Source organism: Gopherus evgoodei, chromosome 4 (assembly GCF_007399415.2).
Source record: "Gopherus evgoodei ecotype Sinaloan lineage chromosome 4, rGopEvg1_v1.p, whole genome shotgun sequence".
NCBI classification, from domain to species: Eukaryota; Metazoa; Chordata; order Testudines; family Testudinidae; genus Gopherus; species Gopherus evgoodei.
Window position 1 is genome coordinate 92,459,313 of NC_044325.1, and position 144,179 is coordinate 92,603,491.

The 144,179-nt window shown below is 43.6% G+C and overlaps 2 protein-coding genes and 1 long non-coding RNA gene across 7 annotated transcripts; all 3 read left to right on the forward strand.

Annotated features, from left to right (window-relative positions):
- The first annotated feature begins 4,285 nt into the window (after positions 1–4,285).
- Positions 4,286–8,412, forward strand: FIBIN (fin bud initiation factor homolog). Its single transcript, XM_030560201.1, has one exon. The coding sequence runs from the start codon at positions 5,523–5,525 to the stop codon at positions 6,159–6,161; it is 639 nt and encodes a 212-aa protein (XP_030416061.1). The 5' UTR covers positions 4,286–5,522; the 3' UTR covers positions 6,162–8,412.
- Positions 8,413–22,981: 14,569 nt separating this feature from the next.
- BBOX1 (gamma-butyrobetaine hydroxylase 1) lies at positions 22,982–111,795 on the forward strand. Of its 5 annotated transcripts, none has more exons than XM_030560196.1 (10): positions 22,982–23,153; positions 25,742–25,919; positions 31,787–32,182; positions 32,679–33,125; positions 35,067–35,181; positions 78,127–78,325; positions 100,802–100,907; positions 104,747–104,943; positions 106,035–106,201; positions 109,487–111,795. In XM_030560196.1, exons 4-10 carry the CDS (start codon positions 32,745–32,747, stop codon positions 109,645–109,647), a joined length of 1,326 nt encoding a protein of 441 aa, XP_030416056.1. In that variant the 5' UTR covers positions 22,982–23,153; positions 25,742–25,919; positions 31,787–32,182; positions 32,679–32,744; the 3' UTR covers positions 109,648–111,795. The 5 variants fall into 5 exon arrangements, with proteins under 5 accessions (XP_030416056.1, XP_030416058.1, XP_030416055.1 ...); XM_030560198.1 differs by having other exon boundaries at positions 25,742–25,898; XM_030560197.1 differs by lacking the exon at positions 22,982–23,153 and adding an exon at positions 24,544–24,562.
- Positions 111,796–137,250: 25,455 nt separating this feature from the next.
- On the forward strand, positions 137,251–139,245 carry LOC115651532. The gene is made up of 3 exons (XR_004000380.1): positions 137,251–137,335; positions 138,097–138,099; positions 139,233–139,245. It is a non-coding gene; the product is annotated as an uncharacterized LOC115651532 (long non-coding RNA).
- The last annotated feature ends 4,934 nt before the right edge of the window (positions 139,246–144,179 follow it).

Below are 144,179 nucleotides of genomic sequence, written 5' to 3' on the forward strand. Positions count from 1 at the left end.
CTGATTGTTTATACCCAAGACCTTCTGATGCTGCAAGGGCGTCCCTGTCAGGTTGCCATGACCCAGGGAGAACTCAGCCATTGCAAATAGCAACATTCTTTTTTCTCATTGGAGCCAAGTACTGAAATGAATTTCTGCTTTAAATAAAAGTAACAGGAGCCCAATTCCATCCTCAGACAAGTATAACTCCCATCAACTTCAGTGGCAGTTGTACCACTATCTTAGTGCAAAACTGGGCATTTATTTCGATGGTATTACAGTAATTCCTCACTTAACGTTGTAGTTATGTTCCTGAAAAATGCAACTTTAAGTGAAACAATGTTAAACGAATCCAATTTTCCCATAAGATTTAATGTAAATGTGGGGGGTTAGGTTCCAAGGAAATTTTGGGGGGGCAGACAAAAGACATTATATACTGTACAGTACTGTACTATACTGGGGTAGGGAGTTGCCCCTGGTTTACCCCTGGGGCTCAGGGCTGGGGGTGCAGGGTCTGGGAGGCAGTTAGGGTGTGGGAGGGCACTCAGGGTTGGGGTGCGCGGTCTGAGAGGAGCTAGGGTGTGGGAAGGCGCTCAGGGTAGGGGTTTGGGGTCTGAGAGGGAGTTAGGGTGCAGGAGAGCACTCAGGATGGGGTACGGGGTCTCGGAGGGAGTTAGGCTGCGGGAGGAGGCTCAGGGTTGGGGCAGGCAGGAGGTGCAGAGCACTTACCTGGGGCAGCTCCTGTTTGATGCAGCGAGTGTGCAGGGGGCTCTGCGCAGCGCGGCACCACCCCCATGTCCATGATTCTGGGAGCTGCCCCCCCGCCACCCCCGCAGGCAGAGCCACCCGGAATGCAGGGGCCTGAGGGGCTGCAGGGCCCTGTGCTAAGGGGGCCCCAGCGCCCTGGCCTGCAGCTCTGAAGCCCCTTTCAGAATGCAGCCCTGCGAGCATGGGCCAGAACACTCAGGAGGAGCAGGGGCAGCCACACAGCCAGTGGCCGGACAGAAGCAGGGCTTTCCCCTTCAAAGCGCCACTTCTCTCTGGTCGGCTTTGAAGGGGAAAGCGCTGCTTCTTTTCATCCGCTGGCTGCGCAGCTGCCTGTTCCTCCTGAGTCCTCCGGCCCGTGCTCACAGGGCCACATTCCAAAAGGGGCTTTAGAGCTGCAGGCCAGGGCCCCGAGGCCCCCTTAGCACAGGATTCTGCAGCCCCCAAAGCCCCTGCATTCCAGGTAGCCCTGCTTGCCAGCGGGGGCAGCTTCCCTGCTCACTCGCTTCCTCTGTCCCTCCCTTCCAGAAAGTCCTAAGCCCCGCCAAACAGCTGTTTGGCAACGGGGGAAGCACTGGGAGGGAGGGGAGAGGGAGGAAGGGAGGGGGATGAGGCGGAGAAGAGGAAATTGTGCAATGCTTCCTTGTAAAGTCAGCCAAATGACGTTATAAGGGAGCATTGCACAACTTTAAATGAGTATGTTCCCTAATGGAGCAGTAACATAACTTCGAAACAACATTAAGCGAGAGGACATTAAGTGAGGAGTTACTGTACATGGGGAGTCAGGGCAGAATTTGCCTAGCAGATCAGATTCTGCTCTCAATTACGCAGTTGTAAACCCAGTGTGACAGGACAGTGGACAATGAGTGTTCCCATTGACTTCATTGTAGCCAGGATTTCACCCACAATCGTCATGGGAACATACCACAGAGAAGAGCTGTTCCTTCGACGCACCCAGAAATTGCACAGAGCCCTGATCTCACAGAGCTCACACACAATGACTTTTGTGAGGTCCCTGGAGGGAAGGAAACATATGCAAAGACACTACTCACTCATCTGGTGCTTTTGCAGTATTATTATTTCGCTTTATTGCCCTCTGAGCCCCACATTAGAGGAGAGTATCTGGGTCTTTGCCTTTAGGATTTTGGTTTGTGCCACAGAATTTCATGTCTGTGTTCTGTCCGTGCTTTGGTGTTGCTGGTACCCTGGTAAACACTGAAACTGGAACTCAGGTCTTGGCAGATAAGTAAAGCATGGGTAGGATATTATTTTCAACTATCTTGTTTTAAAATCTTATTTGTCATTTTTAATGTTTTCAGTTTAAACATGTATAGTGCTGGTGGTTTGGGATTTTTATGTTGTTTTAAAACATGTATTTTAGAAAAACTCTTCAGTTCATCTTTAAGGCATTTGCCTTCTTTACTGTGGAATGCTGGAAGTGACAATATCCATCCCTGCAAAGTATTATTCTTCCCAAGAGCATGGGCATAGGTATTTTATAGTTTGATAACTACTTTAATTGCATTCTCAATCAAAAATTAGGTTGCTGTTGTGTCCCAGTTCAGAAGCATGTAGATGTTGCCTCTAATAAGGTAGCTGTCTGTCTTATTACAGCAAGCTTTGGCTTTTATTCAGGCTTCAGCTATTGAGTCATTGAAGTAACAGAGCCTGTATCGTCATTTTCCTACAGAAGCAGACATTCCAAAAGTATACCATAGGGAGCAGAGTTGTATTTTAATTCAGTATTTAATTAAGAGTTTGGACAATACATATAAGATTGAAAACAGCCAGGGACTTAGGAACCAGCAGTTGCAACACTGGCAACAGAACTGAAAAGAAAGCACTTAATCTTCTACAAACAAAGAAAGCAAAAATGCTGCTAAAATTCCAGGATATTTTCAAGGTTTTAATATTTGCAGAGTGGAGCAATAACAATAATAAGAGTGAGTTTTTTGCCTGCTTCTGTAATAGTGAAACCAACTGCATGCTGTCCAAGCTATAGCTAAGTGATTTACAGCACTGTGTTTCTAGAAAGATAGAAAACAGAGACCAACTCAACCCAAATATCAGCCAAACCATAGACTGGCAATGACACTTGCTTAGAAGGAGACTTATGCAGATAAAGTACTACATGTGACAGAAAGAACTGGGAACCAATGAGAATTTGACATGAAACAAGAGCATCCCAGGAAGGAGGTTGTTTGAGGCAGCCCCTGCTAGCAAGCACCAACCACAGTGGAGCCTAAACTGGGATATAGGTTCCTAAGCTTGAGACTTAGGTGACTAAGTATCATTGTGGATCTGGACATAAATGACCAAAATAATTATGAGAAATGCAGAGAGCCCAATACAACTCCCAGTTCAGTCAATGGGACCTGCATCAGGTCCCAAGTGCCTGTGAACCTTATAACATGCAGAAAGGTTCAACACTCGTCTATAGCTGAAATATTTATGTCAAAGGGACCACCTTAACAAAGAAGTGGCAATTCCAGAGTGTATATATGCTGAATTTCTTCTTACCTTATTCTTAGCTTGAGACTTCCACTGACAACTAAAGACTGGTTACACACTAACCACCATCCCCAGTAACCCAACTGCTGAAACTAGCCAAAATTGTGATTAAAAAAAAATTCAAAATATATATTTTTGCCCCTAGAAGACAAATATAACTGTATTTTTCAAAAACTTTTCCCAAAAATGCACCCAGCTTTTCATACAAAAACAGGTTATCTTGAATACAGCGTGCAGATGTTGTTGCCCTATCTCAAAAAAAGATATATTAGAATTGAAAAAGATTCAGAAAAGGGTAACAAAAATTATAAGGAACAGCTTCCATATGAGGACAGATTAATAAGACTGGGACTTTTCAGGACTAAGAGGGGATATGTTAGAGGTCTATAAAATTATGACTAGGGTGAAAAGAGTAAATAAGAAAGTGTTATTTACTCCTTCTCATAACACAAGAACTAGGGGTCACCAAATGAAATTAATAGGCAGCAGGTTCAAAACAAGAAAAGGAAGTATTTCTTTACACAACGCACAGTCAACTTATGGAACTCTTTGCCAGAGAATGTTGTGAAGGCCAAAACTATAACAGGCTTCAAAAAAGAACTAGATGCATTTATGGAGGATAGGTCCATCAATGGCTACTAGCAAGGATGGGCAGGGATGATGTCCCTCACCTCTGTTTGCCAGATGCCAGGAATGGGAGATAAGGAATGGATCACTTGATAATTACCAGTTCTGTTCATTCCCTCTGAAGGACCTGGCACAGGCCACTGTCAGAAGACAGGATACTCAGGGTAGGGCTACACTTGAAATTTCAAAGCGCTGCCGCGTGAGTGTGGTCGGAGCGCCAGCGCTGGGAGAGAGCTCTCCCAGCGCTGCACATAAACCACATCCTCTGCGGGTGTAGCTTGCAGCGCTGCGGCACTGATTACACTGAGGCTTTACAGCGCTGTATCTTGCAGCGCTCGGGGGGTGTTTTTTCACACCCCTGAGCGCGAAAGTTGCAGCGCTGTAAAGTGCCAGTATAGCCAAGGCCTGAGCTAGATGGACCTTTGGTCTGACCCATTATGGCCATCCTTATATTCTTATGTTGCCTGATAAGATGAAATTTCATTTTTCAGCTTTAACCTAGAAAGTTTTATCATATTAAAGCTTTATTCTATATTCTTTATTTTCTCTTTCCTGTTATCAGTGATTAACTGTATGATTTGAAAGAATAGATATCTTCTTTTTATCTTTCCAGACCTTCATCCTGTATTTATTTTTCCACACTTTGAAACCTATATGGAACTATAGTGAAACACTTTAAAAAATACTATGATTGCTCAATTTGTAAAGGGTGAGGGATAGCCTGTTGTCTACCTTCCATAATCAAGCCTGTTAACTGCTTTCTTAAAAGGAAGCACATACTGCTGTTTCTGCAAATGACAGTGTTCAAGAAATGTTAATTACAGGGATTGTAAGGGAGAAGATGCTAGTTAAGTAGGGAATCTTTTTGGTATTTCTGGCTAATTTTTTCAAACTAATATATTCACTGCTGCCAGAACTTTGGCTTGTTGAATGACTGGTGACACTTTCCCCTTTGAACGCCCTATTTACTTTTTCAACACGAATAGGTAGTAGTGGCAGATCTTTATGGACCCACACGTATGCATGATACTGTAGCTTTAATAAGGGAGTCCTACTGTAAGGACTCTTTCCAAACTGGCTTTTTGGCTTTTTAAGTGACGGAACCGTGGTGTAATTTGAGAGCAGAAAGATCCTAGGGATAGCATTAGCCGAAAGCAAAGCTCCACATTACCAGTCCAGATGTGAAAGAAATAGTAGCAAAGGTCTCCGGAGCCCCAGACTGAGCTATCTGATCTCAGCCTTCCTCTGCACCCCCTCGGCTTTGCTACATTTCATCGGCAAGAGAGAGGAGGGGGAAGGGGGAAAAAAGAAGAAAGTCACAAAGTTTTGCTTGAGCCCTGGAAAAGGGGCGGCGGGGGGGGATCCCCGACGTGACTCAGGGCAGTAGGAGATCTTCCAGGGGATCTCCTCTGGCTGAGGAGCCTTGGATGCAGCTTGGAGCAAGGCAGTGCCTTTAATGAAGCATGCTGAGTCTGTGAGGAGTGGCTGGAGGCAGCGGACTGCCTCGGCTGCTGCGGCTCCCTGAGCTGCCCTGCTCCGGGGGGTAACCGGGCAGGGTCGTGAGAGCGTGTTTGTTCTCTCCGACCAGCCGATCCCTCTGCGCCCCTTCCGAGCCCCTCTGGCTCACTCCCGCCCCCGGGATGCTGGGGCTGCGCTTGCTGTGGCTCAGCTGCCTGGGCAGCCTGTGCCGAGGCTATTTCGACGGTCCCCTGCACCCAGAGATGTCCAACGGGACCCTGCACCACTACTTCGTGCCGGACGGCGACTACGAGGAGAACGACGACCCGGAGAAGTGCCAGCTGCTCTTCAGGGTGAGCGAGCACCGGCGCTGCAGCCTGGGCGGGGAGCAGGGGCCGGCGGGCGGCGGACCCAGCCTCACCCTGCGGGAGGAGTTCACCATCCTGGGCCGGCAGGTGGAGGACGCGGGCCGGGTGCTGGAGGGCATCACCAGGAGCATCTCGTACGACCTGGACGGGGAGGAGAGCTACGGCAAGTACCTGCGCAGGGAGTCCCAGCAGATCGGCGACGCCTACTCCAACTCCGACAAGTCCCTGGCCGAGCTGGAGAGCAAGTTCCGGCAGGGGCAGGAGCACGAGAGCAAGGAGGAGAGCCGGCTCAATGATGACTTCCAGGCCATGCTCGTGCACACCCGGGCCCTGCTCACGGAGACCCTGGGCATCTCCGCGGGGCTCCGGGATAAGTACGAGCTGCTCTCCTTAACCGTCAGGAGCCACGACGCCAGGCTAAACAGGCTCAGGAACGAGTATCTCAAAGGGTGATGCCCCTGGGGCAGCAGAGACCTGGACTTTGGGTTAGGAAACAGCTTCTTGTGGTGGCTACTAGGAGCAGTAAGCACAGGAGTCCCAGCTGGGGGCATCTCCTTGGAAGGGAAGTGGCATTGACAAAGCCAAGCCTAGAGTCACCTCGGTGCCCATCATGATGAGGGGGGCTCCTTTTCACCATGCTCTTTGCATTCAACCGTATACACCTCTCCCTGCCACAAATTATAGGACCCAGGTACAAGGCAGTGGAGAATCTGGCAGGTTGCTGAGCATTTGCTGGCAGGACTTGTCCCAGTGAAGTCTTGCAGGTAACTACTCAACACCAACAAGAAGGTTGCAGTCTAGCCCTGGATGGTGCCCAACATTCCGATCAGCACAAAATGGGGGATTTCCCCCTCACCCCCATAACATCTTGTTTAGATTAATATAGAAAAAAATTAAAAGCAAATATCAGTTAATGGGGAGATTTAGCACATTGCTGTGACAGTGTTATAAAAAGGTAGATATCTTATCTCTACTTGCCTTGCACTTCTGTCCTCACTCTACACCTATGCAAAGTAAGTATAAAATGCTGCCACAGAGTCTGCTGCCTTTACTGATGGTGAGTAGCAGCACCTTGTTCCAGAAGAAGCTCTGTTGATTTCAAAATAATAAGCTTACTAACAGAGTAAGGTGCTACTCAATAGAAGGAAAGGTGCTGTAACCTGCCCTTTGCTAGCATTTTACAAGGACTTTGCATAGGTATAAAACGGCTGCACAAGGTACCAACAGCAGAGGATCAGGCCTTGTTTTTTCAAAGTAGGTCCAAATTGCAGTTTAATAACACGTGGAGTGTGTTCTGAAGTTCTGTAGATTGTATTATGTACCTCCCAATAACACACAACTTTCTTTCTGGGACTGTATTTATAAGATTTGATTTCTGGTTTATTTTTTTTTAAAGTTATGTAAATTGTAAACAAATAGCACATGTATAGGAAGCTGAAGTTTAGAGGTATGTTTAAATTAAATGTCCCAATATTTAAAAAAAATAATCTGTTATATATTGTGCATCTCTGATCACAATAAAGTAGCGTTGTCATTTTAGATTTTCTACCATTAGTTAATGTCATCTTTTCCAGCTAGATTCTTGCTTCAACTACCATAAACATGGACAAAACAAGGTACTTTTCTGGAACCATATTCAAATGAATATGTACTGGACTATGGATCTAGAATCGGTTTTGGTTTTTGTTTTGATATTTTTTTTTACTCATTCAAATATAGGCCCTTTGGCCTCCTAATAAATCCTTAGCTTTCCTGGTTTGTTAACAGCACATATATTCTGCTTATGTAAAATATTGTTCTGCTAAATAATTTAAAGCTGTGATTTTCATTTGTGTTTTGATAGAAGAAAACCATTCTGGCAGAGCTTATGCTCTTTAAGCCTTGCTTATATGTGACTCTAAGTTATCAAATCCCAAGAGCCAGCTGAAAAGGCATTTGAGATTCAGACCCAACAAAACCTTACGCACGTGAGTAACTTTAAATAAGAAATGGAAAGCAGAAATAAGCACTATTCCCACTAGTGTTTGTAGTATCAGACCCTAGACTTTTAGAGTCTTATTTTTCTAAACCCGATAAAAGGTTTTGTCTGTTCCAAGACAGTGATTTTTATTTGTGGTTACCTCTGTACTTTTGCTAGCTAATCTGTTATTAAAAAGTATTTGTGCTCCTAGACAATAGCAAAAGTGCATAGCAGGTCTTTGCATTATAGTTTAATCTTTACTACTATCAATGTTTAATCAATTGGGTGGAATATTAGCTACTGCATTACTGGTACTGCCGGCAGGATCACTGTTTGGGTGAAAATAATTGTTCATGTGTTGTTTTAATAAATATTTGAACCCAAAATTGAAGCACACATTTTCTTTTATGGGTCTATATGAGTCTGTACCTGATTTTAATCACAAGGTTGTCAAACATATCTTTTCAGCAAAACTGCTGGAATATAAAGTACCTGCCTAGTGAGAACTTGCTTTTTACTAAAAAATATAAAATTCTTCAGCACACAACTGCTTAATGCAAGTAATGCTAAAAAGAAAAATCAACATATAGAACTTGCAACTTTATGGAGTTGCAACAAAAGTTGTTTTGTAAACATGTAGGGACAAATTCTGCCAACCATACTCATATTTAGCAGTACCTTACTCTATAACTAGTGTCATTTGGTAAATTTTTCAGAAGTGCTCAGTCAGGGACAGATTTTCAAAGGTATTTAGACACCTAAAAATGCAGATAGGTGCCTAATGGGATTTTCAAAAGCACCTAGGTACCTAATTCTCATTAGATCAATGAGAGGTAGACATCTAGGCACTTTTAAAAATCCTATTAAGTGCCTATCTGTATCTTTAGGTTCCTAAATACCTTTGGAAATCTGGCATGAAGGCCTCTTTGAAAATGCTGCTCATTGGTTTCAATAGGACTGTTCACAGAGTAAGATATTACTTAATGTGAGAGAAGGTGGTAGAAGCTGTCCCTAGGGGCAATATACTTACTACTAGTGGTGTTTTGCTCTCGAGTCCACACTACTCCTTCTCACCAATATTTTTGACTAGGCTAGTGACCATACCTCAAAGAACTTGGGGGATTAATTCATACTTCACTGTCTTGCCTATCTTTCTTTATTTCATTTGTTTAGAATTTTGTGCCAAATACATCTGTACTATAACTTCATTTGTACTAAGATTATTTAAGAATAACTTTGTAGCTCCACTGATGCCAATAGAGTCACCCCTGAGATGAAGCCTTTTGCTTTTAAATTCAATGTAAAGGCTCACTCCATGGCCTCTCCCCTCTCAGCTTTTTCGAAAACAGTATTAAAGCTTGAGTTTTAGAGTCTCAATTTAATGTCAAAATATAATTTGTAAACCTTATTAAGGGAAGTGAGGTGGCAAACGTGGCTTGAATCCACACTACGGATTATTAAACCATTTTATACCTCTCTTCAAACCCTACAAGAAAGGCAGTCTCAGACACAGTTCTCTTGAACATAGCTTACATTAAATTGGTTTAGCTGTACTATGGAGAGGATTTGTTATAGCACAATGTTATTTGGTCCTTCCAAGCAATCCAGCAACACGCAGCACAATGTCGAGAAGATAAAGGCTTGCAGAGTAGCTACTTCCAAAGCAGGAATTATACAGGAATGTTTGGTATAACTGCACATTCAGATCAATGTCCCTGTGTATGTAAATACACCTAAAGTTATTTGAAATTCATGCTAGTGTGATCAAGTTTCTGTGACAAATCTCTCCATTGGATATTTATATCTCAGCAAAAATGTTTTTAAATATACTCCAGATTGAATGGCAAATTGGGCCTTAGCACAATGTTAAGTCATTAACACAATGTTGCTTATCTAAAGTTTGAAAAAATTCTAGTCTGCCATTTTTAAGATGAGTACCAAATAAAATGGGGGGTTGATTCTGCCAACACTACCGTCTGGATTATAAAAAGTTCACCTGTTTATCTAAAGGTGTGATTTTGAACCAATTTAGTTAATCCAATGCAAAACCGTGGATGAACATTTACATGTATTTAAACTGGATATATATCTGTTCAGTTTGTGTCAGTAAATGTGTAGGCACAAACTAAGCCGATACAACCATTTAAAAACCATTATAAATCCATCAGTGCAGGGGTTTGGACTGGTTAAAAAGCCTTAGCAATGGGTGTAGAATTTACTACAGCAAGTAATCCCACTGAAATCAGTGGTAAACTGTACTGGTACAAAGTGTTTGCAGGACTGGATCATCAGTGATTTTGTCTGGCTTTTTAGGGCCCTTAAAATTACAATTAAGACCCTTTAAAACTGACAGAGGATTGCAGTTCACTTTGTAGTCTACTTGTTTTTCTTTGTTTTGATATAGGGCCAGATCTTCAGCTGGTGTACCAAGTTACAGCAGCTGTGTGTCTGGTCCTTTGTTTTTAAACTCCTGGGTATGTATGTTGAAGGGTTAACATATACTATCAAGTGTCTCGCTGAACATTTCTTGAGGATTTTAAATAAGGGACCTTACTGAATGATTGCAGCAGTTACTTCTACTTAGTAACTCATACCATTATGTCAAAATATAGCAGCCCATATGGCGCTCAATCGTTTTAAAAAAATAATAATAGGCTGAATTAAGAGCAAGCTGCCTTTTTCTGTTGTGACTCCACCCCACGCACTACAGCTCATTTCAAAGCTGGTGTTTTATCAGTTTGTTGAAGAGCAGATGGAGTCAGGTGATGGAGTTATTTTTTTAAGCAAATCATATATCTGGAACTATCATAAAGAAGCTTACTTGTTACTGTAATTATGAAGGAGGCTTTAACTCAGCCCCAAAACTTTACATATGATGCTCTAAGTCAGTAAACAGACTGTTTTTTCCCCCTTGCATAGCTTACATCTGGTATTAGTTCTATGTCCTAAACATTCTCGTACCTTAGGGATTTTCTTCACAGAGATACAACATTCAGAAGGGAGGAGAACTATTTTAAAGATACAAGGTGGCTCTGTTGGTGTGTGGAAATCGCTTAAACTGGGCTCATATCCATAGCAGTGCACAGCAATTCATCAAGATTTGCACCTGAAAAGAGAAAAAGACACTCTAAGATCATTACACTGTAGTAGTCAACAGGGTGAGCTAAGGACAGAGCATAATCTGATCCTTAGCCTTAGCCCAGAAAATCCTTATTTTTGTGGGTTGCTTATGGAACCCTCAGTGAAAGAAATTTGACAGCTATGAATAATGAAATAAACATTATGCTTAGAGTTTGGCTAACTGCAAAAACATAGTTTGCCTAAAGACTGTTAAGGAAATTTGTTTCCTGAATCTTTGCCCAACTATTAGCCATAAAATAAGCAAAGTATGGGTCTATGTTCAGTTCTTGACATGTATGCCTCACTGACAAAAACAGAGAACCTGCCACATAAACCATTCACACACTTTTTTCATGTTTTACCAGTGTAGTTATTAGAAAAGAAAATAACATGATTTTTTTTCATTTTCTTCATAGTCTTCTTGCTTACAACATCAATTAACAACTGGAGAATTCCAAGTTTAAGGAACAAAACTGTAAAGAAGAGAACATCTATCTTCCATAACTATTGTAGCTCCTAACAGTGTGTCTTGGAAATTCTTGCACATTGGAGTTGTACTTGAGTTCTGCTGAAACTTGAAGAGGTACCATTGTTGTTTGCAACATGTCATTAGCATTCTCTCATTAGAAAATGCAATGCCAAGTGCACCTTTTCTTCTCAAAAGGCAACCGTGTTCAGTATCTACATCCCTTTTCATTACTTCATTACTTTCATTAGTTAAGTCTAAAGCAGACTAAAGCAGAACAATTTAAAGGGATCTCACAAAACTGGAAGACTGGACAACAAAATAGCAGATGAAATTCAGTGTTGATAAATGAAAAGTAAAGCACATTGAAAAACATAATCCCAACAATACATATAAAATGATGGAGTCTACATTAGCTATTACCACTCAAGAAAGAGATCTTGGAGTCATTGCGAATAGTTCTCTGAAAACATCTGTTGAATGTGCAGTGGTAGTTAAAAAAGCTAACAATGTTAGGAACCATTAAGAAAGAGACAGATAAGAAGACAGTAAATATCATAATGCCACTATCTAAATCCATGGTGCGCCCACATCTTGAATACTGCATGCAGTTCTGGTTGCCCCATCTCAAAAAAGATATATTAGAATTGGAAAAGATACAAAAGCGCAACAAAAATGATTCCATATGAGAAGAGATTTAACAGACTGGGACTGTTCAGCTTGGAAAAGAGACGACTGAGGGAGGGGGATATGATAGAGGTATATAAAGTCATGAATGATGTGGAGAAAGTGAATAAGGAAGTGTTATTTACCCTTTTACATAACACAAGAACTAGGTGTCATTCAATGAAATTAATAGGCAGCAGTTTTAAAACAAACAAAAAGAAGTACTTCACACAACACACAGTCAACCAGTGGAACCCATTGCTGGGGAGATTGTAAAGACCAAAACTATAACTGGGTTAAAAAAAGAATTAGATAAGTTCATGGAGGATAGGTCCACTAAAGGCTATTAAGCAAGATGGTCAGAGATGCAACCTTATGCTCTGGGTGTCACTAAACCTCTAACTGTTAGAAACTGGGAATGAATGGCAGGATGGATCACTCATTAATTGCCCTGTTCTGTTCATTCCCTTTGAAGTACCTGGCATTGGTCACTGTCAGAAGACAGGATCGTGGGCTAGATGGACCATTGGTCTGACCCAGTATGGCCATTCTTATGTTCTTACTTAGAAACACATGCTGAACCTTTTTTCCATGTGAGAGCAGTTGGTCATGTTTGAACTTATTTTGGAGAGAAAACAATCCATAGGGAAGGTTGGCTTAGGCCTGGGCTACACTAGTGGGTGTGGAGGTCAAACTAAGATATGCACCTTCAGCTACGCTATTCACATAGCTGAAGTCAAAGTATCTTAGTTCAACTAACCTGGCCGTCCTCACGGCGGTGAGTCGACTGGTGCGGCTCCCCCATCAACTCTGCTTACTCCTCCTGCAGAGGTGGAGTACGGGCGTTGATTAGCAGATCAATTTATCACGTCCAGATGAGACGTGATAAATTGATCCCTGATACATACAACACTACCCGCCGATCTGGCGGGTAGTATAGATATACCCTGAGAAAGTCATAATTCAGAGTTAAGATTGGCAAGTGTAGGATGACAGAAGAATTCCCATACTTAAATCATATTTTCCATACACTTTCCACATTTCATATTACACATTCCACATTTTACTGCAGCACCAATTGCCATCATAAATTTTGTTTCACTGGTAATAACACATTTTACAATAAACAGACTGTCAATGTTTCAAGAGGTTTTTCAATCTCCTTAATAAATCATCTCTTCTTACAAATATTTGCCCACCATAATTTACACAATTTAGTCCACTGAAGTCAATAGAAAAACCTCAAAGGGCTGTGGATCAGGCCCTTAGTTTTTAATCATCACTTATTTTCCTTATAATGGTTATCTGAGAGCTTAATAGCCACCTATCTGGAGAGTAACAAGAAAGATCCTTTGTGTAAATTGTTTTGATGTTACTGAATAGTTCTTTGATAACATCTAGGCTTAGAAGGACGTGATCAACTTCTTGAGATACCAGATCCTGACCTTCCTTAAGAATTAGAATCTGTCCTAGTTTAATATAAATTTAGTTTATGATATGTGTTATATTAATATTTAAACTCAGTTTAATTTCTTCCCAGTTATTTTCATATTTTGACACTTTCACACTGAAATATGATCCTTATGCCCTCCGTAAGCCAACATACTTTGCACTAAACATATATATGCAAATAAATGCATCATTGAAGCTACATAAAATAAAATAAGATTATTTTTGTAATATTTACTCACTCATATTGCACATAATGTGTATATTCAGTTCAGATTAATTGTGTTAGGCTCTAATCCTACAAACATAGAATTGCATGAGTAGACACCAATCAGACCAGCAGTCCTATGAGCTTCAATGAGACTACTCATGTAAGTAAGTACTACTTGTGGGAGTAAAAATGTGTAGACTCTTCCTCTGTACAGGGCAAATACTTGTCTGAATTGAAGTCCAGGTTAAAAGACTTGATACAGCCTTAAACCTCATTCCTGCAAACACATACATACACACTTTTATGCAAAATCTCAATACATACCCACAATCCATATATGAAACTCCCACAAAACTCAGTAGGGTTTGTGCATAACTATTACGACTTTTTGACTGTGGAAGAGGACCCATTCCAAAGGAGGCTGAGGTTGCTCATCATCTGGTAAGAACAAAGCTCTATCGATGTCTTGAGGGATGTGCTAGTAGAAGAAGGAAGTAACTGAAGTGTGTGCAGCAGAATTTATCTTTACTTTGAGTGTGTAGTACCCATTTGGGAGGGACTGCTAAGGAAAAACTAAGCCCTAAGCAGGAACACTGTACACATTTTTTTTCTTTTTAAATTTTGATTTTGTTCTTAACAGATGTAGTATGCACAAATGTGTCCATCTATCTGTCTGTTCAGACTGCTTTTTATATCAGTACCTAATGGCCCATTTCTAGCCTCTTCAAAGTTTACATTATCACTTCTGCTACTACTAATTTTGAATGTCAGGTCCTACTGTCAGTTATTTAACCAGAATATACAAATCTATTATTAATACACTCCATACCATGTTATACATTTTTCATTTGATATTTTTAGACTAACCTTAAACCAAGCTACAGTAGGAAACTAATGTTAAAAACCAGGAACACTGAGTCTTTAGGAAAAGAATTAAATCCAGGAAACCATTGTACTATCAGCAGATCTTGTAACAATACAGTCATTTATCTGGAGAATTTATCCACTGTTCAGTCAATTATGAATTTCATATCCTGGATTCACTAACATCAGCTAGAAAGATGTCATTAACTACTTACATATCGCATTAATGTGCACACTTTGTCTGGCAAGCCATCTATAACACCATAACATCCATAAAGGTTCTGTAGTAGCTCTTAACATGTTGTTGTATCCTAAAATTGCTAGTTGTGCTTTTGAGTGACATATCGTAATAAGGTGACTTATTTCTAAATGCTATGTGATGTCAAGCCTCAGCTTAATCTTGGATTGTGTATTAAATAATACATAGCACTGTAAAGTAATAAATTCTAAGCCCATCTTGAATACTCAAAAGGACAATAAGGCATCCATTTTTGTTGACCTTCTTGTCCCTTCCCTTGGTCTAGTTTGGCACCTATTTCTGTTTAGGTGGGAAAGACAGCAGCAGTCAATCATTTAATCTGCCTAGTAACCTAGTGTCTATATAATGCAGTGCGCTGATCAGATCAGGGCTGCCCGTCTGAGTAGTAGAGTACAGAACAGGCAATTAAGGGTAGGCCATTAACCCACATGGGTTACTTGAGGAGGGGACTTACTACACGTATCTGATCCATCTACCATAGGATCCACTCACTGCATACACGACAACACAGATAAAGGGAGAGGGAGGCATTTAGCAGCTTACCTGAAAGAACAATCATCTGATCCTGCTGCAAGATCCTGCTTCCATCAAAACGTTCCAGCAATCCTGTTGTATGGTACCACCCTGAGGCCAAAAAACCATCAGTGAATCGAGCTGCAAGAGATGGTATTGTAATCATTCCTTATCTGTGGCAAAGTCTCCTTATTGTACAGCCTGCCTTGTTTTTATTATCTATTGGTTATTAACTGGTTATCCCTTTGGGAGTCCTACAACCCCCCAGTGACAGATACGGGTAGGAGACGAACTTGAGACTGAGAGATTCCCCTGTTTTGGTCAACAGTACCAGGTGCCATTTGTTAGTCTATTGAATCACATAAATGATTAATATTTTAAAAAGACTTTTATCTTTAAGAACATGCAAGTGATCTAGCAAATCTGATAACCAGATTTCTGCTTCTTTAGAGTAGCAGTAGACTGCTTGGCTTGGGTATTTGGAATTCTGGGTAAACCTAACAAAAATTTTCCTAGGCCAGCAAAAAGAAGTTGGCTGTTTCACTCATCTACTGTAAAACTCATCTACTTCCCAGGGGAAGGTCTCATTCTAATCAGTTCTACATACTGAAACAAATACAAAAATGTTTGAATCAAGATAATTTTAGGTCAGCATGAAACAGATCTAAAAAGGCATTCAAGTATCAAAGAGAGGAGATGGTAAGTGGACACTATGGGCCTGATTCTCCATTGTATTACTCATTTTACCCCAGTGTAACTCCATTGAATTCAAAGGCCTTATGCCAGTGTAAAACTGCAGTAACACTGAGGTGACTCAGGTCCAGTTTTAGTGCACGAGGCTACCTTTAGCTCTAAATTAAAAAGAGAATTGAGTCACTTTCCCTTACAAATATACTGCAAACCCAGGCACTCATGCATTGAACTCAATGGACTATTTGCATGAATGAAGATTCTCAGGATCACGGTAGGGCAGCTCCCTCCTTACACCCTTGAAGGTGTTAGGTACCTCATAGTGGGAAGAATCAGGCTAGAATGGGAACAGAGCACACAGGTGAGCAGGTTGCAGTGCACAAAGGAGCATATGAGCCGACTCCATGGGTGCTCTGGGGCTGGAGCACCCATGGGGAAAAAGTGGTGTGTACTGAGCATCCACCAGCAACCTGATCAGCTCCCCTCTTTCCCTGAGTGTCTCCTGCCCAACAGCAGGCCCTGCCAATCAGCACTTCCCCCTCTCTCCCAGGGCCTCCCGCCTGCCACAGTCAGCTGTTCTGTAGTGTGCAGGAGGCTCTGGGGAAGAAGGTGGGAGGAGTGAGGGCATGGCATGCTTGGAGGAGGGGGTGGAATGGGGCAGGAAGACGCAAGGTTGGGAGTGGAGTTGGGCTGGGCCTTGTGGGAGGGGGTGGGGACGGGGACGAGGCCTGGGCCTGGGGCAGAGCTGGCGGTCAAGCAACCCCCAGCACACTGGAAAGTCAGCGCCTGTGGAAAGGAGAGTAGTTGCACGCACACTCCCTCTCAGAATGCCTGTCATCTAGGGTAATATGGCTGGGCTGTCTCTGACAGGCATGTTCTGACCCTTTACCTCTAGAACTTTTGTCTATTGTTATTCAGTCTGACCTAAGCTAATATCAAAGACTTTTGTGCAGGTGATTTGGAGACTGAGGTCCTAAGTCTGGTCTGAAGCTGGCCAAGGCTGCTTTCACCCTGTGCCTATGGCCCAAAGGATCCATTCCACTGCTGGGAATAACTGGAGTGCAACTGCATTCCTTTCTCCCCAACAACCATCTATAAGGAGGGCAGTAAGTGGGGCTGGTGTGGAGCTGCTTACCCCAGGGAAATCCCCAGGTAGCCAACTACATCAGCTTTATAGCCCTTTAGTGTTGTTCTGTTGCTCTAGCTCAGAGGATTAGTCCCATTATTGTTTTTAACATTTATATTGCATTAGCAATTAGGGATCTCAGCCAGGACCTCATTGTGCTACTAAGCACTGTACATACACATAGCAATGACAGTCCCTGCATGAAAGGGCTTTCCATTGGGTCTCGTTTTGCAATCCTTACACAGGTTTAGTAGTGTGTATTTACTTAAATATTCTCATTGACTTCAGTAGGAATACTTGCATAAGTGCTACTAAATGTGAGTGAGATTTGCAAGATCAGGCCCAAAGCAAATGCAATGGGCTAAATTCTGCCTGGGTCTTAAGTGGGTGCACAGTGTAAGAACCCTCCTTGTACCTCTTGCATGGCCTGTGTAGCTGCAAGATAGAATTGCCTCTCTGTATGTGAGGGAGGACAGGGAGGCATTCTGCAAAGTTGGAACAGAGCACTATGGGCTGTGTCTAAATGGCATGATGATCAAGCCCATATGCTTTTTCTAAAAAGGTAACTGAACAAAAACTAGACATTGCTACCTAGTAAGTTCTGTTTCCCTTTTGGTTTTGCATGCTATCCCGCGACTTAAGAGTTCACAATGTAGTTTGCCTACTAATTACAAAGGATGTGAGTTTGCCACCATTGCTCATACTGAGTAGTCACTTAAACCACAAGTAGTCCAGATGAAATCAAAGGGACAACCCATACAGTATGCTACTTCTCCATGTGAATAAGGGTGGCAGAATCAGGTCCAGGGGAAATGAATAAACTAATCCTACAGTACAAGGTAAAATGATATTGTGAAAGTAACAAAGACATGTGAATGTACTGTAAAATAAATGAGTTCCAGATTTCCATTACACAGTTCTTCTGATATTTCTATTTTAAAATTCCTTGTTTTATAGATGTTCAAAAAATAGAAGGGTAACAGTAATGAGTCATATTTTTGCTGAATGATTATGTAATCTAAAAGAGTGTGTGCTTTTTTCCCATTTGGCTATAATACTTTTCCACTTGGATATTATATCACAAATTATGTTATAAATTTAAAGGGCTCAATCCTGGAAATATTGAGTGTCGTACTTACTACTTGGAGTAATCTCACTGCGGAATTGGGCCTAAAGCTGCAAAATCATTTCAGTTCTGTCTGCTGTCCATGCTCATTATTTGCCAAAACATTCACCTTTTGGGTTGAAAATTGTCCAAGCGTGATTTCTGTATAAAGGTTGTTTTTGAGTTTATTAAGACTGTGTCTATGTGTGTGTAATAAAATATACATTTCTCATTTACAAAGATTCTGAACAAACATTTTTAGACAGGGCTTACTTTGAACCTCTTCTGCCCCATTTGTTAATTAGCAAAAATGACCATTTAAAAGCTGCATACTGAGCATGTGCAATAGAAAATGTTCTTAAATCTACAGGTGTACATTTAACAATGAATGCATTGCACATAGAAGAAAAGAAAAAAACTCAAAACTCCAGTGTTAATGTAACATTAAGACTACAAGCTCAAGAGCTCTAAAGTCAGGAAATTAAAAAATATATTTTTTCCAGCAACATCACCATAGCCACACTATACAATGTTCTTATCACCCTTTCCCTCGATAAATGTAAAAATATAACATATTGGTTATTAATGTATCTAATAACCTATAAATATTTTTTCAATACATTTGTGAAATATCTACAGTTATGTGATTTTTGGACTTTTCGTGTAAGTTACATGAAAGTTCTGGAATAATATATATAATTAAACCAGCAATACTTTCATCCAAATTAAGGCATTATTTGTAACTTGTGTATATGTGAAAAGAGCCAAATTATCTGCCTCTAATAAACTTCCAACCTATCCAATTACATACGCACTGTCACAATTTGTTTATAATTTGCAAACTCCTGCCTTTTGTAGAATCATTTCAATAGGAAAAAAGGCTTGTTGGGAAATTACAAACAAAACCAGAAATGGAAGACAGCTTGAGCATGTTTAAGCCTTAAAGAAACAGAGGGAAAGCAAGAAATGAACATGAGAAGAAATGTAGATAATGGATTTGGGTCATAATTTGAAAGCAATGGTGTCTTGCTACTCTTGCTGTACAAAATAAAATTAGGAATGTATTACAACACTGTTTTGGCACATGAAGGTTACTATTTAATAATACTACCAACAAAAACATTTAATTTCCTATATGTCAAAAAATTCAATCTGAGTCCATTCTAATTGCTAAAACACTTACAAGAACTCATTCTCTAATCAGCCGTTTAACTCCTTCACTGCTTTTGCTCATGCTTGCTTCCAGCTAACTATCTAATTTTTAATCTCTGTGAATGTTTGATGTTTGTCAAACATGCTGACTTGAGTGTGCTTACAAGTGAGGTTGTCTGTTTGCTATTTACATAGAAACACCACCAGTTTGCCAGGTGCTTTATAGACAACAGCATGGACCTTATTTACCAACAGAACAGGCACATCTCAAGCAACTGGTAGTGTAAGCTTCCCTGTTCCCATTCAGAAGTATGTGATAAAAGAATTTTCTTGGCTTGTTCCAGAGAAGCAATCCAATCAATGCATGCTTTGTTGTTTTATTACAAGTGGACACCTTTCCAGCGTCCACTGAAAACTGCAATGAGTACCAAATTCATTTCACCCAGGCCACTGGGCAGCCAATGGTAAGAGCTTTACACCATCACTACCTTCAGCTGGATTTGAGCCAGTGACCTAGAGGTAAAAGGTTTTCTTTCTCCTGTTAGAAATCTCAACTAGCAAATCCCCACAACAAACATTCCATTGAAATAAATGGAGCATTAAAATATTTGTCAGCACCAGAGCTACTTAGCACAGCAGATAAATGAAGGCATTTAAACAATGCATTTAGATTCTTTTATAGAAAGCTCAACTTTCTGAGGGTAGGTTTCAGAGTAGCAGCCGTGTTAGTCTATATCCACAAAAAGAACAGGAGTACTTAGTCTCTAAGGTGCCACAAGTACTCCTGTTCTTTTTTCTGAGGGCAGGTGCTCACAGCAGAGTTGTTTGACAGTAATATCATCTGCAACATTAAATCGCAGAATAGGGGCCAGATCATTCAGTGCAGTGCAGCTGCTTTGTACACCACAGGCAGAATCTAGCAGTAGAACCAGCATATTTGTCCCAGGATTATCCTAATTCCAGGGGATCCTCTAGTGGCATAGAGATTGCATAGATGTTCCTATACCATTGCCCTCCTTGCTGCTGTAATGGGTGTAACTAGAGGAAATTGCATGCCTGAAGAGGAATGGCCAGGGTGTCTATATGTTGTGCGGTTTCGGCCTGTCGTGCAGACTAACCCACTACAGAGTATCTCCACATCATCTCAGTCTGCTGATCAAAATGGGTGTTTTTGAAAAGATAAGGCCCTACCTATTCCATAAAAGGGATAAAAGGTCTTCATCAAGGAAAATGGTGGATTCACCATGTCTTGACAGCTTCAAATCAAGAATGGTTGCCATTCTGGAAGATATGCTTTAGTCAAAAACAAGTCACTGGGCCCCTCCATATATATATGTATCTGGGTGAAATTCTATTACTTGCACTATATGTAAGGTCAGACTAGATTAAATAATGGTCCCTTCTGGCTTTAAAATCTATAAACCTATGAATGAATCGCTGAACTAGTATTTTATGGTATCTTGTCTAATGCATGGTCTAATGATCTGAACATAGGCTTGCCAGCCAGGAACTCATCTGTTCTAACTCTAGCTTTGCTACTGATTCTCTGTGACTTTAACCAAGTCCCTATAGTTCTCTGTGCCTCAGTTTCCTTATCTGAATGGAGAGTAATACAACTTACCTGCCTTACAGAGACTTTGTGAGAATTAATTAGTTGTTGTTTCTAAGATGCCATATAATGTCATGATGATTCAGATCTCTCACTTATAAACATGTAGGGTCAAATTCTCTGTTGATATAAATCCATTGGAGTCAATGGAGTTATGCCAGCCAAGAATGGCAAAATTCACATTGATTTTAATGGGGCCAGGATTTTCACCCATACGTTATAAAATGTGGTTTGTCTGAAACATGTTAAGATTCTGTGTCTGAAGTTTCAGAATATAAAAGGTGGAATATATCTGTTTGAGGAGATTCTACTATGGAACTATACCAAAGGAGGAGCGGAACTCAGCTCTTATTTACATAGACATACATTTTCTGTAACTCTATGGAGAACTTAGGCTTTATATTAATCAGTGAAGAGAATCTGGCCCATTTAATAGCTAAGTGATTATTTATTTTACTTACTACGCTTTATATATTTCCACCAGTGTAGGTACATAAGAACATAAGAATGGCAATACTGGGTGAGACCAAAGATCCATACAGCCCAGTATCCTGTCTGCTGACAGTGGCCAATGCCAGGTGCCCCATTGGGAGTGAACCTAACAGGTAATGATCAAGTGATCTCTCTCCTGCCATCCATCTCCACCCTCTGACAAACAGAGGCTAGGGACACCATTCCTTACCCATCCTGGCTAATAGCCATTAATGGACTTACCCTCCATGAATAACCTCCCTGTTATAGTCCTAACCTTCACAACCTCCTCAGGCAAGGAATTCCACAGGTAGACTGTGCGCTGTGTGAAGAACTTCCTTTTATTTGTTTTAAACCTGCTGCCCATTAATTTCATTTGGTGGCTGCTAGTTCTTATATTATAGGAACAAGTAAATAACTTTTCCTTATTCACTTTCTTCACATCACTCATGATTTTATATACGTCTATCATATCCCCCCTTAGGCCACGTCCAGACTAGGGTATTAAAATCGATTTTAGATACGCAACTTCAGCTACGTGAATAACGTAGCTGAAGTCGAATTTCTAAAATCGAGGTACTCATCCGTCCAGACGGCGCGGCATCGATGTCCGTGGCTCTCCATGTCGATTCCGGAACTCCGTTCGGGTTGATGGAGTTCCGGAATCGATGTAAGCGCGCTCGGGGATCGATACATCGCGTCCAGACTAGATGCGATATATTGATCCCCGAGCAATCGATTTTAACCCTCCGATGCCGCGGGTTAGTCTGGACGTGGGCTCTGTCTCCTCTTTTCCAGGTACCTGCCTTTACTAACATGTCTCCTTAATAACTGTGGTGGTTGTCTATTTTAAAACAAAGCAGAATGTTAAATTACCACTCCTCCAATGAACTACCTAATTATAACTGCACATTTCTTGGTATTACTCTTACTTAAAACATCTTTATTTCACTTTTTAAAACAGACAGGTTTATTTCTGTTTTGCTCTGAGATTTTTGCACCTTTTTCACAAATCTGTAAATTATGTTTTCAACCAGCTCCACCTAAGCACATCTGCTTTATGTCCATCTGCAACTGCACAAAGATGCCACAAATGGAGCCACAGTGTCCCATTAGTTTCTAAACGGAAGCACCAGTCATAACTGAGGAAAATTCTTCCTCATCGGTTGTTAGGATTGGGTTTGCCTGCAGGCCAGAAAGAACTTCTAGTTTCAATATTTATGCCTGACAAGGCCGTGTACAGAGCTCGAGTTTAAGGATTTTAGCTTAAGAAAGAACATTATGAAATTAGGGATTGGATTTCAGTGGGTGACAGTCGCACATGCAGTGCTCTAGTGAGGTACATGCTGGGGGGGGGCAGTACTGGCATAGTTTGGGAGAAGCAGGGGTGCTGAGAGCCATTGAACTAAACTGTAAACCCTTGGCTGCATATAATTGAAACCACTAAACGCTAAGGGGGGCGGTAACACCCTAGTTCCAGCACCTATGGTCAGACGCGCTGCGCCCCCTCAGTTCCCATTGGGTTGGGGTGCTGAGCCCGCCAGGGTCCGGCTTAACAACTGATTGGCGGACTGACGCGGCCCCCGGCCCAGCTGGGTGTCCAGCCCCGGGACTGCAAGCAGCGCCTGCCTCACACACCGCAGCTGGCCCTCTCCGCGCTGGCAGGTGGCGCCTCCCCTCCGGCGGCCTTTCCCCCACTTGGGCCGGCTGTCCTCCCCGCCATCTGTTGCAAGGCGCGGCGCCGCGGCAGGAACAGGCCTCTTCGCTAGCGCAGGGGGGTGCAGGTAAGCGCCGCCCGCTCCCCGCGCTGCGATCGCAGCCCCGGCGCCGCGGGAGCACCTGGCTCTGGCCGCCGGGCGTGGGACGCTGGGGGAGAGGAGGGAGGAACAACTTTGCAGCGTCTCCTGCCCCCCGGCCCTGCCAGGGGAGCGAGCGAAGGGGGCGGCGCACCAGAACAGGGGGGATCACAGGGCGCCGGGGGGCCGCTGCAGGGGAACAGGGGGAGGGGGTCAGCTGTGAGAACAAAACGTGGGGAGTGCTTCAGAGTGGGACACCCTGCGTTTAGAGCAGGGGTTGCAGATGGGGGCAGGACACGACAAAGGGGGCAGAAAGGGGACACTGGCTTTGGAGAAGGATTTCGGGGGGGAGGTTGCCATAGATTTGGATGGTGCTTCTTTAGCACAGGTCATGGATGTGCTCCTCCTGTTAGGACTTTGAGGGCTGTTGTCTTAGAAGGGGGTGGTTACAAATACCCACCTTGTCTGTGGCCCTTAAAGCAGATAACAACCACCAAGAAATGCAGCCACCTCTGGGGTGGGGAGCAGCAGCTCACTGGCATCCAGTGGTGATGGGAGAGCAGGGACATGGTTCTGGCCAAGGGCACCAGGGCAATGTGCTATCCTTAGGAAGTGTATCATGTGCTCTTTAGTAGTCAAGTAAACACTCACGAGCTGCTTGATTTTTCAGGTCTCACCTTCTCCATGGTATCTTTAGAAGGATTAAGAGCTAAGTAAACTGTAGACATCTATGCTCCAGTGAGTCTCCATGTTTCAAATCTGAGGTTCAGACTACTAAATCATTCCTCCAGATTGTTAATTTATTACATATTTAAATTAGATCTCGGGTTTTAGAGATGGATTTCTTGTGGACTTTGGATTTTTATTTGGGGTCTTGCATGGAGTAAGGTCTCTACAAACTAGCCCTGGAAAAAAATACACTTTTCGTATTATTAGAAACATAAGATTTGCCTTACACTTCAACTAGCAGTGTATTAAATCTGGTAGCTTGCCTTTGGCAGTGAGTAATGATGGCTGATGCCTCAAAGAATATGGAGAGAAGAATACTTAATGGATCTGGCCAATTGTACACTGCTCTATACTTGGGAAATTATTCTTTCCTGACCCCAGCAGTAATCAGTTTATGCTGTGAAACATGAAATTCAGTTAGCCCATTTTTACTTGTGTAACTAAAAATATTGCTCATAAAATCATCTAGCCCTTTAAAAAAAAATCCAGTTACAGTAATTGACTTTCTGACCTCCTGTGGGAGGGAGTTCTACAGTGTATTAGTCCAGGGTGTGTTAGAGCTGATATTTGTAATGTTTCTACATATGCCAGTTGTAGGTGGTCCTGTTGGCCCCTCTGGTCTCAGTGTGGTTTTACGCAGAGCTGGAGTATGAAATACATCTTGCCAGGTATCACTTTGTAAATGACCTCAATCCTAAAGCAATTTGTAACTAGTGCAAAAAGGAATTATGCAGCATGTTTCAATAAGACACAAAATCTTACCTCATCTATTTGTAACTCTCGCTTTCTGAAATGGTCACACCTTTGCAGCCTAGCAGTGGATGCATGAAAAATCTGAGCACTTAGCAGGCCTCATTTGCTTCACTTATGCATGTAACAGTAGTGATTTTTAATTCTTATTTTACTTTTCAGATAAGTGATTTATGGTAGATTTGCTAGCATACTGTTTTACTTCCAGGCTGTAAATTACATGTATAGATCAGGAAAGGTAACTGTTTATTGTTTACTGTGTTGATTATATTGATTTGGAAGGTTATGCAGAGCTGGAATTGCTGGACTGACAATTAACCCTGTAGGGAACACATGTTTATGGTGTTGCATATACATGTACTTAAATAAAATAACATAAACACTACAGACTTTAGATAATACCGTAAAATATCATACCTAAAATATCTTTCCTTGCCTCCTTTATTGTAAATGCTTTTCCTTTGCCTTTTGTCATAGTTTTGGAGGTACATTCACCTATATTACACAAATGTTGCTTTGCAGAGTCTTTCTGCTATTATGATATGCCTTGTTAGAATTCCCACTCTGCACCAAAGAGAGTGCACACACTTCAGGTTAGAGCCTCAATGAGATGCCCTAACCACTTGGATATAGAGTCATTCTCTCTCTCACATGTTCACCCAGTGACTGTAATCATTTCCATAGTCAGCTGCTCTCATGTCAGGAATAAGGAACAGGAGCACAAACTCTTAAGAAACAAAGACCCTAGGCCCAATTCTCCTCTTATACCAATGTAAATCAACAGTAACTCAGTTGAAATCATTGGACTTATGCTGGTATAGACCCAGTATATAAGTGAGAGCAGAGTCAGGCCCCTTCCTACTTTTATGAAAATATCTTTAATTACAAAATAGGGGCCATGTCTATATGGGGACTCAGGAAAATTAAGGCAGAACAACTAAAGGTGTGAAGTCAACGTGCAGAAACCCCCATGTGGATTTCTTCATTCAGGAGTAAAGTGGCCATAGTTTGCTGTAACTAAAAGCTCATTTTAATTTATATATTCAATGTGTTGTAACATAAAATGACAACTTTGTTGTTAATCATTTTATTTACAGATAATGAGCCAAATCCTCGGTGTAAATTGTTATAGCTCCATTTAAGTCAGTAAAACGTTGCCAATTCAGCTCTTTGGCCCAGAGCTTCTGATTTTTCCTCACCCTTATACTGTTGAAAATTGAAGAATTCTGCTGAAGTCTGTGGTGTTACACTGGTGTAAGTGAGAGGAGACTAAGGGTATGTCTACACTACGGGATTATTCCGATTTTACATAAACCGGTTTTGTAAAACAGATTGTATAAAGTCGAGTGCACACGGCCACACTAAGCACATTAATTCGGCAGTGTGTGTCCATGGTCCGAGGCTAGCGTCGATTTCTGGAGTGTTGCACTGTGGGTAGCTATTCCGTAGCTATCCTATAGTTCTCGCAGTCTCCCTTTCCCCTTGGAATTCTGGGTTGAGATCCCAGTGCCTGATGGGGCAAAAATCATTGTCGCGGGTGGTTCTGGGTAAATGTTGTCAGTCATTCCTTCCTCCGGGAAAGCAACGGCAGACAATCATTTTGCGCCTTTTTTCCCTGGATTGCCCTGGCAGACGCCATAGCACGGCAACCATGGAGCCTGTTCAGCTTTTTTTTACTGTCACCATGTGTGTACTGGATGCCGCTGACAGAGACGATACTGCAGCGCTACACAGCAGCATTCATTTGCCTTTGCATGACAGCAGAGACGGTTATCAGTCGTTCTGTACCGTCTGCTGTGCCACTGTAAATTGACAATGAGATGACAGTTATCTGTCGTTCTGTACCGTCTGCTGCTGTCATGGGTGCCCCTGGCTGAGGTCGGCTGGGGACGCAAAGACGAAAATGGGAATGACCCCCTGGTCATTCCCTCTTTTATGGTATCTAAAAATAGAGTCAGTCCTGCCTAGAATATGGGGCAAGTGTACTAGAGAGCTAGTGTATCAGAGAACCAGAGAGCACAGCCGCTCCATGTCAGATCCCGCAGAAATGATGAGCTGCATGGCATTCTAGGGGGTGTCCCTGCAGCAACCCACCTGTTGCTTCCCTCCTCCCCCAACCTTCCTGGGCTATCGTGGCAGTGTCCCCCCCATTTGTGTGATGAAGTAATAAAGAATGCAGGAATAAGAAACACTGACTTGTTACTGAGATAAAATGGGGGGAGGCAGCCTCCAGCTGCTATGATAGTCCAGGCAGGACATTAAGCGGTGCAGGGGAGAGGAGCCCAGCATGCTGCTGCTATGATAGTCCAGGCAGTACAGAATCTTTTCTTTACACGTGAAAGGAAGGGGGCTGATGAAGCTCAGCCCCCAGTTGCTATGATGAGGACGGTTACCAGCCGTTCTGTACCATCTACTGGGAATGACCAGGAATCATTCCTATTTTTACCCAGGTGCCCCTGGCCAGCCTCACCTGAGGCCAGCCGGGAGCACTCACGGGCTGATTATGACGACGGATAGCAGTCATATTGTACCGTCTGCTACCGGGGAGGGAAGGGGGGTGGATACTGCTCTTCACTGCCGCAGCATCGCGTCTACCAGCAGCATTCAGTAGACATAAGGTGACACTGAAAAAAGTCAAGCAACGATTTTTTTCCCTTTTCTTTCACGGGGGCGGGAGGGGTACATTGACAAGCTATACCCTGGACCACCCCGGACAATGTGTTTGACCCTACAGGCATTGGCAGCTCAGCTAAGAATGCAAATACTTTTCGGAGACTGCTGGGGACTGTGGGATAGCTGGAGTCCTCAGTACCCCCTCCCTCCCTCCATGAGCGTCCATGTGATTCTTTGGCTTTCCATTACACTTGTCACACAGCACTGTGCTGTGGACTCTGTATAATGGCCTGAAGATTTTTTTCAAATGCTTTGGCATTTCGTCTTGTGTAACGGAGCTCTGATAGAACAGATTTGTCTCCCCATACAGCGATCAGATCCAATATCTCCCGTATGGTCCACGCTGGAGCTCTTTTGGATTTGGGACTGCATGGCCACCCGTGCTGATAGAGCTCCATGCTGGGCAAACGGGAAATGCAATTCAAAAGTTCTTGGGGCTTTTTCTGACTATCTGGCCAGTGCATCTGAGTTCGGATTGCTGTCCAGAGCGGTCACAATGGTGCACTGTGGGATACCGCCCGGAGGCCAATACCGTCGATTTGTGGCCACACTAACCCTAATCCGATATGGTAGTACCGATTTTAGCGCTACTCCCGTTGGGGAGGAGTACAGAAACCAATTTAAAGAGCCCTTTATATCGATATAAAGGGTCTCGTTGTGTGGACGGGTACAGCGTTAAATCGGTTTAACGCTGCTAAAATCAGTTTAAACGCGTAGTGTAGACCAGGCCTCACAGAGGTTTTTGTAAATGTGTCGAGGGAAGAATAATATTAAAGGGACTTACTTTGCCAGCTGTTTCTAAGCTGAACTCCTCATTGGCCTCAATTGGGACTTGTTTTAAGAATGGAAAACATGATACGACTTGAGGAAAACAATAAACAGCCTTTTTATTCATTACACAATAGCTCTAGCCCAGGCAATCGCTCCACATTGAATCAATAAGCAGAGGGATTTGGCAACAGGAACTTTTGTATATTTAAAGAAGGAAGTGGGTAACTTCACCACAAAGGAAATATCTATGCCACTCTCAGCTGTTCCAGATATTCTTCACAAATGGTTAGCAAATTAAATCATACTAGAATTGAAGGCAGTTGTTTTATGCTGGTGTAACTCCATTGACTTCAGTAGTTACTCCAGATATATACTAGTGGGGGACCAGAATCAGGTCCAAATACTGGGAAAATTAGCAATGACACACAGTGTTTGTACACTTTTAAAAAAGCATGCTGGAATATTTTCATCACTGAAGAAAATTAGTATGATAGTTTCAACAGAATTGTTTTTCACCCAAAACATGCTGCGAGGCAGAAGTGCAACACGTTGATGTTTGGTTTTACTGCGGTTAATGAGACAGTCCTTCCCTTTTGAGAGAGTATTAAGGCTGCTTTAATTCTACTCACAGTAAGAAACTAAAGTGAATGTAGAAATCTCAGTATTAGCTAGTTTCAAAATTGAGTAGGTTTTTGCTGCCTCCTTCAAAGAACAACACTGGACTGCTCTCGGACTTCCTTATTAGGGAAAGACCTGTGTAAAGAGAATGACCTTGTATCACTTTCTGAAAGTGTCTAGATTCTGGATATGAAGACTAAACGTATTTTTAAATTAATATTTAGTGTTTGAGAAAAGGTCAGATTGATGGGATTAGAAAGTAAAGTCCTCTGTATATAGAACAAATGCAACACCTCCAGTAGTGCAAGCTTTCCCACTTGTAATGGAACTCATAGCTACTTCCCGTCCAAGATTCTTCCACCAATAGGTTATGTAGGGAAGAGTGTAGTACTATGCATCTGATATAGCAACATTTCTGTGTGAAAAAGAGTATCAGCTATTTTAAAAAAACAAGTTCCCTTAGCATGAAAGAAAAAAAAAAAGACAGACAGCTGTAGTAGTGGTTATCTGAACTCACACCCAAGGGAGTGCTTCTCAAATCAAATGAAAAGTCTATTTTTAAAATTGTGTTTGATTTGCAGATGTCCTCTTTACAACATAAATTATGCCCAATGGATAGATTCCAGAGTCTTTATTATCCCTTTTTCCTGAGCCATTCATGACATGGTTCGTGGCTTCTCTTATTTTGCATGTTGGCCTTGCTTTCCAAACCACTTGAGAGGTTTACGACCATCTATTTTAGAACAGATTTTGCTTGCCATGCATTTTGAATGACTCAGTTATCCATAACTGCAGACAGACACCGGTTAAGCAATACACATCAAAGGAGAACATGAAGCTGGTCATAGGCTCTTGCTGGACAAATTCCTGCTGTAATTTTCCCTGTGGTCAATTAGTCAGTTGTGAAACTCACATCGTTTCATCCTACACAGTTGTGTTTCCATACAGTGGAGCATAAAAACAATGCAAAACAGAAGTCTTGACTCAAGACTGATAAACCTCAAATAAATATTTTTAATATATCTATAAACCTTAAAGATGAGAATACAGGACAATTGCTTCCTTATTAATGTACCACATTTATAGTCCTCTTTACTAAAAGGGCAGTGTTTATTTCTATACCTTATTCACCCAATTATAACGTTTGCACCTAATAGCTAAAGTGTAAGGCCAGAAGCTTGTTCATGAGTAGAACAGAGACTGAAGGCTTTTTGAGAGCCAAATTCTGATCATACTCCTCTCTGAAGCACTAGAGGCAAGTGTGGAGCTGAACTGTCTGCAAGATATTCTGCCTACACAAGCTATAGGGAGATTAAGCTGGGAAAGGCAGGAACGAGACCATCTGGCAGAAAATAAAGGGTATTTAGGCTGTTTGCCCTGGAAGGAAGTTGGATTCAAGTCTCTCTTAGGTTGGCTGAATGGGGAAGCAGCTACCCCCATCTCCTCCTGATGCTCACAGTGATGTTTGGAGGAAGGATGTTGTGAGGCCAGCTAAAAAGTCCTAGGCATCTTCCAAAACACTTTAAAACATTGGTGATAACAGTGATTTGGTGGGTGAGTAGGTTAAAGATTAAATACGTGGATGGTGTTTAGGGTGCCCAGTCAGCAAATGTGAAAAATCGGACAGGAAGTGGGGAGTAATAGGAGCCTATATAAGAAAAAGACCCAAAATCGGGACTGTCCCTATAAAATCAGGACATCTGGTGACCCTAATGGTGTTTAAAAACATGAGTGAATTCACAGGAGTCTGACTGCAGGAAGGTACATTGCTGACAAGAAATTGGTGAAAATGTGCTTGTGAGGGCTGATAAACCCCTGCAAGAGGTTTATAATGCCAGCCCAAAATGCACTTTTTGTTATTCATAGGGCAAGAACATTGATCTCACCTTCTCTATTATAGCTGTGAAGTGCAGGGTGAGGGAATGGGGAAACTCTCCCTCTTCCTTGGCACAGCCTCCATTAGTATTGCTCAGAAGAGCAGCCCCTGCACCAGGAATTACTAGTGAATTATTCATTGGGAACAGCAGATAACTTATCAAAAAGAAGCCAAGAGAGGCACGGCATAGGTGGAGCCATTCTCCCCCTCGCCAAATACAGCACTGAGCAAACAGGCTAGCTAAGCATTGAAGGCCAAAAGAGGTGTCAAATTACCGTGCCTCTGTGGAAACGAAGCTCTTGCTGTCTGAGGCAGAATGCTTCCTGACCTTCCCCTGGTGCAGCTTAGCTCCACATCCTTACAATGGACTGGGCTTTGAAGGCACAGCCCAGCCTTTAGCCGTCATGAGTTATCCTTATACAGGAACTTTTTGAAATACAAGATTTTATGTAGGGCAGCTGATTGTCTTTTTTTTTCTTTCTTTCCCCAAATAACTTGAAAGAACCTTAGAGAATACACAAGGGACTAGAACTTCAGCTGGTGTAATGCCATTTTATTCAGGGAAGGTATGGTGATTTACACCAGCTGAGGAACCCTATCCAAGGTTTTCCGTACACTAAAATAGCCATCTTACGTATGTTCCTATTTTCACCTTAGTTTGGCATCCAGCTCTTCTAGGATTTTAATATTGCAGAAACCCTAATTGTTTCCAAATATTTGCTGAGTAAATCTGTCCTCTAAAGAGATTAGAATAAGTATCCAATTATTCTATATTAAAAATAGATTAAAACGTTCAAAATTCTTCCCAAGCGCACACCCTAAAGCTTTGTCTAAAAACTCCCTGTTACATTTGTTGAAGAGATTGCAGGCCATTTCCTTGGTGTTAATATTTTTATAGTTAGTAGGAATTGAGATTAATGTGTTGAAAAAAGTGATAAATAAACACAAATAGCAGAAATAATCATTCTGGATATGAACCATTGCTTTAGAAGAGGGAAAGACACCTACAAAGTGTAAGTGTAAATGTTTGCATGTGCGTGTAGTTTAACAGCTCATAGCTGTAATTGTGCATTGCTTGTATGTACTGTTATACAGACTTATTAGAAATGGTTGATAGACAATAAATGCGTCATTGGGATCCTTGGAGTAATATGTCCAAAGGAGGGAAAAAGTAGAAATATTTTACTTTTATTTTTCCATTCAGTTAAACTAAATAAAAACCAGAAGAAGCGCAAGGATCCCATCCCACAAAGTTCTCGCTCATAACCAGTGGGGGAAAATATAATACCCTGGACCAAATCCTGCAATCCTTACTCAAGCAGAACACCTATCAAACCCATGGGAATGTCTCCTATGCAAAGACTGAAGGGGAAGCCTTAGCCCCATTGAAATCAATGCCAGTTTGCTATTGACTTTAACAGGGCCAGGATTCTGAGCAAGGATATCAAGATTTGCCCTCTGGCATAAAAAAAAAACACAAAAAATCCTCGACAAACCAGAAACAAACACAAAAGCTTTGAAGTGGTGCGAAGTTCTATTAAAAAAGACCTGGGATTGATTTATTAATCCAGGGAGAGGAGGAACTGTTTTTCTGAATAAGGTAAATATTCAGTCACAGGTTCTGTTCTTAGTTTAATATCTGATGCATCCTGTGTCCACAGCCTATATCCTTCCCTTGCAGGGGAATAGTTCAGTCTTCTGACTGATACCATCATTAACTATATGAGTTGAGATAGGATACAGTACATTAAAGCCTACATTTTCAAAAGCAACTAGTGATTTTTGAATACCTCAAGTTTTGGGTGTCCAGTTTGAGAGCCTGATTTTCAGAAAGGTTTCAGCTCATTGAAAATCAGGCCTTTATAAGGTATATCAAGTTGAGGAAAAGTTGAGGCACCACCCAAATTCACTAGTCACAGTAGAAAATTTAGGCTTAAATATACATTTGTCTTTGGGCAAAATGTCTAAACTACGGAAAACGTGTATTCCCAGGAGTTCAGGGGAAAGGAAGAATGAGAAGGGGAAATTAGCATTTTTTTTGTACATTATATTTTTAGCTCTATTTTTTCTATAATTAATCTTGTTCTTATTTATAGTACTCAGAGGAACTTGCACTGGTAAAAAGCTATTCTTGCTCTGAAGATTTTGTAACAGTCGTCAAAATGTGGAATGCTGTGGCTAAAAACCTAATAAGGACTAAAGTCCACCAAGACTATTCACACACTCTACTGCTAGTGCAAAAGGGCAGGAGTATTCTTACAAAACCACCTTCCTCTAGGAATTGTTGGCAACATACAGCTGGAGCAGTTCAGCCTTTCAACATGAGTACGAGTATCCAGAAAGTAGAAGCTCTGGACGTGAATAATTTTGTCCGTATTCACTGGGAAGATGGGAGTAAGAGCCTTTACCCTGCTGTATGGCTAAGAGACAACTGCCAGTGCCCTGACTGCTTCCTGCGTTCTGCTAAAGCACGCAAACTGCTTTTGGAAGACCTGGATGTTAACATTGGGGTGAAGGAGGTCACTTTAACAGATAGACAAAAGGTATTTTTTAAAAGAAATTTTGCTTTCATGTGACATTTGTGTAATAATTCTTGCTAATCTGTTCATTAGCAACCCGAACAAAGAGAATAGTACTGCAGCTCGAATATCAGGATGTGCTGTAATCATGGATCCACAAATCATATTGTGTATTTGCAGGATTTCTAGGTATAACTATCACTTGAGCAATCCAAATCCTTTTATTTTATGTAATTCTTACAGTAAAATCCACTTCAAAAATATTAAGCATAAAGTATAGGAACCTCCAAAATGTTTTTTTTTTTCTAAATTAACTTTAGATAGATAAAATATTTTTACCGTATCCTTCACTTCTTAATCTCTAGGAGCTGGTGTGAGGATAAAATTGCATACTCTTAATACCTCAGACTTCCACTCCCTCAAACTTCTCTCCCCCTGTGTGTCTATCTCCATACCCTACAGCCCCCCTTTTCCACCATGGCTACTTTATGGAGGAAGGATAGTATGACTCCCCCACAAAGAAAGTGACTGTCTCATAACTGGCACACTGTCTGTCTTCCTGCAGGAGACTTCTGCTTGTGTTGTCACAGTAAAGCATGGAGTCCTTAAAGGCCAGGGCAAGGAAAGGCCAGGTGGTGGAATCTCTTTCTTTAAAGGTTTTTAAGGTCAGGCTTAACAAAGCCCTGGCTGGAATGATTTAGTTGGAGATTGGTCCTGCTTTGAGCAGGGGGTTGGACTAGATGACCTCCTGAGGTCCCTTCCAACCCTGATATTCTATGATTCTATTAAATTCTTTACTTGATCTAATAAATAGTTTCTAATTCATTTTTTAAAAGAGTATTTTTTAAAATGTATTTGATCTGACATTTATAAATGTATAAAGTAAAATTTGGGGAGAGAACCCTCCTTTGGGTCAGATCTGCCCTCAGTGTCTACTGTGGAATCCCAGTGAAATCAGTGAGGTTGCATGGGTGTAATTAAGAGCAGGACTTGACCCTTTACCTTCTTGCCTGGCAAATTGTAAAAGTTATAAAACAGATATGCAAACTCCATTCCCTTTATTTATTTTATCATTAAAAATACTCCTTAGCACTGGTATCTTCAACATGCTTTACAAACGTGGGAGGGAAATAAGAGTTGTTGTCCCCATTTTGCAGTTGAGGAAGCTCAGATGCAGAGTTGATGTGATTTGCTCAAGGCCACATGATGAATGGGTGGCAGAGCCAGAATTAATACTCAGGAGTTCCTAGCTTCCAGTCCCGTGCTCTGTCCATTAACATGCATTGTCTCTCCGAATTGTCTGAATACAAGGTAAACGCCTACTTTACCTGTACACTTGAATTATAATTATTAATTAAACTGTAAACTCTTTAGAGAAGAGCTTATGTCTACCTCTGTACAGCACCTAGCACGGGGGGCACTAATTCATAACTAACAGAAATAGATTTTAAAGGTATTCCTGTCCACGCCTCTCTTGTCTTTCTCCTTCAGTCCTTCCAAGTGGTCATCCCCTTCACTCCCAAACTATTGTCACTTCCTCCACCCTTTTCCACCTTGTCACTCCCTGCAATGAAATGCTGCCCTCCATGAGGTATTCATGTCCTACTTTCCTTTACTGGGACTCATACACAACATACCACTGCTGAGTGCAGCAGGGATAAAGAATGAAAGCATCCAGCACCAGTCAGCAAACACTATCACTTCTTCACTGTGAAACTGACCTCTTGTAAAAGGAGGGAATTAGGTAATGCTTAAATGGACTTCTGAAAGTGTTTGCAGTTATATAAATAAGAGAGAGAGGTTGCCCACAAGAGACATTTAATTGCAAAGTAGCAAGTAATATATTTCAATTACATTTCTAGTAAGGAGACTGAATTTTGCTGGTCCCTTGGGTAGTTGTTTCAGGTGGGCAGATTTCATTGAATCTCTCATTGTAAATTATCTTTTTTTATTTTATGATATAAGGTGTATATTACATGGCCAGACAAACACACGAGTGAATTTGAGGCTGAATGGCTGAAGAAAAGATGCTTTTCTGAACAAGCCAGAGCAGAAATGCAGGAAGAATTATTTTTACCAGGTAGGGACTAAAACCTAATCTGTTATACATTTCTTAAAACTGTATAGACTATCACATATTTGAAGGTCCACAGGACAGCATATATATATATATGTAGCATTGTAGTTGAAATGAAAAGGGCTCTTTTATTTTTCTTGTCTCTGTTAATAAGTGAGTTTCCTTTACATCATGATATCTAGAGTTTTATTGTCATTCTACAATAATGCGGTGGTTATGTTCCCTAGAAAATGAATTAACTTGTACACCATGCTATATAATGCTATTCACATTTCTGTTGACCAGAGCCGTAACTAGGTATTTTTGCGCCCAAGGCAAGAATATAAAATTGAGCCCTCCCCCAGGGCTGGCTCTTTGGCAGCAATTCGATGGCGGGTCCCTCAGTCCCTCTCGCCAAATTGCCACCAAAGAATGAATGAATGAAGGGGCAGTGGTGGAGCTGTGATTTTGGGGGGTCAGATCATGATTTTTGACTGCTTGGGCTGGTAATGTTGCTTCCAAGATGGTTTTTGGTTCCAGTCCAGTTCCAATCCAGAGAGGGACTCAGAGGTTAAGAGAGAAGGGAGGTGCTGGATATCAGCAGTGGCCACTAGGGATCAGCATGTGTCCTGAGAATGCTGGGAGTTCAGGTTTGCAGGGCAGGATCAGGGGTGGCAGGTTTGTAGAAATTTTGGTGGTGCCCAGAACCTACCTCCACCCAAACTCTACCCCCCACCCACCTGCCCAAGGCTCTGGGAGGGAGTTTGGGTGAGGGAGGAGGTCTGGGGTGCAGGCCCTAGGCTGGGGCAGGGGATTGGGCTGCAGGCTCTGGGAGGGAGTTTGGGCATGGAAGTGGTGCAGGTTCTGGGAGGGAGTTTGGGGATTGGAGGAGTGCAGAGGGATGGGGTGCAGGGGTGAGGGCTGTGGGTTGTGGCTGCAGATGAGGAGTTTGGAGTGTGGGAGAAACTCAGGGAGAGAGTAGGGGTGAGGGCTCTGGGGCTGGGAATGGGAGGTTTGGGGTGCTGGAGGGGCCCAGGGCTGGGGCAGAGGGTTGGGATGTTGGGAGTGAGGGCTCTGGCTGTGACTGGGGATGAGGTGTTTGGGGTGCTGGAGGGACTCAGGGCTCGGGCAGAGGGTTGAGGATGCTGTGGGGGGTGAAAGCTCTGGCTGGGCTTGTGGGCTCTGTGGTGAGGCAGGTCTAGGGATGAGTTTGGGGTGCAGGCAGGCTGCTCTGGGACAGGGGCCAGAGAGGAGGACTCCCCCAATCCCTTTCCCTGCTGGCAGCAGCAAGCTCTGGGAGAGGAGCCCCCCTTTCCTGCCCCCCCCCCAGCAGCACACTCACCCCCACCATTGTCACTGCATGTGCTCCTAGGGCCCCTCTCAGGTCCAGGAATCTCCCTCGCCTCCCCCATGGTGGGTGCCGGGGGTGCTGCGTGCACCTCCTCCCCCTGCTGTTGCCTCTGACTGTAGCCTCACTGGGGGTGAGGGATGGGGCTTCCTCCTTGTCCAGCATGGGGCAGGAGCCGTGACTGTGGGGGGCCCCTCCCCTGTGCTGCTGGAGGGTCCCATTGGAAAATGAAAGGATCTGAGGGGGAAGAGCAGGCTCACAGTCAGTCTGCCCTGGCAGTGAGATGGGGGCACTAGGACCCCGAAGAAGCAGTTGCTGCAGGGAGGCAACGTGGAGCTGCTCTGCTCTGGATCCGGGAAGGGGCTGGGGAATCAAGTCGGGGCCGGGAGACACTCGGGGGAGGCGACCTGGGTTATAAATATCTCTGTGCCAGCGGTTTTTTTTTCTCCACCACTTTCTGCTCCCCTCGACTTTGTGCGCCTGAGGCAAGTGCCTTACTGGCCTCGTCCTTGTTAAAGCACTGCTGTTGACCTAACATGATATTGGTGCACAAACAGGGAGCACTGTTAAAAACCTGGTTCTTACTCTTGAGTGACCCACCATCACCAACCTCAGACCACTAGGTTTGCTACAGTGCATGGATGGATACAGCTTTAGCCCCTCTCTCCTTGCTTGCTCTAATACCGTGAGCAGGTAAAGTACTGAAGCTGACAAGATTTCTGCTCTCATCCTTGACAGGATTGCTTTACATCAGTTGTGCTCTGCAAGAAAAGTGACTCGTTCTGAACTGAGGGTTATGATTTTATCTGTTAAAACAGGAATTTAGTTTTTATGAAAAGTGACTAGAGATGCAAAAACCCTATCTGAAATATGAATTTCCCAAAAGTTCAGCAGGGTGCAGGTCTGGGGTTGGGGGTTTAAGCACAACAAAAGGACAGATGCTGGAAGTTGGTAACTAATCATGGGGGTGAGGGGGAGGCACAGCAGGAGGTAGTTACTTTTGTTTTATTTTTAACTTTATTTTAGGGAGCTACAGATGAAAAAAAAAAATTCCAGGACACATGGGGCTTGAAGCTCTCCTGTGTCTGGGCTATGCTCAGTACAGAAGGGATGAAAATCAGGGAACCAGTTACAGCTTTCTGATTCGTAGCTGGCATGAGTTAGAGCATCCTAATGGCTCCTATAATGGGGTCAGTTGGAGCATCAAATGCAGGAGCCAGCTCTGCCAGCTGTACACCAGCTGATGCCCCCTCCCCCTCTCTTCCCCCCACACACAATGGGACTCTCAGCTGGCCAGTTATGGCCAGAATCCAACTCATTGCACCTCCTGAGTGGCACAAGGCATCTGGTTTAGAATTGAGATCCTGGCACCTGATGCAGTTACACAGAAACAACTAGTCAACAGAGTTAAAGTATTGTTTGCAATCATGTAACAACAAAAATTATTGCAAAGAGGTGGCAGAGTCTGGGAAGACAGAATACTTCATTTGGTTCAGTGGTTCTCAACCCACAGTCCATGGGCCACTTGTGACCCAGTCAGCAGGGGCGGCTCTAGGAATTCTGCCGCCCCAAGCACGGTAGGCAGGCTGCCTTCTGTGGCTTGCCTGCAAACGGTCCGCTGGTCCCGTGGCTTCGGCGGACCCTTCGCAGGCACGCCTGCCTGAGGCCCACCGAAGCCGCGGGACCAGCGGACCCTCTGCAGGCAAGCTGCCGAGGGCAGCATTCCTGCCGCCCTGGTGGCACCGGCAGAGTTCCCCCCGTGGCTTGCCGCCCCAAGCAGTAGTATACAGTAGTATACAGTGTGGGTGCAACCCACATGACACAAAGAGAGCCGCATATGCAGCCCATAATGGTAAATAGATTGTTAATCACTGATTTGATTAGTACATTTTGTCATGTGGCAGGATATTCTGTGGTTGTCTGCCTGTTTGTCTGTTCAATAGTATGAGTTTTATTCATAATAAAATAAACATACATTCTGGACCAGATTCACCTCCAGTAGCTCCAGGGAAGTTTGAAAACAATAGTTTCTTGCTCTGAAATCTCAAGCATACTGTAATATTGCACCTTGGCATGGTCTGAGTTTTTGTTGGCTTAATTTTTAATTATCAGTTCAAAGGTATACACTGCTGATCTCAGAGCATTTTGTGAAGTCTTCAAATGATATCAGCCCCAAACTCTCACAATTCAGTGTTTAAATCAATTTATACCCTTAATAATTCCATACATTTTCTACTCAGGAGAAATTGAATATAATTTATGCTCATGGTTAGCAGTTTCTTATCTCTTTCTCAAAACCCTTTTTCTGTTTTACAGTATCTGACACTAGCCTTGAAACATTTGTTCCCTTAAGAGATAGATGCTTCCCTGGGTTCCCCTCTTCCCGCCTGATTCAAAGCCTATTGAAGTTAATAGGAGTCTTTCCATTCACTTAAGGGAACTTTGGATCAAGCTGTTGAAACTTTCAAAATGGGAATATTTATTGTCTAGAGACAGAAAGTTAGTCTCCTGTCTTTCCATAGAAAACAACTCTAGTTTCTCTTCTCCTTTTTCTGAGGGGTCAGGGGGAGGTGGCTTGAGTGTCTCCCTGGGATCTACATGTAGAAAGGACCCACGTTTGTTGGGTGTACCCCTCCTATGAGGAAGTGTTGGCAGCCATCTCTGTGGCACTTTTCCCCCTGAGCTGGTTGGGTTGTGGGTAAGGACTGGGAAATCAGACTTTAATAACTAAGGAAGGGGATACTTTGTTATTTGGTCAATAATTTTCAGAAACTTGGTTTTCCATGATATAGATGAGACAATATGTTTACATATGTTATACTAAGTAATATAAATTGCCTGCTGTAATACAGCAATGATATTGATAATTGAGCTGGCTTTATGTTCCTGTGTGTCTTTCTGCTCTTCGCCATGTTCCAGGAAAATAAATGGTTGGATACAGTGAACAGCTTCTTTTAATTTTTCTCAGATTTCATTTGCAAGTGGAAGCTTTCATTATGTAAATTCAGTGTTTGTTTTCTAGACTCACATGGCCTGATTCTCCTCTTACACTGGTATAAATCAGGAGCAACTCTCTTGAAGTCATTTACTCTGGTGCAAAACACATGTAAATTAAGATGAGAATCAGATTCCGGTGGTATGATGTTACCAGTTTCTCATACCAAGCCAATACTCTTTCAGAACAATTGTAATAGCTAGTCTAATCGCTAACCATCATGCATTAGGTTAGAGGTTAACCTCTACTGTTGAGTTGTGGCATTTATTTTGCAAGTAGTTATTTGCTTTTTGTATTGGGTAATTTCTCTTTTTTATGATAGCTGTTGGTAAAGAACAACATTTCTGGTTTCAAAAACTAGATGTCAAAGGTATGTCAAAATCATAGGGAGGAACAAACACATCAGATTTATTGAATGCTTCCTCTGTTGTCTCCATGTGTGCGCCAGTATCTGAGGGGTCCTGGCTCCATGTGAGCCAGGTACTGGAGGGATCTTGCCTTTCGGGGAGTTCCTGAGCACCACTTCTTAATGCTTTTATGTGATCTAGGGCGTCACTATCCCCTGGTGGTATCTGAGACCCACTCCCTGCTTGGCTTTTGTGTGCAGGGATCTGGTGACACATAAGGATTTGACCCCCCATCTCCCATCCCTGCTGCCCAGGGGCAGTGAGTTGTATGGACCCATGGTGCCCTGTCTCCAGCAAATTCAGGCCTCAGAGGCCCAGTTCCACCAATGTTTGGGGCTGGGTCTCTCCTCCGGCCCTGCCTGCCACCTCTGCACGCCTCCTCCACTGAATGTCTCCTCTCCCAAGCGTCCCTGCCTGCCCTGGGCAGCAGGTGGCTGCCTTCTGCAGCTCTGTGTTGTGCCCCCTCACTGGCCACTGCAGGCTACAAGGGAACGATGCCAGGGGCAGACTGAGGCGGCGGCTGCTGCGCTGGCGGACGGCGGAAAGAGAAGGGGAGGAGACGCATGGCAGAACATCCCCTCTTCCCTCTTCCCCCCCCCCCGCAGCAGGCGATTCTGAGTCTACTCTGGGGATGGAGGCTTATTCTGGCTGGACCTCCTGAGCCGCAGCCGGGGGGGGCTTGGGTGAGTGTTGTGCCGGGAGGCCTGGGGATGGGAAGAGAACACCCACTGACATGAATGGAGCAAGTATCAGAGGGGTAACCATGTTAGTCTGGGGCTGTAAAAGCAGCAAAGAATCCTGTGGCACCTTATAGACTAACAGACGTTTTGGAACATGAGCTTTCTTGGGTGAATACCCACTTCGTCAGATGCATGTAGTGGAAATTTCCAGGGACAGGTATATATATGCAGGCAAGCTAGAGATAATGAGGTAGTTCAATCAGGGAGGATGAGGCTCTGTTCCAGCTGTTGAGGTGTGAAAACCAAGAGAAGAGAAACTGGTTTTGTAATTGGCAAGCCATTCACAGTCTCTGTTTAATCCTGAGCTGATGGTGTCAAATTTGCAGATGAACTGAAGCTCAGCAGTTTCTCTTTGAAGTCTGGTCCTGAAGTTTTTTTGCTGCAGGATGGCCGCCTTAAGGTCTGCTATAGTGTGGCCAGGGAGGTTGAAGTGTTCTCCTACAGGTTTTTGTATATTGCCATTCCTAATATCTGATTTGTGTCCGTTTATCCTTTTCCGTAGTGACTGTCCAGTTTGACCGATGTACATAGCAGAGGGGCATTGCTGGCATATGATGGCATATATTATATTGGAGGACGTGCAGGTGAATGAACCAGTGATGGTGTAGCTGATCTGGTTAGGTCCTGTGATGGTGTCGCTGGTGTAGATATGTGGGCAGAGTTGGCATCGAGGTTTGTTGCATGGATTGGTTCCTGAGCTGGAGTTACTATGGTGCGGTGTGCAGTTACTGGTGAGAATATGTTTCAGGTTGGCAGGTTGCCTGTGGGCGAGGACTGGCCTGCCTCCCAAGGCCTGTGAAAGTGTGGGATCATTGTCCAGGATGGGTTGTAGATCCCTGATAATGCGTTGGAGAGGTTTTAGCTGGGAACCGTATGTGATGGCCAGTGGAGTCCTGTTGGTTTCTTTCTTGAGTTTGTCTTGCAGCTAAAACCTTGCAAGAGAAACCTTGTGTCTTGTGGTGTTTGGGGCACGGGAGGGGGCCCCAGGCTCAGCCAATGGGTTCAGAGTGCAGGAGAGGGCTCAGGGCTGGGGTTGGGATGTAGGAGGGGGTATGGGCTCTGGGCTGGGGGTGCGGGCTCTGGAGTAGGGCCAGAAATGAGGGGTTCAGGGTGTGGAAGGGGGCTTCAGGCTGAGTCAAGAAGGTTCACAGTGCAGGAGAGAGCTCAGGCTGGGGCAGGGTTTTGGGGTGTGGGAGGGAGTGTGGGGTGCAGGCTCTTGGAGGGAGCTAGGGTGAGGGAGGAGGCTCAGGGCTGGGATAGGGGATCAGGGTGCAGGGTCTGGGTGGCGCTTACCTCAGGTGGCCTCTAGGCAGCCAGCAGCTCCCTTTTGGCTCCCAGGTGTGTCTGTGCGCCGCCCTCTCCCACAGACGCTGACCTTGCTGCAGCGGGTCCCAGCCAATTGGAGCTGCAGAGCCTAGGAGCCAGAGGGACATGACACCGCTTCCAGGAACTGAGCAGAGCTAGGGCAGGGAGCCAGCCTTAGCCCCTGGCCCCTACTGCTCTGTGCTGCCAACCGGACTTTTTACGGCTGATGGGATCTCCCAGAGGTCCCTTTTCGACTGGGCATTCTGGTCGAAAACCTGATGCCTGGCAACCCTATTGGGTAGGCCTGAGGCAAAGCTGTGAAAGCCTGGCTCAGGCAGGGACAGGAGTCCCAGCTTGGGGATGGGTAGTGAAAGTGAGGGCCCTGCTTAGTGTGCAATTCAAACTATATAATCAAGGTAGCATGCAGCCCTATAGTAAATTGCTGCCTGTGAAATGTGTGCACAGCAGCAAGGTGCAACTTCTTAAATGTTAATGGCTTCTACAGTGCCAAGTAGTGGGTTAATAGGCAGGGAAGGGGAAGGAGAGCTGGAAATGTTGAGAGCGAGGGGGCTACATAGTGTGGTGAACAGTGGCACACAGGATGGAGAAGGAGAGAGATATACTAGTCTTCTCTCACCCCTTAAAGTTTTTGTAACAACCATGTAGTAAAACTGTCAGTTTTGGAACATAGACCATGGATGAAATTTCTCTCACCAGCCCTGTTATTCCCAACAAACGTTTCAAAGCATGGCCTTTATCAGAAAATGTGGACATGGCACAGGTGCTTAATGACTTCTTTGTTTCAGTTTTCACCAAGAAGGTTGGTAGCGGTTGGACGTCTAACATTGTGAATGCCTGTGAAAATGAGTTAGGATCAGAGTCTAAAATAGGGAAAGAACATGTCAAAAATTACTTTGACAAGTTAGATGTCCTCAAATCACCAGGGCCTGATGAAATCCTAGAATACTCAAGAAGCTGACTGAGGAGTTATCTGAGCCATTAGCAATTATCCTTGAAAAGTTATGGAAGAAGGGAGACATTCCAGAAGACCGGAAAAGGGCAAATATAGTGGCCCCCTATGAAAAGGGAAATAAGGACAACCCTGGAAATTACATACCAGTCTGCTTAACTTCTGTACCCGGAAAGATAATGGAACAAATAATTAAGCAATCAATTTGCAAACGCCCAGAAGATAATAAAGTGATAAGTAACAGTCAGCATGGATTTGTCAAGAATAAATCATGTTAAACCAACCTGATAGCTTTCTTTGACAGGCTAACAAGCCTTGTGGATTGGGGGGAAGCAGCAGATGTGGTTTTCTTGATTTTAGCAAGGCTTTTGATACTATCTCACATGACCTTCTCATAAACTAACTAGATGGAGCTACCTAGATGGAGCTACTACAGGATGGGTGCATAACTGGTTGGAAATTTGTTCCCAGAGAGTACTTATCAGTGGTTCACAGTCATGCTGGAAGGGCATAACGAGTGGGGTCCCTCAAGGATCAGTTCTGGGTCTGGTTCTGTTCAATATCTTCGTCAGTGATTTAGATAATGGCATAGAGAGTACACTTATAAAGTTTGCGGACGATACCAAGCTGGGAGGAGTTGCAAGAGCTTTGGAGGACAGGATTAAAATTCAAAATGATCTGGACAAACTGGAGAAATGGTCTGAAGTAAATAGGATGAAATTTAATAAGGACAAATGCAAAGTACTCCACTTAGGAAGGAACAATCAATTGCACACACACAAAATGGGAAATGACTGCCTAGGAAACAGTACTGCGGAAAGGGATCTGGAGGTCATAGTGGATCACAAGCTAAATATGAGTCAACAGTTTAACACTGTTGCAAAAAAAGCAAACATCATTCTGGGATGTATTAGCAGGAGTATTGTAAGCAAGACATGAGAAGTAATTCTTCCATTCTACTCTGCGCTGATTAGGCCTCAACTGGAGCATTCTGTCCAGTTCTGTCAGTTAAAGATCTAGAAAACATGAGGGAAGATTGAAAAAAATGGGTTTGTTTAGTCTGGAGAAGAGAAGACTGAGAGGGGACATGATAAGTTTTCAAGTACATAAAAGATGCTGCAAGGAGGAGGGAGAAAAATTGTTGGTCTTAACCTCTGAGGATAGGACAAGAAGCAATGGGTTTAAATTGCAGTAAGGGCGGTTTAGGTTGGACATTCGGAAAAACTTCCTAATTGTCAGAATGGTTAAACACTAGAATAAATTGTCTAGGGAGGTTGTGGAATCTCCATCATTGGGGATACTTAAGAGCAGGTTGGACAAACCCCTGTCAGGGATGGTCTAGCTAATACTTAGTCCTGGCTTGAGTGCAGAGGACTGGACTAGATGACCTCTTGAGGTCTCTTCCAGTTCTGTGATTCAATGATCTCCATTCACTATAGCAAAGTCTACAAGAGGGAGAGGAAAACTGAGGCATTATATAGTGACTGTGATCTAGAGGTAAGACCACTGCACTGGGACTATTCCTAGCTCTGCCACCATCCTGGTTGGTTACCTTAGGCAAGTCACTTCTCCTCTCTGTGTCCCCTTATCCCCCTTATACAGATGGAAAAGTTTGAGTTTTGCTGAACTTAACATGCTAGAAGGGCACAAGTGGCAACCTTAACTCTCCATTAACTATGTTCTTTGTCATTTAAAATGTCAGTATGCAGGAGCGGCGCCAGGGTTTCTGATGCCCTAGGTGGATGGCCATTTCGCTGCAGCCCCGGTGGACCTACCACAGTGATGCCGGCGGACGGTCCACTGGTCTAAAGGCTCCGGTGGACCTGCTGCAGGCAAGACTGCGGTAGGTCCACCGGAGCCTTTAGACCAGCGCACCGTCCGCCGAAATGACTGCGGCAGCTCCACCGGAGCCTTTCCAGCAGCGGACCGTCCGCCGGCATGACTGTGGTAGGTCCACTGGACCCGTGTGCCGCCCACCCCCCCCCCCAGCAAAATAGCACCCCCCAAAAATTCTGGCGCCCTAGGCCATTGCCTAGGTCGCCTAAATGGTAGCATCAGCCCTGTCAGTATGTCCAAGTCCCTCTCTCTCTCTCTCTCTCTCTCTCTAATCAAGGTTAAAAAGTTATTGTCTATTGGGGAAGAATTTTGTGACCACTTCACATAACGCCCTGGTTTTCTGTCTTTACTATGTTTTCACAAGGATTTCTCCTTTTGAAATTGCTATGTCACACTTGTCAGACTCTCTATCCCCTCTTCTTTATTTATTATTTAGTAGCAATTACTGCATGTGACTAAAACAAAAAGAGAATCTGACTGACTACCATCCAGTTGTTCAAATCGAAAAGGCCCTCATTTTCCCATCTGTGCCACTGCCTTTTGGGGAATGAAGAGGTGAAAGAGGTGTCTGGAAGTTTTTTTTTTTTTCCCCACGGTAAGTTCAATTAATTTTTATTTCAAAAACAAGCCACATGAAGGAGGGCCGAGCACAGTCTCCCTCACCCATCTTTTGAAGGCCTCTTTAAGGTTGCCAGTTAAAGCTCTCTGGGTATGTCCACACTACGGGATTATTCCGATTTTTACAGAAACCGGGGTTTTTTAAAACAGATTGTATAAAGTCGAGTGCACGCGACCACACTAAGCACATTAATTCGGTGATGTGCATCCATGTACCAAGGCTAGTGTCGATTTCCAGAGCGTTGCACTGTGGGTAGCTATCCCATAGCTATCCTATAGTTCCCGCAGTCTCCCCCGCCCCTTGGAATTCTGGGTTGAGATCTCAGTGCTTGATGGGGCAAAAAACATTGTTGCGAGTGGTTCTGGGTACAGCCTCATCCCTCCCTTCGGGAAAGCAGACAACCGTTTCGTGCCTTTTTTCCTGGGCAAACTGTGCAAACGTCATAGCACGACAAGCATGGACCCTGCTCAGCTCAAGACAGCAATCATGGATGTTGTAAACACCTCGCACATTATCGTGCAGTCTGTGCTGAACCAGGACCTGCAAAACCAGGCGAGGAGGAGGCGGCTACAGCAGCGCAGCGACAAGAGTGATGAGGACATGGACACAGAATTCTCTCAAACTGCGGGCCCCTGTGCTTTGGAGATCATGATGGTAATGGGGCAGGTTCTAGCCATTGAACGCCGATTTTGTGCCCAGGAAACAAGCACGGACTGGTGGGACTGCATAGTTTTACAGGTTTGGGACGATTCCCAGTGGCTGCGAAACTTTCGCATGCATAAGGGCACTTTCATGGAACTTTGTGACTTGCTTTCCCCTGCCCTGAAACGCCAGAATACTAAGATGAGAGCAGCCCTCACAGTTGAGAAGCGAGTGGCAATAGCCCTCTAGAAGCTTGCAATGCCAGACAGCTACCGGTCAGTCGGGAATCAATTTGGAGTGGGAAAATCTACTGCGGGGGCTGCTGTGATGCAAGTAGCCAAAGCAATCATTCAGCTGCTGCTACAAAGGTAGTGACTCTGGGAAATGTGCAGGTCATAGTGGATGTCTTTGCTGCAATGGGATTCCCTAACTGTGGGGGGGAGATAGATGGAACCCATATCCGTATCTTGGCACCGGCGCACCAGGGCACCCAATACATAAACCGCAAGGGGTACTTTTCAATGGTGCTGCAAGCACTAGTGGATCACAAGGGACGTTTCACCAGCATCCATGTGGGATGGCCGGAAGGGTTCATGACGCTCGCATCTTCAGGAACACTACTCTGTTTAAACGGCTGCAGCAAGGGAATTACTTCCCAGACCAGAAAATAACAGTTGGGGATGTTGAAATGCCTGTAGTTATCCTGGGTAACCCAGCCTACCCCTTGATGCCATGGCTCATGAAGCCATACACAGAGAGCCTGGGCAGTAATCAGGAGTTGTTCAACTACAGGCTGAGCCAGTGCAGAATGCTGGTAGAATGTGCATTTGGCCATTTAAAGGCACGCTGGCGCACATTACTGACTCGCTCAGACCTCAGCCAAACCAATGTCCCCTTTGTTATTGCTGCTTGCTGTGTGCTCCACAATCTCTGTGAGACTAAGGGGGAGACCTTTATGGCAGGGTGGGAGGCTGAAGCAAATCACCTGGCCGCTGATTATACACAGCCAGACACCAGGGCGATTAGAAGAGCACACCAGGAAGTGGTGCGCATCAGAGAAGCTTTGAAAACAAGTTTCATCACGGGCCAGGGTACTGTGTGACTGCTGTGTTTGTTTCCCCTTGATGAACCCACCCTCCCCCTTGATTGACTCATTCCCTGTAAGCAATCCACCCTCCCCCTTCGATTACAGCTTGCTTAAGGAAATAAAGTCATTATTCTTTAAAAACATGTATTCTTTATTAATTGATTATAAAAAGAGGGAGAGAACTGACAAGGTAGCCCGGGTGTGGTTTGGGAGGAGGATAGGATGGAAGGAAAAGGCCACTTAAAAAAAATTCAAAATAATGACAGCCTTTTGGTTGGGCTGTCCATGGGGGTGGAGTGGGTGGGTGCACGGAGCCTCCCCCCACACGTTCTTACACAGTTGGGTGAGAAGGATATGGAACATGGTGAGGGGTGAGGGTGGTTACACAGGGGCTGCAGTGGCACTCTGTGATCCTGCTGCTGTTCCTGAAGCTCCACCAGATGCAGGAGCATGTCAGTTTGATCACGCAACAGCCCCAGCGTTGCGTCATGCCTCCTCTGATCTTCCTGCCGCCACCTCTCATCTCAAGTGTTCCTCCTATCCTCATGTTGGTCCCTCCTGTCCTCACGTTCACTGGCATCTTTCCTGTAATTTGATACCACGTCCTTCCACTCATTCAGATGAGCTCTTTCATTGCGGGTCACTTCCGTGATTTCCGAGAACATTGCGTCTCGTGTCTTTTTTTTCCGCCGCTTTATCTGAGATAGCCTTCGGGATGGAGTAGGGAGGCTTGAAAAATTTGCAGCTGCATGAGGGAGGGAAAAAAGGGAGAGAAGTATTGAAAAAGATACATTTTACAGAACAATGCTTGTACTCTTTCACGGTGAATAACACTATTCACCTTACATAGCACATGTGATTTCACTACAAGGTCGCATTTTGCATCTAAATATTGAGTGCCTGCGGCTCTGGTGTTAGAGATCTCACAGACGCAGATCCCAGCAGCAGAATTCAGCTTGCATGCAGCCATGGTAAGCCCCATTGTCTTTCGGCTTCTGCAGCCTTCAAATACACAGTGCACTCCTTTCCCAAATACCAAGCAAAGCCCTATCAGTGCTGCTTCCTTCCTGTTAACGTGCAGCAGCAGAAACCACCCCCCCATCCAATTCTCTGGGATGATCACTTTAGCCTCCCCCCCCGCCACCGTGTGTCTGGTATCATGGAATATCACTGCTAAACACCCCCCTTCCCCTCCCCACCACCACGTAGCTGGTAGCAGGGAAGATCCCTGCTAGCCAAATGCGAAAAAGCTCAGCGTCAATCACCTCCCCACTTCCCCCTGCTTGGCTACCTGCAAGGAAGGATTTCTTTTAAGCAACAGGCAAACAGCCCAGTAGGAATGGCCATCTCTGTCCCCTTAATTAAATTCCTGAATTTCAACCAGGTTACCATGAACAATATCACTCTCCTGAGGATAACACAGCGAGATAAAGAACGGATGTTGCTTGAATGCCAGCAAACACCGGGAACATACGCAGCTAGGCTTTGTCATGCAATGATACCAGATTGCTTGCTACATTCATGGCGTGGTCAAGTGTCCTACCATGGAGGACGGAATAAGGCTGCCCTGCCCAGAACCTTCTGCAAAGGCTTTTGGAGTACCTCCAGGAGAGCTTCATGGAGATGTCCCTGCAGGATTTCCGCTCCATCCCCAGACAGACTTTTCCAATAACCGTACTGGCCATGAATGCATCCCAAGTCCTCAGGGCAAATTAATTATTAAAAAACGCTTGCTTTTAAACCATGTTTTAAATTTACAAAGGTACACTCACCAGAGGTCCCTTCCATGGCTTCATTGTGTGGGATAGTGGCTTGGGAGGGCTGGAAGGGTAATTCCGTCAGGGTGAGAAAAAGCTCCTGGCTGTTGGTTAGAACGGAGTGCTGTGTGCTCTCTGCAAGTTCGTCCTCCTCTTCCTCCTCCTCATCTTCCCCGTCCACAGAATCCTCAGCCATGGCTGATTACCACTCCCACCTCGGACTCCACAGATAGGAGTGGGGTACTGGTGGCAGACCCCCCTAGAATTGCATGCAGCTCAGCGTAGAAGCAGCATGTTTTTGGCCCTGCCCCGGACCTTCCGTTTGCTTCTTTGGTTTTCTGGTAGGCTTGTGTGAGCTCCTTAACTTTCACACGGCACTGTACTGAGTCCCTGGTGTGGCCTCTCTGCATCATGGCCTAGGAAATTTTTTCAAATGTTTTTTGATTTCGTCTTTTGGAACTGAGTTCTGTTAGCACAGAATCCTCTCCCCATACAGCGATCAGATCCAGTACCTCCCGTGCGGTCCATGCTGGAGCTCTTTTTCGATTCTTAGGAGACTACATTGTTACCTGTGCTGATGAGCTCCGCGTGGTCATCTGTGCTGGTGAGCTCTCCACGCTGGCCAAACAGGAAATGAAATTCAAAACTTCGCGGGGCTTTTTCTGACTACCTGGCCAGTGCATCCGAGTTCAGATGGCTTTCCAGAGCGGTCACAATGGTGCACTGTGGGATACCGCCCGGAGGCCAGTACCGTCGAATTGCGGCCACACTAACCCTAATCCGACATGGCAATACCGATTTCAGCACTACTCCCCTCAGGGAGGAGTACATAAATCGGTTTTAAGAGCCCTTTATATCAATATAAAGGGCTTCGTTGTGTGGATGGGTGCAGGGTTAAATCGGTTTAACTCTGCTAAATTCAGTATAAACGCGTAGTGTAGACCAGGCCTCTGTAAAGCACCATGTACAGTTCTAGTGCCACATTACATGCAAATGTTAAATAATATTAAGTGATATTTGTGATGGTGGACACCTGTCCAAGAGAAACAGGCCTGAGACCACCTGTACATTTCTCACCAACCACCCAACTGGCATCAGATGGTAACTTCCTGTTACTACTGATGTAGGCTGAATTTGGGTCTCTTGTACCTGCAGCTGAAACAGCTGGTTCCTGTCAGAGACAGGATATTGGACTAGAAGACGACTGATCAGTTCAGTTTGGTAATTCCTATATTCCAGTGAACTGACAACCTAGCAAAGGCTGGCTCTCTAGTTCATTAATAAGCCCATAGCCATGCAGTCCTCCAGGTTTTTTTAAGCACATAAGTCTGTTTTGTATCAGCCATAGCATAATTGGGTTTGAAAGTCATGAAAGTCATGAAAGTCCACTGGACTTGCATTTCATTCCTTGTGAAATGCTCAGCTTTTACGTTTTCCTGTAAAGGTTTTGAAAAATAAACAGTTTTCAGTGGAGCAATTTCAACTCTGCCATGAAAGTGAGGATGAAGACTGTCAAAGTGCTGATGGTTCATCTTCATTTCTTAACTGCTCAGCTTTTTATAACTTGTATCCTTGAATCCTATCCTATGATAGCAAAATGGAAATTATATTGACTATACTTAAATAATGGAAAGAATGTGCAACGCTGACATGATAGAATAATGAATAATGTGAGTGGGACTGGGTACCACCAGGAAGCGTTGGCAAGAACACAATCCCTGTTTAAAACAGCTTTTTAATAGATTCTCAAGCTGTAGATTTTCTTGGATAAAAGAAGAATAATGTTCCCTGTTGTTCCGCATATGGGAAAATAATATGTTTTGTGTGATGTAGAATTTTACAATACATTTTATTATGCAGTCATTTAAAAAATTAGATGGAAGAATTTAAGTATTTTAAAATCACACCTTCTTTTCAATTTTATAACTTGGAAAATGTACTTAAATCTAGATACCCCCACAATCCCTTCCAAAATAAGAGTTTGTAGAGCAACTAATTGGACTAAGTGTGAAGATATGAGTCCATATTGCCCCCAGCTCTGCGAGCTGAGGCAGAAATCTCTGCAAAGATTCCTCTGCCCCCCTTGGAGCCACTCTACTTGCAATTCCTCTGGCTGTGGTGGTTCCTGGGACTTCAGAAGTAGCTTACCTTCCCTCCTGCGCTGCCGCATGTCCCCGGCTCCTGTCCCAGTGCTCGGCTGTGCCTGCACTGGCTGGCAGGCACGGCTTCCACGCCGGCCTGCCACCCCACAGCTCCTCTGGCCGTGCAGTGGGCAGCGCCGGCCGGCAAGCGTGGCTTCCACGTCGGCCTGCCGCCCTGCGGCTCCTCCGGCCATGCAGTGGGCAGCACCAGCGGGCAGGCGCGGCTTCCGTGCCGGCCTGCAGCCCCGCAGCTCCTCCGGCCGTGCGGCCGGCAGTCTCCGCTTCCACGCCTGCCGGCCTGAGGGGAACCGGCTGCTTCTGCTGAATCCCACCAGCTACACCACTGTGTTCATCCCAGTTCACTCACTACTCCCCTCAGCCTGCCTATTCTCTGTCTCTCCTTCTGCATGGACTCAGACCATGGTCAAGGCACAGGGTTGGGGGGGATCAATGCCTTCCAAGAGTGAGTGGGAAGAATCACATGCTGAAGGTCCACTCTGCTCAGGCATTAGGGTACACAGTCTAAGCCATAGCAGTGAATTAGTAGAGAAGCCTTTCACTTCTGTTAATGCAAATATACTTAAACTAAAAGTGATGCATGCTCATATTAGAAATATATACTGGAAAGTATGGGTCTGATCCAACGCACTTTGGAGTCAATGAAAAGACTTTTTTGATACCAGCAGAGTTGGATCAGATCTTCATTAGAAAACAAAAACTAGCAAGTCAAGCATAACAGTTTTAAAAGCTGTAGGATTTTCTATGTTAATATTGTGAACGACTGTCAGTCCAATTTAATCTATGGTATTTGTAAAGTATTTATCATTACTTCTGTTTTATCTAGTAGTCCAACTATAGAAAACTTATAGGATTGTCAGCCAGTTTCTTCTTTTTTAATGGTAAAAAACAGCCTTCAACTAGTACTTAACTACAGTGAGTTACTCCCAATTTTTGGATGTGTTTATTACTGCAGATATTGTTTGCACTGTTGTTGCTGCTGCCAAGTTGGTCCCAGCATATTAGAGAGACAAGGTAGGTGAGGTTAATATCTTTTATTGGACCTACTTCTGCTGGTGAAAGACAGGCTTTCAAGCTTTGTAAGATCGTCACGTTCTGGGGTGCAATTCAGACCAGTGAGAGGTTGTGTCACTGGTTGTCTGGTAACATTGAGTGATTTAAAAATGCTCTGCTGCTGTAGCTCCTTGTGGATATGTTTACGCAGCAAATTAAAACCTGTGACCGGCCCGTGCTGGCTGACTTGGGCTCAGGCTGTGGGGCTGTTGAATTGCTGTCCAGGTTTCCGGGCTTGGGTTAGCATCTGGGCTTTAGAACCCTTAGGGTTCCCAGAGCTTGGGCTCCAGTCCAAGTCCAGAAGTCTACACAGCAATGATGCAGCTCCACAGCCCAAGCCTTGCGAGCCCAAACCAGCAGGCATGGGCCAGGTGTGGGTTTTTCTTTGCTTTGTAGACATACATATTCCCTGTGTGGATGCTCCCAGCCAGCATACAAGTGTGCACTCATGTCTGTGTGTTGAGCATCCCTGGTTCAGCAACTCTGACTTTAGAAGCCTGCTTGTTACACCAGGATCACACTCTGGTCTACACCAGCCTTGGTTACTACTAGCCCAACATACACCCAGTCCCAAATTTCCCCCAAACTGCCTGCCTTGAAATGTCCAACTCTCTCCTGGAACATTCAGAGGAGCAATAAGGTCTGTTATTCCTTTAAAGAGACAGAAGCACAGCAGGTTGTTGCTTTAACTGGAGTTAATTATCACTTAAAGTCAAACACAGCACTGGGTTAATTTAAAATAAAAGTAAAACAAGTTTAATCAAAAAGAGATTTTAAGTCAGTTCAAGTAAGGGATAAAAACAGAAATGGCTACAGCAAATAAAAGTGAAAAATGCTTTCTTAACAAAACTACAGTCTTGGTTCAAGGTAAGATTATTCCCACACTTCCTTCCAGCAAGATGGTCAGGATATCCCACAGAGTGCTCAGTTCCTTTGTCGTCTTAGGTTAAGAACCTGAAGAGGAGCTCTGTGTAAGCTCAAAAGCTTGTATCTTTCACCAACAGAAGTTGGAAAAATAAAAGATATTACCTCACTCACCTTGTCTAACTGCAGATGTCATTTTATGGCAGTCGTTGTTTTAAAGAACATTTTCCCCTTCTTTCTGTCCATGGAGATGATGCCTTTTTGATATTCAGAAAGCTTTATGTAGTATTCTATGGACTATGATCTTGTCTTTAGGATCAATATGAGAATTTGTGACTCTTGTTTGATTTTCATAGCTTTACTTTGTCAGCATAGGTGTTGAAACTAGTTGGGAGGGAGTGCTGCCACACCCCCTGGCTTGAAGTGGTTTCCATTATATGCAGGCTTTACAGTTTGGTTCAATTGCTCTCAGCACCCCCACTATAAAAATTGTTCCAGCACTTCTGTTTGGCAGATTTAAATATTAAATGCAAACAGCTATATTAATATAATGCTAAAGTTTCAAATTTAGGACCTTGCCCCTCAATGTCCCATCTCATTGATTAGCAGGATCCAGCTCCTAAATGTAAAGGTCCCAATTCAGCAGAACATTTAAACACTTAAGTGCATGCATTAAGGATGTGACTAGTTCCAAAGTTAAGCATGTGCACAAATGCTTTGCTAAATACAGATGAGACTTAAAACTAAGCACACATTTAGGTGCTTTGCTGAGTTGGGACCAAAGTCAGCACAGAAATCCTTTCCAGTGTTGTCAACTCTCATTAATTTATCATGAGTTCCATGATATATGCTGGTTTTTTTTCCTTAAAACCCAGCTCCTTGTTCAAGTGATTATGTGAGAATTCCAATTTCAATTTTAAAAAAAATGGTTTTGCCCTTGTGGTTGTGCAAAAGAGTTTGCAAACATGACCCTAGTGTATTCTAAAGACTCAGAAACCAGACAGCAAAAAAAGAAAACACCACATTTATTAATAAGCCATATATTTTTGAGAGCTGATGATTTCTGAAAGCTTTGGGTTGACAATACTAAGAATATATGAGATGCACAGACAGTCCTATGTGGCTGAACTTCCATGGTTTCCTCTCACCTCTTCCCAAAGCACCTATCTGGGGTTTAGGTGGCACAGACTCCCACACCAGGGGAGAGTTTTACCTTTGGAAACACAAATGTGAGCCTGGGTATTGTGAACCCACAATTACAGGACAAAAACAAAGGTCCTTTGAAAGTCAGGCCATTTAACATTCATCTTGGATTATCAGTTTGGATTATTTCTGCACAAAAATCTGATTAATTTTTTACTGCAAATATATATACATATATGTGATATGCACAGAGAGAGTGAGAGAAAGTATAGGCTTTCCTAAAACTGTTTTGAAAAGTTAAATTTTGAGCTTAGACAAAGCATACAAGTGTTTCTACTCAAGAGGAGAGAATATTTGAAAAAGTCATAAACAAATGATGCTAGGTGTATATCAGCAGCGAGTTTGCAGTCTGCATGTGACTAGACTCAGACTTTAAGGCCAGAAGGAACCATCATGCTTGTCTAGTCAGACCCCCTGCACAATGTAGGCCACATAACCTAATCGACCCACTCCTGCAATAGTCTAGCAACCTCTCGCTGAGTTACTGAAGTCCTCAAATCTTGAATTAAAGACTTCAGGTTACATAGAATCCCACCGTTTACTCAAGTTCAAGCAAGTGACTTGTACACCACGCTTCAGAGTAAGGTAAAAACAGAAAACAAAAAAACAAGGTCTCTGCCAAATATGGCAGTCAGTTAGACCCTGAGGTTGTGAGCAAAACCCACCAGCAAGACACCTGGGAAAGAATTATCTGTAGTAACTCGGAGCACTCCCCATCTAATGATCCATCTAGCCATTGAAGATAGTTGCTAATATCAGTCACAAATGGGCCATGTGCCATTGCAGGCAATCTCATCAGACTGTCCCCTTATCAATCTCTGTCATAAATTTATCAAGTTCTTTCTTAAAACAAGTTAGGTTGTTTGCCCCAACTACTCCCTTTGGAAGGTTGCCTCAGAACTTCAGTCCTCTGATGGTTAGAAATCTTTGTCTAATTTCAAGCCTAAACTTATTGACGGCCAGTTTATATCCATTTATTCTTGTGCCAGCATTGATGCGTAACTTAAATAACTCCTCTCCTTCCCTGCTGTTCATCCCTCTGATGTATTCATAGAGAGCAATTGTATCTTCCCTCATCCTTTGTTTTGTTAGGCTAAACAAGCCAAGCTCTTCAAGTCTCCTCTCGTAAGGTAGGTTCTCCATTCCTCTGATCATCCATATAACACTTTCCTATTTCTGCTGGACATATCTTGCCTGATGCTTACAAGGATTGCATTAACCTTTTTCATGGCTGCATCACATTGGCAGCTATCAACCAATACACCCAGGTCTTTCTTCTCCTCTGTCACTTTCAAGGGCTTCTGGCAAAAATTCTTATTAGTCCCTAAGTGCACAACCTTGTACTTTGCACTGTTACATTTCATCTCATTTCTGTTAATCCTATTTTCAAGGTCATCTAAATCTTGTACGATCCTCCTCTGTATTGGCAATACCTCCCAACTTAGTATCATTCACAAATTTTATTAGCCCACTCCCACTTTTTGTGCAAGCTCATTAATGAAAATGTTAAATAAGATTGGTCCCAAGACCTGTCTTTGAGGAGTTCCACTAGTAACCTCCCTCCAAAATCTAGCAGTTCACCTCTCAGCATGACCTATTGTAATCTCCCCTTTAATTAGTTCCTTACCCACATTCAATTCTTGGAGTAATCCCCACCTTCTCCAATTTAATAATTTCGCATGTGAAACTGTATCAGACGCTTTACTGAAATCCAGGTAGATTAGATCTCCTGCATTTCTTTGTCTAGAAAATCAATTATCTTCTCAAAGAAGGAGATCAGGTTCGTCTGGCAAGATCTACTTTTTGTAAAAGATATTGTTCTAATTTATCCCATTTACCTCCAAGTTCTTAACTACACTCACTTTCAAAATTTGCTCTAAAATCTTTCATGCAGTTGAGGTCAAATAATGGGCCTGTAGTTTCTCAGATCAATTTTTTCCCTTTTCTTATATATAGTTACTACATTTGTTATTCTCCAGTCATCGAGTACGACCCCGAGTTTACAGATTAATGGAAAATCCTTGCTATTGGGCTTGCAATTTTATGTCCCAGTTTCTTTTTAATATTCTTGGAGATTATCCTGAGCCCCTGATTTGGTCCAATTAAGCTGTTTGAGTTTGGCTTTCACCTTGGATGTGGTAATTTCAGCTTCCATATCCTTGTTTTCATTAGGCCCCAAACTCCTCATTGCCTCAGTTTTTAATAAGAGTGAAGTATTCATTTAGGTGTTGGGCCATACCCATATCTTTAATCTCCACCCCACCCTCAACGCTTAGCGGTCCCACTTCTTTCCTTATTTTCTTTTTATTTATATCGCTAACAAACCCTTTAGAGTTGGTTTTAATTTCTTTTGCAAGGTTCAACTCTGCTTGGCTTTGGGCAGTTCTCCTTTTTTCCCCTAAAGTTTCTGTTCTCCAAGAGGTAGCTTTTCTTGCTGATCCATCCCTTTTTTCTGTTCTGTGTAGGCTTTTTGCTTTTTCTTAATAACCTTTTTGAGATGCTTGTTCATCCAGTTTGGTCTGCAACACTTCCTTACGAATTTCTTCCCCTTGCTTGGGATGCAGGCTTCAGATAGCTTCTACAACTCTGACTTAAAGTGATCCTCAGCCTCCTCCACATTCAGATTCTTGAGTTCTTCAGTCCAGTCCACTTTCCTAACTAATTCCTTTAAGTTTTTTTTTAAAGGGACCCTAATCGTACACTTGTTTGTTTATCCTTCCATTTATTTTATACTGAATTAACTCATGATCATTCAAACCAAGGTTTTCCTCTAAAACCAGTTCTTTTACGAAGTCCTCACTACTTTCTTCCCCCAGATTCCCACCATGGCTACTGTCCATTCAGCTCCACTGGTGGAAGCAATGATGGGAACTCCACTGTAGACAAAGGGCTCTTAGCCACCAACATATTTACCACTGTGTCATCTACACGTGCTCTGAGCAAAGTCAGACAAAATGATGGTAAAATACCAGTGGCCAAAGGAACCACCACTGGAGATGAGTCAGTTGTAGGAACACTGGAAAATTTTAAGGTAGAAAAGATAGTGTAAAAGCAGCATAAGGGCTAAACCCTTGTGTACATGGATGTGTTAGTGAGGGAATTGGGAATTAGAGGCCTCTCTCCCCCTGCATTAGCAGGGCGGGATTCATAACATGCACTCGATAAGCTCTACTGGGTCAGCAGCATCTTTCAAAATAATAGCAATGGAATCGCATCCTGGATGACAGGATCAGTGAATATGCTGGACAGTATTCCTGCTCCCCCTACCAGCATTGGCCAGGGCAGGAGTTACTGTGTTTGACACTGTCAGTAAAAGTCTTTCTTTTTTTCACACATATAGTTAATAAGCACTGAAAAATCAAAGTGTATTATTTCCAAGGATCAACAAGTGGTGCTTGGTTAAGAATGAGTGCTTTCCAGCTCCAGTAAAGGGTTTACAGTATCAAAGAGCATTACAATTTTCTTGGCATTATGCACTTTCCACAACTTCACAGATCTCACCTAACTCCTGGAGGTATTGTGAAGATCAATTCATTAAGGTCTGTTTGGCCCTTTGAAGATGTTGAACCCTACATAAGTGCTAAGAAACAGAGGTTGTATAGTGCTGGAAAGGGTAGATTTCCCAGTAGGATACACAGCACTTGACATTTTTTGCATAAAGAACTCTTTCAGCTTGTTTGTAAAAGTGCTTTAAATGTATTTGGTCTTTCTGTCCCTTTGAGTTCTGTACATTTGGACTCATGAGATCAGAATGCCCCCCTCCGGCAGTAGATCGGTCTTCGGTCTTCACTGAGAAGTCTGAAGGAATGTCTAATATAGTGAATGCTTACGGGGAGAGGGTAGGTTTAGAAGATAAAATAAAAAAAGAGCAAGTAAAAAATCACTTAGAAAAGTTAGATGCCTGCAAGTCACCAGGGCCTGATGAAATGCATCCTAGAATACTCAAGGAGTTAATAGAAGAGGTATCTGAGCCTCTAGCTATTATCTTTGGGAAATCATGGGAGACGGGGGAGATTTCAGAAGACTGGAAGGGGGAAAATATAGTGCCCATCTATAAAAAGGGAAATAAAAACAACCCAGGAAACTACAGACCAGTTAGTTTAACTTCTGTGCCTGGGAAGATAATGGAGCAGGTAATTAAAGAAATCATCTGCAAACACTTGGAAGGTGGTAAGGTGATAGGGAATAGCCAGCATGGATTTGTAAAGAACAAATCGTGTCAAACTAATCTGATAGCGTTCTTTGATAGGATAACGAGCCTTGTGGATAAGGGAGAAGCGGTAGATGTGATATACCTAGACTTTAGTAAGGCATTTGATACAGTCTCACATGATATTCTTATAGATAAACTAGGAAAGTACAGTTTAGATGGGGCTCCTATAAGGTGGGTGCATAACTGGCTGGATAACCGTACTCAGAGAGTAGTTGTTAATGGCTCCCAATCCTGCTGGAAAGGTATAACAAGTGGGGTTCCGCAGGGGTCTGTTTTGGGACCGGTTCTGTTCAATATCTTCATCAACGATTTAGATGTTGGCATAGAAAGTACGCTTATTAAGTTTGCGGACGATACCAAACTGGGAGGGATTGCAACTGCTTTGGAGGACAGGGTCAAAATTCAAAATGATCTGGACAAATTGGAGAAATGGTCTGAGGTAAACAGGATGAAGTTCAATAAAGATAAATGCAAAGTGCTCCACTTAGGAAGGAACAATCAGTTTCACACATACAGAATGGGAAGAGACTGTCTAGGAAGGAGTATGGCAGAAAGAGATCTAGGGGTCATAGTAGACCACAAGCTTAATATGAGTCAACAGTGTGATACTGTTGCAAAAAAAGCAGATGTGATTCTGGGATGCATTAACAGGTGTGTTGTAAACAAGACACGAGAAGTCATTCTTCTGCTTTACTCTGCGCTGATCAGGCCTCAGCTGGAGTATTGTGTCCAGTTCTGGGCACCGCATTTCAAGAAAGATGTGGAGAAATTGGAGAGGGTCCAGAGAAGAGCAACGAGAATGATTAAAGGTCTTGAGAACATGACCTATGAAGGAAGGCTGAAGGAATTGAGTTTGTTTAGTTTGGAAAAGAGAAGACTGAGAGGGGACATGATAGCAGTTTTCAGGTATCTAAAAGGGTGTAATCAGGAGGAGGGAGAAAACTTGTTCACCTTAGCCTCCAATGATAGAACAAGAAGCAATGGGCTTAAACTGCAGCAAGGGAGATTTAGGTTGGACATTAGGAAAAAGTTTCTAACTGTCAGGGTAGTTAAACACTGGAATAGATTGCCTAGGGAAGTTGTGGAATCTCCATCTCTGGAGATATTTAAGAGTAGGTTAGATAAATGTCTGTTAGGGATGGTCTAGACAATATTTGGTCCTGCCATGAGGGCAGGGGACTGGACTCGATGACCTCTCGAGGTCCCTTCTAGTCCTAGAGTCTATGAATCTATTATGAATCCCATGGGAGAGTCTACTGAGGAGAAAAAAATTGCAAGGTTCAAATTCCTGGAGCTTCCGCCACAGTTGTAGGGTGGAATTCACCCTGCAAAGTGAACTTGGGGAACCACAGATGCCAGGCTCTGTGCATCTGCAGCAGCTTAGGAATCCATTATATTTGCAAGCACGATCTCTCCCCGATCATTTTTGTACCCTAAGACCTTCCTTAAAAGAGAGTTGCCCATCATGTTGGAGGCTGCAAGCTAAGGGAATACATTTTTCAGGCTGCCTCAAAGGGAAAGGGGAGCCAGGACAAACTTCCCTAGCTTGGAGCTAGGGTTAAAATCCAGACCTATCTTTTCTGACATTGGGAAGGACCAATGACCTATCAAATAGTCCTTGTAATGCTAATGTTCCTCAATATTTTATTTGGTGTAAAATAGGTTCAGGAAGTTTTTATTAATGAGACCATAAAAAAGATTAAGAAGAAAAAGCATCTTCCTTAAATATTCCATCCTTTTTCACATAATTATATACTTGCACTGATGTATAAAACTTAAATTTGTCTTTTACAGGACACTTTTGACAGGTCATTCAGTGCAGTTCAAAGATATTTTAAATTTTGAGGCCAAGGCAACTTTTTTCTGGAGAAAAGGAAAACATTTGCATTTTAATTACCTTTTTTTAAATTTTCAAACTGGTGAAGGGACGTGCATTGAATTAAACACACTAGAGCAGTGGATAGAAGGCACTGGAATGGCCTCATGAAGGAATTTAATGACGTGAGATTATATTTCTCCTCAAGTATTGCACTGTTTTTCATTTTGTGAATATTTTGAGATATTCAGCAAGTTGTCAGTGAAACTCATGGTTGCTTTGAAAGAAAGGGTAGAATATAAAAGATGGTCTGTGTGGATGGCTTATATTAGGATGTGTGTGTTGTATTTCTTGGACTCCGTCTCTAATGTAGCTTTAAGCCAGAGGAATCAGAAATGCTACTTGTGGTTGGAAATTTGCAAACCTTGCAAATGTTGAAAATTGTTGTAACTACACTCTGTAGTCCGTCAGCTCAGTGCCACCAATATATCTGCCACCAATATATACATATGACCAAAATTTTCAAACTTGGGTGCCTGACTTTAGCATGTTGATGCTCTTTGCCAGCATTTTCTAGAGAACTAAAGGGAAACCTGTATTTTTAAATCCACTTCTGCTCCAGATTGCCTCCTGCAGCACAGGACAGGATTCCACCCACAGGTCTAATTCTGCAAGCTGCTCAGTGTCAGTACAGGAGCATGCACTTGTATAGCTCATTACAAGCTTAGGGCCAAGATTTGCAAAGGGCTTTTGGATCTGTGAGGAGAATGCTAAATATATTTGTTATTATAGTCATCCTTTGAAGGGAATAGGGAACAAAAAGTTGGGCTTTTCAAATGATGTAACTTGCATTTTCAGCCACTGTGAGTTCTATTTTTTATAGTTCACAGGTGGCCAACCTGTGGCTCTGGAGCCATATGCGGCTTTTTAGAAGTTAATATGCAACTCCTTGTATAGGCACCGACTCAGGGGCTGGAGCTACAGGTGCCAACTTTCCAATGTGCCAGGAGGTGCTCACTGCTCAACCCCTGGCTCTTTCATAGGCCCTGCCCCCACTCCACCCCTTCCCGCGTCCTCCCCTGAGCCTACTGTGCCCTCATTCCTCCTCCTCCTCATCCCCCCTCCCCAGCCTCCTGCATCCCACGAAACAGCTGATCGGGAGGTGTAGAGAGGGCTGCTGATGGGTAGGAGGCACTGGGAGCGGAGCAGGGGCGAGCTGATGGGGAGGCTGCTGACGTATTACTGTGGATCTTTGGCAATGTACTTTGGTAAATTCTGGCTTCTTCTCAGGCTCAGATTGGCCACCCTTGTTATAGTTTATCACTAGATTCAAACAGATTACCCCCAGGTTAGATAAAATGTTGACTTAAAATATGCATGAGTTAAACACAACTATTAGCCTATGAAACATTTTAAAACTTTTTATACTTTATTATATATGTACTTTGATAAACAATCAGGTTCTGACTTAAATACATGAAAAAAAGGAATCAATTATTGCTGGAATTTCATGCTTAATTCTTATATGGGCTCCAATTCAGCAAAGCAATTAAAGCACACATTTAACATTAAGAGTGTGTAATTGCCATGGATGTTTAGATACTGGTACACTAAGATTATGTGTACACTAGCACTTTTGTCGGTATAACCTATGTCAGAGGTGTGAAAAAAAACCTCCTCTGAGTGACATCAGTTATTCTGACAGAAGTGCCGGTGTGGATAGTACTATGATGGTGGAAGACGCTCTCCCTCCAACGTAACTACCACCTCTCATTGGGAGTGGTTTAATTATGAGCTCTCTCCCATCACCATAGAGTGGCTACACAAGAGCTCTTACAGCGACGCAGCTGCATCAGAACAGCTGTGCTCCTATAAGGTCTTAAGTGTAGCAGTATTTGAAAATTCAACATTCACCACCCCAAGGACCTGTAGTAACCATGCTATTTTCTATTATTAGAAGATACTGTAGTACCACCATTACTGCATAATGACAAATGCTATTTTTTTTATAATGCCTACAGCATAACATGTATGTTAAGATTATCCATTGGTCTGAGGACTCTATGGGCTGGTCTACACTAAACAGTTAGGATATCTTAACCTTCTTGCTCAGGGCTGTGAAAAATTTTATGCTGTGTGTGATTAAATTGAGCCAATTTATACCCCAGTGTAGGTATCACGAGGTCAATGGAAGAATTCTTCCATCAATTTAGCTACTGCCTTTCAGAGAGATGTGGATTTACTACCATGATAGAAGAACCCCTGCTGTATTAAGCATCTACAGACTACAGTGAAACAGCTGCAGCTGTGTTGCTGTAGCATTTCTAATGCAGATATACCTTTCATGATTAGGGTGACCAGATCGCAAGAATAAAATATCAGGACACATGTTGGGGACAACCACAGGCTCACAGCCCCCACCGGAGCCATGAGGGTGGGAGGCACACAGTCCTAGGAAGCCACGGGTTAAGGATGCATGGCTCTGGCCCTGGCCGCAAGCCACAGTTGGGGGGCGCACATCTTCAGCCCTGCCTCAAGCTGCCGGTCAGTCAGGAGCACGTGACCCCAGCTCCAGCCCCTGCCGCAAGCCGCAGATCGGTTGGGGGTGCACGGCCCCAGCTCTGGTCCCCCGCTGAAAGCGGCGGGACAGGAACGCACAGCCCCGGCTGAAACCCCCAGCTACAGTTCCCATCCACAAGCCACCTGTCACAAGCCGCAGGTCGGTCAGGGGGACACAGCTCCAGCGCCTGCTGTAAGCTATGGGTCGGGGGCGCACAGCACTGGCCCCTGTCGCAAGCTGGCTCCGGTCCCCATTGCAGGGTGGGGTGTCAGGGCTGGGGCAGGGGATTGGGGCATGGGAGGAGGTTCAGGGTGCTGACTCCGGGAGGGAGTTTGGGTGTGGGCGGGAGCTCAGGGCCAGGGCTGGAGGGTTGCAGCACGCGGGCTCCGAGTGGCACTTACCTGAGACGGCTCCCGGAATTGGTGACAGCTCCCTCTGGGTTCTAGGTGGAGGCCCAGCCAGGTGGCTGTGCACACTGCCTCACCCACAGGCACTGCCCTGGCAGCTCCCATTGGCTGTAGTTCCTGCACCTAGGATCCAGAGGGAGTTGTCAGCACTTCCAGGGAGCTGTGCGAAGCTGGGTAGGGAGCCTGCCAGCACTGCGCTAACGGACGCCTGGCAAGAAACCCTACAGTATCAGGACAAATGGCGTCCTGATCGTACAACGGCCTAGATGCAGGACAAAGAGTTAAATATCGGGACATCTGGTCACCCTATTAATGATACTAAATGCAGGCATGGGAGTTAAGGTTAGAGATGTAGCCTTAGCTATGAATTTCCTAGCTTTTCTTTGTTAATCAGGAATGCTCTGAATTAGAAATAGAATTGTTTCCCATATGGAAAGGGGAGTGATGAATATAGTCTTGTATTTGGGGAGTACATCTTACATCTGAAGAATGTCTGTCTTGTACAAGTGAAAAGAAGTTTCCCCTAAAGTCCATTTATGTACAGTATGGTCTTTCTGCAGATGTCCCCTGAAATAGAAAACATATGCTCAGTTGTCAGTATTAGTCAAAGTCATTGCTTAAAAAACCAAGGGTCCAGATTAGAACATATGTCCTGGTTATTATGAAAATCAACATGGAAAATATTTAGTACTAAAAAAACAATATGTGAACCTTCTAAGAACGAGGGGCCAGCTCCTTAGCTTGTATAAATTGTCATAGTGTCATCACCTTTGAAATCAATGGCACTATAACAAATTATACCAGCTGAAGATCTCCCCCTAGATTTGGTGATTAGGCATTGAAATATGCTAGGGGATGAAATCCTTACTGCCATTCTCTTGCAAACAGTCCCATTTACTTCGGTGAGACTACTTGCGTGAGTAAAATGAACAGAATATTGTTAAGAATATTTTTTAAAATATCTAATGTTCATTATATAAATAATGATATTTTACTATTGATTATATGTAGGAAATATATATTATTCCCAGTACCATCTTTTAACCATTTAGAATAATACAGAATCAATTACAGCATTCATAATGTAAGAACTGCCATACTGAGCCAGGCCAATGGTCCATCTAGTGGTCAGTAAGGGTATGTCTACACTATGGGATTATTCCGATTTTACAGAAATCGATTTTTGGAAACAGATTGTATAAAGTCGAGTGCATGCGGCCACACTAAGCACATTAATTCGGCGATGTGCGTCCATGTACTGAGGCTAGCGTCAACTTCCGCAGCGCTGCATTGTGGGTAGCTATCCCAGAGCTATCCTATCATTCCTGCAGTCTCCCTCACCCATTGGAATTCTGGGTTGAGATCCCAATGCCTGATGGGGCCAAAAATTTGTTGCGGGAGGTTATGGGTAAATGTCATCAGTCAGTCCTCCCTCTGTGAAAGCAACAGCAGACACCCTTTTCCCTGGATTGCCCGGGCAAACGCCATAACATGGCAACCCTGGAGCCCGTTCAGCCTTTCTTCGCTGTCACCATATGTCTACTGGATGCTGCTGACAGACACGGTACTGCAGTGCTACACAGCAGCATCCCCTTGCCTTTGCAAGTTAGCAGAGACGGTTACCAGCCATACTGTACCGTCTGCTGCTTTGCAAGTTGACAAAGATGGTTACCAGTCATACTATACCATCTGCTGCTGTCATAGTGAGGTCAGTCGGGGGCGCCTGGACAAAAATGGGAATGACTCCCCAGGTCATTCTCTTCTTTAAGTTTTGTCTAATGGAGAGTCAGTCCTGCCTAGAATATCAGGCAAGCCTACTAAAGAACCAGAGAGGCAAACGGCCACTCCAGGTCAGAGCCCAGACATCCCGCAGACATGATGAGCTGCCTGCCATTCTAGGGGGTGCCTCTGCAACAACCCCACCAGTTGCTTCCCTCCTCCCCCACCCCTCCTGGGCTACTGAGACAGTTATCCCTCCATTTGTGTGATAAAGTAATAAAGAGTGCATGAATTTGAAACAACACTGACTTTATTGCCTCTGCAAGCAGAGATCAAAGGAGGGTGGGGAGGGCGGTTGGGTTACAGCGAAGTAGAGTGAACCACCATTCTGCACTTGCTCAGCCTATAGCTGAAAATGGGAATCTGTGATAAGCACTAGGATAGAAGCACAGGCAGGACTGAATCTCCATTTGTGTGTGGGCCTTTGGTTGACACTGGTAAAATACAAAATGTCCCAGGATATGTATGTTGGGGGACAGTTCTAAACAGCAGCTTAATTTTTTTATTTGCAGCAAAATGTAGAGGTCTAAGTATCTGATTGTGAGCCTTGGTAGCAAGGGGTAGGCTGGGGTAGGTGCAACCGTGAGGTGCTGCTGACTGGAAGAGCAGCCTGAGGCAGAAGCCTCCAGCTGCCATGATATTCCAGGCAGGACTGAATCTCCATTAGACAAAATTTAAAGAAGAGAATGACCTGGAGTCGTTCCCATTTTTGCCCAGGCACCCCTGACTGACCGACCAGCCAGGAGCACCCACGGGATGACGATGACAGATACCAGTCATAGTGTACCATCTGCCATCCACAAGGCAAGAGGATGTTGCTATGTAGCGCTGCAGCACCGCATCTGCCAGTAGCATCCAGTAGAGACACAGTGACATTGAAAAAAGGCAAGAAACAATTTTTTTTCCCTTTGCTTTCACAGGGGGGTGACGACATATACCCTGAATCACCCGTGACAATGTTTTTGACCCTTCAGGCTTTGGGAGCCCAGAATTCAAATGGTTTTTGGAGAGTATGGGAACTGTGGGATAGTTACAGTCATCAGTCACCCCTCCCTCCTTGAGTGTCCATTTCATTCTTTGGCTTTCTGGTACACTTGTCTCAGCTCCTTAAATTTCACGCAGCACTGTGTTGAGTCCCTGTTGTGGCCTCTGTCCATCATGGCCTTGGAGATTTTTTCAAATGTTTTGGCATTTTGTCTTTTGGAACGGAGTTCTGATAGAACAGATTCATCTCCCCATACAGAGATCAGCTTTAGTATCTCCCGTATGGTCCATTCTGGAGCTCTTTTTTGATTCTGGGACTGCATGGTCACCTGTGCTGATCAGCGCTCTACGCTGGGCAAACAGGAAATAAAATTCAAAAGTTCGCAGGGCTTTTCCTGTCTACCTGGCCAGTGCATCCGAGTTCAGATTGCTGTCCAGAGCAGTCACAATGGTGCACTGTGGGATAGCTCCCAGAGGCCAATACTGTTGAATTGGGGCCACACTAACTCTAATTTGAAATGGCAATGTCGATTTCAGCGCTACTCCCCTCGTTGGGGAGGAGTACAGAAATCGATTTTAAGGGCCCTTTATATCGAAGTAAAGGGCTTCGTTGTGTGGACAGGTGCAGGGTTAATTCGATTTAACGCTGCTAAATTCGACATAAACTCATAGTGTAGACCAGGCCTAAGGGATACACCAGAGGAAGTTGCAAGGAAATCCTGTATTTGACAATTATATGTTTCCAGATGATTCATGTGTTTAATAGGTTCTTCTCCAGTCACTTGCAAGTTAGATAGCTCATAAAACAAATTCATTTTTTCCCCTGAATTGCACATGTATGATTCTGTTTCTACCCAGTACAGCATTTGTATTAACCACTGAGCATATGTAGGGTATGGAGATTTCCCTGCTCGTATTATAATGTATTTTATTGCAAAAAGTAGACTGTGCACCAATAGTTTCTCTTCATTCTCTTTCCACAAACCATAGTTTAAATTTGAGGTGTTAATTTCTATATAGATTGGATTACTTGGGCCTCAATTATGCAGTCAGATGAACCTATAACACTTGTATGGAGCCTCACCAACTTCAGTGCGGCTCGGCATAGCTATCGGTGTCAGATCCAGTCACAAGAGAAGATCTTTAACAGCAGTGTGTAGTGATAGGAGCCTGCCAGAGTTACGCATCAGATCTGCCTCCCCACACCCCCACAACACCTTTTTCTGGCTCCTCTATTCCTACTCCCAGTTTCCTTGCCCAGCTGGTCACAGTGTCCCCTGCTAGCTCTTTGTCCAATTTCAGTGTCGTCATCCCTCAACTCTCCAACCAACAATTTCTTCAATTCACTCCAACTCCAAGTACCAGTTTCAGCGTGGAAAGTTTCAGCCCAAATGACTGACTTGGCAACTTTAATAACAATCTCCCCAAAAAACAGAACAAAACTATATAACTATTTTAACTGTGTATAACTCCCTTTTACTTATTCTGTCATATTATAAACTGAGGGATAAAGATTTGACGTGCACAGCAACTATCTGCCTTTCTAGAAAGCAGCAAATAGTTTTTTCTTCCTCCCTTTTTCTTATTCTGTCATATATATAAATAATATGACAGAATAAGTAAAAGGGAGGAAGAAAAGGCAGATAGCTGCTGTGCATGTCAAATCTTTATCAGTTTATTTCCACTAGTAAAACAATAATTATTTGAATTTAATATATGTGAATGGAGATAGTTACAAAAATTATTTATTACAATAAAAGCACTATATTAAATGTATGTAGCAGCATTCTGTAAAGCACTTGCACCAGATTTTAAACATAAAATTTGAAAACCAAACCAAAATGGGTCCAGGATTCGAAACAGTGTGTGCAATTTTTTAAAACATGTTTTTTTTGTAATTGTGCCTACTTTACAATTACTGGTTATAGTATAAAATGAATTCTGACCCATAATTGTAAATTTAAGTTTGCATATACTGGTAGCACAGGCAAACTCCTAAATTAAAGTAACATTTAACTAAACAGTTTCCAGACTCCTGAAAGTGGCCTGTTGAGAAACTGTGTTTTGGGTTCCATGATTAATTTCCTGTCTCTTCACTTTCTCTTCACATTACCGTTCCCTTGAGTTCTTGGCTGAGTGCACTGTAGCCTTCTGTCTGGAGCCATTAAAACCTAGGTGATATCCATTTCAGTTTTGTCTAGTAGAACTGGCCCTTGTGGGATACGCTTAAAAATAAACAACTCTTGATTATTTTAACACAGTAATCTTGGCAAACGGATAATGATGTTATATAATACAGATAAAATCCCAGCATTTGTTGCTTACAAGGTGTTTGTGCATGCAGTAATGAACAGCTACAGCAGTGCTTTTTATCCAAGAAAATTAATGGGATGATGAAAATGGCTCTACAAATCTTAAGAAGTAGAGCAATTTTGAACAGATGGGTCCCAAATAGATTCTTCCCCTTGCTGTGCCATGTGGCAGAACACAGTACAGTAACTATGTAGAAAGTGACAACAGTGATCGTTATAGCAGCTTGCTGGTATGAGTCATTTCAGTTTGTTACAAAATTAAATATGGATCAACAAGTATAAATATTGAGCTGATCCTCAGCTGGAGTAAATCAGCTTAGCTCCATTAAAGGCATTAGAGCAGTGCACATTTATATCAGCTGAAAATAAGGTCCAATAGTTATTATATTTTCTTATTTAAGAACTATTACTTTTAACTCTTAGAAGTTTGATACATTCCAGACTCCCAGCCAAATGAATGTTTAAGAGGATATAGCTATGTCAGTGCATACACTCATTTCAGTATATGTGGACCTGATTCTCCTCTGATATCACTAATTTTACGCTATTGTAACTTCATTGACTTCACTGGATATTCCAAATGACTGTTTGGAAGATCTCAGTCCCACGGTTTAAACTTTCCCTGTTCAAAGTTCAGCAGCCTAGAGATGAAAGGATCAGGCCAGAGATTTCACTTTTATAGCTGAAACCGGCTGTTAAATGTTTTGAGCACAGCATGTGACTGAGGATTCTTCTTTGTTGAGTAGACACTGTCCCATCACTCTGAAATTAACATTCTATTTACTATGCATATGCAGGTAATCCAGTTACACTGATTAATATAAGGCAATTAGCTGGTCCTCCATTATAATAGAGATAGTTAAGCTGAAGATAATGTCAATGATATTAATTTCCTGTGTTATATCACATCTTTGATCTTAAAATTAACTGAACACAAATGCATGCCTAATATAAGACAATTAAGACGTGAAAGGGAATTAGCATCCACAAGCTAATTTGGTTATATTGTTAAACTTCTAACAGGCTATAGATAAACACAGACAAATACACTTGGCATCTACCCTTGATTCCTATTACTACAAATGAATGGATTACTGATTGTTGGTCTAGTACATCTCTTTGAAATTCACATACAAGTGAATTGTCAGGGTACAATTGTAATGCCTCTTATTAAGTTGTTATTGGTCATACGCAGTTGTTATGGGTCTGCCAGTGTCACCGCCTCCTATTCTGGTCTAAATGTCACAATTTGACTCTTAGGGTACGTCTATACTATCCGCCGGATCAGAATCGATCTATCGGGGATTGATTATTGCGTCTTATCTGGACGTGATAAATCGATCCGTGAATGGACACCTGTACTCCACCTCGGCAGGAGGAGTAAGCAGCATCGATGGGGGAGCTGTGGCAGTCGACTCGCCGCTGTGGGCACGGCCAGGTTAGTTGAACTAAGATACTTCGAATTCAGCCACGCTATTCGCGTATCTTAGATCGACCCCCCCCACACCGATCTTTCAAGCTACGGGCTTTCAATCAAGACCGTAGATTGAAAGCTCTTTGCTGAAAGGAATCCAGGATTCATGTAGGCCAGAAAGGTTTGGGGAGAGAGAGAGGAGCCTGACTCCTTTTTATTCCCCCTACTCAGTTGAATAAAATGAGGACTCAGATTAGGAAAGCATCACCTGTATCATTCCTTTCTGTACTCTGTGGTGGATATTATGTAACCAAAGATTTGGATGTCTGTTAGATTCAGTTTATTACAACAGGCAGTGTTATAAACTCACTCATCACAGAACAAAATTCGTGGGAAGTTTCCTAAGAATTACTTTTGAAATTAACTTTCTTCATACATTAAATAACTGGAAAGGTTTTCCCTCAGCACATGTAATAATCTCCTTTCATGGGTCACAAGAAACAGAGAGCAGCTGCATTCTTTTGCTCAGCGCTGTCTGACGGAGAGTACTTCTACAGCCACACAAGGCAACTGTCTGCTCTAGCTCAGTTGTTCTGCTTTATACATTCATTTGTGAATCAGTATGTGTTTAGGATAGGCAGGGGCATGAGAGAAGTGCACGTAGTCTCCTCCTGTGCATACCTTGTGTAATGCCCTGTCACAGAAATAGTTCCTGCGCTCAGGGAACATAGCGACTGCTCCCTTGGAGGGCCCTGGGAGTCACATCACCCCAAAAGGGGTTGGTGGGTGGTATGGCCATGACAGATTCACATCTGTACACCAGTCTACAAACTGAGATGGCTACAATGTGTAGGAGTTGGAAAAGGCTGTAGCATGCTCAAGGATTGCACAGTTCTCTGCATGCTGCGCTATTTGCAGGCACGATCTCTCAAGGGAGCCAGAAGGCACAGTCTGTCCATGTTCCCCATGGGCCCATACAATGCCACACTGTCCCTTACTCAAGTTGGCAGCTAAATGACACCATTCTGTCCTATTCTTTACAGGTATTGCTACAGTGCTCATCACTGTTGTACCTGGTACATGTTACGAGAAATAGAATTTTGTACCTGGACCTTTATGGTATTTCAGACCATCATAGTTTCTTTTTGGTAGTTCTGAAGTGTGAGAAAGGCTCACTGAATTTCTTGCTTCACTGTGTCCAAGTGCTATAGGCAGAGGGAGATGAGTATGGCTGAAAATGAGAGGACTGGGCTTGATGGTGAAGGGAATGGCATGAGCAGAGCTTCCACACTGAGTTGGAAAGGGGCAATAAATCAGGAAGAGGAAGGAGGTGGAAGGCCAGCTATAGGCACATGTCAAGCCTGTGGTTGCACAGAGGTCTGCATTTTAGGGGAACTTCCTCAGCCTCCTCTCGGGCCTGGGCTATATGCTGACTCATAGTTCCCCTCAATACTGGAGAACAGGGAAATGGTTGGCTAGAACAAAAAGACCGTATATAAGATAAAAATCCATCACTGAGCATAAGTGAGAAGCCCCATGTTCAGGATTCTGGGAGGAGAAAGCCCATACAGTATTTGGGACCCATGTCAGGCATGTCTCTTTTGAAAAAGTGTCAAGCTGTCTGAAGTGGCTCATGAATATGAGTGTCAACCTCAGGGCAGGAGGAAGAAGTAGGACACAAACCCCAAATTGGTTTGAGTTCTATACTTAGATTTCACTAACCAAGCAACAAACACTACAGCAGCCTTACCTTGAAGTCACAGACAGTCTCCCTGGGTACCCCAGTCTATCTTGCCACCCAGGCAAACTTGCCTTTGTGATAGATGGTGCCGTACACCAAAAATCACAAGAATATGTAGGTTACTCCCATTCCCATTCCCAATCCCAAAGGATGACTCATTTACCCAGGTCAGTTGTACTTTAGGTCCTAGCTAATCTTGTCGTAACCTGACTACAGAATTATTAACTAGGGGAAAAAATGAGTTATTTACGAGGTTAAAGCAGGTAAACATACACACACAAATTATTTAGTCTTAGATTTTAAAAAGTAATAGAAGCTGCTGTGATGTGCTTTTTGCTATTTGACCTTTGGGGCTAACCCAAGCTAAGCAGCTTGGGGATCCCTTGCTTATGCTTATCAGTACTGCCCTCTTCAAGTTCCAAGCAGCCTAGTGGTACAGACCCTCTGTCAGGGATTTTTGTTCCCTTCCCCCCAGAGTTCAGACTGTGATGGGATGAGGGTCTGTGCACATCCCCTCTTCATGGGTGTAGAGAGAGCAGTCAACAGAGTCTTTTGTCCACTGATGTTCCACATTGGTTCATCTGGTTTCTATGGGCCTTCTTTTGTTGGGCAGGAGATGACACCTCTTGTGGTAAACTAGTATTTCACAGTTGGTAATGTTTCTCTAACTGAGGGCATTTTCAGTTTCATAGCAACCATTTTTATAGTTACAAAGAAAACACTTAAATATTACTTTATAATGCGGGCTACAGATATAAGAAGTGAGATTAATGCATGCAGCAACTCACAAGCATTTTATAAAGTCTGAAACACCTCAATTATTCTAATACATATTTTAATAGTACTATCACACAAGTGAGTCAGATTGGTTTCCAGCTATGCATTTGTCAGTGAGGCTTAGGGGCTGCTCGCATAACACACAGAGTCTCCCTAAATATAAGAATGCCCCTTGGCATGAAAGGAGAGGAGGGGACAGGAATAGGAAGGAGGATGAGAGTTAAAAGAAGAGCAAAATAAGAGGGAGAAGGGCTGTCCCACATTTCCACATTTTTGTCCTAAATAATGGTCCAGATTCTGGCTGCACTTGTATGGGCTCATACTAGAGGAGAAAGGGTGCAGGGGCAGCCAGAATTTAGATCAGGGGTCTCAAACATGTGGCCCATGGGGCTATTTCCTGCGGCCCACACCCACCCCCCGGGCCTACCTCTAGGCCAGGGGTGGGTAAACTACAGCCGCAGGATTGCCCCCTTGATCCCCGTGCTGCCTCCTGAAGCAGCTGGCATCACATCCCGGAAGCCCAGGGGGCCAGTGGGGGGGAGAAGCAGAGGGCTACGTCCATGTGTTTCCTTGGCTTCCAGGCACATCCCACCACCCCCCGCCCCCGCAGCTCCCAATAGCTAGGAACGGGGAATCACGACCAACGAGAGCTTCGGGGGAGGTACCTGGAGGCACAGCAAGCAGCGTGCGGAGCCCTGCGTCCCGCTCCCCCAGGGGCCACAGGGGCATGGTTCGAGCTACTTCCTGGAGTGGAGCGGAGCTGGGGCCAGGGTCGGGGTCCGGCAGCCTACCCTAGCCCCAGTGTGTGCCACTGCCACCCTGGAGTCCAAAGCCGTCCTGAACCCCACCCCCCAACTCTCTGCCCTGAGCCCCCTCCCTGCAACTCAACCCCCTGCTGCACCCCAACCCCCTGCCCTGAGCCCCCTGTCACATTCCACACCCCTCCTGCATCCCAACTCCCTGCCCTGAGCCACCTGCTGCACCCCACACCTCCACACCCTGCCCTGAGACCCTTGCTGCATCCCACACCCGTTCTGCACCCTGAGCCTTCTGCCTGCACCCCAACCCCCTGCTGCACCTCAACTCCCTGCCCTGAGCCCCCACAACACCCCTCATGCACCCTCTGGGGGCAGCAAGGGGGCAGAGTTGGGGTGGGCACTTCGGGGAAGCGGTTGTAATGAGGGCTGGGAAGTTTTGGGAAGAGGCGAGGCCTCATGGAAGGGGTGGAGTGGGGGTAGGGCCAGGGGTAGCGAGGAAGAGATGTCAGTGATGTGGCCCTCAGGCCAATGAACTAGCCCTCATGTGGCCCTCATGGTCATTTGAGTTTGAGACCTCTGATTTAGATTCTCACACTGCCTGACCCCCAGGCACAGGAGAGGCATAGTCAGCTGTGAAGCAAGACATCCCAAAAGCTAGTCTGTGGGGGGCATTGCCATGTCCTCATCTGTCTTCTGCACTGGATGTCTGTCCAAGGTCAGTGGCGGAGGGATTCTATGTTGCATTATTTTGGGGTCTGATTTTGCACGCACTGAAGTCAGTAGTACAACTTGCACTGACATTAATGGGTGCAAGACCATGGCTTTAAGTGCTGTAGTAATCACCATTTCTGAATGTTCTCCTAAAGCCCTCCTGGAGGCTTACTGTCTGTCTTTGTCTGCTGTAAGCAGAATGACTCCAGGAACTGCTGCTCAGAGTATCCTCCACTACTTAGCTCTGTCTTTGAACGCCACAGTCTAGCCCAAAATTTGCGGTATCTCTTACAGTGATTTTGAATTGAAAATAACTGTAGTCAAACTTTATAAAGTTTCCCACGATGAAAAGCTGACCTAGGTATTATATCTCATGCAAAACCTTGTCTCTTGTAATTTATGTATTTCTTCGTCACTTGTGAAAAATCTACCCTAATACAACAGAACTATATAATTTATACTTTCTTTTCCAACTATAAATTTCTATCTGGCTTTTTGTAAATCTTTTTTTTCTGAACTGGCATCAGAACATATTGTCTGAATGCAGAAAACATTCCTCCTCAGGGAAACCCGAAGAAAAGAAAGAACCCAATGAAGAGCCCAGGAGTGTTTTCTTCTAGTTACAGTCCATTAATGTACTTTTAATTCATTTTGAACACAGCATTCCCCTGGGACCCATATATCTCTCTGTATTAGGAAGCTTATCTGTTCCTAAACTCTCCAACTCAAATAAATGTGGTTGCTTTAAGACTCGGTAAGGGGTAAAGAAAACAATGTTGTTAAACATGGAAATCAGCAACCATTACCGAGTTGCTGGCTCAGACTATAGGCTTAAGGCATCCTTAGAATATCCATGCTAGATTTAGGAGCATTTGGGCTGCTGAAACTATATGAAAGCATATTAGCAAATAACCCTTAATTTTCAGGGGTACGTAGCATTTGGCCATATTTGTCCCATTGGATGAGTAAAACCTATGTATCGCTTTGAAAAATTGGGAAGTTATGGGTTTACTTTCCTCTGAAATATGGAATAGCATGACACATAGATATGATTGTCCTGCTCTCCTTTGAATAAGCAAAAACTTCCCCTTAGACGTCAGAGCTGCTGTGTGTGTGGCCTCACTACTGGGGTAATATCGATGACAGGTCCGTCCAAGTTCCATGAGCGGAGCAAAACAGAATCCCTCGCTCATGTTTTATAGCATGTATGTCGTGTATACATATGCAAGGACTGATTGTGTCTTTGAGACACAGCTCTGGGATGGACATGATGCAGAGTCTGACAACCCAGTGGATTTCCAGGCAAGCAAAGTGCCCAGGCACAGTGGCCCTCCGAGTGCAGGGAAAGAATGGCTGCTAAGCCAATGTTCTACAGCATGTGCTGTGCACCCTTCCACACCCTCCAATGTTGTTGATGCAAAGGGGGCAGCATGGCAATGGTCCATCCCTTCCTGAGCCCACATTGAAGAGGCCAGTGCAGTAGCTACCCTCCCTGAACACAAGGATTGCATTGTGCTTGGCCTTGCACCAGAACAGAAGTGGAGATGTGCCTGTTTTCTATGTTTGTACTCTAGTGAAGTGATTTTCAGATTATAAAAAGTTTCTTTATCTGAATCAAATAGAAATGCATGGGAAACAAGCAGAGGGTTTTGGGGAGGGGCAGGAAAGGCTTTGATTTATTGTAGCGGGCCCTCTGTTTTTCTTTGGGGCTGGAGGGGTTAGGCTGGATCAGGGCTGCATTTAGTCTTAATCCTTCAGTGATGAAGTTGTAGTTCCAGCGTGATAATGACTGGAGATGTTCTGCAGAATGTTTATGGGAGCACTCTCAGAAGTGGCACGTACTCTACCTTGAAAAAAACATTGCCCAGGCCCCCTCCAGACAGCTCACTTGATCATGTTACTTTTGGAGTGCACAGTGCTGCTGTCAACAGTAGTCTCCCACTCAGGAGCACATACTTCAGCATTCCGGCTGCCTTCTGCTTGGAGACGGAGGGGAAACAACTCCCTGTGTTATCTGCCCCCACTAATGCACCCAATGGGGACAGCCACAATTTGGCTCTTTAATAAAAGCTCTTTGAGGCAAGGAGCATGTCTTTCTCTGTGTTTGTAAAATGCAGGGTACATTTATGGTGCTATATTAAAAATATATTTGTACATTTATTAGTAAAAATATAATATACCTACATTTTCTACAGTCTTGTGGCTAGAGAGGAATCCACCGTCTCCCCTTGGTGCATGCCCATTACCCTCACTTATACTTCTCCACATAACTGGAAAGTGATTGAATGCACCAGGGTGGATGAAACCTAGGGTTCGCAGAAATCTCATCTACAGCAATTTGGTGACAAATCAGAGGCTGGTTTAGTTTCTGCATTTAAAATCCAGGAAGTATTTAAAAATAAAGAGGGAGCAACAAAGAGAAAGGGAGAGTGTTGTATGTAAATGGGGATCCTGGTCCAAACGGGTAACTTGGAAAACTACAGACGTTGTTGCTCTGCAGGGACAGTGATCACTTTTAAAAGGTCAGTATTTACCATCTGTTACTACAGTGAATTATCTAGATACAGCAATTGGAACCTGAACCAAAGCTCACTGAAGTCAATAGGAGTCCTTTTTTCCTCAGACTGTGAAGGAGGGATAAGTACAGTGCCTCAGATATTGTGGCATGGTAACGTATTCATAAATAGTAGCCACTGTTTGTAGCTCTAAATAAGAAGTGATGGTTAAAAATCCAAACATTTCTAGCGGCTGATATCACCCCATTTTTATTTAATTTCATGTCATTTAGCTACAGCTTTTTACCTACAGGATTTTTCCTTGTAAAAGTACTAAAAAATGAAGTTATAATAGGTAAAATTCCCTTGCTAAAAAAAATTGAAAACTTTTAAAAAGCAGGAATGCACAATATTAAAATAATGTTTAAAGGTGTTATCAGTACTTAATTACATTTCATAATTTTGTTTGTTCTCTATTGTTTGCAACATCTTCTCAGATGCTAGAAAATAACCATCCTTTTTAGGCAACAGTATTTTTATATATATATATATATATATATATATATATATATATATATATATATATATATATATATATATATATATATATAAAATTTATTTTATTATAGGCCCAATGCGAACTAACATCTTTTAGAAATCATTTTTGATGACAGTGGCCAGAATGTAAATTCTTTTTCTTCGCTGAATCATTGCTAAGTATTGAGTGTTCTCCATATTCTAATTATGTTAAGGTTACTTAGCATCTTAGGCCTAAATTATCAAAATACCATCTATGTGAAATAGTGTTAAATATATGTAGGCATAAGCTTTTGTGGGCTAAAACCCACTTCATCAGATGCATGGAGTGGAAAATACAGTAGGAAGCTGTCTATAAGTGAGGACTGGCCTGTCTCCCAAAGTCTATGAGTGTGAGGGATCATCCTTCGGGATAGGTTGTAGATCCTTGACGATGCCCTGGAGAGGTTTTAGTTGGGGGGTGAAGGTGACAGCTAGTGGCGTTCAGTTATTTTCTTTATTGGGCCTATCCTATAGTAGGTGACTTCTGGGTACACTTCTGACTCTGTCAATCTATTTATTCACTTCAGCAGGTGGGTATTAGTTTTAACAACGCTTGATAGAGATCCTATAGGTGCTGAGGGATTGGATCAAATGCAGTTGTATCTTAGAGCTTGACTGGTTGATGGCGGGATGGAAATTGTTGAAATCCTGGTGGAATTCCTCAAGGGTTTCTTTCCCTTGAGTCCAGATGATGAAGATGTCATTAGTGTAGTGCAAGTAGAGTAGGGGACGAGAGCATTAGGGGATGAGAGCTGGGGAAGTATTTTTCTAAGACAGCCATAAAAATGTTGGCATACTATAGCTTCATATGGGTGCCCATAGCAGTGCCACTGACTTGAAGGTATACATTGTCGTCAAATGTAAAAAAGTTTTGGGTGAGGATAAATTCATTAGAACTGGTAAGGCAACCCCATCTTTTCATGTAGTATGTATATATATATCTTGTATTTTCCATTCCATGCATCTGATGAAATGTGTTTTAGCCCACAAAAGCTTATGCCCAAATAAATTTGTTAATCTCTGAGGTGCCACAAGTACTGCTCATTGTTTTTATTACAGAAACTGAATATTGATAGTTTTCACTCTTCTGGTCCGTATATTCAGAGAGAGAGAGGCACTTCTGCTTTATGTTTTGCAGTACAATATTCCTTTCAGATCATACATGGTTTAAAATGTCATTTATTTGATGTATTTTACTTCTAGAAAACTGTTGATTTGTGATATGTACATACCAAAGGCTCCACGTGGTCCTGTCATGCAAATCTAATTGCAGAACTGGGATCATATTGAGAAACACACAAAAACAAAGCGTTACATTTAAATAGTTTAATATTGTGAATATGTCCTAACCTTGAACATGGAAATAACTACAGTGATACAAATAAGAAATAATAAAGATAATAACTAAAAGTTTGCTTCAATATTTTTTGTCTTACAGAATGTAAATATTGGGGCTCAGATCTGCAGCTCCCAAATATGTCTTTTGAAGAAGTCTTACAGAGTGATGAAAGTGCATGCAAGTGGCTTTCCACCCTTAAAAAAGTAGGAATTGTGCTGTTAACAGGAGCTGCCACTAGACAGGGGGAGTTGGTTAAACTTGGCAAACGGATCGGATTCCTGCGTCTCACATTTTATGGGTGAGCTAGTTTTTCAAATGTCCTAGTTCTGCCAGCAATGTAATCACCTTTGATATGTTATACTTCAAGATGTAGGACTCTTTGTGGGGATTAATTTATTATAGCTGGATCAGAGTTATTCTTGGCTTCACATTAGAAAATGTAATCACCCATAACACTCTGTGTATGTGGATTGCTTTGCCATGCCAGACGGGATATATGACAAATACCATGGTACCCAGGAGCAAACTATGATGACAACGGTGATTGTAATAAAAAAAGAGAAGAGAATTACAGAATTGAAAACAAATCAATCAACAAGATAGTGAGCCATGGATAGAGATGTGCCTGATCCAAACACCTTAACTTTGGATCAGCATTTGTATTCAAACTTTGTGTGTCAAACCCGTTGCTAGTCATGGAAACAGAGGAGGTTGAAGTGAGATGATTGTCTTTCATATCAGTTTTATGTAACCACTTCACCACCTTTGAATGAAAGCTCTGCTCAGAAGAGTCCATCAGCTCAGAATGTGCTGAAATGAGGGTTACACGGTAGATATTTAAAATACATTTTTCAAAGCTGACTAGGCCTCAGTGGTTCTAAACCCTTTCCATACCAGCATACACACCAGTTCTCCCCTCCCATCTAACCAGGATCTCCCTCCCATTTAGCAATATAGGAAGAGCAGCGTGACACCTGTTTGCAACCACACAATTGAGAGCTCATGAACTAGACTCTAGAAGATCTGGATGTCAGATAGACACCAGTCGTCACATCCCTGGTCTGTCCCCAACCACTTTTCCACGGTGGGCCATGCAGGACCAGTGCAGAGCCCAATTCCACCATGCACATTGGGTGCAGATCACCTTGTATGCCCATTTCAGAGCCTCACTCTCTCAATAAAGCAGAAGCCCTGCGCTGATGGGTTTCCATGGCTTTTTCCAAGTGTTTCATTTGCAGACTTTCTTCTTCTAAAGGTTAGGGTTCATTTCAAAGTGTCACAAACAGTAAGACACATAAGTATGTGCCGACCTTTAAGTCCCATTGACTTCATGAATTAGGGCCCTAAATCTCCAACTTCCTAATTATCTGCGAGAAGGGTGAACAATCATAGAATCGTAGGACTGGAGGGAGCCTTGAGAGGTCTTCTAGTGCAGTTCCCTGCTCTCAAGGCTCAACTAAGTATTATCTAGACCGTTCCTGACAGGTGTTTGACTAACCTGCTCTTTAAAATCTCTGCAACCTCCCTAGGCAATTTATTTCAGTGCTTAACCACTCTGAAAGGAAGTTTTTTCCTAATGTCCAATCCAAACTGCCCTTGTTGCTATTTAAGCCCTTTGCTTTTGGTCCTAGCCTCAGAAGTTAAACAGAACATTTTTTTTCTGTCTTCCTTGTAACAACCTTTACAGGAGGAGGGATAGCTCAGTGGTTTGAGCATTGGCCTGCTAAACCCACGGTTGTGAGTTCAATCCTTGAGGGGGCCATTTAGAGATCTGGAGCAAAAATATGTCTGGGGATTGGTCCTGCTTTAAGCAGGGGGTTGGACTAGATGACCTCCTGAGGTCCTTTACAACCCTGATAATCTATGAAGATATTGAACAGACCCAGAACTGATCCCTGCTAGACTCTACTTGAATGCTATTAGCTAATGTCTCACTGAGCTCAGCATTCTTGCTCTGTCTCCCATCCATCTTGGAGAATAATTTTCATAATTCTGATTTGCACATATTCTTCAAAGACTTATGAAAAAAATCACAAACCCATAGTATTTAAATGTTACCATCTGTATTTCTGTCCTGTTTTGCCAATTGTATCTTATACATTGGGGTCTGCATAGCCACTAAAACCAGGACATCCAGGGGCTCCTAGCCAGGCTTTTTTCCCTGATTCAGATTATACAAATTCCAGCTAATCATGTATTTTTATTTTAAGCACCTCAGTTCAAAAGTTAACAATATGGGTGCAACAGTGAATGTCGTCTTCTTTGTCTGAAAAGATTTAAAATAAATAGGAGAAGACAAAATCCAAACCTTGGCTGGAAAGCCCACATTCCTTCCACATTAGAACAGAGAAGCAAAGATTTACTTCCCTCCTATAACGTTTTTGTATGAGGCCACATTCAAATCATGTTGGCATATGCAGGGCTGGCAAGATTGATAAGCACAGCGCAGTGATAATGGGGAAAATATGTTTATCTGAAATGTTAATTTGGGAGGGAGGGAAGAGAAGAAAAGATCCTTTTTTTCTCATTATTTTGCTTATTGTTAATGAAGAGAAGCAATGAAAGTCTCAGCCAAGTAAAGAAATGCTTAAATAAGGCCGATGAATCTTCATTTTATTAGGCTAAAGTAGCTCAGTCATTGACTGTCATAGAAAAATAAATTATTTGGGATGCTACCATCATTCAAGTTTACTGAAAAAGTTCTGAAAGCCAGAAAAATAGCCTTCATGATCCTGTAGCTTATTTCTGACACTGGACAAGTTCCTTCTGATTTAATTTCCATTCTGTCATTTTTTTATGTCCACTCGGCTACTGATGGCTGGTCTACACTATGGGGGGAAATCGATCTATGATACGCAACTTCAGCTACGTGAGTAACGTAGCTGAAGTCGAAGTATCTTAGATCAAATTACCTACCGTTCTCACGGCGCAGGATCGATGTCCACGGCTCCCCATGTCGACTCCGCTACCGCCGTTCGGGTTGGTGGAGTTCTGGGATCGATAGGAGCTTGTTCAGGGATCGATATATCATGTCTAGATGAGACACGATATATCAATCCCTGAGAAATCGATTGCTATCCACTGATACGGCGGGTAGTGAAGACGTAGCCTGAGCTCCATTTCTGGGGCAAGTTCTGCTTTCAGCCACATGGATGCAACAGCTTTGAAATCAGCAGTGTGCATGAATGCAACAGGAAAGAATTTGACTCCCTATATAAAGCGCCAGTAACTGGGTTAAATATACTAAATGTATTGTATTTGCCTTTTTAAAATTTTAAACCAACCTAAAGTGATTAACATTGCAGTCTTTCTGAAACAGGAACTAGATTTAAAATATATGGCCCATCCAAATTTCACTGTATTTCAGAAAGATGCCTGTGAGCCAAACAAGGCATCATTCTATTAAGGATAGTCTGGCTGAGAGAACACTCTTATTACGTGGCCTTTGGCCCAATAAGAGCATATGAATTACTCCAGCCATCAGCGCTTACTGGTGGTCAATCAGAAAAGAGTATTTTCTCTGAAACAGCTACTGGTCTCCTCTTAGTGGATTTGCCAAAGGAAAATGTGTTAACAGGGATAAAACGGGAGCAAAATATCCAGATCTATACACTTACCTAAGGTTTTTATCCAATATGCTGGTCTTCTTCAAAAACTTGCCAATTTCCTTAGATAACTAAATCATGTGACTACAGTAGGCAACCACTGTAGACATGTAAAAAGATGTTATTTCCTCTATCAAATATAATATTTACAGTGGCCAAACTTAAAACGTTTCTTTTATTTTGAAAGATTCCACCAGTTTGAGAGAGGTTCCTTGCACTTAAAATGGAGAATACTGCTGGAACAAGAAATCTCTGTCAAGCCAACAGAAATGTCTTAAGTGAACCCTCTGTGTGTGGAATGCTGAACATCGGTCTAGCTGAAAGTCAGATATAACATCTTTTTAAAGTGTTTTACCTATTGTTTCAATTTTAAAAAAAAAAGAATATTTTTGGTATCCTGTAATAGGATAGTAGCTACACTGAAGTTTTTAAAAAAAACCTTTACTGGGTGATTTTTTGATTTAAGGTAATGTGTTTTCAGCAGGAATTTTGTTTTTCTATTTGCTCACCAGCCCAGTAGGAACAGTGGTTGAGATTGTCAAAGCTGACTAGGAGAGTGAACCTTTAATTATTTAATGGGAGTTGTGTAGCTGAATCAGCTTTGAAAACCTCACTCAGTGCTTGTAAATATTTTCTGCCCTCAAAAGCTTTTGTACTGGCAAATGTTTCTATTCTTGGCTATTCACAAGATATCAGACTTTAAAACGGGTTGGCAAACTACAGCCCACCAGCCATTTTAATCCAGCCCTCGAACTCCCCCTGGGAAGCGGGGGCTAGGGCTTGCCCCACTCTGGCGCTCCAGCCAGGGAGCAGGATTGGGGGTCGCTCCACACGGCTCCTGGAATCAATGGCATGCCCTCCCTCCGGCTTCTACACGTCCAGGGGGCTCTGCTCTTCATGCTGCCCCTGCTCCAAGCGCCACCCCCACATATCCCATTAACCAGAACCAATGAGAGCTGCAGGAACAGTGCCTGTGGACGGGTCAGCCTCCATGTAGGAGCCAGAGAAGGGACATGCCGCTGCTTCTTGGAGCCATTTGAGGTAAGCGACGCTCAGAACCTGGCACCCCATCAACCCCCCATGCCCCAAACCCTGCAGCCCTGATCTCCCTCCCGCACTCTGAACCCCTCAATCCCAGCCTGAAGCACCCTCCTGCACCCCAAACTCTTCATCCCCAGCCCCACACCAGAGCCCACACGCCCAGCCGGAGTCTGCACCCCACCCCCTGCCCCAGCCCTGATCCCCCTCCCACCCTCCAAACCCCTCAGTCCCAGCCCGGAGCAACCTCCTACACCTCAAACTTTTCATCCCCAAAGCCCGCATCCCAAACCAGAGTCCTCACCTCCCCACCTTCAATCCGGACCCCCTCCCATATCCTGAACTCCTCATTTCTGGCCCCACCCTGGATCCCTCACCCCCCTCCCACACTCCAACCCCAATTTTGTGAGTATTCAAGGCCCGTCATACAATTTCTATTGCCAGATGTGGTTCTCAAGCCAAAAAGTTTGCCCACCCCTGCTTTAAAATCACATCATTCCGATTACTGTATTGCTTTCCACTCCATTTCAGTTCTGACATGATTTTAGCAGCAGATACTTTAGGAACTACAAGAGTTAGAGATTTAGGGATAAATTGTATTATTAAGCCATAGCCCTATTTAGAGTCAGAGTGGAGCTGCCTCCCTCCCAACAGGATGCTTTAAAAAGGGCGATAGACATATTCTGCTCCATACCCAGACAGCTCTACCAGAGCTTCCTTGGCACTTAGCAATGAATAAAGCAAGCCCCAGATGTTGGCTCAAAAGCATACTTACTGTATTAATACTCAAGGAAAAATTGTCTAGGTCTATTATGGATTTTCAGGTCAGCTTCAGTAAAGTAACAGGTTAGTGCTTTCAGGAGCTAATCTTATCAACTATACTGGGCTAAGAACTAGATTTGGAAACAGTTAATGGATTCATAGATTTTTATGGCCAGAAGGGATAATTGGGTATTTTTGTGTAACATCCTGTATATCATACCAGTTACCCCTGTATTGAGCTGACTAAATCATACCTTCTAGAAAGGCATCCATTCTTGGGGCTAGTCTACATTGGGAGCTTACATCACAATAGCTATGTTGTTCAAGAGTGTGAAAAATCCACATCCCTGAGCAACGTAGTTATGCTGACCTAACCCCCAGTGTGTAGACAGCAGTTGGTCAACAGAAAAATTCTTCCATTAATCTAGTTAACACTTCTCAGGGAAGTGGATTGCCTACGCCAATGGGAGAACGCCTCCCATTAGCATAGGTAGTGTTTACACTGAAGCACTGCAGTTGCAGCAGTGCAGCTCTATCACTGTAATGTTTTCAAGTGTAGACAAGCCCTTGATCTGAAGACAAGAGATGGAAAATCCACTTCTTCTCTTAGTGGTTTGTTCCAATGGTTAATCATCTTTACTGTTCAAAACTTGGGCCTTGTTTTCAATTTGAATTTGTCTGGTTTCAGTTTCCTGCCATTGCTTCATATTATACATTTTTCTGCTGGATTAAAGAGCCTTTTAATCTTGGTATTTTCTCTCTGTGAAGGTACTTGTAGAATGTAATCAAGTCACCTCTCAATCTTCTTTTTGACAAAATAAACAGATTAGCGTCTTGAAGTTCAGAACATACGAACAGCCATACGGCATGAGTGGTCAGTGCCAGATGCTTCACAGGGAGGGAACAGAACAGGGCCATTTATTGGGTGATCCATTCCCTACCACCCAGTCCCAGCTTCTAGCAGTAGAAGGTTTAGGGAAACCCAGAGCATGTGATTGCATTCCTGACTGTCTTGGCTAATAGCCATTGGTGGACCTATCCTCCAGGAACTCACCTAATTCTTTTTGGACCCTGTTATATTTTTGGCCTGCACAACATTCCCTGGTAACGAGTTCCCCAGGTTGACTATGAGTTGTGCGAAGAAGTACTGTTTTAAACCTGCTACTTATTAATTTCATTGGGTGACCTCTGGTTCTTGTGGTATGTGAAGGGGTAAATAACACTTTCTTATTCACTTTTTCCTTGCCATTCATGGTTTTATAGAACTCTATCGTATCCCTTTCAATCTCTTTTCCAATCAGAACAGTCCCAGTCTTTTTATTCTCTCCTCATATGGAAATTGTTCCATTCCCCTAATCATTTTTTTGCTCTTCTCTCTTTTTCCAGTTCTAATATCTAGTTTTTGAGACAGGGCAACCAGAACTGTACAAAGTATTCCAGATATGTGCACATAATGGATTTCTATAATAACATTATATTTCCTGTCTTCTTATATATCCCTTTCCTAATGATTCCTAACTTTCTCTTAGCGTTTTTGACTGCTGCTGCACATTAGGCAAATATTTTCAGAGACCTATCCAAGATGACTCCAGAATTTCTTTCTTGAGCAGTAACAGCTAATTTAGAGCCCATCATTTTGTATGGATTGTTGGGATTATGTTTTTCAATGTGAATTATTTTGCATTTATCAACATTGAATTTCATCTGCCATTTTGTTTCCCAGTCACCCAGTTTTTGAGATTCCCTTTGCAACTCTTCGTAGTCAGCTTTGGACTTAACTATCTTGAATAATTTTGTGTTGTCAGCAAACTTTGCCACCTTATTTTTTACCCCTTTTTCCAAATCATTTATGATTATGTTGAACAGCTCTGGTCCTAGTACAGGTCTCTAGAGAACTCTGCTATTTATCGCCTTCTGTTGTGAAAACTGGCCATTTATTCCTACCCTTTGTTTCCTGCCTTTTAACCACTTACTGATCCATGAGAGGACCTTTCCTCTTATCCCATGAATCCTTACTTTGTCTGAAGAGCCTTTGGTGAGGGACCTTCCAAAGGCTTTCTGAAAGTCTAAATACTCTGTATCCCCTGGATCACCCTTGTCCATGTGTTTATTGACATCCTCAAAGAATTCTAATAAATCAGTGAGGCACGATTTCCCTTTACAAACGCCGTGTTGACTTTTCCCCAACATACTGTGTTCATCTATGTGTCTGATAATTCTGTTCTTTACTATAGTTTCAACGATTTTGCCTCCTACTGAAATGAGGCTTGCCGGCCTGTAATTACCAAGATCACTTCTGGAGTCTTTTTTAAAAATTAGCTTCACATTAGCTATCTTCCAGTCATCTGGTACAGATGCCTATTTAAGTGATTGGTTATGTACAACAGTGAGTAGTTATGCAATTTCATATTTGAGCTCCTTCAAAACTCCTGGGTGAATACCATTTGGTCTGGTCCTGGTGACTTATTACTGTTTGATTAATCAATTTTTTCCAAAAGCTCCTCTCATGATGCCTCAATCTGGGACAGTTCCTCAGATTTGTCAGTTAAAAGGAATGGCTCAGGTATGGGAATTTTGCTCATATCCCCTGCAGTGAACTCCGAGGCAAAGTATTCATTTAGCTTCTCTGCAATGGCTTTCTCTTTCTTAAGTGCTCCTTTAACATTTTGATCGTCTAGTGGCCCCAGTGATTGTTTGGCAATCTTCCTGTTTCTGATGTACTTAGAAAAAATTTTGTTCTTAGTTTCTGTCTTTTGCTAGTTGCACTTCAAATTCTTCTTTGACCTACATAAATATATTTTTACATGCGACTTGCTAGAAAATATGTTCCTTTCTATTTTCCTCACTATTTTCCAATTTTTAAAGGATGTCTTTGTGTCTCTAAACACCTCTTTTATGCCATTGTTTAGCCACGTTGGCATTGTTGGCAGGGAGGGGGACACCCTGACATTAGCCCCCTTTCTCCCCCCCCCGCCTTCACAGCAAGCAGGAGACTCCCGGGAGCAGCTCCAAGGCAGAAGGCAGGAGCAGCACATGGCAGTGCGGGGAGGGACAGCTGAAGTGCCGGCAATTGATAACCTGCTGGGCGGCTGCCACACAGGGAATTTTGGAGAGCAGGGAGCTGATGGGGGGCTGCTGGTCCACCATGGTTCCAAGCCCCCACCAGCTAGCTCCAACGGGCTGCTCTTCCTGCAAGCAGTGGACAAACCAGGCGGCTGCCAAACAACATTATAAGGGAGCATTGCACAACTTTAAACAAGCATGTTCCCTAACTGATCTGCAACGTAACAATGAAACAACATTAACCAGGGTGAGGTTAATTGAGGAGTTACTGTAATTAACATTTCAGGGAAAGCTCTTGGCTATGATGTCATATTATGAATGAAAAGGAAAAGGTTGGTAAGTTGCCTCACTTCTCCAAAACTCATTTTGTTAGCCGGGATATAGAAGGACGATTTCAACTGTGCCACATTTACAACTTGACCAGTAGCTCAACGTTTAAAAGAAAGTACAGGAATTTTTTTATTGTTTAAAACCTTAGTCAAAGCATTTGCAAATTGGCATGTTCACTATAGGATATTTGCTACATAAATGAAAATGTGAAGTTGGTGTAGAACTTAGCATCTCAGAGTGAAATGTCATGAGTGTTCTAGTTGTGAAAGGCAAATTTCAAGTCACGAGACTAGCTTTTCAGAGTATTTGGCCTTTGGGTGCAAATAAAAACAAATCAGTAACACGATGGAATCAACAGCCTGTGTACAGAATGGCACTGAGAAATATTACTTTACTGTCTAGTGCCAAAGGAGAGCAGCTTATTATAAAAGGGAAGATATGCATAGAAGGGTATATACACTAATACAGCTGTGAGCGCTTGTGGAAAAAAATCTGTTGAGCAGACATTCATTTTTTGAAACAGATTGCCAAACTTGCAAGCATAGAAACTAATAACACTTCTCTACAGCCAAAATGCTTCTGAAATAAATGTAGTCCAACTTTACTAATTCTGGGTCACTGACAACGAAAATAATGCTTAAAATTGTTGATTGACTCTAGTTTTCAAGCTATGCTATTGGGTCAGTATATACGACCCTTGACTTGGGAATGGCGGAGGATAAGTGAGTTATAAAGGGAAGGGATCTCAATTTAAATCAGAAATGACTAAAATACATCTTTGACTGGATCTATGAATAAATCTATGACTGGGTTTGGACAGTACTTGCTTTTGAGGCAAAACAATGAATGATGCAATCTGCAGCTGGTATTGCATCATACATGATATGAATTGCATCATGTTATTCCTAGAAGTCATGGATGATGCAATCATAAGGAAGCTTACATCACTCTGCTGAACAAATTGCCCTATATCAGCTCTAGAAATCATACAGTGCCGTGCTCTCTTATTTGTCAGTGTTTGATTTTGCAAAGGGACACATTTCTGTTTAGCCAAAGTGAGCAGAGATGCCTCGTACTTGTGTGAACGGTGCAGATAACTTCTGCTATGTTTGTGGTGAAGTGACTTTTGCATCACAAAAGCGCAGTATAACCACTATGGTTAAGAAAGCCTATCACCTTTCTTTTGGCTGCAAAATTGGAGATCAGGACAAGAGGTGGGCCCCGCACATATGCTGCAACACTTGTGCAACAAATCTTGGCCAGTGGTTGAACAGGAGAAGGAAATCTATGCCTTTTGCAGTGCCAATGATTTGGAGAGAGCCAACAGATCATACCAGCAATTGTTACTTTTGCATGGTGCCTCCAGCTGGGAAAGGTGTGTCAAAGAAGAAAAAGGTGGACTGTGCTTTATCCAAACATTCCATCAGCTATACACCCAGTACCCCACGGAGAAGGACTGCCGCTTCCTGTTGCACAGAATTCTCACTTGAGTCAGACGAGGAAGAGGAAGAGGATGAAACTTCTGGTCCTGAACCATCAAGGTCACAGGACCCACATTTTTTCCCATCCTCCTCCTCTGAACCACACCTCCTAACACAAGGTGAACTGAATGACCTTGTCAGGGATTTGGAACTACCCAAGAGTAAGGCAGAGCTGTTGGGCTCCAGACTACAGCAGTGGAATCTCCTGGCAGGCTATCAGGGCAAATGGAGCCCATCAATGCTTGCAGAACTATTGCTGGACAGTGACAAGAGATGCTCCATTTAATGAATACAAGAGACAAGCCAAGAAGCACCGAGTAGACACTGAATAGGACTAAACTGTGTACATACTAGTTTTTTGCCTTTTGTTTCATAATACATTTTATTTATATAACCCTTTTGCTAATTTTTAAAGTGTTACATAAACAGGACAGGTGAAATATTATCATGGAAAGCAACCATAAATACATGAAAAGACCTAGGTTTACAATATATGATTAAAACTCTACTATCTACACAATATACATAGACATAAAATATAAAAACTTAAATATCTTAGAAACAGCTCCAATCAGTTGTTTTAATTGTCATATTTGAATTCAGCACATCAAAATACATAATAAATATCACATTTTATCTCTGAAGCAGATGACGTCTCAAAAATTGTAGACCAGTGTAATATATACTACAGACAGCTTGTTAAGATAAATAGATTGACCTTCTTTAGATTATCACTATAAGCCAAGTTTCCCAATCCATTAATCATTCTCATGGCTCTTCTCTGAACCCTCTTTCTGAACATGGCCTAAGAGTTCAAAGCGAGAAACCCTGTGGGCTGAGCCTTGGGCAAGTATACTCATCCTCTCTAAATCTCTGTTTTCCCATCTCTAAATCAGAGATAATAATAGAGTAGTTAACTATCTCACAGAGATGTGAGAACTCATTTGTTAATATTGTCCAGTGCTCTGAAATTGTAAAACGTTAATACGTACTAAATGTTACTATTATGAAAATAAGGAATAAATTTCCAAAGTTTTACAGTTTAATTGCACGTGCAAAGAATGTGCACACAAAGACGTAGTTACCTGCATACATGAAGTCTGATGCAAACCACACTGACATCATTAGAAAGACCTATTGATTTCACTTGGCTTTGGGTCAGATAATGGTTACCATTTTCTGCATACATGTTCATAGTTTGCAGACATAGTGGAGCCACTGTGTTTTGAACATTTAACCTTGTATGAATACATTCTTTTGTTTTGTTTATGAGAGACTTTAGCCTCAGAGACTGAAAACAGAAATTTAGGCAGATGGTGGCTGAACCTCACTTCCTCTCTCAACTAATACTATTCATTTCTTGTGATCGAGTAGCTGCACTCTCTCACTCTCACCCACACACACATATTTATATTCAAGGTGACACCATCTTCTTGAGTGTCATTCAGCTGCCCTCAAGTTGTAGTTAGCTATTAGTGGTTTCATCCCTAATTTTGAGAGTGTAACTAGCCAGATCTTTACAAAAGAGGTTTTGCTAATGGATTGTGTCATAAATCATGGGTGAAATCCACCCTGCGCAGAGAAAGGCCAGCACAAAGCTTATGCACCACTTAAATCCCACTAAAACCCTCAACTTAATGTTTAAGTGAGACTTAAGAGGCTCTTAAGCTTTTTATTTGGCACTGGTGTAACTGCTGCTGGAGTACTGTCCAGTTCTGGTATCCACAGTTCAAAAAGGTTGATAAAGGTTCAGAGAAGAGCCACCAGAATGATTAAAGGATTAGAAAACATGCCTTGTAGTGATAGACCAAAGAAGCTCAATCTATTTAGCTTAACAAAGAGAAGGTTAAGGGATGACTTGATCACCGTCTATAACAGTGGTGGGCAACCTGTCCACAGGCCGCTTGTGGCCTGTCAGGGTAATAAGCTGTCAGGCCGCAAGACAGTTTGTTTACATTGGCCAGGAGCAGCAAACCGTGGCCACTGGGAGCTGTGGGCGGCTGTGCCTGTGGACGGTCAATGTAAAAAAACTGTCTCTTGGCCTGCCAGCAGATTACTCGGACGGGCCATGTTCGGCCCATTGGCCGCAGGTTGCCCACCACTGGTCTATATGTACCTACATAGGAACAAATATTTGGTAATGGGCTCTACATTCTAGCAGAGAAAGGTATAACATGATCCAATATATGGAGGTTGAAGCTAGACAAATTCAGACTGGAAATAAAGTGTAAGTTTTTTAACAGTGAGCATAATTAACCATTGGAAGAATTTACCCAGGGTCCTGGCGGATTGTCCATCACTGGCAATTTTTAAATCAGGATTGGATGGTTTTCTGAAAGATCTTCTCTAGTTCATAAGGAGTTATTTTGTCGAAGTTTTATGGCCTGTATTATACAAAAGGTCAAACTAGATAATCACAATGATCCCTACTGGCCTTGGAATCTATGAATATATGCATAGGTCTTGCACTGACCCTCTGCACAGAGGCAAAATTCACCCTAAATTACTTTAGAGTTTTAAGAAATTATCATCGTCATTTGTAAAATCTGAAAAATAGCTTTAAGTGTTTTAATATGGGTTTGTATGAAATAAATGCATAGTAAATATTTAAGGAAATAGGTTAATGCATATGAATACAGTTCTTTGAATGATTGCTCATGTGTATTCCACAATAGGTGTGCGTGCCACCGGTGCTGGAAATTTTTCCCCAGCAGTACCTGTAGGGGAGCACCCCAGCAACTCCTGGAGTGGCGCCTCCATGGTGCAGTATAAGGGGCGCTGTGTGCTTCCCCCACCCTCAGTTCCTTCTTGCCACCAGTGAAGGTGCTTTGGGATTGCTGTGCTCCAGCTTTGCTGTAACTCATCCCCAAATGTGCTTGTTTGTTCAGGGTATGTTACCTGTAGTTAGTTTAGTTTAGTTAGAGCGCCCAGGCCAAGGCATGACCCACACCCCGGGGTTTAAGTTCTGTGACACTTGTAGGTGATCTGTGCCATTAACTGATCCACTCGTGGACTGTCTGCACTGTTTGGGGGAAATCCATCTCAGCAACCACTGCAAGATTTGCAAGTCATTTAAGCCTCGGACCAAAAGAGAAAAGGACATTAGGCTCCAGGCTATTCTGATGGAGCCAGCGCTGACCCCGGCTCCGGCGCGCCACTCTGAGTCGGCATCGGGGTGTCGGTGCGCGGCGACCCTTCGGCGCCATCAGCTAGTTGGCACCATTCCCCGTTGATGGGGCAAGCCAAGAAGGCTAAAAAGAGGCCTTCTTCGTCGCGGCACTGGAGTTAACCCGGGACAGAGGCTAGACCCATGTTGGGCAGTCCTTGATCCCCACCGGCCTCTATGCCGCCAACTCAAGTCGAGTGGAGTAGCGCAGCCAATTCTGAGCAGGCCTCCCCAGATGTCTGGATGCCCTGCGCGCCAGAGGCCCTGCAGGCGGCCTGGGATGTTATGTCCAGGCCGGTACCAGGAGCACCGCCAATGTCGGCCCCATGCTCCAGATGCAAACTGCCACTGGGATTTCTTCAGTCGCCCATGGCTTGATACCAGTCTTGGTCGAGGGAACATTCCTAACACCATTCGCCACCCAGCAACCGTTCAGGGCAAAGTCCACATGGATGGCCCTCGACACCCACCAGACTGAGACGCTCGGCACCACTCAGCCTCGAGGAGCGAACACCAACAGGACCAAGGCAGATGTCGCCAAAGGTCGTCGTCTCAGAGGGGTTATCACACCTGGTCACGGCACAGACGTCGACGTCATACCTGTTCGGCGTCCCGCTCCAGGGCCCGCCACTGCACCACCTCTGCAGCCCTAGGTGTCGGTCGCTGGCGTCTCACCATCACAGGTCTGCCCCTCAGAGCCAATCACGGAGCAGCTGTTACCGACAATACTGGTTCTCCATATCGGGATCGCTGTCCAGTAATTGGCATCACTCCCAGCACCACCGCTCCTCCCAGTCCGGACAGCAGCAGGTCATATGTCAGCCCAGCCTCCCTTCGTAGTAGTCCATCAATGTGCCAGGCCAGTCAGGCCGAACAACCAGTTCCGCTGGTGCCACAGCAGGTGCAGTGGCCAGCCCGGTGGTACCAGTGGGCACCATGGCACCTGACACAGCCCCCAATAGGGGTTCGCTTGGTGGCCAGAGCCTCAGAAGGACCATCATTCTCCCTCTCCAGACCTCCGAGGAAGGAGTCGGTGGGACGTACGTCCTTGGCACTGTGCCCAGAGACTGACCAGGTGGTGGACCTTCTGGTGCTCGTGGACACTCAGAGTACCGCACCGGCCTCCTCACCCTCCCTGGATGAGGCAATTACGGCCCTGCCTCCCTCCGTTCCACCAGAGGACTTTAGGGCCCAACAAAAACTCTTTAAAAGGGTGGCATCAAGCCTCCACCTCCAAGAAAAGGAGATGGCGGAGCCCTCGGTCTCACTATTTAATGTGCTGTCCTCCTCGGCACCAGGCAGAGTGGCCTTGCCTCTCCATGAAGGCGTGGCAAAAATTTCAAATGCCCTGTGGCAAACACTGTCATCATTGGGCCCCCATCTCTAAGCGAGTGGAACGCAAGTATTTTGTACCCACCAAGGGACATGATTACTTATACACCCACCCTGCTCCTAACTCCCTAGTGGTCAAGTCGGTCAACCACAGGGAGTGGCAGGGCCAGCTAACCCCTGCCCTGAAAAATAAAGATTCACAGAGGCTGAACTCTTTTGGAAGGAAAATGTATTCATCCTCAAGCTTCCATTTATGGGTGGCGAACCACCAGGCTCTTCGGGGCCTGTATGATTTAAATCTGTGGGGCTCCCTGCCCAAGTTCGAGGACTCCCTCCAGGAGCATGACACAAAGGAGTTCAAAGTGCTTGTGGAGGAGTGTACAGCGGCTGCCAGGGCAACCCTCCAAGCAGTTTTGGATGCAGCGGACACGGCCGTGCAGCCTATGACCTCCGCAGCGTCCATCAGAACAGCATCGTGGCTCCTGCTCTCTGGGCTGTCCACCGAGGCTCAGACCTCGCTGCAGGACCTCCCGTTTGACAGCAAAGCTGTGTTTGTGGAACAAACAGATACAAAGCTGCATGGCCTGAAAAACTCCCACACGACTCTCCAGACTCTTGGTCTCTATATTCTGGCTCCAGCTAAACCTAAGTTCAAGCCACAGCAGACTCCCGCTCAGGCCACCCACCCAAAATATGAGGCTGCTTATAAGAAGTTGTGGGACAATAAGAGGCGCCCACAGAGGCAGTCTCGGCCTGCCCCACAACCTGGGTCCTCCAAGGGCAAGCAGGCAGGGAAATTGCAGTTTTGATGGGACACCGGGGGGTGCACTGCCAGTTCTCGTCAGGGATCCACCCTCAATAAAACTTCCTTTCTCCAATCAGTTGTGTGCTTTCCTCCCGGAGTGGTCGCGGGTGACCTCGGACCGATGCGTCCTCAACACCACCTCCTGGGGCTATACCCTCCAGTTTACTTTCACCCAGCCCAACCACCCCCCACCCCCGTCCCTCCCGGTCGCAGGTGCGGGATCACGTGGTGCTCTATCTGTCCACGTGCACCGCTTTGGGCCTGTTGGTAAACAACACCAAGTCGACATTAGTCCTGGCATAGAGTTTATCGGGGCGGTCCTGGACGCCTCGTCGGCCAGAGCCTCCCTCCTTGAAGGGGCTCATCGACCCAGAGGCTCATCGACCCAGTCACAAGGTTTCCGATGACAACAGCCAGAGCGTGCCTCCAGCTTTTGGGTTCTATGTCGGTGTGCACGTATGTGGTCCATCACACCAGACTCAGGATGTGGCCCCTCCAGCTCTGGTTAGCCTCAGAGTTCTCTAAGGCCAGGGACAGGATGGACAAAGTCTTGACGGTACCCAAAACAGTGATCGCCTCTCTTCAGTGGTGGTCCTCCCCGAGAAACATGCTCCAAGGGGTCCTGTTCAGTGGCAGGGCCCCGTCGCTGGAATTGGTGTCCAATGCATCGGACCTGGGATGGGGGGCCCATGTGGGGAACATTCAGACCCACGGTCTGTGGTTGGCTCGGGATCTGACCCTCCACATAAACGTCAAGGAGCTCAGGGTGGTACGGCTGGGGTGCACACCTGGAGGTCCGGGTGGTCAAGGTCCTCACGGACAACAAGACCTTGATGTTTTACCTCAACAGGCAAGGCAGGGCCCGATCCTCTGCCCTCTGCTGTGAAACCCTCAGGCTGTGGGGTTTTTGTATAGCCCACGACATCTACCTACAGGCCTTCCATCTGCCATGCGCCTGGAATGCTCGGGGGGATGACTTGAGCAGGGACTTCTTCTCTCAGCACAAGTGGTCCATCCACCCAGAGGTGATGCACAGACTTTTCCAAGTGTGGGTAACTCCCCAGGTGGACCTGTTCACAACTCAGCAGAACTGTCACTATCCCCAGTTCTGCTCCGGGGGGATGGGGTGCTATCTCCGATGCCTTCCTCCTGTCCTGGTCAGGCCAGTTTCTCTATGCCTTTCCCCCATTCCCACTGATCAGCAAGGTCCTGGAAAAGATAAAGATGGACAAGGCCTGGGTCCTTCTGATTACCCCAGCATGGCCCAGGCAGCATTGGTACAGGACCCTGACTGGCCTGGCAGTTGCCCCGCCATGGCCATTGTGGTCCTGCCCAGACCTGCTCTCCCAGTACCAGAGCCGCCGCCTCCACCCCAACCTAGCGGCACCCCACCTCATGGCGCGATTGCTCAGTGGTTAGGTAGGGAGGAAAGGATGTGCTCAGAAGGGGTTCAATGTGTCCTCCTCCTAGAAGGCAGGCAACCTTCCACACACCAAGCCTATTTGGCAAAGTGGTCTCGGTTTTCCAGATGGGGTGACGAGTGGGGAGTTTCCCCGGTCACCACCCCGATCCAGCTTATTCTGGACTACCTCCTTCACCTTAAAGCCCAGGGCCTGGCACCCTCGTCAGTCAAGGTGCACCTGGCAGCCATATTGGCCTTCCATCCGCCAGTGCAGGGCCACACGGTATTCTCCCATGCTAGGACTGGCCGATTTCTTAAGGGGTTGGATCATCTCTTCCCGTATGTTAGGCCCCCAGTCGCTCAGTGGGACCTAAACCTGGTGTTGGCCCATCTCATGGGGCCCCCGTTTGAGCCGCTAGCCACATGCTTCTGGTCACACCTCTCGTGGAAGGTGGCCTTCCTGGTTGCAATCACATCTACCAGGTGAGTCTCGGGGCTCAGGGCTCTGACCTCCGAGGCCCCATACACAGTGTTTCATAAGGATATGGTCCAGCTCCGCCCACACCCTTCGTTCCTCTCGCCTATTGCATAGGTCAGGACATTTTTCTACTGGTCCTCTGCCCCAAGCCCCATGAGTCCAGTGAGGAGCGCCATCTCCACACGCTGGATGTGAGACGAGCTCTGGCTTTCTACTTGGAGCGGACTAAGCCATTCAGAAAGTCCTCACAACTATTCATCACCTGGCCAAGCGCATGAAAGGTTGGCCGATCTTCACTCAGTGGCTCTCCAACTGGCTCACTTTGTCCATCTGTACCTGTTATGACGTGGCAGGAATTGCTCTGCCACCAATTGTGAAGGTGCACTCAACTTGGGCACAAGCCTTGTCAGCTGCCTTTTTGGCCCACGTCTTCATCCAGGACATTTGTAGGGCTGCCATGTGGTCTTCAGTTCACACGTGCACCTCGCACTATGTGATCGTGTCCCAAATGAGAGAGGAGGCCGGGTTTGGCAGGGCTGTGCTCTGTCCTGAGAATTTGTGAACTCCTACCCACCTCCAATGGACGTAGCTTGGAATCACCTATTGTGGAATACACATGGGCAATCACTTGAAGAAGAAGGAAAAAAAAAAGAGTTATCTTTTCCATAATTGGTATTCTTCAAGATGTGTTGTTCACGTCTATTCCACATCCCGCCCTCCTTCCCCTCTGTCAGAGTTGTCTGGTAAGAAGGAATTGAGGGTGGGGGGAGCGCACAGTGCGTCTTATACCATGCTATGGAGGCGCCACTCCAGGGGTCACTGGGGCTCTCCCCTATGGGTACTGCTAGGAGAAAAAATTCCGGCACTGGTGCACGTGGCGAGCATGCACACCTATTGTGGAATAGACACGAGCAACACATCTCGAAGAACACCAGTTATGGAAAAGGTAACTGTGTTTTATGTAGCTATTATGTTTGTTAGGCTATATAATGTAGCACATTAAAGTCTTTTTCAATATTTTTATAACAATTTTAGCCTGTTTTCAGATTTTTATACGTTAATTGTAGTTGAAATTCATTTAAAAGGTCATAGAATAGAGGGGGACTTAATATTCAGTTACACTTACTCATTTATCTCCTGACAATTTTTCTGGCTACATTTAGCATCTTTCCCCCCAGTTTTAATGCGTTTCACTTTGAGACATGAATTATTAGGAAATTTCAGCATCTGGTGTTGGCATTTCCATATGCAGCCCAACTGCACATTTTTTAGTAAGAAACTATTGAACATGCAGTTCTTAGCAAAAGACTTCGCGAAAGACTTTACAATCAATTTCTTAGACCCTAACAAATAAGTTCAATTAATGCTTATGTGCAATGTTGGGGTTTTTTTTAAAAACTATAATAAAATAATAATTCCTAATAATTCCTTGTTATTTTAATGGCACACAAATCCAAAGGTCTAACAAACACTAGAAACAAACTATACATTTCAGATTGGCAACCTTGCTAAATAAATATCCCAACCAGTTTACAGGTTCTCCCAATAAGAGAACAACAGTAAATGCAGCTCCCACAAATGAAGAAAGTCGCACAAGTCTTTAATCTTGCACAGATGTCCTTTTGGAGCACAGAAACCATGTACATTTGTTTTTATTTATCATCACTCATTTTTAAAGGAGTCCTTAAGAATATATTTAGGGTTAATGTATGTTTTATGTACTGCATGCTGGGTAATAACTTGAGAGGACTCCCTGTTTCTAAAACTAAACTGACTATTAGGATAACTATTTACAGAGATGCTGCGGTCTGCATGCCAGCCACGGACGCATAGACTGGCTTCCTGGTGCATCTTCCAAACTGTTCTTTTTTCTTCAACTCATGGTGCTCCCTCCAAGTTCTATATATGTTGCTATACTATACAGGGTTCCATTCAATCACTGATATTCTGGATGAGTGGATCAGACAAATTGCACTCTCCAGATACTGCAGCTATAAGGCAGAAGATGATTGGCTAAGAATTGGAGTTTCCTGCTTCAGTCAGTTGAGAAAGCTTGGACAAATAGATACATAAGAGATTCCTGGTGTAGCTGAAATGGAACTACACCAATGCGAAGTACCGTATATACTCGTTCATTAGCCCATTCGTTTATAAGCCGACCCCTCCGAGATGGTTAGGTAAAAATAGCAAAAACTGTATGCCCCTTTCATAAGCCAACCCTATATTTCAGGGGTTGGAAAACTTTGGCTCCCAGCCCATCAGGGTAAGCTGCTGGCAGGTCAAGATGTTTTGTTTACTTAGAGCATCTGCAGGCACCGAGCCCCTAAGCTCCCAGTGTCCGCAGTTTGCTGTTCCCAGTCAATGAGAGCTGCGGGAAGTGGAGTGCCACTTCCTGCAGCTCCCATTGGCTGGGAACGGCGAACCACAGCTACAGGGAGCTCCAGGTAAACAAAATGACAATGTATTAGATATTCAATTCAATGTTTCCAGAGAATTTAAAATCAAAATTTGATGTAGACCCGTTTATGAGCTGACCCCTGCTCTTTGATGCTTCACTTTTTTACCAAAAATATTCAGCTTATGAACAAATATATACAGTAGGTTCTTTTCAGAGTAGGCCAACATAGGGAATTACAGCGCAACATGTTAGAGCACTTCACAAATTATGCATCCCTGTGTGGTTTGCCACCATTTAGACAAGCCCGTAATCTCTCTAGTACCTCTTATAAAGCCTGAAACTTTATTTTCCTCTATGTCAAATATTTTCAAACATATATTTTATTATGCTTTCAGGGGCTAGAGAACCCCTGCCTCATGCTGAGTTTTCCCATTTCAGATACAAAAACGTGGTATATTTTCACTAAACTGGGCTTGAGTTCCAGGACCTTTTAATTATTGTGGCCTGAGTTTCAGTATGGTTGCAGATTTAAGTGCCAATGATTCCCAGTCACAGCTAACAGGCTAGCTCAGTGGTCCCCATGGCGGCAGTGGAGCATCTGCCGAAATGCCGTCAAATTTCGGCGGCGACACCTCTCGATGTCGCTTGTCGGAAGCAAGCGGTGTCATCGAGAGGCATCGCTGCTGAAATGCCGCCGAAATTCGGTGGCGACGCCTCTCAATGACACTGTTTTCCACCGACAAGCGGCGTCATTGAGAGGTGTTGCTGCCGAAATGCCGCCGCTGCATTTTGGTGGATGCTCCACCGCCAGCCAGGACGCGGGCGCATTTAGATGCCCCCGTGGGTGCCATGGCGCCCACAGGCACCGTGTTGGGGACCCCTGGGCTAGCTTCTCATCTCTGGTGCACTGTATGTATTGCTGTGTAACACACACGATTGTTGTACCCACACAGTGCTTGATTTTCTGCCATGCAGGCTGTGCAACTGAAGTTGGAATCTGACCTTTGTTACCTTTGTTACTGATCCATAAAACATTCCCAGCCCATTTTGTTCTCTGTCGAGGAATCAGAGTCCACATTTTCTTCCTTTACCTCTTGCACCAGCACTTGCATCAGACAACAACTCTCCCTGTGACTGAGTTCTACCTCTTAAGCAATGTTAAGGTCTAATATCCTAACTTCTGTGCATTACATTTTCAAGCTGGACAGTGCATTAATGTAGCTTTTTGCATTTAATCAATATTTGGCTGTAAGTTAGTAACTTGATCTTTGATAGAATCTCCTTACATGGAAGGAATGTTCCAGTGGATTAACTCCCATAGCACTACCTTGTTTAACAGAATGAATGTGCCTTTTTGTAAAATGTCACAGTAATTATATAATGTATTTTTATTTCACCAGAGGTATGTATTTTCTGAGAAGCAAGAGCATTACAGTAGATTAAAGTGCTTTGGAGCCATGAAATTTCTTTGGAGCCTACCATGACAAAGCTACACTCAACACTAATGACAAGGATGACATAACACTTTTTTTTTGGCCTTAAAATTAGTAAGTGTGCAAATGTGGTTGAGGTCTTCATATTTTAGGAACTGAAGTCACATGTGATGAATACTTACTATACCATATAATTAAATGAATTTCCCCATGAGAGTTGAACACATTTGTTAATATTATTCTGGGTTTTTTTCCCAGCAATTTTATAAATCTGCCTTTAGCATTTTTTGGCATACCTATACTTAAAAATCCTTGTCCCAAAGCAAAAGTTTTTGTATACAATATATCTATCATTTTGAACTGTCTTTTGAAGTTTAACCTGGGCATTTTATAAAAAATAAGCATTATCTCTATATTTCAAATGGCTTGTGTTTTGTATATTTAGTCTGCACTAATTCACAAGGGGAAATGAGTTTTAATATTTTTCTTTTTAAATCATGTCTTCTTCAGTGATTACATGGACTGCATATGTTGACTTACACTTCCCAGACAAATGTCTGGATCTATATTACACGTTTGCCACGAACTGTATTCAACTGTATAACTTTTGTGCAAACCAGAACATGTGGTTTTTGGCCTTAGACTTTGCTGCATGATGTGTCATTTGAAACATATTTTGACTGCATTGCAATATGATGTCTGTATGTCTTTGTACTCAACCACCTTACAATATATAATTTGTCGCAGTTGTCAGCAAGTCTCATGCTGATTTTAGTTCATCCATCTTGAAATTTAATAAAAACGTAGAGGAAAAATAATGGGACTAGCTCTCAGAAAGTACGAAGGAAACAGCAGGAAATTATAGCTTGACTTCTTTCATCCAGAGATTTTTCTTTTAAGGGAATATGAGAAAGGCCATGTTGTAAAGGGTACTCTGTAACTGACATTTCCCCTGTCATTTAAAGGCTTAAAATTCATTGAAAAAGAAATGCAACTTACAGTGCTTCTACTTTTTCTTTTGGGGAAATGGAAATGACAAAATTGAACAAAACGTGCCAAAAATGCTATCCTCCAGTACACCTTTACAACCCTAATAGGTGCTACGCTGATTTACACCAGCTGAGGTCCTGTCCTTCCGCTGAATGCTGGCACAATACAGTCCTCAGAGCTTTTACCAGAAAAGCAAAGGCAATACCCTCAGAGGTATAGCACAGGGGGCAACTTATCTGGCCTATTCCACATACACTAGCATCATTTTTGAAGTGATTGCTTCTGTTGTACAGTTGCTGAAATGGCCAGTTCAGTGCTGTGAGGGGCACTGGTGACTCATTGTTCCCTTCTCATTATAACAATAATTCTATAACCAGCAATTTTTAATAGCTCTTTTGTATTGAGATTTCATAGTTTCATTGTACTTTTCTGGCTTAAATGGCAGATGGCTTTAATATGTGTCCTCTTTTTTTTTTTCTTTCATTGTAAAGCCCTACTTGGCAAGTGGAAGACAAAATGGATGCTAATAATGTGGCTTACACATCTGGGAAGCTAAGTTTTCACACTGATTACCCTGTTCTGCAGCATCCACCTGGGGTAAGGGGAACCTACTGACTTTTCCACAAAGCAAGGGGGAAAATCTCATTGTTCCTATAGTCTGAAAAAGCAACAGGTAATGTGTCTGCTGAGCAAAACTTAGATATATGTAAAGCTGAGGTATTTCCCTTTTTTTTAAGTTCATCAATTCATAGGATGAATTATGATTATCTAGTCTGAATTCTCATATAACAGGCCATAGAATTACACCAGTAATTCCTAAATGGAGCGAATTATTCTTTCCTGCTATATGAGTGACCACTATCAAATAACAATAACTTGTGGCTGAACTAGAGGATATCTTTTTAGAAAGACATCTGGTCTTGATTTAAATACTCCAAATGATGGGGAATTCACCACTTCCTTTAGTAAGCTGCTCTAATGCTTAATCACCCTCACTGAAATTAAAAATTGCATCTTATATCCAATTTGAATTTAATTGCAGCTTCCAGCCATTGGCTTTATTTATGCAGTTGTCTGCTAAATGAAAAGGTTCTCTCATACCAGATACATTCTCTGTGGTATTTATGGACTGGGATCAAGTCACCTCATCACTTTCTCTAGAAGTTGAAAACAATTTAAAATAATATTTAAGGAAAACTTGTTCCTAAATTGTACTGAATGAGATGGCACAGGGAGGATCAAGTAAAATCAATAGCAGTGATGTTTACTTCCGTGCATTGTCATTAATTTTCTTTCAGCATCAAATATTTATAATGGGAAAAATTGTGCTCCAATCTGCTGGAATTCTTTGAGTCAACAAACTAGTAGATGAAGGAGAACTGGTGGATATAATGTATTTGGACTTTAATAAAACTTTGACAGAGTCCCTTACAAGAAGCTATTAAGGAAATTAACTAGTCATGGGGTGAAGGTAAAGTTCTGTGTCATGGATTAGAAGTTGGCTGAGACAGAAAAGAGCAGGGATAAATAGTCAGTTTTCCTTGTGGCAAAAGGTGAGCCATCGAGCTAGAATAGTGCTAATGTTGTGTAAAATCTTCATTAATGATCTAGAAAAGACAGTGAACAGTAAAAAGAGACAACATGATTTAAGTAAATCAAGATTAGGAAAGAATGTGAGGTACTCCAGAATGGCCTAACAAAACCAGCTGACTGGACAGCAGGGATGGCAAATGAAATTCACTTTTGACAAATGGAAGGTTGCACACATTGGAAGGAAACATTTGAAATACTCATACTACTGGGGACTGAATTAACTATAATTACCTAGTAAAAAGATCAGGGAACCACCGTAGACAGCTAAGGGAAAACCTCTGTGTAATATGCAAGTCAGAAAGAGCAAGGATATTAGGATGCAGTATGTTGCGCAGAAATGATATTGAATATATTACAGTGCCATTATCCAGTTCAGTAGGGTTCCTCACTTCGAATGCTGTGTCCATTTCCAACCACCTTATCTGAAAAATAATATAACAAAAACAGAAGTTCACAGATTGGGAAAGAAAACCGTTACAGGCCTGAGGATACTTCCACATGAGGAGAGATTGAAAAGATTAAAACTAATGGGAACTGGGCATAGCTTAGGCAGCTTTGAAAATATTATTCTAGGTGTGTTTAATTCAGAGAGGAGACAAACAGGAGAAATGATCAAGATATAAAACTTATGAGTGAGCGAAGGTAAATCGACACTTCTGTTTACTTAAGCATAATACAAGAACAAGGGGACATCCTGTGAAACTGGATGGCAACAACTTTAAACTAATAACAGGAAAAACATTTTTACCCAGTTAACCTGTGGAACTCTGAGTCACCATGACAGCATAACATGATTCACATAATTCACAACAGACCTGAAAGAGAGTACCACAAAGAATGTATAATTAACAAAGATACTACAGCAAACATTTGTACCTTCAAATTTCATATTTGCCATCCTCTCCACCCCTGCCCTCCCACTTGAAGTAATCATTTTGTGATGAAATGAACAGGCCAGCATGATCTATTTCTGAAGAGGTGCCAGACCTTTCACATTAACGTGCTACGTGTTGAAAATTCATTTAGATTCCGTTGGCTAATGTGGAATAGGAATAGATTGATAGTTCATTAATAGGAAACAGATGTGCCTTGGCTCACTATCTTATCTGTGCCAAACCACAAAATCACGTATTGCCATAAAACATTAAAAAACAAAAAAACACAATCTGTTCAATTCTAAAACCCTAGTTTAAAATAAAAATTGTTTTTAAGCACATTGGAAACAAATTTGCCATCTAGGTTCACAATGCATGATTGTGCTAATTTCCTAATTATTATACCGTATCTGAGTACTTTAACAAGATGTATCTAAAACAGAAAGTGTGACCCTAAATGGGTGATGATTAATTTTTAGAAGGCACCTATAAAAATTATCTGAGGATTTTTCCAAAGTTTTGATCTCATACACATGATATCCTGTAAAAGATGAGTACTACTTTTGGTTGGAGTTCCCATCACTCTAGACTGGAAAGCGAATGTCTCATTTTGCATCTCTTGGAGTTTTGTCATAGGGCTATTATCACTATGGGCTAAACTGCCACAGTTCCTCCCTGGCCATATATGCCCCTGTTTGCTCATGCACAGATTGCAATTCTCGCCATGATGGTGACAGAAGAAGCTGGTTTCCTCGTACTCCCCGCTATAAGCAAATGGGTGTCCTGTCTCCTGCGCACCTCTACCAGCAATTCTGGACCTCTCTACCAGCTATTCTGGACCTTTCTGTCCAGAATAGCTGGTTTGGGATATGGAGTGGGAGCAAGCTCGTCTGTGAAAAGGATTAAGTAATATACTCCCTCTCCAGTGCACGGAAGGAACAAGGAACGAATTATGAGTCCCTGAACCACATTTGTGCCTGGGCTAGTGCAGCCATACACCATCCCTTATCTAGGGCAGGTTGTATTTAGAATCTAAACTTCATTTCATTTGTGGTTATGTTGATTGATTCTTCTTCTGCCTCAACAGTTACCCCTGTTTCTCCCTATAATCACTGCCATATTACATCACCCTATACTACAGGGGCAGCTAACAATACCTGAATCCATTCCTTCCCCTTGCTTCTCTGTCTTACTTCCCATTTTCTTCAGTTCTAACTCAGTTCTGTTACATGGGTGCAGTCCACAATGACTTCAGTGAAAGTTGCGTTCATTTAAATGCTGGTCCAATTCTGTGTTTAGTTACACTGATGTAAACTGCAGTAAATGGACCTGATGCTGCTCTCCTTGATGTCACTGGAAGTTTGACATTAACATCAGTAGGAGCAATAGTGGGCCCACTAGAGTTATCCCAGATTTACATTCTTGCAGCTGTGAGCAGAATTTGGCCCTTCAACTCCATCTTGTCCAGTTTTTTGAGAACTCTGAGCACAACAAAAACAGAAGCATATGTTTCCTGAAGGTCCATTATTGCTGTAGATATCTTAGACCTGAAGTCCTCAATGAGTCAGTGACACATACTGACATCCTTGGTGAGCACATTTTTCACACCTAATTATGTCATTTCTGCAAGTGGAAAATAATTCCCTATATTTAGAGAGGCTGTAATGACCACAATGTGTTTTAAAATTATCTGGCAATAATCACCAGTTGTACCAACCTGACTCAGGCCAGAAGAAAATTACGGAACCAGAGCTTTGTGATTGAGGCCTAAATCACCACCTTGTTACTTAAGTTTTACCCCATTGTGACAGTAGACTCAGACTGGTGTGAAACTGGTAGTACAATGGGAATAGAGGTCCTTTAGTCTTTCAGGATATTTTTTAAATGACAGGGCAGATGAGTGAACTGATAATGAATTATTAAATATCCAGGCTGTTTCTTCCTGTAATGAGGTATTATTTGTTACAGATTCAGTTTCTTCATTGTATAAAACAAGCAGCTACTGGAGGTGAAAGTGAAGTTGTAGATGGATTTCATGTTTCCAACAAGCTGAAGGAGCAAAATCCTCAAGCCTTTCAGATCCTCTCCTCCACCCTTGTAGACTTCACGGATGTTGGGATTGACTACTGTGATTTTGCTATGCAGTCTAAACAGAGGATTATAGAGTGAGTAATAGTCAAGGGTGTGATTATATCTAACAGAATCCCAGTAATAACTCATACCATATTGCTGGTTCACCAGGAATTACAGGGTTGCACCGAGTGCTTAATTTGTCCCTAGGCTTGCCAGGACTGAGACCCAGTACCTCTAGGCTTGGTAGTTCATAGCCCTGGCACCTTTGGGCTTGCTGAATTAGTTATGAATGTAAAAAAAATTGTTTGAGCCCCAGCAACTCTTTCATTACAAATTAAGTACCCGTTGCACAGCAACAGTTTGCTTGAATGAAAAAGTTCTATTTGCATCTTTCATTGTTTCTCTTGCAGAAAGATGTTAGAGGGTCTATGCCTGCCACCTTGTGGGAAAACAGTGTTTCAATTTTGTCTTTAATTATTATATCTTATCAACTGAATTATGTTGTACTATAATGTGTCAGTTATTCTTTATTATTTTTATTATTGAATTTATCATTGTCTCAACTTTCCTTACTCATTCTTTCCACCCTCTAGGGACTCAAAGCAACCATACTAACCTTCTCTTGATATCCTTCAGTTGGTCTTCTATCTAAATGCTATATGAAATGTGCACCAATGCTGGGATGCTGCCATGTTTTGAAGCTCCTAGATAGCCTCTATGTAACATAGGAGTTCTTTTCTATCTTGCTGTAGTATCATCTTCTTTTAATCTTGTTACATGACAAGGAGGTCAGGTTAGATGTCATAATGGTCCCTTCTGCTGTAAAAATATATTCATCAAAACACACACATTTATATTATATATTATATTATATATATAGTGTGTTGATTTTTTATATAGACAGAATAAGGGTGAGATTTTAAAAAATGCCAAAATATTTAGGAGCTCAAGTCCCTTTGATTATTAATCTTTCTAAACCCTGACCCACTGATGAACTTGAAAGCAGGAGTCTGAGATGCAATAATGTACCACACTTTGTCATAGCACAGCACTTCATTGTTGAACTGTGCTGTAATAGCCAGCAACTGAAAGGGGAAAGTAAACCCATCCTTACCAAAACAAAAATATGCTAAAAAGTTGAGTGGCATGATAATACATTTTTCTTTCTCTCTCTTTCTCTCAGTGTAGATTACAGAGGCCAGGTGGTTCGTATCAATTATAATAATGCAACAAGAGACACAATTTTTGACATATCTGCTGAAAAAGTGCAGCCATTTTATGCAGCTCTGAAGGAGTTTGTTGATCTATTGAACAGCCCGGAACATAAGTTTACCTACAAGATGAAACCAGGTCAGTGATTAAGTTGCTTCTGCTTATAGTAATTGGAAGATTTTTTTCATGCTTTTGCCTACGAACAAAATCCTAAACATTTGAACATGTTAGTACAATTCCGATACAAAAAGGGAATCTCAGTCCTCTCTGAGTGCCCAACATGAAACACTTGGGGCCAGATTTTGAGAAGTCCAGAGCACTCACGACTGCAGCTGAAATCAATTGGAGCTGTGTTTTGAACATGTAAAGCGCTATACAAATGCTAAGTTTTCTGGAAAATTAGGTCTGAGGTGTATCAAGTTGGACATCCAAAATCAGTGGACACTTTAGACAGTTTTACCTTTAATTTCTCTGTGCCTCAGTTCCCTATTTGTAGAATGGAGATAATAGCACTGCACTACCTTACAGGGGTGTTGTAAAGACACATTCACTACTAGGTATGAAGCATTCAGATACTATGGTGAGAGCATCATAGAAACCACAGGAGGAAATAAATTACTCTGTATTTGGAGCCGGCTTTAAATATTGTGCAGTAAATAATTCATGGGGCCCAGGCGGAATAATGAGGATAACACAAATAATTGAATAGCTGCCCATTCAGTGAGCACGTTCCTTCCGTTTACTGTATGAGACAGGGGTCTTGTGGAAAAAAGGAGTATGTGATCACTTAATTAAGGACTGTGGCTGTGTCTACACTTGGAGCTGAGAGTGTGTATCCCAGTTCCCATACACTTACTTGCACTAGCTCTCACCCAGCCAGCACACTAAAAATAGTAGTGTAGGTTCAGTAGAATGGGCAGCAGCAAGCATTGGCACACACTAGCCACCCTAAGCACGTACCCAGGGGGTTCCAGTCAGGTTTGTACTCAAGGTGACTAATCTGTTCCTGCCGCTTGCTTCATCTTTGCTACCATGATTACTCTACTATTTTTAGCACGCTAATGCAGTGAGAGCTAGTGTGAGTATGGCTACGTGAGCTGAGAATCACACCCCTAGTTCTAAGTATAGACATAACCTGTATCATAATCCATACACACAAGAGGACTGAATTAAGGCTGCAAGAGTTAGCTACATTCTGGCATTTCTTAACTTTTAAACGCTTGATTTTGTAACCTTAATGTTCTTTTAATGTAGTTAGGTATATTACACTCACGAAATATGGGTTATTTTGAGCATGTTGGCTGAAAATTACCATGGTGCACGGTGCCTGTGCAAAGACGTGCCATACTAATATGTCACAATAAGTTTGTGCAGCAGGGCTACACATGAAGGCATCTGCTGTCCTGTGGGCCAGGGGATCCATTATTACATGTCTCCAGTGGCACTGTTGGCCCACGCAAGCAGGGTGGAGTAAATAATTCATGGGGCCCAGGCAGAATAATGAGGATAACACAAATCATTGAGTAGCTGTACAGTGTGCAGCCATTTACTGTACACTTCCAGCCCATAGGCTATAGTAATAGCTGCTGGGGGGGGGGGGGTGCACTGCAGACCCGCACCTTGCCTCTAGGTTGTGGGTAGATTTTACTTGCTAGCCTCCATGCTCATCACCTGCACAGAGCCTCTGGTTTTGTGTATATGAAGTGAGTTCACCCACTAAAACTTTTTGTCAAGATCATCGTATGTGGAGCCATGACTGAGGGGGGAGCCATGAGTGCTATTTCAGCCACTTTCCCAAGGTAGCCCCCAAGGGTGGAGACAGCCTCGGACACATGGGAAGTTTATTAGTCCGTCCCCTGTGCCAGCTGTAGCAGGGAATAAGGTTCTGCCCTAGCCCACTGCACCTGAGGGAATAAAATTCACACATCTCCTGGGAGGTTGCTGGGGGCGACTCTCATCTGTGCAGCTATCTCTTTCCTCAACCTAGTTGTTCTTTACTCATCACCAATCTGCATTTGTTCTCTTACCAACAGTTCTTCATTCTTGCATGATCCTTCATGCTGCTTCCTCCTGCTGCTTCTCTGAGCAAACCTTTGAGGTCCCTCTTCCTCCAGTGATACCTTGTTGGCCCCTGGGCATCATCCTCATGATCTTTTGTGGTCCTTTCTCTGCACAATCCCTTGTTGTCCTTCCTTCCTCCCCCTCCTCCTCGACATGATCCCATGTGGTCCCTCTTCCTGCTCTGCATGATCCACACGGTCCCAAATCCTCCTCCCCCTGCACGTGATACCTCGTTCTTCTTCTTTTTCTGCAGATCTCTCCTGGCCCTTCCATTTCCTCTGCATGATCCCTCATGGTCCCTCTTTCTCATCGTCCATGCAGTCCTTCACAGTTCCTCCTCCTCTGCACAATCTCTCATGCATATTGCAGCGTGTTGCTGCTTTTTTTTTTGTTTGATCGGCTCCTGGCAAGCAGGGGCCAGAGATGGAGACAGTCGGAGTGCACAGTGGGCCCACTACAGTTCCAGACTGCACATCGGGGGGGATCTAGTCACATACAGTGTTGAGGTTTTAGGTATTAGCTTGTTTTGGCCTTGTTTTGTTATGGGAGTAGCTTGATTTTTGGCTTATTGTGAAAGTCGGGGTGCTTATTTACTGCGTGAAAGTTGGCATCTGAGGTGCAAACTTCAGTTTTTCAAAGGCTGAGAACCTGGCCAAATGTGAGGGGTCCCTGACTGAGGAGTGAGAGCCTCCTAACTCCATTCTGCACTGTGATTTTCCTCTACAATGATGAATTGGATACCCTGTACATTCCTCCCCATTCAGGCAGCGTAGAGGTGGGGGAGTAGAGGCTGTGCTGCATTGCCACCATTGGTGAGGTCATTTTATTTCATGTCAGACTCCTTTCTCTGTGCTGGTTGGATCCATGCAAAGTGGTTATTCCAGCCATAGGGTTGTGGTACTTCTGCAGCCTCTATAACCCTAGCGATGTTGGGGGGAGTTGCGGTTCGCAGGAGATACAGTGGCTAGGGCTCTAGCCTGAGACTTGAGATACCTGAATTCACTTCCCAGCCATAGACTTCCTGGGTGACTGTGGGCACGTCACTTAGTCCCTCTGTGTCTCAGTTCCCATCCGTAACATGGTGATAATAGCACTGCTCAATGCCACTGGGATGTTGTGAGCATCAGTATATTAATGATTATAAGGTGGTCAGTTACCCCAGGCACAGACAGATGTAAGTGATGGAATGTTGTGCTTTCTAGGAATGTTTACATTTCTCAGTTGTGGGGAACAGGTGTTTTGGGGCTGTGGGTTTTAAGAGACACTCAGACAAATGCATTTAAATCACTTCAGTGTGTTATATATTTGAAATAAAGGAAAACATGACAAAGTTGTGAAGTACGTTGTTTAATCTCTTCATAGGAGACATAGTAACATTTGACAACTGGCGTTTGCTGCATGGTCGCCGGAGCTACCAGTCAGGAACAGAAATATCCCGTCACCTCGAAGGTGCTTATTCAGACTGGGATGTGGTAATGTCAAGACTCCGACTCCTGAAGAAGATTGTCCAGAATGGCATTTAAACTTTCTTATGGTTTAATAATTAGCAACGCCTTGGACGGTTCATCTTTGTTTTAAAAAATACAAATGTATTGGATTTCCAACACCAAGCGTACATTCTAAACCTTTGCTAATGTAACCTTTGAAAGACTGAATATATTTTTCAAAGGTATGCTTTGTTGAAAACAATATATCTCACAGTATGTCTTTATTCTGCTGTCATTATAAGTGGTATTACAACCGGCTGTACTAGTCTGAAACTGGTTAGATACCAATACACCACAAATAAGCCTTCCCTTCTCAGAAATCAGTCTCTCTGGGTGAGGCATTAAGAAAAGCCTTTCACGTGTCACCCATTAAGGGTTTGTAACAGACAGCAGCTTTCTGTGAATTTTATATCTATTTTCAGAGAGAGAAAACCATTTTATATATAATGACTCATTTTCTTTACCCCACCCCCAGAAAACCCAATAAAAGCTTTAGAATCTGCAGTGATGTTAACAAGCAATTCTACTCTGGAAAGTAACTGTTCAAAAATAGCATCTTCTTACTCAACAGATCTGCTCTTTGTGTATGTTCAGAGCCACTCCTGCTTAATTTCACACCCAGGAGTAAGTTTTGTTAGTACTTTTTATTCCAGTTAGCTCTAAAGAGTCGACACAGTTATAGGAGAAGAGATGGACACATGCCCCTCCTTAGCAGCAGTAGTATTACAATACTGCCTAACATCCAGAGATCAGACCCCCATTGCAGAGGTTGCTTTGCACATACTTAGTAGAAGACTCTCCCTGTCCTGAAGAGCTTACAGTCTGTACAGCCAAAGGAAGTGTTTTTGCGCCCATTTTACAGCTAGGAATTGGGGCACTGAGAGATTCACATGGGGGACTAGGCTCAGCATTGCAAAGCCTAACTTTTAGGCACTTTGCAACCAAGTGGAATTCACAGCCCTGAGTTAGGCACCTGGGCTCCCTATACAATGCAAGGGGAGAATTAGTTGCCTAAAGAAAGGATTCACAAAAGGCAGTAGATTGAGCTGGGAGCTGCCTAAGATAGCCAGTAGGAAATGCCAAGGAGAGGGGTGTGTCCTAAACCCCTCTCTTCAGTAGGTGGTAGGTGCTTAACTCCAGGCATCTCCCTCCACTTCTCAGAGTTAGGGCATCATATTATAGTCTGAAATGACTGTATAAGCTTGTGATATGTCACAAAACCTAGCTTTTAGTAGCTATCTGATTCCTCAATGTTTCCTTCATTTTCCTTCAAAAAGTGTGCAGGCAGTCTGTTCGTACAGCTCTGTTAAAACCCATAGCACTGTGTTTTAATTGTACATTCATTTTCATATATATCATTTGCTACATAGTGGTGTTAAAGTCAATTATAACTATAAAGCAAGACACCTGGCTTTATACAAATGCTTACTTGGGAGAGCCATTTTGTGCTTTATTTTTCTGAAAGCCATTTTAGTCGTATGCTTATGTATTATTAAAAGTTGTGTTGGAGCTGATTAGCTCATTGGATTTTGGCCTAATACTCCGTAACTGTTTCCTACAGTAGCAAATGTTTTGCGCATGTTCTGGAGAATGATGGCTAAGAGAGATTTTTCCAAATAGAAATTTATAGCGATTTGATTGGTTGTGTATATGCCCAATGCAGCCAAATTGTCTTACCTCTGTAGTTATCAATCAGCTACAGAAGCTAAACTCTGACTCGGATGATTGCACTGAGCAGTGCATCCTCTCCTACAGCAATGCAGGTGCAGTATTCATCCACGTGAACCTGGGGAATGTAAAATAGCATGCACATATTTGGTGCTGAGGGTGTGCAGTTTGGTTAGCATGTACTGGTGACTGGACCCCACTTATCTAGAAGACGGTGCTGTTGCTTTTCGGCACAGTGGAACCTATCTACTGGGCATGAGAGAAATAGCCTGTTTGTGCCTGGAGAGAAGTGTCCCTTGCCCTCCTGTCACGCTGTGTGTGGCCTTTAGCAGCTAAGACTGCAACCATAAAATCTGAACTAGTGTCCAGAGAGGTAAATGGCAAAACTCCCAGTGGTGCAGAATCAGGAGTACAGAAAGCATGAATTCAGCCCTTTTGCCGTTGTTGTAAGCTGTGGATTTGCTTGTGTACATGTTTTGCATGTAAAGTGGAAGGTAAATAAAAACAAACTACCTCTCCTGTTCTTATGTCCCTGCTTTGTGTACATTTATGGTCATGTAATATTCATGTTACCCCAAAACATTAAATGTTGATTTTTAAAAATGAAAGCTGTGCTGCTTAGTTGGCACATTCCATTTATGAAAGGCATATCCTGTGGGCTAGAATGACTAGTTTTATATTCAGAGTCATGAAATGTGCTATACACATGAAGCCTTTGAATGTCAGAGTCTTGATTTCCATGGTAAGAAAAGCTAATTTTACTGCTTTAACTCTCTGACCTTTTCTGCCTATTCCAAGGACACTTTTCACTGATGATGTGTGTGTCTGTTACAAACATAAGATTATTCATGAATCTGCAACCTCAGGGACAGTGATGGCATTCATTTCACGTAGGTATGTATGTATGCATGCAGCAAGAGTTAGTGCACTTCTTTATTAGCAAAGCATGTGGCAGAGTGTTTTGTTTCAAAAATAGCAGGGTAGGAATGTGAACGAGGCTATGGAGGATCATATGATTGCAGCAGCAGAAATCAATAGAAGTTAGGCACCTACCTTTGGGGCCTGGACCCTGGTTCCCAGTGGGGTTGGGAAGGAGGCGGTACCATGGCCAGCCAGACTGGAGGCTGTATACTACACTCTGAGAATGAGTATAGCAGTGTACGCACTCCCATTGCACACTCAGGAGCTACAGGAGACTTTTTGGATGCTTCAGGGTGTTCCCACTGGCTGCAGTGGAGTTAAAGAACACTTTACAATGAGCTGCATGCAGTCAGGGCTGGTGCAACCATTTAGGTGACCTAGGCGGTCACCTAGGGCACTAGGAGTTGGGGGGTGGCGTCATTTTCTTCGGCAGCGACCTCGGTGGCCGGATCTTCGGCTGCCCCGGTTGCCACCGGCATTTAGGCGGAGGGAGCTGGGGCAGGAGAGCGTGGGGAGGGCCACCTGCAAGGGGGGGAGGGGCGGCATGCAGGGGAACTCCCTGCCCCAGCTCACCCCTGCCCCGCCTCATCGCCAAACACACCGTGGCTGCTTCACTTCTCGGGGACAGGGGAGGGTGCAAGGTGGAAGTTTTGCCTAGGGCACGAAACATCCTTGCATCAGCCCTGCATGCAGTTGACACAGCCTAGCCATAAAGGTCTGTGGCCACAGTAGTATATAGGAACTTAATTGAGAATGTTTTAAATAAAGAGGTTAAATGATTGTGTAAGACAAAGCACATACTACTTACACTGCACTAGTAGAGCACAAACAAGATCTAATGACACACCTCTGTGAGATGTTTTACAAATGGAGAAAGTGAGGCACGGGGGTTGAATGACTCCGTCTGTTGTCATACTGGGCCTACAAGTCAAGTTGCTAACTGCTAGCCCTGGGCTCAACCCACAAGATCATGCCAACCCCCCCCACGTCAAAAGTTTAATCCCACAACAAACTTTTAAATGCCAGCTATGCCCATTGTGGGAAGAGAGGTTTTGTCTGCAGTTAACTGAGAGTTGGCTTATTTCAATCACACATGGTGGTTTGGTTGCATGGCACCATTGACGGGTGTTCTTTCTCCAAAAGAACTCTTTACTAGAGCACAGGGCTACTCTAGCTGCCATAAGCAGGCAGCCAATGCTCCCTCCAGCACTGCTCTAAAAGATGGCATAGGCATAATTTGACTTCTGTTGGGGGGGAGGGAGGGCTCCAGCCAGGCCAATGGAGGGGTGTGGGGAGGAGGGGGGGAGGTGTAGTCTGGTCCTGTCCAGTGCTTTCAGGGCAGGGCCCACTGTGGGCTCACCGCTGGCCTGTGGGGGCTACATGCTTGCCCTCATATTTGTTTAAGGCTTCCACAGGCACCTGGGGGTGCGAATTTAACAAGGGACATGGATTGGCCAATGTGCAGGAGGCCACAGCCCAGAGGGGTGGGCTCTGGCTGGGGTGAGGGCTCTGGGGTGGGGCTGGGGAAAGGGATTGGGGTGCAGGATGGGGGTTCAGGGCTGGGGAAAGGGGTTGGGGTGTGGGAGGGGGCTGGGGGGCATGGGCTTGCAGTGGGAATGGGGATGAGGGGTTTGGGGCTCCAGGGCCTGAGGGGTTTGGAGTGTTGAATGGAGCTCAGAGTTGGGGCAGAGGGGTGGGGTATGGGAAGAGATCAGCTTGCGGATGAGGGGGTGTGAGGTGCAGGGCAGGGCTCTGGCTGGGGTGGGGGCATTCAGCATATGGGAGGGGGCTCAGGGCTGGTATAGGGGGTTCGGGTGCAAGTTCCAGGGTGTGGCCAGCAAGGCAGGGGTTCAGGATGCAAAAGGGGGTTCCGGGCTGGTGCTGTGGGGTTCAGACTGTGGGAGGAAGCTCAGGGTGTTGATGCAAGCACTGAGGTTGGGCCGAAAATGAGTGGCTTGGGGGCTCAGGGCTGCAGAAGAGGTTGAGGTGCAGGCTCTGAGCTGGGTCCAGGAATGAGGAGTCGGGGGGGGGGGGGTGCAAAATGGCCGAATGGTCTGAGGTGTGGGCAGTGGGTGCCAGGCTGGGGCTGAGGAGTGTGGATGGGGGGCCAGCAATGAGGAGTGTGGGTGGGGGCCAGAGTTTGGGAGGGGACTCCAGGCTGGAGGGTGAGGATGCTGGCTCTGGCTGGGGTGGGGCCAGGGATGAAGGTTTTGAAGTACAGGAAAGGGCAAGGGGGTGCAGGCACCAAGGATGAGTTTGGATGTGGAAGGGGACTCCAGGCTGGGACAGGAGGTTGGAGGTGGGGGGCAGGGTCCGAGTCCCGGTGGTGCTTACTGCAGCTCCCATTGGTCGCAGTTCCCAGCCTATGAGAACTGCTGATCCAGGCTTCCATGCGCAGAGCCTCCCTGGCTGCCCACAAATCTAGGGGCCGCAGTGACCTGGCGGCCACTTCTGGGAGCCATGCGGTGCCAGAGCAGGCAGAGAGCCGGCCTTAGGCCTGGGCCCCCACTGCTCCTGACCAGACTTTTAAAAGCCCGGTCAGCAGTGGAGCCACCCAGGGCCCTTTTCAACAGGGCCTTCTGGTTGAAAGCAGACAGCTGGCAACCCTGGGCTCTCTGCCCACCACCTAGCAGCACTGCTTCACACTCTGTCATCCACCAGGGGCACTGGACTCTGCTAGCCATCGGCCAGGGCCATCGTGGGCTGTCACTCTAACATTGTATACAGTTGGGGGCTGGGAACAACTCTCCCCCCCCAAACGCTGCCCGTTCTAGATGGCACAACTTAGGGCAACTTACTGTGAGTTACACAGGGTTGATTTTAGGGTTCAGTCGTGCCTAGAATTATAGGAATCCTAATAGTTGCTTAGGGCCACTTTGTTTTCCTCTCCCTCCAAAATCTGAATGGTAGGACTAACACTCGTTGCACAGGAGGTCCGGCTGCAGTAGTGGTACCTGAACCTTGCTTGCCTTGCGTTCCCACACCTGCAAACCCTACAACATATAATGCTTCCTGTGGTCTCCTTAACTTCTTTGGAACTAGTCATGGTAGTAAGTTGACTGCCCTGTAGTAAGTGTTTGCAGGACTGGGCCCTTAAGAGAATTGGACTGGGGCTCAGAGAGAGAGGCCACACACAGTGTAAATCAGGGGTCCGCAACCTTTCAGAAGTGGTGTGCTGAGTCTTCATTTATTCACTCTAATTTAAGGTTTCGCGTGCCAGTCATACATTTTAACATTTTTAGAAGGTCTCTTTCTATATGTCTATAATATATAACTAAACTATTGTTGTATGTAAAGTAAATAAGGTTTTTTAAATGTTTAAGAAGCTTCATTTAAAATTAAATTAAAATGCAGCGCCTCCCGGACCAGTGCGCAGGACCCTGGCAGTGTGAGTGCCACTGAAAATCTGCTCGTGTGCCACCTTTGGCACGCGTGCCTTAGGTTGCCTACCCCTGGTGTAGAATGTTAGGCTTCACAGCATATGATTTTGTGTTTAGTTTTTCTTCTTTAAACTTCATGAGCAATGATAAATGTCCCAAGTCGTCATTTTTAATATACTGTAATCAGTTTCAATACCAGCTGAAAGCAGATGGGTTGAGCATTTCAATACATGCCCTTCCTGAGGGGAATCACCTGTGTACAGCTTCATGTATACCACTACTGTGCTACCTGCAGAATGTGCCAGTTACTTTAGCCTGGATTGTGAGGAAACCCATTAAAAGAGCAAAAATATCTAATGTTTATTTTGAGTACTAAGCTGGGCTGGTGGCCTCCAACAGCACTACCTGAAGCCTGGGTACCTACACATGACAGGTTTGCACTTTAAGCTCAACATCACTTGGAATAAAAAGGAGACTTGATAATAAAGCTAAATATTTATTTAAATGTATTGAGCCAGATCCTTGATCCTGCTGTGCTATTCCAGCAGGGCAAAGGGACTATAATGAGCAACAAAGACTACCACAAGACCATAGGCACAGCCCACGAAATTAAAAAGTGTGGAAAATTAAAAACTGATCAAAGGAAATAAACTGTGGAACTCATTGTCACAGGAAATAATAAGCCAAGATGCACAAAGAGATTGGCCATTTCTATGCATGGCAAGAATATTCAGAGTTATCGTTAAAGACAAAAGAAATTTTGGAAGTGATATTAATTTTCATATTTCCAGGTGCACACATCAGGCTGAGAACTCGGGGGTGAGGGGGCACTTTGTACCATACCTGCATATTGCAGGATTATTACACCTTCCAATGAAGCAACTGGTGTAGGCCATTGTCAGAGATTTGATATTGGACTTGACTGAGCCAGTCTGGCTGTTCCTAACACAACAAAGAGATTTGTGGGTGATGGTTAGCAACTTCTTCTTCCTCCTTGCTTGGCCCTCCCACTGTAGCAACTGTAGTTGGGGAAAAGGGAGAGGGGCCAAGGTAACCACTGTGCTTGAGCTTGCCCCAGCTCCTGAAAAGAAACCTTAGAACCATCAACAGCTGAGGCAATTTAGAGTAGCCCTAAGGCTATTGTAAATTGTTCCAAAGATCAACCCAGATCCTGACCAGCCAAAGGACTGGGACACTACCTTTCAATTGTCTAGCTGGAGATGAGCTGCTTTAATAGTTAAAGTCAAACATTTTATGTATTTTAACTTTTTATTTAAAAAAAAAAAAAACACTCAAAAGCAGGTAGAGAATTTTCTTTGTTGATGTGACACAATATGTATCTCTTGCCACAAGCCAAAGCAAGACAAACTCTCTAAACATGTGAATACCAGAGGGTGGTTTCTATAACCATCCTTTCTTCCCCAGCAGATATTTAAAGCAATAGCTTATAATCAATATTAACTAATTATAACCATATTAACTTTATAATCATTATTAATCAATATTCAATCCACATTGCTCTTTCTGCTTATTTTTGTAAAGTATTTAAAGAAGTAAAGATCACTAGAGATGCATTGCAGCTGATACAGAGAAGAAGCAGCAATCTTATATAGGACTGTCAAGTGATTAAAAAAATTAATTGCAATTAATCGTACAATTAAAGTGATTAATCACTCTGGTAAACAACACTAGAATACCATTTATTTTAAATATATTAATTTTGAGTATAACAAGTGTACAGTGCTCACTTTATATTATTTTTTGTTACAAATATTTGCACTGTAAAAATGATAAACAAAAGGAATAGTATTTTTCAGTTCACCTAATACAAGTATTGTAGTTGAATCTCTTAATCATGAAAGTTGAACTTAAAAATGTAGACTTATGTAGCAAAAAAACTGCATTCAAAAATAAAACAGTGTAAAACTTTAGAGCCTACAAATCCACTCAGTCCTACTTCTTGGTCAGCCAATCACTCAGACAAACAAGGTTGGTTACAATTTGCAGGAGATAATGCTGCCTGCTTCTTGTTTAGAATGTCACCTGCAAGTGAGAACAGGCCTTCGCATCGCACTGTTGTAGCTGGCATTGCAAGATATTTACATACCAGATGCACTGAAGATTCATATGTCCCTTCATGCTTCAACCACCATTCCAGAGGACATGCATCCATGCTGATGATCAGTTCTGCTTGATAACGATCCAAAGCAGTGCAGACTGACTCATACTCATTTTCATCATCTCAGGCAGATGCCACCAGCAGAAGGTTGATTTTCTTTTTCAGTGGTTTGAGTTCTGTAGTTTCCACATCAGAGTGTTGTGCCTAAAAGACTCCTAAAAGCATGCTCCACACCTCTCAGATTTTCAATGGCATGTCAGATTCTTAAACCTTGGGTCGAATGCTGTATCTATTTTTAGACATCTCACATGGGTACCTTTTTTATGTTTTGTCAAATCTGCTGTGAAAGTGTCCGTAAAACAAACATGTGCTGGGTCATCATCTGAGACTGCTATAACATGAAATATATGCAGAATGTGGGTAAAACAGAGCAAGAGACACACAATTCTCCCCCTCTCAAGGAGGACAGTCAAAAATTTAATTGACACATTTTTTTAATGGAGCATGTTAAAACACTCTATTCCCCAGTTCCCCAAAACTCAGGGATGACTATTGGGCCATTTATCTATGCCAAAGTTCATAGGCCTCAAGCCTTGTGCTACCTGCTGAAGCCAATGTTTTACAGGAGACAGGCCTGTAGGTTCCTTGCATTACTGCTGGATAAATGTTAAAGCTAGCTCTATGGGCTACCCAGGCCCTAGCCCTGCCCCTCCTGTTGGGTTTCAAGTACTTTTGTGGGGCTGAGCCAATATCCCTAGCACAGTGAGAGTCCCATCATTCATTATTTGCACTGGGTATTCTCCGACTACTCCTACTTTGCCAAATCATCATAGTGAAATTGCTGTGCAGTGAAATTGTTGCAGTAGTGCAATAATCATGTTTTCCTCTTCTGCTTGGCTTTGCCAGGTTCTTTCCTACTCACTTGCACTGCTGTTCTTTGCACAGTGATGAGCAAGCTGCAGGAGCAGACGATCTTTACACTAGGGTTATTTGGACATAATGTGCTTGGCATGGAGCTCACAATTTGTCCATTGTCAATCTCCTATCACTACTAATGGGACAGAAAAAAACATGATTTAGTCTGTCTGCATGAATAGCTCTCAAGGCTAGACATATCCTAAAGATGCAGAGGTCAGTAAAGAACTTGACTTCAACAACAGGTAAAGCTTTCCTCTGTTCTCTGCTTACTGGCAGTTAAACACTAACTAGGAACCTAAGAAAGCTGTGGACAAGAAAGGTTTATTGTATGTAACATGCCAGCTCTGTTGACATTCTGTATTCTTATGGAGTTAGCAAGCACAAATCAGGACAGATGTAGGTACAGGGCACTTTATTATCCACGTCTGGGAATTATCAGTACCAAGAACGTGACACAGTATTACTGCACCACTGATTAGCAAGCAGGTTGTACTTCAGCTAGAAATTAAAAGATCAGTTGTATAATTTAAGTAATACAAATGAACATTAGTTTATAGACTGATCAGACAAATATTCTTTTGAAGATGTTCACAATGAGATTCAATCCTAATTTCCAACACACCTGCTGCCTCAGTTTAAACCTGATCGGAGTGCCAATTGTATTAGCAATAGTGTTGGTTCTGTGTCAAAACTATCCACTGGGGATTACATTGATTCCACCAAATTCATCTGATTAATAACCAGCAAGTGGTCCTCTGTTTTATAAATCATGCTGTATCATGGGACAAGAATAAATTGGCATATGTTGAAGACATACAGGTTATAATATTTTAAACCCATTCAGTCCCAAGGCAGGCTAAATCTTGTAGTATAACAACCATACCCTGTATAGATAAGTAAATCAATGCATTCTTTATATAAAAAAGTCAGAATCCTAAGTGAGCATCTGGCCCTCATTATTCACACTAAATTAGATCAAAGTCTGCAACCAGTTGACCTCACTGATGATTGCACAGGTATAACAGAGGGCAGAAATTGCCCCAGTAGTGATCATACATTTAATTATCTTCACTGGCATAACATCAGCCTTTGGCTCCCTCATCCCCACAGCTGTGCTGAACTCAGCTCTAACATAGTTGAGAATATTTAACCCATTCACATGGCTGTTGATTCCATGTGACTAACAAATGCCAGAGCTGACTCAGTCATTTAATGATTTCCTCAGAGCCTGCAGAAATTAGATGCAAAATTAAATTTGCTTTTAGTAGTAACCACTGTGTATTGCTTTGCAGTTTGTGGGCCAAATTCTGCTCTTAATTATACCAGCATACATCTGGGATAATTCCACTGATTTCAGAGTCTTGCTCTATATGTTCCGGTTTTAGCAACTTATGCTATAAGACATCACTCTTACAGCCTGTGGAAGTTAAGGAGATCTGCAGAGCATGTTTCTGCTGTATTGTTTTGCAAGTGATTTTGTGCCTCAGTTTCACAGTTGTTTGCAGTTTCAGCTACACAAATACAAGTTGAAGCAGTGGGCAAATTACTAGCAGACTGTACAAAGCTCTCTTCTTCATTTGAGAACTAGATATGCACCTAGAAGGTGCTGAGACCCTGAGCTGCATCTGACTAAATTTTTCACTTTCATTTTTATACATAAGTTTCATGTTGTTATTATTCTATTAGGTTAGTTTATTATTTAAATATATAGTTTTGTGCTGTAGTCCTAAGTAGGCAAGTATCAGTACTACTGGAATGCCTCTACCAATGCGACTTCTCGCAGACTGTGTATGCAAGATCATGCTGAGCAGAGGACACTGTTTTGAGAACAAAATGGCATCCTCCATGCAGCAAAAGTCTCAGAAAGCCATTCCAATGCATTTCAGCCCCTTTGCAGTCCTCCTCAAAGGACAGACCCTTGCATAACCCACAACAGACCCCCAGAAGTTCAGGTATCCCACTTTTGGAACCACTGGTCTAGGGTTAGGGCTTGAAACAAAATCAAGAATAGATATTGAGCTGTTCTTATAAGAATTAATGGACAAAAGTAGTGGAAATATAATGAGATTCACAAGATCAGTCAATCTCCACTGAAATCTAGCAAGAATGGCAGCACTCCTGAGACTTTAGCCTTATCTAAAGGAAAGCTAGACAACAGGTCCTTTCCAGTATTTGGATGCAACCGCAGCAATAGGGGCCAAGTTAGGATCTGGTATTTGAAATTCAAGCCTCGAATTCGAGAGTTTGAATTCAGTGTTGGCCTATCTCTTGGAAATACTATCAGCAACAGAATGGCAACCCCATTTCAGCTGCTGCTATCTGTCTATTCATCGTCTCCATGACGGTGTACAGAATGAAGTGTGCTCAACTGGAAAGCGCAGGAGTCAAAGGGAAGCCAGTTTCCAGGGGAATTTCATCTGTATCAGATGTGTAAGGTGAACAAATACAATACTAAAGCTATTCGGGGTGCTTGCTGACAGCCTGACACCAAGCACAGCCACTCTGAAGAACTGTTCACCTTGAGCAATGTCTTCTACAAGTACAAGTACATAAAAGGTCAAGTAATGATGTGAGGTACATAAGAGGTAAATTGTTCTTTTTAACCTCTGAGGATAGGACAAGAATCAATGGGCTTAAACTTACTTCAGCAAGGGTGGTTTAGGTTGGACATTAGGAAAAACTTCCTGTCGGGGGGTTAAGCAGGGAATAAATTGCCTAGGGAGGTTGTGAAATCTCCGTCATTGGGGATTTTTAAGAGCAGGTTAGACAAACACCTGTCAGGGATGGTCTAGATAATACTTAGCCCTGCCATGAGTGCAGGGGACTGGACTAGATGACTTCTCAAGGTCCCTTCCAGTCCCACAATTCTATGATTTCAGGGTCACACCTATTGGAAATGCATTTTATGAATGCTTTAATCACAAAACAGCTTTAAGGAGCTGAAAAGCCTTCTGATACTTGATTTTACACTAAACTATCGGAGGTGGCCCTCTCACAAAATCTTTGGGGATGGTAATTGCTTCAAACACCTTTCAGCTAGTCTCTTAGTCTCACAAAATGAACTGTGAGCCAGTTTTGCCTTTTGGAAGAAACTTAAATTTAGACATTTAAAAAGAGTTAAAGCAGAGTTAATGTTCTGCATTTGTGTATCAGCACATCATCACCACCAATGGAGAAAGGGTGAGAATTTTTGTTTCAGCATAGAAATTGGTTGACACAATGAGATGGCCAATGGCCAGACATAACATGGAGTCACATACTGAAACCTCATGTCAGTATGGCCTGGTCTACACTGGGGTGTGGATGTGTTAATGTAAGATATGCAACTTCAGCTACGAGAATAGCATAACTGAAGTCGACGTATCTTAGTTCGACTTACATCCCATCCTCACAGTGCAGGATCGATGGCCGTGGCTCTCCCGTCAATTACGCTTCTGCCTCTCGCCCTGGTGGAGTTCCGGAGTCGACAGGAGCACATTCAGGGATCGCTCTATCACGTCTAGATAGACGCGATAGATCGATCCCCGGTAGATCGATCGCTACCTGCCTCTTGTTTTGGGCTTAATTGGCTTATGAGTTGCTTTTTGTTTAGTTTTTGGCTTGTAGTTTTGTCATAAACAGATAGCTAAGGGTTAATGTCTCTTTCACCTGAAGCACCTGACCAGAGGACCAATCAGGAAACCGGATTTTTTCAACTTTGGGTGGAAGGAAGTTTGTGTCTGAGTCTTTGTTTTCTGTCTGCCTGTTTTTCTCTGAGCTTTGGAGAAGTAGTTTCTACTTTCTAGTCTTCTATTTCTAAGTGTATGGACAAAGAGATCAGATAGTAAGTTATATGGTTTCTTTTCTTTGGTATTTGCATGAATATAAGTGCTGGAGTGCTTTGATTTGTATTCTATTTGAATAAGGCTGTTTATTCAATATTCTTTTAAGCAACTGAACCTGTATTTCGTCACCTTAATACAGAGAGACCATTTGTATGTATTTTTTCTTTCTTTTTTATATAAAGCTTTCTTTTAAGACCTGTTGGAGTTTTTCTTTACTTCAGGGAAATTAAGTCTATACTCACCAGGGAATTGGTGGGAGGAAGAAATCAGGGGGAGATCTATGTGTGTGTTGAATTTGCTAGCCTGATTTTGCATTTCCTCTGGGTGAAGAGGAAAGTGCTTTTTGTTTCCAGGACTGGGAACGGAGAGGGGGAGTCACTCTGTTTGGATTCACAGAGCTTGTGTCTGTGTATCTCTCCAGGAGCACCTGGAGCGGGGAAGGGAAAAAGGATTATTTCCCTTTGTTGTGAGACTCAAGGGATTTGGGTCTTGGGGTCCTCAGGGAAGGCTTTTCAGGGGGACCAGAGTGCCCCAAAACACTCTAATTTTTTGGGTGGTGGCAGCAAGTACCAGGTCCAAGCTGGTAGCTAAGCTTGGAGGTTTTCATGATAACCCCCATATTTTGGACGCTAAGGTCCAAATCTGGGACTAAGGTTATGACATGAGTAGCAGCGGTGGGATATAGACAGAATCCAGAAGCCAGTAGGAATATTATATTTTTCTTTTCTCTGCTAAGGGCTTTTTAGCAGAGAGAAACAGTTGGTTTTAAAAGGGAACCAGAGAGAATTTTTTTTTCTGCTCTCTCTGGCAGTTTGTAGCTTGCATCTTAAGCAAGAAACCATTAAGGTGCTATTAAGAGTCTTTTGTCACACAATAGCACTCTCATTAGGAGTCATTACCAGCACTATATACATGCAAATAAAGTGGTTTTTCAGGTTTACTTAACATTGAAGATTAGCTAAAGGCACTGCTGCTAGGCAGACTTCAGGAGGCAACAGAGAACCTGCAGTTCAGAAGAGAAACACCGGAGGGCACCTCAACCCAAGAAAACAGGAATCATGACTTCTAAGGCAAAAATTGAGGCCGAAGGGCAAATCAAAGAAGCTGAACACAGGCGACAACTGGAAATAAAACAAAAAGAGATGGAGCTGAAAGAAAAGGAAGAAAGCATCAAACTGGCAGCCTTCCAAAGAGAACAGGCAGCCAAAGAGGCAGCACACAAAAGAAAACTAGAAGAAGAAGAGGTGGCCTACCGAAGGAAACAAGCAGAGGAAGAGTTGGCCCACCGCCGAGACATGGAAAAACACCAAAAAGAAATGGAAAAACACCAAAAAGAAATGGAAAAACAACAAAAAGAGAATGAAGAGAAGGAAAAACAGAGAAAACATGAACTGGAGTTGGCAAAAGCTGGGCTGCATGTGCCAGCCAACCCTAACAACCCGGCGCCAATTATTGCTCCACAGCACAGGAAATTTCCCACCTACAAGGCAGGTGATGACACCGAGGCCTTCTTGGAAAATTTTGAAAGAGCCTGTCTTGGGTACAGCATCCCCGAAGACCAGTACATGGTAGAATTAAGGTCACAGCTCAGTGGACCTTTAGCAGAGGTGGCAGCTGAAATGCCTAAGCAGCAAATGAATGACTATAAATTTTTCAAACCAAGGCCAGATACAGGATGGGGATAACCCCAGATCATGCCCGTCGGCGCTTCAGAACCCAAAAGTGGAAACCAGAGGTGTCATTTCCCAAACACGCCTACTACATTGCAAAAAACTATGAGGCCTGGATAACAGGAAACAACATTCAAACCTTGGAAGAACTGCACCTCCTCATACAAATGGAGCAGTTCTTGGATGGTGTTCCTGAAGACATCACACGGTACATACAAGATGGAAAACCCAAAGATCTCACTGAGGCGGGGGAGATTGGAGCCAAATGGATGGAACTGGCAGAAAGCAAGAAAGCTACTGTCAAGGGGAACGATTACCCCAGGGGGCACACAGACCATAAACCCTACAACCGAGGACAGCCAAAGACCCCACATACCACCCAAGTAAAGCCACAGACACCCTACCCTTCCACCTCACCAGTCTCCAGTAACTCACCTCGGCCCAGTGACCCATCAGATGGAAGATGCTTTAAGTGTAATGAACTGGGACATATCAAGGCCAACTGTCCCAAGAACACCATGCGAGTGCAATTCATTACACCACCATCACACCAAAGATCCCCAGGCCCGGATGCCTCTCAAATACCCTTGGAGCGAAGGGAAAATTTGAGAGTGGGCGGAAAGAAGGTTACTGCGTGGAGAGACACGGGGGCACAAGTGTCAGCTATCCACCAATCCTTCGTTGACCCCAAATTCATCAACCCAAAGGCCAAAGTTACAATTTACCCCTTCATGTCACAAGCTGTAGACTTGCCTACAGCTCAACTGCCTGTCCAGTACAAAGGCTGGTCAGGAATGTGGACTTTTGCAGTCTATGACAATTATCCTATCCCCATGCTACTGGGGGAAGACTTGGCCAACCAGGTGAGGCGGGCCAAGAGAGTGGGAATAGTTACACGTAGCCAAACCAGGCAAGTTTCCAGACCCATTCCTGTTCCTGAGCCGTCCACAGAGGCCCCGTCTGTGTTACCAGAGACCCAGACAGAGGTAGTGGACCCGGATTCCATGCCTACCACTGAAACAGCCAGAGCATCTCCAGTCCCAGGCCCGGAACTGGAATAGCACCCAGCACCAGCGATTGCAACCCCATCTTCAAACTCAACGCCAGTGGGCGCCAGCGAGCCACAACTGGCAGAAACAACAGACAGCCATACCCAAAAGGCTCAGCCAGAGCCTGAAATACCCTCAGGTGTACCAGCGGAGAGCGGTTCACCAGCAACGGAAACAACCCCATCACCTACATCGCTTCCAGAAGGATCAAGCCCAAGTCCACAGTCTGAGGAAGAACTGGTGACCCCAGCCTCAAGGGAACAGTTCCAGACTGAGCAGGAAGCAGATGACAGCCTTCAGAAAGCGTGGGCGGCGGCACGGAGCACCCCACCACCTCTCAGCTCTTCTAATCGATCCCGGTTTGTTATAGACCAAGGACTTTTATACAAGGAAATTCTTTCTGGTGAACACCGGGAAGAATGGCAGCCGCAAAAACAGTTGGTGGTTCCAACTAAGTACCGGGGGAAGCTCTTATGCTTAGCCCATGATCATCCCAGTGGCCATGCTGGGGTGAACAGAACCAAGGACCGGTTGGGGAAGTCCTTCCACTGGGAGGGGACGGGCAAGGACGTTGCCAAGTATGTCCGGTCTTGTGAGGTATGCCAAAGAGTGGGAAAGCCTCAAGACCAGGTCAAGGCCCCTCTCCAGCCACTCCCCATAATTGAGGTCCCATTTCAGCGAGTAGCTGTGGATATTCTGGGCCCTTTCCCAAAAAAGACGCCCAGAGGAAAGCAGTACGTACTGACTTTAGTGGACTTTGCTACCCGATGGCCGGAAGCAGTAGCTCTAGGCAACACCAGGGCTAACACTGTGTGCCTGGCCTTAACAGACATCTTTGCTAGGGTAGGTTGGCCCTCTGACATCCTTACAGATTCAGGGTCTAATTTCCTGGCAGGGACCATGGAAAAACTGTGGGAAACTCATGGGGTGAATCACTTGGTTGCCACCCCGTACCACCATCAAACCAATGGCCTGGTGGAAAGGTTCAATGGAACTTTGGGGGCCATGATACGAAAATTCATCAACGAATTCTCCAATAATTGCGACCTAGTGTTGCAGCAGTTGCTGTTTGCCTACAGGGCTGTACCACATCCCAGTTTAGGGTTTTCACCATTTGAACTTGTGTATGGTCACGAGGTTAAGGGGCCATTACAGTTGGTGAAGCAGCAATGGGAGGGGTTTACGCCTTCTCCAGGAACTAACATTCTGGACTTTGTAAGCAACCTACAAAGCACCCTCTGACACTCTTTAGCCCTTGCTAGAGAGAACCTAAAGGATGCTCAAGAAGAGCAAAAGGCCTGGTATGACAGACATGCCAGAGAACATTCCTTCAAGGTAGGAGACCAGGTTATGGTCTTGAAGGCGCAACAGGCCCATAAGATGGAAGCATCATGGGAAGGGCCATTCACGGTCCAAGAGCGCCTGGGAACTGTGAATTATCTCATAGCATTTCCCAATTCCTCACTAAAACCTAGAGTTTACCATGTTAATTCTCTCAAGCCTTTTTATTCCAGAGACTTACAGGTTTGTCAGTTTACAGTCCAGGGAGATGATGCTGAGTGGCCTGACGGTGTCTACTACGATGGGAAAAAAGACGGTGGCGTGGAAGAGGTGAACCTCTCAACCACCCTGGAACGTCTGCAGCGGCAACAAATCAAGGAGCTGTGCACTAGCTTCGCCCCATTGTTCTCAGCCACCCCAGGACGGACTGAACGGGCATACCACTCCATTGATACAGGTAATGCTCACCCAATCAGAACCCCACCCTACCGGGTGTCTCCTCATGCCCAAGCTGCTATAGAACGGGAGATCCAGAACATGCTACAGATGGGTATAATCCGCTCATCTACCAGTGCATGGGCATCTCCAGTGGTTCTGGTACCCAAACCAGATGGGGAAATACGCTTTTGCGTGGACTACCGTAAGCTAAATGCGGTAACTCGTCCGGACAACTATCCAATGCCACGCACCGATGAGCTATTGGAGAAGTTGGGACGTGCCCAGTTCATCTCTACAATAGACTTAACCAAGGGGTACTGGCAAGTACCGCTAGATGAACCTGCCAAGTAGAGGTCAGCATTTGTCACCCATGTGGGGGTGTATGAATTCAATGTCCTTCCTTTCGGCCTTCGAAATGCACCCGCCACCTTCCAGAGTCTGGTAGATGGTCTACTAGTAGGACTGGGAGAATATGCAGTTGCCTACCTCCATGATGTGGCCATTTTTTCAGACTCCTGGCCCGAACACCTACTACACCTGGAAAAGGTCTTTGAGCGCATCAGGCAGGCCGGACTAACTGTTAAGGCGAAAAAGTGTCAAATAGGCCAAAACAGAGTGACTTACCTGGGGCATCAGGTGGGTTGAGGAACCATAAACCCCCTACAGGCCAAGGTGGATGCTATCCAAAAGTGGCCTGTCCCAAAGTCAAAGAAACAGGTCCAATCCTTCTTAGGCTTGGCCGGATACTACAGGCGATTTGTACCACACTACAGCCAAATCGCTGCCCCATTGACCGACCTGACCAAAAAGACCCAGCCAAATGCCGTTAAGTGGACTGATGAGTGTCAAAAGGCCTTTACCCAACTTAAGGCAACGCTCATGTCTGACCCTGTACTCAGGGCCCCGGACTTTGACAAGCCATTCCTAGTAACCACGGATGCATCTGAGCGTGGTATAGGAGCAGTGCTCATGCAGGAAGCAACAGATCATAACTTCCATCCTGTCGTGTTTCTCAGCAAGAAACTGTCTGAGAGGGAAAGTCACTGGTCAGTCAGTGAAAAGGAATGCTATGCCATTGTGTACGCCCTGGAAAAGCTACGCCCATATGTTTGGGGACGGCGGTTCCAACTACAAACTGACCATGCTGCACTAAAGTGGCTTCATACTGCCAAGGGGAACAACAAGAAACTTCTTCGTTGGAGTTTAGCTCTCCAAGATTTTGATTTTGAAATTCAGCACATCACAGGAGCTTCTAACAAAGTTGCTGATGCACTCTCCCGTGAGAGTTTCCCAGAATTCAGTAGTTAAAAAGTGTTCTTAAAATGTAGAAGTCTGTTAGTTATATACTTAGGGGTATATGTAAAGGTGCATGTGTTGTATTAATCTGTTTATTTTCAAGTTCTAGAACGAAATCGCCGCCAGTGAGCTTCCCCACTGTCTGCAATTTGGGGGGCATGTCATAAACAGATAGCTAAGGGTTAATGTCTCTTTCACCTGAAGCACCTGACCAGAGGACCAATCAGGAAACCGGATTTTTTCAACTTTGGGTGGAAGGAAGTTTGTGTCTGAGTCTTTGTTTTCTGTCTGCCTGTTTTTCTCTGAGCTTTGGAGAAGTAGTTTCTACTTTCTAGTCTTCTATTTCTAAGTGTATGGACAAAGAGATCAGATAGTAAGTTATATGGTTTCTTTTCTTTGGTATTTGCATGAATATAAGTGCTGGAGTGCTTTGATTTGTATTCTATTTGAATAAGGCTGTTTATTCAATATTCTTTTAAGCAACTGAACCTGTATTTCGTCACCTTAATACAGAGAGACCATTTGTATGTATTTTTTCTTTCTTTTTTATATAAAGCTTTCTTTTAAGACCTGTTGGAGTTTTTCTTTACTTCAGGGAAATTAAGTCTATACTCACCAGGGAATTGGTGGGAGGAAGAAATCAGGGGGAGATCTATGTGTGTGTTGAATTTGCTAGCCTGATTTTGCATTTCCTCTGGGTGAAGAGGAAAGTGCTTTTTGTTTCCAGGACTGGGAACGGAGAGGGGGAGTCACTCTGTTTGGATTCACAGAGCTTGTGTCTGTGTATCTCTCCAGGAGCACCTGGAGGGGGGAAGGGAAAAAGGATTATTTCCCTTTGTTGTGAGACTCAAGGGATTTGGGTCTTGGGGTCCCCAGGGAAAGCTTTTCAGGGGGACCAGAGTGCCCCAAAACACTCTAATTTTTTGGGTGGTGGCAGCAAGTACCAGGTCCAAGCTGGTAGCTAAGCTTGGAGGTTTTCATGATAACCCCCATATTTTGGACGCTAAGGTCCAAATCTGGGACTAAGGTTATGACAAGCTTGTTGCTTCTTTTTTTTTGATCGGCTTCCAGGAAGCAAGAAGGGGTGGGGGGAAACAGGGGCAAAAAGGGGAGAGTGTCGGGGTGCACAGTGGGCCCACAACAGTCGCAGACTACACACCAGGGGGATCTAGTCACAGAGTGTTGGGGTTCTTAGGGATTGGCTTGTTTTGGCCTTGTTTTGAAATGGGATTAGCTTAATTTTTGGTTTATTGTGAAAGTCGGGTGCTTATTTATTGCGTGAAAGTTGGCAACTGTGACACAAACATTTTTAAAGGAGTCTAATTTTCATTTTCTATGCTGAAAACTATCCTTTAAATTATGCTTCATCTGCCACTGAAGGGCTTCCTGCAGAATCAAAGGTGCTTTGCTTCACTAATAATTGAGGGATTTAAAGAACCTGCAGAGATTTGAAGCTGAAGCCAAGGATTATCTTGCAAATTAGATTTAAAAAAAATCAGTGCCCACAGAGTTTCTCAATACATGGCCTAATCCAAAACCCAGTGATGCCAATGAAGACTCCTATTAACATAAATGGGTTTTAGATGAGACCCATAGTCCACAAAGAATGTTTCTTACCCAGCAAAATAGGCTTGGCTGGCTTCTGCAACCCTTGGTTATGAACTGTGCATGATGGGACAGGGCTTCCATCTAGTGGCTTATTGCAGGATATCTGTTTTTTTAGGCAGCTCCATTGCCCTGCTTTATATCGTATGAAATTCTGGTATTTTGAGAGCACTCTGGTTGTGGTGCTACTCATCACACAAAATAACCAAATCGCAACACAATAAAAGGCACATTGTCCACTGCAGAGCAAAGAAATGGCTGCTAAACTGCTCATTCTGCTTTGATCGTACCAGTTGCATTAATGGCAAAGTTATCCATCTGAGTCTGGAAGCAATTTGGCTTCCTCACTGAGTTTAAGCTTAAAATATGCACCACCTTTGGTTTAAGCAAATCTAGTATCATCAGTTTCACTAAGCCAGAGACGTAGCGAGCGCCCTCCATACCCTCCGACTGGAAGGGGCCCCGCAAGAAAGGGGGCCCCTAAAAGTGGCAAAAAAAATGTAAGGTATAACTAGGTAAGTGACATTTATTGACGCTATTGCACAATCCATGTCGATTTTACTGACAAAACCGTGAAGTCATTATGATACATCATAATGCTATTGGCTACATCAGTTGTCTGTCGGTCAGTTTCGAATTTTAGTTGGACCCATTCAAAGAATGCGCATTTGCGTTCATAATGGCGGTCGGCGGATAAATGTTATCAATTTAGTTGTTTAGTTTTTTATCGTTTCCAACGCAGAAGCGTGCTTTGTGATGTCTAAGCGAATGTATAAGAGCAGAGCTAGTAAACAAAAGGCAGCAAAAGATGCCAAGAAGGAACTTGAGAAATTTCCAAAGTTGTCAATGTATTTTGCGCTGCAATCCAACGTACAGGTACAGGCACATGAAACGGATAGCGCTAGCAGCGACGAATCGTATCCAGAAGTATCCAGAAGTGCTTCAAGTGAGGTCGAAGGTGAAGCCAGTTGTTCTACCAAACAAACTGTGAAAGATATTCCAGCTGCTGCCTGGAAAGATGTATCTGAATCTTAACCACTGACTGATGATCCAGGAGACTGGCTGTCTATAATATCGGATAGGCAAGTGTGTGACATTGTTGCATGTGGCCCACCACAGCAGAATGAAAGTTACGAATTTCTATTTAATGAGGAAAGACGGAGGTTCACAAGTACTCATTTCTATCGAACCATGGCAAATGGCGAGAAAATAAGACGTTTATGGTTAATGTACTCAGTTCAGAAAGATGCCATTTTTTGTTTTTGTTGTAAATTATTTGGCACTGGTGACATACCGCTACGTCGTGGAACATCTGCTTGGAAAGCACTGTCAAAAAGACTTCAGCAGCATGAAACAGGCAAAGGTCACCAAGACTGTACGGTGAAATGGTTTGATCTTCGATCAGGCATAGTAAACCGTACATCTATTGACCAACTCGAATTGCAGGCTTTTCTGAAAGAAAGAGATTTCTGGAGAAATGTTGTCAAACGCATAGTTGATGTCGTTATTTTCTTGTCCGAAAGAAACTTGGCATTTCGAGGAAGTAATGAAAAGCTCGGCGATCCTTCGAATGGCAACTTTTTGGGACTGTTTGAATTGCTTGCAACGTATGATACTGTCCTCAGCGAACTTTTACAGAGTCCACAGATCCAAAATGAGCTGATTCAACTTGTTGCCAGTAACATTCAAGAGGCCAACATAGCGCAGATTAAAAAAGCAAAATATTATTCAGTTATTTTGGACTGTACTCCCGACATGTCACATGTAGAACAGATGTCTGTGGTGTTGAATGCAAAGGTGAAGATGGTGTCAATATTCGTGAAGCGTTTGTTGGTTTTCTTAATGTTCATGATACAACTGGCGAGGGCTTATTGGAAGCGTTTCTTGAAAAGGCAAACAATTTAGGAATAGACATTGCTGACATGAGAGGCCAAGCTTATGATAACGGTGCAAATATGAGAGGAAAGAATAAAGGAGTTCAAGCCCGCATGCTAGAAATAAATGACCGTGCCTTGTGTGTACCATGTGGAGCTCACACTTGGAATCTTGTGATCTCAGACGTGGCAAAGTCATCGAAATATGCTGTTGACTTTTTCGATCTGATTAACAGAATATACATTATCTTTTCTTCTTCACCTTCACATTGGGATATACTTCAAGAACATATGCCAATATCTGTTAAAGGGTTATCGGACACTCGTTGGGAGTCAAGAATTGATGCTGTGAAGCCACTGCATTATCACCTTGAAGAATTGTGCAATGCTTTGTCATCTTTGCGAGAATATGCGCTCGAAAAGAAAGATGGCAATACAGCAACAGAAGCCGGTGCGCTTTTAGACCATGTTACTACATGGCCTTTTGTTCTGACTCTGTACACATGGTACGATACACTATTTCACATCAATAAAACCAGCAAATTAATTCAGTCACCAGATGTGTCAATTGACGTACTGCAGGCAGAAGTCGGTGCTACAATGAAGTTTTTGGAAGACTATCGAAATACAGGATATAACTCTGTGGTCACAAATGCACGTGAAATAGCAGAGCATATGGGTATTGAGCAGGTGTTTCCAGAAACCAGGGTGCGACGTAAGAAGAGAATGTTTGATTGCAAATGTGCTGATGATTCGAGTCGTCTTTCTGCCGAAGAAAAATTCAAATCGCAGTTCTTTCTTGTTCTCACTGATCATGTCATATCTTCTGTTTCGTCGCGATTTGACCAACTCGTGGAGTGGTATAAGTTGTTTGGATTTCTGTACAAGGCTAACAGCCTGAAGCAGTGTCACAGAGAAAATGAACTGGAGAATCACAGCAAAAATTTTGAAAGAAAAATGGGAGACATTGATGCCAATGAACTCCTAATGGAATTGAATCGTTTTATTTATGTCATCGAGAAAGAGAGAGGACTTGTCACGGCAAACAATTTTTTAACGTATACAAGAACAGCCTTCAGGAGATATATCCGAATCTTTGCATTTGCATCAGAATTCTTCTGACCACACCAGTTACTGTCGCTGGTGCTGAAAGGAGCTTCAGCAGAATGAAACTGATCAAGAATATCCTGCGCTCAGCCATGACAGATGACAGGCTTTCTGCGCTTGCAGTTATCTCAATCGAAAACAAGATTGCCAGATCTCTGGATATGACACATTGATTAACCAATTTGCGGAGAACAAGGCTCGAAAGAAGCACTTTGTGTAAATACGGAATACATGTACACTGTAGGCCTATGTATACATAATATGAACCCTGTATATTGTATAAAATAAATACCGCATTCCAGTTTCTGCATTGTAAGGGGCCCCGGACATATGTTCGGAGGGGGCCAAGTTCTTTGTTGCTATGGCCCTGCATTAAGCTACAATCACATATATGGTAACTTGCATAGATTTGCTCACCCTGGGACAGAGTGGGTTTATAGTGATTATGTTTAATAGCAACTTGGCATGTTTTTTGAATATTTATTGTTTGTATCTTTGCTATTTATACTGGAGGAAATAGGAACTGCCCCTCTAAAGTAGGGTAGGGGCATTTGAAGTGGGACCTTATGGGGACCTCTCAGCTGTTTCATGTTGAGAAATCTGCATCAGTTTGGGGGCTGGGGGGACTCAGCTTACAGAAAATTCCCTTAAAAAAAGGTACCACAATTTTAATAATAAAGTTATCCTTTAAGAAACTAAAGCCTGCACATTGCACTGTAACAGACATTTCATACACATAGAAGTGGAGAGCCAAATACATCCTAGTGCTCAGTGTTCATGAGGCATCCTGGTGATATTATCCATGACTCTGGGCTAGTGGAAAGATGGGTCACTGGTTAGGGTGCTTGCCTGGATCTCAGAAAACCAGTGCTCAATTCTCTGCTTTCCCACAAGTTTGGGTAAACCTTCCTGTCCTTCATTTGTGAAATGGGAATAGTACTTTACCTGCTACCTCACAGCGGTCTTGCGGAGACTGAGATGGTGGGGTACTCAGACACTATGTAATGGGGGTCAAATAATATTTAAGTTAGCTAACTGCCCAGAACAGTGACACATAGCATTTCCCCTTGACAAAACTCCTTGACAAACCACCTCCTAACCAAACAAAGCTACAACTCCTGGCCCTTATCGGCTTGAGCTTTCCAAACCTCTTTCACCTCCCTTCAAGTTTGCCACCTTTTTTCAGAACAATGACTCCCAGGGCTGCGTCCCTCAAGTCTCATCTCCTGTCTCGAAAACAAGAAGCTAACCCTCCTTCCTGAAACTTCTTTCTGGTTCCTGACACCTCTCTCACACCCTACCGTCTCCCTCCTAACTGCCCTGAACTCCTTCCTTTAAGTCGTCTCTGAGCCTGGCACACCGTAGGTGAGAATAATAGAGCCCTCACTTGCCCATTAACCCCTTTCTCAGTTCTGAATTCCCTACCATGCATCTCCTGGAGCAATCACACAGGGCAGTGGACCAGTGCCCCTTAAAGGACCAAGTCATCCTATGACAGAAGAGTAATCTAATAAAGAGATTACAGCTCAGTGATTAGAACATAGGACAGGCAAGCATATTTGTAACTCTATCACCAACACCCTACATGATCTTGGGCATCTCACTTGACCTCTCTACAGCTTAATTTCCCCATCTGCTAAACAATGCTTTGAGGAGCCAAGTGTTTTTTTATTCTTAGACAAAAGGCATTATATACATGTAAAATACTGTTAAGTATTATTACTGTCTTCTCTTACCTTTTAATTTTAGCACAGACATCTGAAGATGGTCCATTTGGCATGATCAATAGCCCAGTTCTCCTTGGCAGATGAAATAATACACAAGACAAAACAGTTGCCAGATCCTCTTTAGATAGCTGATCTTTTGTATTTGCCTAAAAAATACCATCTTGGCAAACATGCTGCCAGTTTTGCTTTCATTACCAGGTCTACTTTGCCAGAACATGATGAAAAGTCTATGATCCTCAAAAGCTGACCTATTGTCTTCATACATTTTCATTTAGTCCATGAAAGATGCAGCCACTAAATCTATGGTGGTGTTTTGAGCAAAGCAGTGGTTCCAATCACCTTTGATGTGGTTGAGAAGCATGGTATTCTATGTTCTCCAGCAAGCAATATTAGCACCACTGTCAGTCTCTTGTTTAGGACAGGGAAAGAATGACCTCAGAGTTCCTGCTGCCATGCATGACCATCTTTGCTCATAAACACATTCTGCTCTGCTGTTCCTGGAAATAAAAAAGCTGTCTTGAAAATTATTGTTATACATGTAAGTAGCATGAGTGCATAGATTCTAAGACCAGAAGGGACAATTGTGACCATCTAGTCTGACCTCCTTATAGCACAGGACATAGAACTTCCCCCAAAATAATTCCTAGATGATATCTTTTAGAAAAACATCCAATCTTGATTTAAAAATTGACAATGATCCACCATGACCCTTGGTAAATTGTTCCAATGATTAACTATATTTAGTGTTAAAATTACACCTTATTTCCAGGCTGAATTTGTCTAGCTCTAACTTCCAGTCATTGGATTGTGTTATACCTTTCTATGCTAGACTGGAGAACCCATTATTAAATATTTGTTCCCCGGGTAAACACTTATCAACTATAATGAAGTCACCATAACCTTCTCTTCATTAAGCTACATAGATTGATCTCCCTGAGTCTATCACTACAGGGCCTGTTTTCTAAACTTTTAATCATTCTCTCAACCTTCTTCAGTTTAGCAACATCCTTCTTGAACTGTAGGCCCCAGAACTGGACACTATTCCAGCAATGGTCTCACCATTGCCAAACTCAGAGGTAAAATATCCTCACTACTCCCACTCGAGATTCCCATTTATGTATCCCAAGATTGCATTAACCCTTGTAGCCTTTTATTTTATTTGAAGTTAAAATGTATATTGTTTGCTTGTGCCTAGTTTACAAAGTGATCTAGATCACTCTGAATCTGTGACCTCTTCATTTATTACCCCTTCCCCAATTTTTGTGTTATGCAAACTTTATCAGTGATAGTTTTCTTCCAGGCTATTCAGAAAGATGTTAAATAGCACAGAGCCAAGAACCAGTCCCTGTAGGACCCCACTGGAAACAAACCCAGTCAATGATGATTCTCTGTTTACAGTTAGATTTTGAGAACTATCAGTCAGCCAGTTTTTAATCTATTTTATATCGTTCTAATTTTTTAATAAAAATGTCATGCGTACCAAGTCAAACATCTTACAGAAGACCAACACCTGATGTAACACAAAACGTGATAATTTTTAATGACATTACATTAGTTGGATACAATCTATTTTCCATAATCCTATGTTGATCTGCACTAATTATATTACACTCCTTTAGTTTATTATTAATCGAGTCTCATATCAGCCACACCATTATCTTGCCCAGGATTGCTGTCAGGCTGTTAGGCTTATATTTAACTGAATCATGCCATTTACTCTTTTTAAAAATTGTCACAACATTAGCTTTCTTCCAGTCTTCTGGAAATTCCCTAGTCCTCTAAGACTTATTGAAAATAAATCAGCTCACATGAATTCCTCTCCTCCATTGGAAATGTTCCAGAATAAAAAAAAACACAAGAAACAAAGGATGAGTGAGATCTGTAAGAGCAAGGCATTCTCTTTAATTTAATTTAAATGTTTTGTATGTAATATAGACCTGACATAAGCCTGGTCTACGCTTAAAATTTAGGTCAGGGATGTGAAAAATCCATAGCCCCTGAGCACCACAGTTATTCTGACCTAATGTATAGTATAGACACCACTAAGTTGATGGAAAAAATATTTATGTTGTCAGGGAGGTGGAACAGTAATGGGGAAAAAAACTTTCCTTTGCTGTAGTCCCAGGGGTGAAAGTAACTTACAGGACTTACTGGTACTGCTGGAGTCCTGAGGGGGGCATGGCCTCATCCGGAGGGGGCATGGCCTCAACTGGAAGAGGCGGTGCCTCGCAAGATTTAAGGGCCCTGGGGCATGGCTGTGGCTGGGAGCCCCAGGGCCTTTAAATCAACCTGGGGCTCCCAGCTGAAGAGGTGGCTGGGAGCCCCCGGGGCTCAGGGGCAAATTAAAGGGCCCAGGGCTCCGGCCTCCTTGGAGCTCCGGACCCTTTACACCCCCCCCCCCCCGCAGCTCCTGCTGCCAGAGCCACAGGCGGGATTCAAAGGGCTCTGGGCTGCCCGCAGCTGTGGGAGCTCTGAGCCCTTTAAATCCCAGCTCCAGCCCAGCCGCTGGAGCCACGGGAGGGATTTAAAGGGCTCTGGGCGGCCTGCAGCCACGGGAGCTCTGAGCCCTTTGAGTCTGACCCAAGCCCAGGCGCCCGAGCCGCAGGCAAGATTTAAAGGGCTCTGGGCTGCCTGCAGCTGCGGGAGCTCTGAGCCCTTTAAATCCTGGCCCCAGCCCGGCCGCCGGAGCTGCAGGTGGGATTCAAAAGGCTCTGGGCTGCCTGCTGCAGCGGGGAACCCAGAACCCTTTAAATCCCCACCACGGAAGCCGGTGTGGTCCGGCATGGTGTACTGACTCTTGCCGGTACGCCGTATCGGACCCTACCGGCTTACTTTCACCTCTGTGTAGTCCACATGGCATAGTTACAGTGGCATCACTATGGGGATGCTGCTGTAGTGCCCAATATATAGACATGATGATATAACCTGAGACTGGGCTGATACAGTGAAGCAGGGATTTTTCTAATGTCTATAAACAATCAAACAAGCATAGAGTAACCTGCTTACACTGAACTCTGATACACAGGAAGACTAGGTTCAATGTGCGGCTCTACCACAGATTTCCTTATGTGATGTTGGCAAGTCACTGAAGCCGCATTGGTGAGATTTGATGAGATTCTGTTCCCTGACCCAATCAGCATAACTCTTGGAATCAGCTTTCCAGCACGAGTTTGAAATTGGCTGAGCACACGTATTCTCTAATATTTGCTTCAAATTAACCTATATCAGTGAACATCCCTGCCAGAGAGCACATTTGCTAGGAAATTTGTGGACAACCAAAGCAAAAGGAGCTGAAGCAAAGTCCATTTTTGTATCTGAGTGATAAATATACCATAGTTTAAAAAAACAACCTATGCAAAATGGAGAGGAATAGCTATCCTAATACATGCAAGTGTCACGTGTATGTCCTTCTCTCCAAACTTTAATGTTGTTTTACTCACAATGATATAATGGAGGGGTTGTATTTTGGTTGCAAGTAAATACGTAGTCAGCTGGAGTACATCAAATTCTTTAAACTGATTCACAAATGTAACCTTCCCACCATCTAGCCATCATTAATTCCCATGACTGTCACCTATGCGCCCTCTTGTGTTTTCAGGCATAATTAGCAAGTAGCTCTTTTTCCTTATCTTAACTAGCTAGGACAGGAAGACAGATTTTCACTGCAGGAGACTGAGCTTTTAGAGTGTTAAACTATAATAATAAATAAGGCAAAAGATCCCACCACACAAGGAGTAGTAGCACACTTTACTGCAGCTTCAAAATAATTACCACTTGCATGGTGTTGTGCAATCATTAACTGACTGATCTTCACAATACCACCGTTGAGTAGATAATAATCATTACATCCTTTGTACAGTTAGAAAAACAGAGATACAGGGAGTTTACAAAAATCAGAGACAGGATTAAAATTCAGGTGTTTCTAGCACACAGTCCTGTGCTCAGACCTCTAGACCAGGGGTCGGCAACCTTTCAGAAGTGGTGTGCCGAGTCTTCATTTAGTCACTCTAATTTAAGGTTTCACATGCCAGTAATACATTTTAACATTTTTAGAAGGTTTCTTTCTATAAGTCTATAATATATAACTAAACTACTGTTGTATGTAAAGTAAATAAGGTTTTTAAAATGTTTAAGAAGCTTCATTTAAAATTAAATTAAAATGCAGAGCCCTCCAGACCAGTAGCCAGGACCCAGGCAGTGTGAGTGCCGCTAAAAATCAGCTCATGTGCTGCCTTCGGCACGTGTGCCATAGGTTGCCTACCCCTTCTCTAGACTATATGTGCTTGAAGGAAGTAGGAAGAGACAGAGCAAATGAGCCATACCAGTGGAAAGAAAAATACAATCACTGGATATCCCAAGACTTAAATGGTTCAGTTTTGTATCTGCAGGGCAGACATAATTTCAGACAGTGTTTACTGGGACCTGGATATGGCAATAATCTTGTTTTACTTTTTAACCCATCTAGATTCAGTCTGACAACACTTGAGCCCAGTAACTCTTCACAGGAGGTTACTGATCTTCTGTTTGAACAAATTAATTGTGGTACTTTGTTTTGAGTGAGTAACAATGTTTGATGTCATTTTCCTTGTTAAGTATGGTTATCCCTGCAGGTATGTACTTTTTCCTATAAGTGAAACTGTATCAACATAAACTCATCTTTTTGTCTCTTATGCTAAGACGCACACAGGCACACACACAAAATGTTGACGATTGAAGTTTGAGAATATGAGTTTTGAGCTGAAAGGGCAAGAGAAATTATCTTTTAATGTCCTTAACATTATTTGAGTTGTGTAGAATGAACATCTCCATGAGAGATAGAAAGTGTGCTGTGATGAAGTAACTAAGCTAGTGGGTAAGTGAGAAACCTAGCTGGGCGTGCCAGAAAGCAGTTGGGTGGGTTAGGTATATTAATGTCAATGCTCACTGAGGTGAACATTCTTAAAATGTTTGCTGGCGCTGTGCATCCTGTGCTGGAAAAATGTGCTTTTCTGTTTTGTTTTTAGAGACTTGTACTAATGTGACTTCCAGATGTTTCAACTATGGCCCCTCTCAGTGTGAAAACAAGCTGGGCAGGAATCAGTCCTTGGTCCTGATTTCCAGCTTCCTGGCAATCAGACTATATTGATGTTGGCTCATGAGCCAGATGATTTGCTGTCTAGTCAAATTAAGAATGCAAAAAAACAAATAACAAGAACCCAACAAAGCAGTGCATTGGCCTGTCAATTTGTTCAGTCACTGATCGCATTCATATCCCATAAGCCAGAAAAGAGCAGCTGTGTTTACATCCTCATAGTCCGCCCTCCCCATTCTAATTAATTCATGGCCTGTTGATCAGCCTCTGAATACAGTACAGTATCATTGAGAGGAGGATGGATCCATGTAATTATAATTCAGATCCAGAATCCAGCACACAATGGACAATGAAGGAGTCCATGGGTCAGATTCTGCCCTTACTTTTGGCAAAATGTTTCAGTGGGAGTTAAGGGTTACTCACTGCCTCCTGGGGTGCTAAACAACTTGCAACATCAAGCCCTCTCACTCCATGAAAACCCAATGAAATCAATGGGGTTGCACAGCGACATGGTTGGCGGAGAATTTGGCTCAAGAACTTGTTTGGATTGGAACATATTACATTTATGCAGTACCCATCACCCTCATATCTAGGTAGCTAGTAGCAACCAAAATTAAGCAATGGGAGTTACCCGGTTCCACAGCCTAGCACATCACCCCATCAGTACTATGTCTACAATAGCTCACTCTTGCAAAAATCACCCTAGTTTTCTAGAGACTAACACTTTTATCTGGGCATAAGCTTTCGTGGGCTCAAACCCACTTCATCAGGTGGGTTTTAGCCCATGAAAGTTTATGCCCAAATAAATGCATTAGTCTCTAAGGTGCCACAAGGACTCCTCATTTTTTTTTTGCTGTTACAGACTAACACAGCTATCACCGAAACCTAATTTTCTAAATTCAGAACAATTTTTGCCATTTACAATGACTCTTTATTATATAACCAAATCTTCTCCTGCTTAAGCAAGATTCTATCTGATGTGTGCTGAATTCTCCATGATGTTTTTAAATTAGAATGCTGATATGGAGAATATTGCACTATGCTTATCAGTCGGGAAAAATATGCTTGTGATTATCTCATCTGGCCACAGCATGGTGCTGCTGTTTATAAAAATTGCCCTCAATAAAAATTCATCCAACAATTACATGACCTTTGGAGATGAACGGTTGTTAATGAGAGTTCTGGGTAGTTCTTGAGAGCTCTCATGTGACTGGTAGTTACTATTTCCTATGTTTTAGACTGTGAGTCTGATCTCAGCTGTGCATTAGGGCTTGTGATAAAGCGTAAGAATGGAGACAAGGGTCCTGGCTAGTGTCACATAATAGTATTTTAGGTGAGATTATTAACAAACTAAACAATTGATCTATGCTGTGAATGTGAATTTGGAATAATTATTGATAATAAGCAGGGTCAATTCAATTCCCTCTTCACCACTCGAGGGCATGCATTTCACTATTGCAGTTCAGTATCAGCCTAGTTACGCCACAAAGGAATATTGTGAGTCTGATGTTGTACTACATTACAGCTGTGCACACACACACACACCCACACACACACTGGAATTCCTCCCTGAGGAATTAGGGCCCCAATCCAGCAAGGCATTTAAGCACATGCCTAACTGTAAATACATGAGTAATCTCATTGAAGTCAGAGCCATTACTCACTTATTTAAAGTGGGGCATGTGGTTAAGTAAATTGCTGAAGGTGCCCTGAGAAGGAAAGCAACATTTTCCTTCATCTTCCTTGAGATGATGACAAGTCAGATTTCAAGCACATATTGTTTCTGAACTCACATTTGAAAGATTACATAATCCAAATACTTTGATGAATTTTTTCTTACTTTGACAAAACCAGGACATGAGAACATGCAGGAAACTATTGCACTGGATCAGAAAAATGGCAGTTCAATTAAAAAATAATTTATGAAAAGCAGAAAATAGACAGTTTATTTTTTTCAGGTAGGAAAGTCAAGCTATGTATTTGTAGGCATTTCTACGGTGGTCACTGTGGCAGATGAGAGTATGAGATGTGCCAGGTGCTCTAGTATAAATCTAAAATGAGCAGATGCTCAGAGAGGAAAAATTGATTTGACTCAATTATTTAGATTCAGAGCAGCTTTGTGCTAAGTTGCTTATTGCTAGATGGGCTTTTCTGATGTGAAAGCAGACCAGCTGATCACACAGTTCTACTTCTTTGATACCTTTTCAATATTCATTGTTACTATTATTTGTATTGTGGGAGAGCCTGGGGATCCCAATGAGAGACAGTGCTAAGCGCTGCATCAAGAGAAAACAAAAAGGCAGTCCCTGCCCTGAAGAGCTTACAATCTGAGTAACTAATCTAATCAATAACCTTTTCAGTGTAACAACTGTGCCTACCACAGGCTGGGAGGAAGAACAATGATGTCTATAAATCAGGGCTGGCACCTTAAGGTTTCCTGTTGGTTTCTCAAGGCATTGACACACTGCAGCAGACAATTCTGCCAAGTTCCTTCTTTGGTGGGAACAGCTAATAGAATTTAGTTCATTTTAACAATTATTTCATGGAGCCACTGGGTCTGTTCCTGCTTCCTTTGAAGTCAGAGGCAAATCTCTCTTTAGTTAAAATTCTCTCCTGCACTAGGCTACATGTGGCACAGGATAGGAAGAGGGAGGGGAAGACATCTAGGAACAAGCTACACCTCCCTGACATTCCAGTGCCGTAAGGAGGGCAAGGCGAGTGAGGCACTTGCTTTGGGCGCAGAAGGTGAGGAGCACAGAAAATCTCTCCTTCGGCGGCAAGTCCTTCCTTCTGAGAGGGACTGAGGGACCCGCCACTGAATTGCCGCCAGTCATCAACAAGAGAGAGGGGCGGCACATCCGCTCTTCGGCAGAAATTTGGAGGCAGGCCTCTCAGTCCCTCTCAGAAGGAAGGACCTGCCGCCGAATTGCCGCCGAAGAACAGCAGCAATTTGGCGACAGGTCCTTCCCTCTGAGAGGAACCCACCGCCGAAGAGCCGGATGTGCCACCTCGTCCCTTGCCTCAGGCACAAAAATCCCTAGTTACAGCTCTGCTGACGTTCATGATGCACGGCATCATTCCTGTCCCATCTTCGTGTCAGAACAGCTTAGGAGAGGCTGTTCTAATTTATGCCAAGTGACTATGCTTTCTTTGGGGTCACATGCCAGCTGAGAACTGGGGTAGCAGTGGTGCACTCTGCCCTGTCACCTCCAAGATCCAAGGGCTTTTAAAAAATCTTTCTGTTCCCAAAATGATATTGGTTCTTTAAGGCCATAAAGATATGGGGTTCTGGGGGGGAGAACAGCTATAAATAAATCTAGCTATATGCACCCTTTGCATAAGTAGCAGGAATATAGTTTTATAGCCGTAACTGATATGTGAAATGTGTACTAGCAGCCTGGCACAAAATTTAATTTCTGCGGTTAAGCACAAGAGAGGGAAGGTGAAATAAACTACAGTGAAAGTGGTGTTATCCAGAACTTTACCAACTGGTAACCTCTAGAAACCAGCATTTCTGATATCCATTAAAAGTCCAGTTGGCGCGGGGCTGGCAGGCTCCCTACCTGGCTCGATGTGGCTCCCCAGAAGTGGCGACATGTCCCGCTGCTCCTAGGTGGAGAAACGGCCATAGGGCTCCATGCACTGCCCCTGCCCCACCCTGAGCACTGGCTCTGCAGCTCCCATTGGCCTGGAACCGTGAGGGAGGAAGGGAGGAGGAGGTGCTGATCTGTAGGACCCACCAGTGGGTGGGAGACGCTGGGGGGGGGAGCTAATAGAGGGGCTGCTGGTGGATGCCCAGCCCCAGAGCACCCCTGGAATCGATGCCTATGTAACACTTAGTTAACCAGAATTTTTGACTTACTGGCACCCACCATTCTCCTAATATGCCGGATAAAAAACTTTTGACTGTATATGGCTTTACATTGCTTCAGCGGGTTTGGCAGTCTGGCCCTTATAAGACTTTGCGTCTCCTGAAAATAATGTTCAGATGCAATGATCATGCATTATCCTATTTGTTTTGTTTTATCCATCCATACGTAAACTTTTATCATGCCCATCACTATGGTATCTGAGTGTCCTTTGGGACAAGCTTCGCCTATGAGAGGAGAGGAGGTATGATATAAGATTCTGTACTGTCTTTATAGAGCAAGACTCCAAAAGACTTTTCAGAACTTTCAAAGCCACATGGCCAGCCTCCTGCCCTCAATTAATGTGGCTACATGAAGGAGTGGAGTGGCACTGGTTTCATTGTAGTTCCCAAAACCATCCTTCTGGAATAGATCAGGATGACTCTGGGCAAGCTGCAGGGAATGCATGGTAGAATGCATCTTGTGCTGCTCCAAAATAGAGCAATAGGCACCATTTCTAAATTTCAGAGATGCGTAGCCAAAAGGGACCATTATGATCACAAGCCATAGAAGTTCCCCAAAATAAGTCCTACAGCAGATCTTTTAGTAAAAAAAAACCCCATCCAATCTTGATTTTAAAATTGCCAGTGATAGGAAATCCACCGCAACCCTTGGTAAATTGTTCCAATGGTTAATTACTCTCAGCATTAAAAATGTATCCTGTAGTTCCTATCTAAATGTGTTTAGCTTCAATTTCCAGCTCTTGGATCAT

Excerpts from the sequence above, each read along its gene's own strand:
- FIBIN (XM_030560201.1), top strand. The coding sequence starts at position 5,523 with ATGCTGGGGCTGCGCTTGCTGTGGCTCAGCTGCCTGGGCAGCCTGTGC.
- BBOX1 (XM_030560196.1), top strand. The coding sequence starts at position 32,745 with ATGTGGAATGCTGTGGCTAAAAACCTAATAAGGACTAAAGTCCACCAA. Across the intron at positions 33,126-35,066 it reads CTTTAACAGATAGACAAAAG|GTGTATATTACATGGCCAGA; the intron begins GTATTTTTTAAA and ends TTATGATATAAG. Across the intron at positions 104,944-106,034 it reads TCTAAACAGAGGATTATAGA|TGTAGATTACAGAGGCCAGG; the intron begins GTGAGTAATAGT and ends TCTTTCTCTCAG.